Here is a 144179-nt window from a genome sequence, read left to right as displayed (position 1 = left end):
GAAAACAACGTCCCTTTTCCCTGGCAATCAAAACTCACCTGCCTCGCTTCTGGATGGCAGACTGCAGGAGCTAATTTGTGCTATCAAACCAGCCCGACTTGGCACTGCTACCACCTTGAGTCTGGGAACCATCCTGCGTATCGTGGATTTGAATGACCCAGCCGGCCACTCCAAGCCTTATCGCCCAAACAGAAACCAGGCAATTTTCCCTGGCAAACAAAACTCAGCTGTCCCGCTACTGGATTGCAGATGGCCAGAGCCACTTGGAACTGCAATATCAGCCTGACTTGGCACTGGTGCCAGCTTGGGTCTGGGAGCCATCCTGCATATCAAAGATTTCAAGGTGCCAGGCGGCCACTGCCAGCCACGGGCCCCCAAACACAAACCACGGCCCTTTTCTCTTGCAAACAAAACTCACCTGCCCCGCTTCTGGATGGCAGATTGCAGGAGCCACATGGTACTATCAAACCAGCCCGACTTGGCACTGTTACCACTTTGAGTCTGGGAACCATCCTGCCTATCGTGGATTTGCAGGAGCCAGCCGGCAACTCCCAGCCACAGGCCCCCAAAAACAAACCAGGGCCCTTTTCCCTGGTAAACAAAATTCAGCTGCCCTGCTTCTGCATGGCACATTGCAGGACCCACTTGGCAACTTTAAACCAGCCTGACTTGGCAGTGGTGCCACCTTGGGTCTTGGAACGATCCTGCCTATCGTAGATTTTTAGGAGCCAGCCGGCCACTCCATGTTATAGGCCCCCGGAAAAAAACCTGGGCCCGTTTCCCTGAAAAGAAAACTCACCTGCCCCGCTTCCGTATGGCAGATTGCAGAAGCCACTTGGTACTATAAAACCAGCCCGACTAGGCACTGGTGCCACCTTGGATCTGGGAAGCATACTGCCAATCGTGGCTTTTCAGGGTCCAGCCGGCCACTCCGAACCACCCACCCTGAAACACAAACCTCGGCCCGTTTATCTGGCAAACAAAATTCAGCTACCCGGCTTCTGCATGGCATATTGCAGGAGGCATTTGGTAATATCAAACCAGCCGGATTTAGCACTGGTGCCACCTTGGGTCTGGCAAAAATCCTGCGAACCTTGGATTTTAAGGCACCTGCCAGCCACTCCCTTCCACAGGCCCCCAAACAAAAACCACGGCCCTTTTCCCTGGAAAACAAAACTCACCTGCCCCGCTTCTGGATGGCAGATTGGAGGAGCCACATGGTACTATCAAACCAGCCCGTCTTGGTACTATTTCCACCTTGGGTCTGGCAACCATCATGCGCATCGTGTATTTTCAAGCGCCAGCAGGCCACTCCCGGCAATAGGCCCCCAGACACAAACCTCGGCCCTTTTCCCAGACAAACAAAACTCACCTGCCTTGCTTCTCAATGGCAGATTGCAGGAGCCTCTTGGTACAACAAAACCTGCCCCATTTGGCACTGGTACCACCTTAGGTCTGGGAAAACTCCCGCGTATCGTGGATTTTCAGGAGCCAGCTGGCCACTCCCAGCCACAGGCCCTCAAACACAAACCACGGCCCTTTTGCCTTGCAAACAAAACTCAGCTGACACACTTCAGGATGGCAGATTGCAGGAGCCACTTAGTACTAAAAAACCAGCCCGTCTTGTCTGTGTTGGTACATTGGGTCTGAGAACCATCCTGCGTATCGTAGATTTTCAGGAGCCAGCTGGCCACTCCCAGCCATAGCCTCCCAAACCCAAACCACAGCTCGTTTCCCTGGCAAAAAAAACTCAGCTGCCCCGCTTCTGGATGGCAGAATGCAGGACCCAATTGGTAGTATAAAACCAGCCCGACTTGGCACTGGTGCCACCTTGGGTCTGGGAACCATCCTGCTTATCGTGGATTTTCAGGAGCCAGCCTGCAACTCCCAGCCACAGGCCCTCAAAAAAAAAAAACATCCCTTTTGCTTGGAAAAAAAAAACTCACCACCCAGCTTTTGGATGGCAGATTGCAGGAGACACTAGGTACTATAAACCAGCCCGACTTGGCTTTGGTGCCACCTGGTGTCTGAGAACCATCCTGCGTATCGTGGATTTTCAGGAGCCAGCCGGACACTCCAGGCCATAGGCCCCCAAAAAGAAACCTCGGCCCGCTTCCCTGGAAAAGAAAACTCGCCTGCTCAGCTTCTGGATGGCAGATTGCAGGACCCACTTGGTACTATCAAAAAAGCCTGACTTTGCACTGGTGCCACCTTGGGTCTGTGAACCATCCTGCGTATCGTGGATTTTCAGGGGCCAACCGACAGCCCCAAGAAATAGGCCATCCAACACAAAATACGGGCGTTTCCCCTGACAAATAAAACAAACCTGCTCCGCTTCTGGATGGCAGATTGAAGGAGCCACTTGGTACTATCAAACCAGCCCGACTTTGCACTGTTGCCACCTTGTGTCTGGGAACCATCCTGCGTATCGTAGATTATCAGGAACCAGCCGGCAGCTCCAGGCCACAGGCCCCCAATAAAACCGAGGCCCTTTTCCCTTGCAATCAAAACTCACCTGCCCAGCTTCTGGATTGCAGATTGCAGGAGCCACTTGGAACTGCCAAACCAGCCTGACTTGGCACTGGTTCCACCTTGGGTCTAGGAACCATCCTGCGTATCGTGGATTTTCAGGGGCCAGCCGGCAACTCCCAGCTAAAGGCCCCCAAACAAAAACCATGGCCCTTTTCCCCGGCAAACAAAACTCACCTGCCCTGCTTCTGGATGGCAGATTGCAGGAGCTACTTAGTACTATCAAACCAGTCCGACTTGGCACTATTGCCACCTTGGGTCCGGGAACCATCCTGCGTATCGTTGAATTTCAGGGGCCACCCGGCCACTCCCAGCCACAGAACCCCAAAAAACACCTCGGTCATTTTCTCTGGCAAACAAAACTCAGCTGCCCCGCTTCTGGATGGCAGATTGCAGGAGCCACTTGGTATTATCAAACCAGCCCGACTTGGCACTGGCGCCACCTTGGGTCTGGGAACCATCCTGCGTATCGTGGATTTTCAGGGGCCAGCCGGCCACTCCCAGCCACTTGCCCCGATACACAAACCATGGCCAGTTTCTCTGGCAAAAAAAACTCCACTGCCCCGCTTCTGGATGGCAGATTGCAGGAGCCACTTGGTACTATAAAAGAGGCCCGACTTGGCACTGGTGCCACCTTGGGTCTTGGAACCATACTGAGTATCGTGGATTTTCATGAACCAGCCAGCCACTCTCAGCCACAGGCTTCCAACACTAACAACAGCCCTATTCCCGTGCGAACAAAACTCACCTTCCCAGTGTCTGGATGGCAGATTACAGGAGCCACTTGGTACTATCACAAAAGCCTGACTGCACACTGGCGCCACCTTTGGTCTCGGAACCATCCAGCGTAATGTGGATTTTCAGGAGCCAGCCGGCCACTCCCAGCCACAGGCCCCCAAACACAAACCACGGCCCTTTTCCCTGGCAAACAAAGCTCAGGTGCCCGGCTTCTGGATGGCAGATTTCAGGAGCCACTTGGAACTATCAAACCAGCCCTACTTGGCACTAATGCCACCTTGGGTCTCGCAACCATCCTGCCTATCGTGGATTTTCAGGAGCCAGCCAGCCCTCGCGGCCATATGCCCCCAAACACAAACCTCGTCCCGTTTCCCTGGAAAACAAAACTCAGCTGCCCCGCTTGTGGACGGCAGATTGCAGCAGCCACTTGGTACTATCACAAAAGCCTGACTTGGTACTGGTGCCACCTTGGGTTTGGGAACCATCGTGCGTATCGTGGATTTTTGGGAGCCAGCTGGCCACTCCCAGCCACATGACCTCCAACGAAAACAGCGTCCCTTTTCCCTGGCAAGCAAAACTCACCTTCCCCGCATCAGGATGGCAGATTGCTGGAGCCACTTGGTACAATCACACCAGCCCTACTTGGCACTGGTGTAACCTTGCTTCTGGAAACCATCCTGCGTATTGTGGATTTTCAGGAGCTAGCCGGCAAATCCCAGCCACATGCCCCCAAACAAAAAACTCGGCCAGGTTCCCTGGCAAAGAAAAACCAGCAGCCCCGCCTCTGGATGGCAAATAGCTGGAGCCACTTCCTACTGTCAAACCAGCCCGACTTGGCAATGGTGCCACCTTGCATCTGGGAGCTCTCTCGCGTATGGTGGATTTTAATGAGCCAGCCGGCCAGTCTCAGCCACAGCCCCCCAAACACAAACCACGGTCCGTTTGCCTTGCAAAAAAAACTCACCCGTCTAGCTTCTGGGTGGCAGATTGCAGGAGCCACTTGGTACTATAAAACCAGCCCGACTTGTCAGTTTTGCCACCTTGTGTCTGGGAACCATCCTGCGTAACGTAGATTATCAGGAACCAGCCGTCCACTCCCGTCCACAGGCCCCCAGTTCCAGCCACGGCCCTTTTCCCTTGCAATCAAAACTCACCTGCCCAGCTTCTGGATGGCAGATTTCAGGAGCCACTTGGAACTGCCAAACCAGCCCGACTTGGCAGTGTTGCCACCTTGGGTCTGGGAACCATCCTATGTATCGTGGATTGTGAGGAGCCAGGCGGCCACTAGCAGCCCCGGGCCCTCCAACACAATCCACCGCCTTTTTCCCCGGCAAACAAAACTCACCGGCACCACTTGTGGATGGCAGATTGCACGAGACACTTTGTACTATCAAACCAGCCTGACTTTGCAGTCTTGTCACCATTGGTCTGGGAATCATAGTGCGTATCATGGATGTTCATGAGCTCGCCTGTCACTGCCTGCCACAGCCATTTTTTCAATGGCATTTCATTTGATCCTCTCTCCTTTCCAGAGTGTTTGTAAGGCTTAATTTTCAGGCTCCCAGAGGCATATGGCCATCCTTCATTTTGATGGTTTTGACTTTGGGAAAAATTTATGTTTTTTTCTTTTTTTTTTAAGTCTCCATGCCATGTCCCTCATATCTTTCTCCCTATGGTGTGTACTCCTCGTTGACTTTTCCCCCTGCTTTTGCAACATAGGTGAGCTTAGTTTTGGCATGTGTTGGTCCTTTGCAATGCAGCTCATTTCCTCACAGGCCATTTTTTGAAGGCAAATATTTCCCGATTTTCTGGTTTTTTCAATTGCATTTCATTTTATCCTATATCCTTTCCAGAGTGTTTGTAAGGCTTTCTGTTCAGGCTTGGAAGTTTCCTTTTCCCTTCCTGAAATTTTCTTTTCGGGAAGGGAAAGGGAATCATGCGATTTCAATGGGGACCAATAGAGGAATCTTAGGTGCTTGTCCCTGCCCTTGATGGCATGCCATGCCTTTTGATGGCTTTGACTTTGGGAAGGATTTTTTTCTTTTTTTTTTTTTTCATGTATCTGTGCCATGTCCCTCATATCTTCCCCTCCAAGTTGTGTCCTCCTCCTTGATGTTTTCCCAAGCTTTTGAAAAATCTGTGAGCTTAGTTTTGGCATGTTTTTGTCTTTTGCACTGCACCTGATATAATCCCGGTCCATTTCCTTGTAATCGGGGAATTTCCCAAATTTTTTTTTTTCTCCTCCAATTGCAATTCCTTTGATTCTATCTCCATTCCAGCGTGTTTGTAAGAACTTCCTTTCCCTTTTGGCCTTCAGTGGGGATCAATTTTGGCAAGCTTTGCTGCATGTGCCGGCACTTGATGGCATATGGCCATCCTGCATTTTGATTGTTTTGACTTTGGGAAAAATACTTTTTTTTCTTTTTTTTTTAAGTGTCCATGCCATGTCCCTCATATCTTGCCCTCTAAGTTTTGTGTCCCGCCTTGACTTTTGCCCCTTTTTTTTTCGAAAATCTGTGAGCTTAGTTTTGGCATGTTTTGGTCCTTTGCAATGCAGCTCATTTCCTCACAGGCCACTTTTGAAGGCTAAAAAATTCCTGATTTTCTGGTTTTTTTCAATTGCATTTCATTTGATCCTAACTCCTTTCCACAGGGTTTGTAAGGCTTTCTTTTCAGGGTCAAAGATTCCCTTTCCCTTCCTGAAAGGAAATTTCATTTCTTTCTGGGAGGGAAAGGGAATCTTGCGATTTCAATGGGGACCAATAGAGGAATCTTTGGTGCTTGTCCCTGCCCTTGATGGCATGCCATGCCTTTTGAGGGCTTTGAATTTTGAAGGATTTTTTTCTTTTTTTCTTTTTTTTCATGTATCCATACCATGTCCCTCATATGTTCCCTTCCAAGTTGTGTCGTCTTCCTTGATGTTTTCCCCTTCTTTTGAAACATCTGTGAGCTTAGTTTTGGCATGTTTTTTTCTTTTGCACTGCACCTGATATAATCCCAGTCCATTTTCTTGTAATCGGGGAATTTCCCAAATTTTCTTTTTTTCTCCTCCAATTCCAATTCCTTTGATGCTATCTCCATTCCAGCGTGTTTGTAAGTCCTCCTTTTCTGTTTTGGCCTTCAGTGGGGATCAATTTTGGCAAGCTTAGCTGCATGTGCCCGCACTTGCTGGCATATGGCCATCCTGCATTTTGATGGTTTTGACTTTGGGAAAAATTTTTTTTTTTTCATTTTCTTTTAAGTCTCCATGCCATGTCCCTCATATCTTTCTCCCTATGGTGTGTACTCCTCGCTGACTTTTCCCACTGCTTTTGCAACATCGGTGAGCTTAGTTCTGGCATGTGCTGGTCCTTTGCAATGCAGCTCATTTCCGCGCAGGCCATTTTTTGAAGGCACAAAAATTCCCGATTTTCTGGTTTTTTTCAATTGCATTTCATTTGATCCTATCTCCTTTCCAGGGTGTTTGTAAGGCTTTCTTTTCAGGGTCGCAAGATTCCCTTTCCCTTCCCGAACTTTCCTTTCGGGAAGGGAAAGGGAATCTTGCGATTTCAATGGGGGCCAATAGAGGAATCTTTGGTGCTTGTCCCTGCCCTTGATGGCATGCCATGCCTTTTGATGGCTTTGAATTTTGAAGGATTTTTTTCTTTTTTTCTTTTTTTCTTTTTTTCATGTATCCATGCCATGTCCCGCATATCTTCCCCTCCAAGTTGTGTCCTCCTCCTTGATGTTTTCCCCTGCTTTTGAAAAATCTGTGAGCTTAGTTTTGGCATGTTTTTGTGTGTTGCACTGCACCTGATATAATCCCGGTCCATTTCCTTGTAATCGGGGAATTTCCGAAATTTTTTTTTTTCTCCTCCAATTGCAATTCCTTTTATTCTATCTCCATTCCAGCGTGTTTGTAAGACCTTCCTTTCTCTTTTGGCCTTCAGTGGGGATCTATTTTGGCAAGCTTTGCTGCATGTGCCTGCACTTGATGGCATATGGCCATCCTGCATTTTGATGGTTTTGACTTTGGGAAAAATATTTTTTTTTTCTTTTTTTTTTTAAGTGTCCATGCCATGTCCCTCATTTCTTGCCCTCTAAGTTTTGTGTCCCTCCTTGACTTTGTCCCCTTTTTTTTTCGAAAATCTGTGAGCTTAGTTTTGGCATGTTTTGGTCCTTTGCAATGCAGCTCATTTCCTCACCGGCCATTTTTTGAAGGCAAAAAAATTCCTGATTTTCTGGTTTTTTTCAATTGCATTTCATTTGATCCTAACTCCTTTCCACAGGGTTTGTAAGGCTTTCTTTTCAGGGTCAAAGATTCCCTTTCCCTTCCCGAAAGGAAATTTCATTTCTTTCTGGGAGGGAAAGGGAATCTTGCGATTTCGATGGGGACCAATAGAGGAATCTTTGGTGCTTGTCCCTGCCCTTGATGGCATGCCATGCCTTTTGATGGCTTTGAATTTTGAAGGATTTTTTTCTTTTTTTCTTTTTTTTCATGTATCCATGCCATGTCCCGCATATCTTCCCCTCCAAGTTGTGTCCTCCTCCTTGATGTTTCCCCCTGCTTTTGAAACATCTGTGAGCTTAGTTTTGGTATGTTTTCGTGTTTTGCACTGCACCTGATATAATCCCGGGCCATTTTCTTAGTCACTAAATTTCCCAAATATTCTTGTTCCTCCTCCAATTCCAATTCCCTTGATGGTGTCTCCATTCCAGTGTGTTCGTAGGTCCTTCTTTTCTCTTTTGCCTTCAGTGGGGATCAATTTTGGCAAGCTTTGCTGCCTGTGCCTGCACTTGCTGGCGCAAGGTCTGCCTGCATTTTGATGGCTTTGACTTTGGCAAAGATTTTTTCCATTTTTGGTTGTTTTCTGAAGTGTCCATGCCATGTCCCGCATATTTTGCCCCCTAAGTTTTGTCTCCCTCTTTGACTCTAGCCCCTTTCTTTTTCCAAAATCTGTGAGCTTAGTTTTGGCATGTTTTGGTCCTTAGCAATGCAGCTCATTTCCTCACAGGCCATTTTTTGAAGGCACAAAAATTCCCGATTTTCTGGTTTTTTTCAATTGCATTTCATTTGATCCTATCTCCTTTTCAGAGGGTTTGTAAGGCTTTCTTTTCAGGGTTGCAGGATTCCCTTTTCCTTCCCGAAAGGAAATGATACTTCCTTTCGGGAAGGGAGAGGGAATCTTTCGATTTCAATGGGGACCAATAGAGGAATCTTTGGTGCTTGTCCCTGCCCTTGATGGCATGCCATGCCTTTTGATGGCTTTGACTTTGGAAAGGATTTTTTTCTTTTTTTTTTCATGTATCCATGCCATGTCCCTCATATCTTCCCCTCCAAGTTGTGTCCTCCTCTTTGATGTTTTCTCCTTCTTTTGAAACATCTGTGAGCTTAGTTTTGGCATGTTTTTGTGTTTTGCACTGCACCTCATATAATCCCGGTCCATTTTCTTGTAATCAGGGAATTTCCCAAATTTTCTTTTTTTCTCCTCCCGTTGCAATTCCTTTGATGCTATCTCCATTCCAGCATGTTTGTAAGACCTTCTTTTCTCTTTTGGCCTTCAGTGGGGATCAATTTTGGCAAGCTTTGCTGCATGTGCCTTCACTTGATGGCATAAGGCCATCTTGCATTTTGATGGTTTTGACTTTGGGAAAAATATTTCTTTTTTTTCTTTTTTTTTTTTATGTGTCCATGCCATGTCCCACATATCTTTCTCCCTATGGTGTGTACTCCTCGTTGACTTTTCCCCCTGCTTTTGCAACATCTGTGAGCTCAATTTGGGCATGTTTTTTTGTTTTGCACTGCACCTGATATAATCCCGGGCCATTTTCATAGAGTCACTAAATTTCCCAAATATTCTTTTTCCTCCTCCAATTGCAATTCTTTTGATGGTGTCTCTATTCCAGAGTATTCGTAGGTCCTTCCTTTCTCTTTTGGCCCTCAGTGGGGATCAATTTTGGCAAGCTTTGCTGCCTGTGCCTGCACTTGCTGGCGTAAGGCCTGAATGCATTTTGATGGCTTTGTCTTTGGCAAAGATTTTTTCCATTTTTGGTTGTTTTCTGAAGTGTCCATGCCATGTCCTGCATATCTTGCCCCCTAAGTTTTGTCTCCGTCCTTGACTTTTGCCCCTTTTTATTTCAAACTCTATGAGCATAGTTTTCGCATGTGTTGGTCCTTTGCAATGCAGCTCATTTCCTCACAGGCCATTTTTTGAAGGCACAAAAATTCCTGATTTTCTGGTTTTTTTCAATTGCATTTCATTTGATCCTATCTCCGTTCCAGAGTGTTTGTAAGGCTTACTTTTCAGGGTCGCAAGATTCCCTTTCACTTCTCGAAGGGAAATTTCATTTCCTTTCTGGTAGGGAAAGGGAATCTTGCGATTTCAATGGGGACCAATGGAGGAATCTCTGGTGCTTGTCCCTGCCCTTGATGGCATGCCATGCCTTTTGATGGCTTTGACTTTGGGAAGGATTTTTTTCTTTTTTTTTTTTTCATGTATCCATGCCATGTCCCTCATATCTTCCCCTCCAAGTTGTGTCCTCCTCCTTGATGTTTTCCCCTGCTTTTGAAACATCTGTGAGCTTAGTTTTGGCATGTTTTTGTGTTTTGCACTGCACCTGATATAATCCCGGTCCATTTTCTTGTAATCAGAAAATTTCCGATATTTTCACTTTTTCTCCTCCAATTGCAATTCCTTTGATGCTATCTCCATTCCAGAGTGTGTGTAAGTCCTTCTTTTCTCTTTTGGCCTTCAGTGGGGATCAATTTTGGCAAGCTTTGCTGCATGTGCCTGCACTTGATGGCATATGGCCATCCTGCATTTTGATGGTTTTGACGTTTGGAAAATTTCTCTTTTTTTTTCTTTTTTTTTTTAAGTGTCCATGCCATGTCTCTCATATCGTTCTCCCTATGGTGTGTACTCCTCGTTGACTTTTCCCCCTGCTTTTGCAACATCGGTGAGCTTAGTTTTGGCATGTGTTGGTGTTTTGCAATGAAGCTCATTTCCTCACAGGCCATTTTTTGAAAGCACAAATATTCCCGATTTTCTTTTTTTTTTCAATTGCATTTAATTTGATCCTATTTCCTTTATAGAGTGTTTGTAAGGCTTTCTTTTCAGGGTCACAAGATTCCCTTTCCCTTCCCGAAATGAAATGAAATATCCTTTCGGGAAGGGAAAGGGTATCTTGCGATTTCAATGGAGACCAATAGAGGAATCTTTGGTGCTTGTCCCTGCCCTTGATGGCATGCCATGCCTTTTGAGGGCTTTGACTTTGGGAAGGATTTTTTTCTTTTTTTTTTTTTTCATGTATCCATGCCATGTCCCTCATATCATCCCTTCTAAGTTGTGTCCTCTTACTTGATGTTTTCCCCTGCTTTTGCAACATCTGTGAGCTTAGTTTTGGCATATTTTTGTGTTTTGCACTGCACCTGATATAATCCCGGTCCATTTTCTTGTAATCGGGGAATTTCCCAAATTTTGTTTTTTTCTCCTCCAATTGCAATTCCTTTGATGCTATCTCCATTCCAGCGTGTTTGAAAGTCCTTCCTTTCTCTTTTGGCCTTCAGTGGGGATCAATTTTGGCAAGCTTTGCTGCATGTGCCGGCACTTGATGCCATATGGCCATCCTGCATTTTGATGGTTTTGACTTTGGGAAAAATATTTTTTTTTCTTTTTTTTTTAAGTGTCCATGCCATGCCTCTCCTATCTTTCTCCCTATGGTGTGTACTCCTCGTTGACTTTTCCCCCTGCTTTTGCAACATCTGTGAGCTTAGGTTTGGCATGTTTTGGTCCTTTGCACTGCACCTGATATAATCCCAGGCCATTTTCTTAGAGTCACTAAAGTTCCCAAGTATTCTTTTTCCTCCTCGAATTGCAAGTCCTTTGATGGTGTCTCCATTCCAGAGTTTCCATAGATCCTTCTTTTCTGTTTTGGCCTTCAGTGGGGATCAATTTTGGCAAGCTTTGCTGCCTGTGCCTGCACTTGCTGGCGTAAGGCCTGCCTTCATTTTGATGGCTTTTACTTTGGTAAAGACTTTTTCCATTTTTGATTGTTTTCTGAAGTGTCCATGCCATGTCCCTCATATCTTGCCCCCTAAGTTTTGTCTCCCTCCTTGACTTTTGCCCCTCTTTTTTTTCCAAAATCTGTGAGCTTAGTTTTGGCATGTGTTGGTCTTTTGCAATGCAGCTCATTTCCTCACAGGCCATTTTTTGAAGGCACAAAAATTCCCGATTTTCTGGTTTTTTTCAATTGCATTTCATTTGATCCTATCTCCTTTCCAGAGTGTTGGTAAGGCTTTCTTTTCAGGGTCGCAAGATTCCCTTTCCCGGTCGCAGGATTCCCTTTGCCTTCCCGAAAGGAAATGAAATTTCCTTTCGGGAAGGGAAAGGGAATCTTGCGATTTCAATGGGGACCAATAGAGGAATCTTTGATGCTTGTCCCTGCCCTTGATGGCATGCCATGCCTTTTGATGGCTTTGACTTAGGGAAGGATTTTTTTCTTTTTTTTTTTTTTTCATGTATCCATGCCATGTCCCTCATATCTTCCCCTCCAAGTTGTGTCCTCCTCCTTGATGTTTTCCCCTGCTTTTGAAACATCTGTAAGCTTAGTTTTGGCATGTTTTTGTGTTTTGCACTGCACCTGATATAATCCCGGTCCATTTTCTTGTAATCAGAAAATTTCCCAAATTTTTTTTTTTCTTCTCGAATTGCAATTCCTTTGATACTATCTCCATTCCAGCGTGTTTGTAAGTCCTTCTTTTCTCTTTTGGCCTTCAGTGGGGATCTATTTTGGCAAGCTTTGCTGCATGTGCCTGCACTTGATGGCATATGGCCATCCTGCATTTTGATGGTTTTGACTTTGGGAAAAATTTTTTTTTTTTCTTTTTTTTTAAGTGTCCATGCCATGTCCCTCATATCTTTCTCCCTATGGTGTGTACTCCGCTTTGACTTTTCCTGTTACCATGCCTGAGTGTGTCGCAGCTGGTGATAGAGAGACGGTGAATCTTGTATCTTGTTCAAAAGGCTTGATTTATTAAGATATTTTATATAATACATTATGACTATATTATTAGAATATAGAGAGGGGTTTGCAGAGCAGCTAGGCTTGCTAAGGATAGAAAGAAACAATCTATAACAAAGTTGTGGCCAAGGACTCAGTCCCCTTGCTTGCACTGGTGATTGGCCCTTAATTATAAACATAGGAAATAAGCCAATCAAGGTGTCCCCGTTGCATTCCAAAGGAGCTGATAGTAATTGTTTACCTTGTCTTCTGAAACCTCTGGCCTCCAGAAGACTCAGAAATCCGAAAGAAAGGATTTCTGTGGAGAAATGTCCGCTACATCTCACCTTTCCAAACTGTACAAGAAAAAAGAAAAATGCTGATGTGGAATGAACAGGAAATTTCTTCACCTATAAAATATAGAATACTAACAATTCACTAAAACAATCATACAATATAAGACTAATGCCAAAAAAAATGTAAAAAAAAATGAAGTCAATGCAGCTGAGTTTCAGGAACAGTCCAAGAGCCGAAGTTGTTTCCCTTGGAATATCTGAGACTCCTTTTGGTCCTGAAACAGACTTCTGCAAAAGAGTTCCATTAATAGCCATCAGAAACCACCGAAAGTCTTAATACTATTTTAAACAATTTAAAACACTTTGAAACCATTTGAACAATTTTGGAATGTCCTTTCTGGTCCTTCAATGCTTCAGCGCTTCAGAGCTGCTACCCGCTATTTTCAATCTTTTTTATTTAATTTTAATTTTTTTTTTTTTTTTTGATCGAAAACAAAAGATCAGCAGCCGAGCAGAGCAGTGCCAGAGAAGGAAAGGCTCTGGGGGCCCTGGCCCATGCTGGACCAGGAACCCCAAAACTGGCTCACGAAGGGGGACCAGGACCGGTAAGAGAAACCAGAACCCCCAGAAACATACAGAGGCCAAGTGATGGCCCTGGCCCAGGAACCTTCTGAGCCCAACGTCCCAGGCCAAACTCATAAGGAAGGCTCTGCATATCCACAGGCCTGAACCCTGCTGCCAGTACAATGGCAGCACGGGTAGTGAGACGCTTCCTTTCCCCTAAACCACTGAGGCATGCCAGCAGTGAGGAAATAGAAGCTGCCCCGAGAATCTTCATCTCGGGTCTGGGAATGTTTGTTTCCCACAGCAACACCGCACCACCCCCACCGGGCTGGGGACCAAAGGCAGGGCTCTCGGGAGCCCCCTCCCCCTCGCCCCTAGGGCACAAGAGGGGCGGCAGAGATGGCAGCCTCCATGGGACAGTAACCGAAACACCACCCCCCAAACCCCCGCTGATCTTAAAAACCGGCAGCTGGACTGCCGCAAGAGTCAGCTAGCGGGCAGCCCCCGCTCCACTGAAGGAGAGACCCCCGCCGGGGCGGCTGCTGGGGCAGCCGGCTCGGGACGGCCTGAGCTCGAACAAGCCACCGCTTCCAGGACAGTCTCTGACGCCGACCCGGAGGGCAGAGCCGCTGGGACGTCCGGTGGAAGCAGTGGGGGGGAAGCCGGAACTGGGGAGGGAACTGCGCTGAGCGTGGGATCCGCCGCAGGCTGCTCCGAGGGTCCCGCAGGTTCAGCGGCGTTTTCTGCCGCTGACTCAAGGGTCTGCTGCGGAGGCGCAGTCGCAGCCTCCGTCGCAGCGCAAACAGGCAGCAGCAGAGACTGGAGAAGCGGCGGAGCATCGCTGTTGCTTAGCAACAGGTCAATCGCCGAAAGTGCTGTCTCTTCTGCCTTCTCCGACACAGGCTCTGGCGGGGGCGGGGAGGCCGGTGAAACTGCGGGCGGGACCTCCTGGAGTGACGGCTCTGGCAGGGGCGTGGAGGAAACCCCAGAGACCGGTGCCGCCCCCATGTCTGAAGGAGGCGGAGTCTGAGAGGCCGGCGCTGGCTTGAGCGGCCACTCCCATCCTCCCGGAGAGAGAGAAGGGGGGCAAGGAGAAAACTCCATCTGAGCATGCTCCGGAGCAAGAGTAAAAAAAACTTCTTCGCGCCGCGAACTACCAGCTTCCCCCGCTGCGAAGCAGGAGCGGGGAAAAAGCTCAAAGTCATCACCCACTGGGTCTTCTGCCAAGGGGGGGGGGGAAACGGAGCCTGGCCATAACAATTAGAGATCCATTGAAAACAAGCTGCTCTGCGTTTCAGGACTGGGAAAAGCTTTATAAATGCTGGGTAGGTAGAAGGCAACACGCGTCCCTGACTGTAGACACACTGGATAATCGAGTCCATGCACTCCCAGACGAAAACATCTAAAGCGTACAGGACATCAGTAAAGAACCCAAAAAGCTTTGCCCATCGAAAGAATTCATAGATATCTGTTTCTGACAAAAGGAAACCGTCTTCCCTGCACCAATGTTCCCAGAGGGCAATAACTTTCTGCTCTGAAGGGGAGAATTGAATCTCTTCTGGCAAGGCATGTGTCTGCCATACGAACAGCCACAAGCTACGAAGGGCTGGTTCATCAGGGATAGAAAAGTGAACAATACCGTTTGAAAGAGTCCAGCTTGCTCTGGCCAGCTCCACAGGTCTGCTGCTCTTTTCCATCATCTTTCTTGATGGTTTTCCAGAAGAAGGTTCTGTTGTGGTCAGCCTTGGCTGTGAACTCTATCCAAATCTTCAGTTCTTCAGCTCCTGGCTTGAATCCACTTTTGCGGTCACTTCAAAGCAACCATCAAATGGTACACATACAGGATTTTTACCCAGTGCAGCAATTTGCTCCTCTGGTCTTATTACATTAATTTTTGCTCTTACACGAGGGGTCACCAGATATTACCGCACCTGAGTGGGTCGCAGCTGGTGATAGAGAGACGGTGAATCTTGTATCTTGATCAGAAGGCTTGATTTATTAAGATATTATATATAATACATTAAACCTATGTTAATAAAATATAGAGAGAGGTTTGCAGAGCAGCTAGGCTAGCTAAGAATAGAAAGAAAGAATCTATAAAAAGTTGTGGCCAAGGACTCACTCCCCTAGTTCGCACTGGTGATTGGCCCTTAATTATAAACATAGGAAATCAGCCAATCAAGGTGTCGCTGTTGAATTCCACAGCAGCTGATAATAATTGTTTACCTTGTCTTCTGAAGCCTCTGGCCCCCAGAAGACGCAGCAATCCCAAAGAAAGGATTTCTGTGGAGAAATGTCCTCAAAATTTCCCCCCTGCTTTTGCAACATCGGTGAGCTTAGTTTTGGCATGTGTTGGTCCTTTGCAATGCAGCTCATTTCCTCACAGGCCATTTTTTGAAGGCACAGAAATTCCCGATTTTCTGTTTTTTTTCAATTGCATTTCATTTGATCCTATCTCCTTTCCAGGGTGTTTGTAAGGCTTTCTTTTCAGGGTCGCAAGATTCCCTTTCCCTTCCCGAACTTTCCTTTTGGGAAGGGAAAGGGAATCTTGCGATTTCAATGGGGACCAATAGAGAAATCTTTGGTGCTTGTCCCTGTCCTTGATGGCATGCCATGCCTTTTGATGGCGTTGACTTTGGGAAGGATTTTTATCTTTTTTTTTTTTTTTCATGTATCCATGCCATGTCCCTCATATGTTCCCCTCCAAGTTGTGTCCTTCTCCTTGATGTTTTCCCCTGCTTTTGAAAAATCTGTGAGCTTAGTTTTGCCATGTTTTCGTGTTTTGCACTGCACCTGATATATACCTGACAGATAGAGACCAGTGTAAGTCAAGCTGGTTTGATAGTACCAAGTGCCTCCTTCAATCTGCCATCCAAAAGTGGGGCAGGTGTGTTCTGTTTTCCAGGGAAACGGTAGGAGGTTATTTGTTTCGGCCTGTGGAAGGGAGTGACCCTCTAGCTCCAGAAAATGCACGATACGCAGGATATTTCCCAGACCCAAGAAGGCACCAGTGCCAAGTCGGGTTGCTTTAATATTACCAAGTGCCTCCTGCAATCTGCCATCTAGAAGAGGGGCAGGTGAGTTTTGTTTGCCAGGGAAAAGGGCCGTGGTTTGTGTTTATGCGCCTATGGCTGGGAGTGGCTGGCTGGCTCCTGAAAATCTACGATATGCAGGACTGTTTCCAGACCCAAGGTGGCTCCAGCGCCTAGTCGAGCTGGTTTGATTTTACCAAGTGGCTCCTGCAATCTGCCATCCAGTAGCGGGGCAGCTGAGTTTTGTTTGCCAGGGAAAAGGGCCGTCGTTTGTGTTTGGGAGCCTGTGGCTCGGAGTGGCCAGCTGTCTCCTGAAAATCCACGTTACGCAGGATGGTTCCCTGACCCAAGGTGGCACCACAACCAAGATGGGCTGGTTTGATAGTACCAAGTGGCTCCTGCAATCTGCCATCCAGAAGAGGGGAAGCGGAGTTTTGTTTGCCTGAGTAAAGTGCCGTGATTTTTGTTTGGGGGCCTGTGGCTGGGCCTGGCCTGCTGGCTCTTGAAAATCTACGATACGCAGGATGGTTCCCAGACCCATGGTGCCACCAATGCCCTGTCGGCCTGGTTTGGCAGTTCCAAGTTTCTCCAGCAATCTGCCATCCAGAAGCGGGGCAGCTGACATTTGTTTCCCAGGGAAAAGGGCCGAGGTTTGTGTTTGGGGGCCTATGGCTTGGACTGTCTGGCTGACTCCTTAAAATCCACGATACGCAGGATGGTTCCCAGACCCAAGGTGGCACCAGTGCAAAGTCGGGCTGGTTTGATAGTACCAAGTGGCTCCTGCAATCTGCCATGATCACGTGAAGAAATACTTTCTGGTGTCCGTACTGGGCCATATGCTCTTTCTTCTCTCCCTCAACTTCTCCATCACCTCTCATCTGTTTCACATGCGCTATCTTCAAGGTCCACAGGCTACTTTTCTCAGAATCTTCAGGCCTGATGCAGTAAGAATGATGAATAGAACAGAGCTGGGATCTATTTTCCAGTTTGGATAAAATGCATTCTGCACACAAATCCAAGGAGAAAGTGCTGGCCCGATGCCCAGAAAAACTTTCACTCCTGCTAGTGTTCTACGTCAGCCGCAACTTAGTCTGAAAGAAAAGCTTTTTCTCTGAGAGCATCTGAGAGGTTTGCATGAAGCGCTGATATCTGACATATGCAATTTTGAATAGGAGAGGAAAAAGAAAATGGCAAGAAGTTTTTCATTTTAGTGGTTTCAATTTTAATTTCCGTGCACTTTTTCAAAACTTGTCAGCTCAAATGCCCATCAACATCTTTTAGTCATCTGTAAGTCAGTATTCATATAAAATGTGCTTCAAATCCAAAGAATTTCAAATTTGCACTCCAAGTTTCTATGCCTAGATTTATGATTTCCTACACATATTAGATGAAAGGAAGGCCTTTTTTACTGTGGGAGTGCTGGAACACTGGAACAGGTTGCCCAGAGAAGTTGTGGGTGTCCCATCCCTGAAAGTATTCAAGGTCAGCTTGGACGGGGCTTGGAGCAGCAACAAAGGAGAAGCTTGATGGTAGAGAAACAAAGTTGGACTATAGAAGAAACTCGGATTGAAGTATGAAATAAACAAGGGCCAGGAGACTTCTTCTCCTTTTTAATGCCTTTATTAAAAGTGTTCAGCTCAGGATTGGGCGGCTCGACGGGTCTGCAGCATCCATCGTCTCTCCCAGGGCGACTCAGAGGAGGAGGATATGCACAGCTCTGTCCACCAGGGGCAGAGCTGGGGATCAGGTCCTCTTGGGAGCCTTTAGGGTCTCTTGATCCCTGTCAGATGGTGTCCCTCCCACTCTGTCAGCTTGGTCTCACCACCGGGGTCAACTCCCATGGTCAGGGCGAGAGGGTCCGAATGTGTTCCGCGTCTCTGCAGGCTCAGCACTCGGTTCCTGACGTCCAGACATCACTCCAGTCTCTCAGCTCTTATTTGGCTCGTTGCTTTTGGGGTCTTCTCAGTACAGTGGAGGACCATGCTGCATTGGTCTTGGAGTCACTTTGCATAACCCCCCCCACCTTCTCAGGTGTCTTCCCTATTCTGAGAAAGGTAAAACTTAGCTTCGGGCAAGGTCCCCACCCAGGAGAAGGGCCATTACCTCGCCCCAGCCAGGGCTTTTACTAATACAAAAACAACCAGTAACGACAATGACCCGTGATTACAATAACAAAGGCAGCAGCCCAGCAGTAGTGGTAACTTTTTCTCACAGAAAAAAATATTAACCAAATTTTTGTTCATAACAGTCCCCCCTCTTTTTCTTTGATCGAGCTTAAATTCTAAGCTCGCATCAACTCCCAATTTTTTGTTTTGAATCTACTATAAATCCCTTGTGCACTTTGGTAATCATGGTTACTTAACTTTGTTACTTTCCTTGGTTTCTTCAGGTTGGTCTGCACGGCCAGTACTATTTTACTAAAACAGATAAGCATAGTAAAAAGAGCAATCCTCCAAGTATACACACACTGAGAAAAACTACCTTCTCCCATACATCCTTTTTGAAAATCTTTAGGTTCTCCCACCCACTGGGATCAAGTGTAGGAGTTTGATCTTCATTATTTACACATGCTAACCTTTTTATTTTGTTTGAAATGTTCCTAATAATTGAATTCTTTATTTTTAATACTGCCTGGAGCCGGATAACTTTGTTTAACATAGATATTGGGATCCGAATTTGGCTTTTACAATTTTGGATTTTCTCAAATTCTATTCCACTTTGCCTGTTCTGTTTAATTTCTCCCAAATCATTATATATAGGAACTCCCAAACTTGATCCAGTTTCTTTGGGTAATAAGAAAATTGGTTTTATCACTCCAGCGGTGCCGCTGCCAGACGAGATCAAATCTAGGGGTTTAAGGCTCCCCTGAAATGTGTTCCAAAAGGGGTTTATCTCTTTTCCAGTACACTCATATAAATACTTGTAACAAACAATTTTTCTTACCATTTTCACCATTTCTTTGCTTTTTACTAGATCTGCTGAGCTTGTTTCATCAGCATCCCATTCAAAGCACAACCAGGCTTCCCCTATAGGGCACTCTCCTAGGAGTGGCTGCCTAAAAGTGGCAGTATTGTATACTATCCAATACACTCTCTTATCTTTTTTTTGATAAAAGACCAATTGGGAGAGGTTAACACAATCAGGGTTAGAACTGATGTGGACTCTCGACAAGGAGCTCACTTCCTCCTCACAGAGGGGTTGGTAGCATTCATTGCACGGCTCAGCTGGGCTCCCCAGAGCACCACCAGCAATCAGAGCCATCAGTACTACCCTTCCCAAGAGTCCGGTATGGGTCATCTCACACAGCCTGCCCACCCGGCCTTGCCTCTTGGGGAATTTTACTGAGGAAAAGCTTCCAAGCTCTTTAGAGTCCCTTCTACCTGCTTCTCTGGTTAAACCTCTCTTGGTCTGTTCCCTACCAATTTTGGTTTCCCCTCCCAGGGGAGTGTTCTGTAGAGGATTAACCTGGAGTCTTTAGAAATAAATTGGGGAACTTAACCAGAATTACTTATTTACAGTCTTAAACTTTTTACCAACATAGTTTACACAGAACAGTCTTAAAACATTTTAAGCAATATTAGAACTCTTAACAAACAATTTTTTTCCCACACAGTTCAGTCTTTTTGACTCTTCCTTCTGAGAGTCAACTTTAAATCCTTTGGTCCTTTTACCACAGTGTACTCAGGTGATTTAGCTTGTGAAGCAGATGAATCTCGTCCAGCGCCAGGGGGTGAGAGTGGTGTAGACTCTGGTCCAATGCCAGAGGGGGAAGCTGATGTTGGATCCAGTCCCGTACCTGGGGGTGAGACTGGCCCTTTTATTCTTGTGATATGAGTCCAACCTTTTTCTTTGGTCCGCACAGCTGAATTTGTGATCAGGAGCACCTGGAAGGGGCCTTCAAATTTAGGCATTAATGTTCCCGTAGTCCATGATTTTATCAAAACCCAATCTCCTGGACTAATGTTGTGAACTTTTGTGTCTAGAGGGGAAGTTTGAGGAAGGTATCCTTTCTTTCTAAGTCCCTCCAGAGTTCTTCCAATTATTTCTAAATACTTTCTGGTAGCTTCTTCCCCTTCCAGATAGTCTCCTGTGCTATAAGGTGTTAACAAGAATGGCAGCCCAAACATCATTTCATAAGGTGAAATTCTTATGTCAGCCCGAGGTCTTGTTCTGATGCGCAATAGCGCTAGGGGCAAACACTTCAGCCAATTCATCTTTGTTTCCTCAATCAATTTAGTTAATACATTTTTGAGAGTTTTGTTCATTCGCTCCACCCTCCCAGAACTCTGGGGGTGCCACGGAGTATGCAACCTCCATTTCATTCCTAAAGCCTCAATTATATTTTGTAATGTTTGGGACAAAAAATGTGGACCTCGCTCTGAGTCTATGGTGTTCACAATACCATATCTGGGGATAATATTCTCTAGGATTGCTTTTGCCACGACTTGAGCTGTTTCCCTTCTGGTCGCGAAGGCTTCTACCCAGTGTGTGAGATGATCAACTATAACCAGTAAATATCTGTATCCTTGCACTGGGGGCATTTCAGTGAAATCTATCTGTATGCTTTGGAAGGGTCTCAAGGCTAATTCCCTTCCTCCAGGTGCTACTTTTCTCTTTTTGACAAATGATACACCCTCTGGTAACAGCTTTAGCCAGGCTATATACCCCAATGCATAGGTTATTTCTTAGGAAATGATCACATAGTCCTTGGACTCCCCAGTGAGTTAATTTATGTAGTTCTGTTAGCACTGTCCGAGCCAGTGCTTTATTCAAAAACACCCGTCCATCTGAGGTTAACCACTCTCCCTGTGGTCCTTGATGTAACTTTAAATCTTTTATTGCTTCTAATTCTTCTTCACTAAATATAGGTTCCTCCCCTTTTTCAGGTGTCATTTTTGTCTTCAAAATTTTTACTGGATCCCCTGGTTCTAGAGCTGCTTCTTTGGCTATCTGATCAGCCAGTCGGTTTCCTTTAACTTCTAAACTGTCTCCTCTTTGGTGCCCCTTTATATGGACCACTGCTATTTCTATAGGTTTTTGTAGGGCCTCTAGTACTGATCAGACTAGGTTCTCATGGGCTAAGCTCTTTCCCTTTGAACTTAAATACCCACGTTCCTCCCATATTTTCCCAAATGTATGAACTGTCCCATATGCATATTGGGAGTCCATATAAATGGTTCCCCGGTCCCCCTCCAGTAAGTCCAGTCCCCTTTTCAGGGCATATATTTCACAACTTTGGGCTGACCAGCTTGGGGATAGTTTCCCTTTTTCTGCAATTTTTAATGTTTCTCCATCTATAATGGCATAACCTGAAGCTCTTTTTCCATTTACTACCCTCGAAGAGCCATCTATGAATAAGCTTCTTCCAGTTGCTAGAGGCTGATCTTCCAAATCTTCTCTTACTTTTGTTTGGACATAAACCAATTCTAGACAATCATGTTCTAAATTCTCTATAGGCTCTCCCATTAGGAATTGTGCTGGATTGAGGGCATTTGATGTGATAAATTCTAAGTCCTCTGTATTCATTAGTATTATCTCATATTTTAATATTCTAGCATCGGTTAACCACTGCGGAGCTCTCTGTCTCAGTACTGCCTTAAGATCATGAGGACTATGTACTTTAATTAATTTTTCCCTGTAAGGTCAATTTTTGAGTCTCCTCTATCAGGATTGCGGTTGCTGCTACTGCCTGTATACAAATTGGCCAGCCTCTAGCCACTGGATCTAACAATTTGGAGATGTATGCCACGGGTTTCATGCACCCTCCCCACTCTTGAGTTAATACTCCATAGGCTATACCTCCTTCTGCACTCACAAACAGGTCAAAGCCCTTCCTGAGGTCTGGTAAGCTTAGGACCGGGGCAGAAGACAATTTGTTTTTTAAGTTTTCCAATTGTTGATCATCTTCAGCTGTCCAAATTAGGGGTTCTGGATCTACTACTTTATTATACAGAAATTTCACACTCTGTGTGTATTGATCCAACCATAACTTACAATACCCGAACAAGCCCAGGAGTTTTCTCACATCTCTTTTCGTTTTTGGGGCCGGGAGAGCTAAAATACCTGAAATTCTGTCAGGGCTTAGTTTCTTATACCCTCCCCCTATTATGTGCCCCAAGTATGTTACTTCTGATTGCACAAATTGTAGTTTCCCTTGGGAAACTTTTAGTCCTTTCTCCCCCAGAAAATTCAAAAGTTTAATACTAGTTTGTCTGACCTGATCTTTTTCCTTTCCTGATACCATCAGGTCATCAACATACTGCACGATCTGCACTTCTTGTTCAGGGACAAATTGTTCCAACAAACTCTCTAAAGCTTGTCCAAAGAGATTGGGGGATTCAGTGAACCCCTGTGGTAATCGGGTCCACCTTAACTGTTGTCTCCTTTTCGTACTCGGGTCCTCCCCTTCAAAGGCAAACCAATCCCTACATTCTGTTGCCAGAGGACACGCCCAGAAAGCATCCTTCAAATCTATGACAGTGAACCAAGCATGTTCTCTTGGAATTCTGCTTAGGAGACTATATGGGTTGGGCACAACTGGATGTCTGGCAATGGTTCTTTTGTTGACTTCCCTCAAATCTTGTACCAGCCTATTTCCCTTCAGCCTTTTTAACTGCCAGTATAGGGGTATTATGTGGTGACATGCAGGGTTCTAAAATTCCCTCCGGCAACAGTTGCTCGATGACTATAGCAAGCCCCTTCTTTCCTTCTAGGGAAGTCGGATACTGTTTAACCTGTATGGGTGAGGTATCATCCTGCATTTTTATTGTTATCGCTGGAATGTCTAATAAGCCTCTCTTTCCCCCCTCAGCCCATACCTCAGGATTTATTTCTGCAACATCTCCTTGAGACAGCTTCATCACTTGTACTACCATCCTCCCTTCCCTTGGAACAATCCCAACCCCCAAATGGACTTGCAGATCCCTTCCTAACAAACTTTTTTCTATGTTAGGCAGATAAAGAAAATTAGCTTTACATTGCCTTGAGTTTCCAATTATTTTCACTTCTTCAATCACCGATGCTCTAAATGGTCTCCCCTCTGCACCCAATACTTCACAAAATTGTCTCCCAATTTCCATACCTTGTGGTATTTTGTTGAGACAGGACTTATCTGCCCCTGTATCAACCAAAAATTCAAATTCCTCATTTAGGGGTCCCACTTCAAAATTTACCAAGGGCTCTTCTAGATGTTTCATCGGGTCCCCTATAGTAAAAAGCCCTTGACACCCCTAGTCCTTCCCCTTAAGAATCCTTCCTAAATTGTCCTGTTCCTTGGCTATTGCCTCATCGAGACTGAGCTTTTTACAAAACCTCCTGATGTGTCCTGCCTCCCCACAGTAATAACACTGTCGTCCTCTCAAAGGGACTTGAGGTCTCTCCATCCCTCTTGTACCTGACAGTACTGGCCTATCCTTGCCTCCTCCTGATGGTGGACCCACCCCCCCTGCACTTTCTCTAGCTACTGCAACCATGATCTTAGCCTTGGCCTTTGCTTTTTCTTCCTCCCTCCTTAAATACACCTTCAATGCCTCTTTTAATAACTCATTAATGTCCTTCTCTTGCCAATCTTCCATCTTTTCTAGTTTTCTCCGTATATCAGGCCAAGATTTGGTAACAAATTGGACTTTTAGCAGCATTTGACCTTCTGGGGTGTCTGGGTCTATTCTAGAGTACAACTGAAAGTTCCGCCTTAGGCGGTTAAGCCAGGCAGCAGGAGCTTCATCCTTCTCTTGTGCACCCTCAAATGCCAATTGGGTATTAGTTCCTTTGGGAACTGACTCTTTGATCCCCCGTATTATCAAAGACCTATATTCCCTCATGGCCTTCCTCCCCTCTTCCTGATTAGGGTTCCAGTTGGGCTCCGTTAGTGGCAATTTCTGTTCACCTGTTGGCACCTGGGGTCCTGGACTGTTATCTTTCTCCCAAATTTTTATGCCAGCCGCCCTTATCATCTGGACCTCTTCTGGGGAAAATAATATACTCAGGATGGAATTTATCTCCCCCCAAGTGTAGATATTTGGACCTAGAAATTGATCCACTTGATTGGCTATGCCCACTGGGTCCTCAACTAAATGCCCCAACTCTTTCTTGAATCCTCTCACCTCAGAAGCAGTTAGGGGAGCATTCACAAAGCAAACACCTCCCGCTACTCCTCCCATAGGAACCTCTCTGAGGGGAAAGAGTCTCTCTGCCTTGGAGGTCTTGGATCTGGTGCTACAGTAAGGCCCATCTTCAGATGCCAAACTACTTTGTGGGTTCTTTGGGTTACCCTGAATGTTCTGCCCATCAGCAGGTGTATTTGCTGATAGCTGTTTCCTGGGCGGGGAGGCATTTGTGTCCCAACTAGGAGGAGGTAAAGGGACAGCAATAGGAGGGGGAGAAGAGCCTGAGTAGATATTAAGCGGAGCTGGAGAAGGGGTGGAGAATGCAGCAGGTGGAGTAGGCACTTGTGGTGGTGCAGAAGGAACTGGAGGAGATACTGGGTTTATCATAGCGGAAGCTGAAGAGGTAGAAGGAGGAATTTGAGCAGGTGGTAGTGAGATGGCAGCCGGGGGAGGAACCGGACCTGCCATTTGAGGTGCTTGAAGAAGAGGATTATAAAGTGGAGGGGCAGAAGGAGGCAAATAATCCAGGGGGTCCCATCTTTTACTAGTCCTATCATCCCCTCTTCATTCCCCTCTTTCTTCCTCTGTACCTTAAAAATTCACACCCCTTCATCCTCAACAGCGCTCTTTACCCAGCAAGCTACATACAATAATTGCTCAGGATCAGTATCCCCTCGAGCTGTCAGATAATTATTTAATTGTTGGCACATCCACTTATCCTTTGTCCCACACCAAGGCCATCCTCCTTGCAACTCTAATTCTGGCCACGCTTCCATAAAATAATGGATCATTTTCACTTTATCTAATCCCTCCGTGGCCTCTATAGAATCCCATTTGACTAACAGTTCTCCTAAGGGACTATTGGGATGTATATACCTCAGTCTCTTGCCGGTCTTTTTACTATTACAACATCCCATTTTTAAGGTCTCAATAAAAAAGTCCCAAAGGTGCCTCTACTGACCGGGAATTTCAAAAAAAACCTTCTTTGAGGAGCTCCAGCCTCCTCCACTGAACTTCAAATTTCTGCCTGATGCTCAGGACTTTATACTGAAACAACTGCCCAATCTCTTGATTGCCCAACTTCCCAGCGTCAGGTCTTACATCCATCGGGACTTGAACACACGAAGCCTCGGCCAAAAATCCGGGTCGTGCCTGACACCCTCAGTCAGGAAAAACAACTGCCTGATTTTTTAGTTCGCCTAACCCGCCAATTTTTAGGCTTCACCGTATGAGGACTTAAAAGCAAACCTCAGCCTCCTTCGCTGGGGTTTGTGCCTGACTCCCTTTGTCAGGACTTACTTTGCCTGCAGGGCTTGTGAAACACCCGAATCCTTCTCGGGACTGACAAATCTTACTTGAATCCTTCTTGAGACTTACAAAAGTGCCTGACCTCCCTTTGTCAGGACTTTGGGGTGCGTGCCACTCATACACAGTAATTCAATCTGCACGCCCGGAGTGGGGGGTCCCTTTATTCCCCCTTGGGAGACGACTTCACTCACGCTAATTCCACTCACGTCCCCCTGTTCCTGGCCGGTTTTCTCGCGAAAAAGCCGGAACCGCAGTACTGAGGGGTCCACTCTCGCTTCAAAGGTCCGGCTGCCAGCCCTCGTCTCACTCACACACACTTGCGCACGTCTCCCACTCCCGTCACCGAGTTTCTCACCAGTCCGGTGCTCCTCTGCATCGCTGTCCTGAGCCGGTCCCTCTTCGTCCTGGTAGCCAGCTGTCCTCTGAAGATCCAAGATGGCCAGTCCTGAGTCTTCTTGCGGCGTGGCTATCCCGGACAAGAGCCCCAGCTGAAATAAACAAGGGCCAGGAGACTTCTTCTCCTTTTTAATGCCTTTATTAAAAGTGATCAGCTCAGGATTGGGCGGCTCGACGGGTCTGCAGCATCCGTCGTCTCTCCCAGGGCAACTCAGAGGAGGAGGATATGCACAGCTCTGTCCACCAGGGGCAGAGCTGGGGATCAGATCCTCTTGGGAGCCTTTAGGGCCTCCTGATCCCTGTCAGATGGTGTCCCTCCCACTCTGTCAGCTTGGTCTCACCACCGGGGTCAACTCCCAAGGTCAGGGCGAGAGGGTCCGAAGGTGTTCCGCGTCTCTGCAGGCTCAGCACTCGGTTCCTGACGTCCAGACATCACTCCAGTCTCTCAGCTCTTATTTGGCTCGTTGTTTTTGGGGTCTTCTCAGTACAGTGGAGGACCATGCTGCATTGGTCTTGGAGTCACTTTGCATAACCCCCCCCACCTTCTCAGGTGTCTTCCCTATTCTGAGAAAGGTAAAACTTAGCTTCGGGAAAGGTCCCCACCCAGGAGGAGGGCCATTACCTCGCCCCAGCCAGGGCTTTTACTAATACAAAAACCACCATTAACGACAACGACCCGTGATTACAATAACAAAGGCAGCAGCCCAGCAGTAGTAGCAACTTTTTCTCACAGAAAAAACTATTAACCAAACTTTTGTTCATAACAAATTATGGGAGCAAGTTTTCTCTCAGCTCTTGGGGTAAATTCAAAGTTGTACAAAGTGACATTTATCTGTGATATTCACTACTGTAACAGAAAGTTTCATGAAAACTGTACAGAAGATAGCAAATTTTAAAAGAGATAAGAATTACAGCATAAAATCCATGGGATGGGTTACAACATGAGACACTCTCTAAGAGAAAATCTCTGTGTTTCAGCACTTCATCATGGTAAGATTTCATGAAGTGCCAAAGAAGGCGGCAAAATATCATTCGGGACATTATTTCCTGGAATTCAGCCTGGCCATTAGTAGGAACTGGCTTTGAACACATCATGTAGATATACCACACACACTTTCCCTTCACTGAAAAATTACTGTTTACAACGAATAAGCAATTGACGATCAAATTTGATTGAAAGCATCTTAAACATGTCAAGTATTTCATTGTAGATGATCTGTGATCCAAATGCTTCTTCCACCTTAGAGAGGGACAGAACAATTCTTCCATATCATGATGGTTTAAAATTGTATCAAACAATGTTTTCTGCTGAAAAGATATCATCTATTTTTTTCTATTTTTGGAAGAAAATATTCCTAGACATACAACAGGTGAGAACTAAGTAATTTTAAAGAAAAAAATGAAATGAAAATATTCTGTAAATAGAATGAAATGAAAAGCTGTGTTTTAAATAGGAGCTAAATATCAAACAGAATTTTTGTACCAGGCATTTGAATTACTGCACCAGCTCTTTTGCCCATCAAGAGAGGCATTTAGCATTTCAGTCTTTTCCAAGGTGTTCATGATCTGCTATGCTGATCTCTGTGTGTGCCTAGGTGTGTGTGGAAGGGGGGGCATGTGAAGGGGAGTGTGTATGTTGGCTTTACAATTGTTGTGGCAGATTCATGCCTCAGCTCCACATTTTGTTTTAAAAAGGTCACACAGAGTGGATATGAAGTTTCCTATCAACAAGAGATCAATTCCCAAATCATCCATTTGACTCTCCCTTTTAAATCATGTGCTTTGTTGCATATTTTATCAAATATACTTTCAAGCCAGATGGAGGAAGGAGGATGTGGGAATCCCTCCACCATCTTGCAACTTTTATGCAAGTAGGTTTTCAAGAAAATCATCATTTCTCTTTTAAATATGTCTGGAACAGACATGATGGTAGTGTCAACCTGTTGGAGTTTTTGTTGCTGGAAGAAGTTGTACAAAAGGATTGGTTTTTACATTGACCAGTTACTGAATCAAGCGCAGGAATACATTGGAAATTCAGCTGGGGGTTCCTTTTCCCAGCAGACTACTTCTAGAACGAGCTTGTACACTGAAGCTGACTCTTTTGCTCTCTTTTTTTTTCTTTCCTATTTTCTTGGCTTCTTTGCCACTATCTAGACAATTTTGGAACTTTGTTCCCAACTAAAATGGTTTCAATAGTCTGATTGTGATCACACATTTTTACAAGGAATTTTTAAAATCTTTCCTCGAGTTCAGAAAGTCAAGGACTTAGGTCTTTTTCTTCCCTTATCAATATTGCAATGAAATTGATAAATAAAGACCAACTCTTTATTTTTGTTTTTAACCCAAGTACATAATTCCCATCCATTCATCCATTTTGTGGACCAATAGTTGCCATTCTGATGGAAGTTGTCACTTCTTAACAATAGGAATTCTGTGACTATGTTGACAGCACTTTGGGTGAAGATCCTAACTGGTCTTAGATACACGTAGGGAGAAATTTGCTCAGCCAGTGTCAGTCTTAAGCATGCGTATCAGAAGATCTTTCTAGAGCTGGGAATTTTCCCATGAAAGGGATTCAGTTAGGGAAGAGACACTTGTGCCAGAGTTTTACATTCTTCTTGAACACTGCTTAAGGAACTTAGATGCCATGTCCATTTGGATCTCTGTCTGCACAGAACTTTGTCATGCCAGTGCTTGAAATGCATCTTGAAGAGAATTCACTAGCACTGAATGAATGAGAGTGGAAGGGGTTGGTGGGGCTAACCAGGCCCAACCCCCCTGCCTAAACCAGGATACCTAGAGCCTCTTGCCCAGGATTCTATCTGGGTGTACTTTTAATGTCTTCAAAGATCCAGGCTCCACAATCTTTCTGGGCAGTCTGTGCCGTGGTTCAGTCACCCTCACAGTAAAGAATCATTTACTGATGTTCAAAGGCAATCTCCTGTATTTCAGTGTGTGCCCACTGCCTCTTGTCTTTTCACTCAGCATCACTGAAAAGACACTGATTCCCTCCCCTTTGCACTATTGCTTCCATATGTATGTGTGCTGCCATGTAGAGATATGTCAAAAACCTCCCTGAAGCCCAGGCAGATAATATTCCCTTCATCTACCAGTCAAGTTGATTCATCAGAGGGGTTTAAAGTGATGTTCAGCATGAAATTCCCCTGAAAAATAATGCGAACTACATTATTTTGTCATCTCTCATGTGCCTGGCAAGGTTTTCCAGGAAGAGCTTCTTTATCAACTTCCTGGGGATAAAAAAGATGCTGGCTGGTTTGTACTATTGCGAGTCCCCCTAATTGCCTTTTTTGAAGATTGGTGCTTTGCTTAAATGCAGTCCCTAGCCTCTCTTGTCGTCTACATCTTAGCAGAAAGCTTTTCCACTATGTCTGGCTAGGAAAAACTGTGCCAGCACAGAAAACAACTCCCATCGTGTTCTAGACGTTGCACGGAGGTCTGCCAAGTGTTTGGCAGGAAGAAAAAAAAAGTTGTCCAAAAAAGCTTCCAATCGAATGTTCATGTGATTGGAAAAGTCAGGAGAGTGCAAAGGTACTGTTTTCTATCAGTTGGCAAGCTGCGCACACAATCCCAGTGTTGTACAGCTTCCTTCTTCACCTGCTTGAAGCTGCTGCCCTCTCTGGCTCCCGGAGGCGAATAAGCGGCTACTTGGCGCAAAGACGATTGTGCCGGTCACAGTGCTCTCCTTAGCCTTGCTTCTGCCGAAAGACACCCGGCATCGGCTTTTAGCTTGGGAGAGAATCGTACTTTCGTGTTTAGCGTCTTTTGTAGTCTTCATCTTAGCAGAAAGCTTTTCCACTATGTCTGGCTAGGAAAAACTGTGCCAGCACAGAAAACAACTCCCATCGTGTTCTAGACGTTGCACGGAGGTCTGCCAAGTGTTTGGAAGGAAGAAAAGAAATATTGTCTAAAAAAGCTTCCGCAGGATGGTTCCCAGACCCAAGGTGGCACCAGTACCAAGACGGGCTTGTTTGATAGGACCAAGTGGCTCCTGCAATCTGCCATCCAGAAGCGGAGCAGGTGAGTTTTGTTTGCCTGGGAAACGGGCCGAGGTTTGTATTTGGGGGCCTGCGGCTGAGAGTGGCCAGCCGGCTCCTGAAAGTCCTCGATATGCAGGCTGGTTCCCAGACAAAAGTTGGCACCAGTGCCAAGTCGGGCTGGTTTGATAGTACCAAGTGCCTCCTGCAATCTGTCATCCAGATGTACCATGTGCCTCCTGCAAACTGTCATCCAGAAGAGGGGCAGGTGAGTTTGGTTTGCCAAGGAAACAGGACCAGGTTCTCTTCTGCGGGCCTATGGGCGGTGGTGGCCGGCTGGTTTTTTATAATCTACAATAGGCAGGATAGTTCCCAGACCCAAGTTGGCAACAGTGTCAAGCCGGGCTGGTTTAAAGGTGCCAAGTGTGTCCTGCAATCTACCATCCAGAAGCTAATTCTTGATGGCAGATTGCAGGAGGCACTGGGTGCTATCAAACCAGCCTGACCAGGCACTGGTTCCACCTTGTGTCTGGGAACCATCCTGCGTATCGTTGATTTTCAGGAGCCAGCAATCCACTCCCAATCACAGGCATCCAAACACAAACCACGGCCTTTTTCACTGGGAAACAAAACTCACCTGCCCCGCTTCTGGATGGCAGATTTCAAGAACCACTTGATAGTATAAAACCAGCCCGATATTGCACTGGTGCCACCTTGGGTCTGGAAACCATCCTGCGTATCGTGGATTTTCAGGAGCCAGCCAGCCACTCCTAGCCGCAGGCCCCCAAACACAAACCACGGCCCCTTTCTCTGTCAAACAAAACTAACCTGCTCCGCTTCTGGATGGCAGATCGCAGGAGCCACTTGGTACTGTAAAACCAGCCCTACTTGGCAGTGGAGCCACCTTGGGTCTGGGAACCTTCCTGCCTATCGTAGATTTTCAGGAACCAGCCGGACACTGCAGACCATAGGCATCCAAACAAAAAAACTCTGCCACTTTCTTTGGCAAAAAAAACTCACCTGCCCCGCTTCCGGATGGCAGATTGCAGGAGACTCTTGGTCGTATCAAACTAGCCCGACTTTGCACTGGTGCCACCTCGGGTCTAGGAACCATCCTGCGTATCGTGGATTTTCAGGAGCCAGATGGCCACTCCCAGCCACTGGCCCCCAAACACAAACCACGGCCCTTTTATTTCTCAAACAAAACTCATCTGCCCCGCTTCTGGATGGCAGATTGCAGGAGCCACTTGGTACTATAAATCCAGCCCGATTTTGCATTGGTGCCAACATAGGTCTGGGACCCGTCCTGCATATCGGAGATTTTCAGGAGCCAGCCGGCCACACCCAGCCACAGGCCCCTAAACACAAACCACAGCCCTTTTCCCTTGCAAACACAACTCACCTGCCTGCTTCTGGAGGGCAGATTGCAGGAGCTACTTGGTACAATCAAACCAGCCCGACTTGGCACTGGTGCCACCTTGGGTCTGGGAACCCTCCTGCGTATTGTGGATTTTCAGGAGCCAGTCGGCTACTCGCAGGCACAGGCCCCCAGGCACAAACCACGGCCCTTTCCCCTGGCAAACAAAACTCAGCTGTCCCGCGTCTGGATGGCAGATTGCAGGAGGCACTTGGTACTATCACACCAGCCCGACTTGGCACTGGTGCCACCTTGGGTCTAACAAACATCCTGCGAATCCTGGATTTTAAGGAGCCAGCCAGCCACTTGTTGCCACAGGCCCCCAAAAAAAACAAAGGCCCTTTTCCCTTACAAACCAAACTCAGCTGCAGGCTTCTGGATGGCAGATTGAAGGAGGGACTTGGTAATATATAACCAGCCTGATTTGGCACTGGTGCCAACAAGGGTCTGGTAACCATACTGCGTATTGTTGATTTTCAGGATCCAGCCGGCCACTCCGAGCCGCAGGCCCCCAAACTCAAACCACGGCACTTTTCTCTGGAAACCAAACTCACCAGCCCCTCTTCTGGATGGCAGATTGCAGGAGGCACTTGGTACTATCAAACCAACCAGACTTGGCACTGGTGCCACCTTGGGTCTGGGAACCATCCTGCGTATTGTAGATTTTCAGGAAGCAGGCGCACACTGCAGACCATAGGCACCCAGACCAAAACCTCGGTCAGTTTCCCTGGCAAACAAAACTCACCTTCCCCTTTTCTGGATGGCAGATTGCATGAGACACTTGGTAATAAGAAACCAGCCTGACTGTACGCTGGTGCCAACTTCGGTCTGGGAACTATCCTGCGTATCGTGGATTTTCAGGAGCCAGCCAGCCACTCCCAGCCATAGGCCCCCAAACACAAACTTCGGCTTGTTTCCCTGGCAATAAAAGTAACCTGCCCCGCTTCTGGATGGCATATTTCAGGTGGCACTTGGTACTATCAAACCAACCCGACTTGGCGCTGGTGCCACCTTGGGTCTGGAAACCATCCTGCCTAACGTAGGTTTTCAGGAACGATCCGGACACTGCAGGCAATAGGCCCCCAGAAAACACCCTGGGCCCGTTTCCCTGGCAAGAAAAACTCAACTGACCCACTTCTGGATGGCAGATTGCAGGAGCCACTTTGTACTATCAAACCAGCCTGACTTGGCACTGGTGCCACCGTGGGTCTGGGAACCATACTGCGTATTGTTGATTTTCAGGAGCCAGCCGGCCCCTCCCAGACACAGGCCCTCAAACAAAAACCACGGCCCCTTTCTCTGGCAAAAAAAGTAACCTGCCCCGCTTCTTGATGGCATATTTCAGGAGTCACTTGGTACTACAAAACCAGCCTAATTTGGCACTGGTGTCACCTTGGGTCTGGGAACCATCCTGCGAATCGTGGATTTTCAGGGTCCAGCCGGCCATTCCCAAACACAGGCCCCAAAAAAAAAACCACGGCCCTTTTCCCTTACAGACAAAGCTCACTTCCCCACTTCTTGATGGCAGATTGCAGGAGGCCCTTGGTGCTATCAAACCAGCCCGACTTGGCACTGGTGCCAGCTTGGGTCTGGAAACCATCCTGCCTAACGTAAATTTTCAGGAACGATCCGGACACACCACGCAATAGGCCCCCAGACACAAACCTGGGCCCGTTTCCCTGGCAAGCAAAACTCACCTGCCCCGCTTCTGGATGGAAGATCGCAGGAGCCACTTGGTACTATCAAACCAGCCTGACTTGGCACTGGTGCCAACATAGGTCTGGGACCCGTCCTGCATATCATAGATTTTCAGGAGCCAGCCGGCCACTCCCAGCAACAGGCCACCAAGCACAAACCACGGCCCTTTCCCCTGGCAAACAAAACTCAGCTTCCCCGCTTCTGGATGGCAGATTGCAGTAGGCACTTGGTACTATAAAACCAGCCCGACTTGGCACTGGTGCCAACAAGGGTCTAACAAACATCCTGCGAATACTGGATTTTAAGGCGCCAGCAAGCCACTTCTTGCCATAGGCCCCCCCAAAAAAAAGGCCCTTTCCCTGACAAACCAAACTCAGCTGCGCGCTTCTGCATGGCAGATTGCAGGAGGCACTTGGTAATATCAAACCAGCCCGATTTGGCACAGGTGCCACCTTGGGTCTGGGGAACATCATGCGTATTGTGTATTTTCAGGGTCCAGCCGGCCACTCCCAGCCACAGGCCCTCAAACACAAACCACGGCCCCTTTCTCTGGCAAAAAAAACTCACCTGCCCCGTTTCTGGATGGCAGATTGCAGGAGCCACTTTGTACTATCAAACCAGCCCAACTTGGCACAGGTGCCACCTTGGGTCTGGGAACCATCCTGCCTATCGTAGATTTTCAGGAGCCAGCCGGCCACTCACTGCCACAGGCGCCCAGAAAAAACAAGGCCCCTTTCCCTGGCAAACAAAACTCACCTGCCCGGATTCTGCATAGCAGATTTCAGGAGGCACTTGTTAGCAAAAACCAGCTCGATATGGCTGTGGTGCCATCTTGGGTCTGGGAACCATCCTGTCTATCGTAGATTTCCAGGAACCATTCGGACACTGCAGGAAACAGGCCCCTAGTCACAAATCTGGGCCTGTTTCCCTAGCAAGCAAAACTCAACTGCCCCGCTTCTGGATGGAAGATTTCAGGAGACACTTGGTCCTATCAAACCAGCCTGACTTAGCACTGTTTCCACCTTGGGTCTGTAAACCATCCTGCGTATTGTGGATTTTCAGGATCCAGCCGGCCACTCTGAGCCACAGGCCCCCAAACTCAAACTACAACCCTTTTCTCTGGAAACCAAACTCACCACCCCTCTTCCGGATGGCAGATTACATGAGGCACTTGGTACTATCAAACCAACCCGACTTGGCCACCTTTGCTCTGGGAACCATCCTGCGTATTGTGGATTTTCAGGAGCCAGCCGCCCAAATCCAGCCACAGGCCCTCCAACAACAATCACGTCACATTTCCCTGGAAAAAAAAACTCAACTGCCCCGCTTCTGGATGGCAGATTGCAGGAGCCACATCGTACTATAAAACCATCCCGACTTGGCACTGGTGCAACCTTGGCTCTGGGAACCATTCTGCGTATCGCGGATTTTCAGGAACCAGCGGGCCACTCTCAGCCACAGGGTTCAAACAAAAACAACGGCCATTTCCCCAGGAAAATAAAACTCACCTTCCAAGCGTCTGGATGGCAGATTGCAGGAGCCACTTGGGACTAGCAAAATAGCCTTACTGGACGCTGGTGCCAACTTGGGTCTCGGAACCATCCTGCATATCATGGATTTTTAGGGGCGAGCCGGCCACCCCCAGCAATAGGCCCTCCAACACAAATTAGGGGCATTTTCCCTGGCAAACAGAACTCAACTGCCCCGCTTCTGGATGGCAGATGGCAGGAGCCACTTGGTACTATCAAACATGCCTGAGTAGGCACTGGTGCCACCTTGGGTCTTTGAACCATCCTGCGTATCGTGGATTTTCAGGAATCAGCCGGCCACTCTCAGCCACAGGCTTCCAACACAAACAACGGCCCTATTTTCGGGCAAACAAAACTCACCTGCCCAGCGTCTGGATGGAAGATTTCAGGAGCCACTGGGTACTATCACAAAAGCCTGACTGCACACTGGTGCCCCATTTGGCCTCGGAACCATCCTGCATATCGTGGATTTTCAGGAGCCAGCAGGCCCTCGCGGCCATATGCCTTCCAAAACAAACCTCGGCCTGTTTCCCTGGAAAACAAAACTCACCTGCCCAGCTTCTGGATGGCAGACTGCAGGAGACACTTGGTACTATCACAAAAGCCTGACTTGGCACTGGTGCCACCATGGGTTTGGGAACCATCCTGCGAATCGTCGATTTTCAGGGGCCAGCTTGCAACTCCCTGCCACAGGACCTGCCACGAAAACCACGTCCCTTTTCCCTGGCAAACAAAACTCACCTGCCCCGCTTCTGGATGGCAGATATGAGGAGCCACTTGGTACTGTCAAATCAGCCTGACTTGGCAATGGTGCCACCTTGCGTCTAGGAACACTCTCGCGTATCGTGGATTTTTAGGAGCCAGCCGGCCACTCTCAGCCACAGACCCCCAAACACAAACCACGGTCACTTTGCCTTAAAAACAAAACTCACCTGCCCCGCTTCTGGATGGCAGATTGCAGGAGGCACTTGGTGCTATAAAACCAGCCCGACTTGTCAGTGTTGATACCTTGTGTCTGGGAACCATCCTGCGTATCGTAGATAATCAGGAACCAGCTGGCAACTCCCTGCCACAGGACCTCCAACGAAAACCAACAACATCGGTGAGCTTAGCTTTGGCATGTGTTGGTCTTTTGCGGTGCAGCTCATTTCCTCACAGGCCATTTTTTGAAGGCGCAAAAATTCCCGATTTTCTGGTTTTTTTCAATTGCATTTCATTTGATCCTATCTCCTTTCCAGGGTGTTTGTAAGGCTTTCTTTTCAGGGTCGCAAGATTCCCTTTCCCTTCCTGATCTTTCCTTTCAGGAGGGGAAGGAAAATCTTGCGATTTCAATGGGGACCAATAGAAGAATCTTTGGTGCTTGTCCCTGCCCTTGATTGCATGCCATGCCTTTTGATGGCTTTGACTTAGGGAAGCATTTTTTTCTTGTTTTCTTTTTTTCCATGTATCCATGCCATGTCCCACATATCTTGCCCGCTAAGTTTTTTCTCCCTCCTTGACATTTGCCCCTGCTTTTGCAAAATATGTGAGCTTATTTTTGGCATGTGTTGATCCTTTCCAATGCAGCTCATTTCCTCACACACCATTTTTTGAGGGCACAAAAATTCCCGATTTTCTGGTTTTTTCAATTGCATTTCATTTCATCCTATCTCCTTTCCAGCGTGTTTGTATGGCTTTCTTTTCAGCATCGCAAGATTCCCTTTCCCTTCCTGAAGGGAAATGAAATTTCCTTTAGGGAAGGGAAAGGCAGTCTTGCGATTTCAATGGGGACCAATAGAGACCAGTGCCAAGTTGGGCTGGTTTGATAGTATCAAGGGGCTCCTGCAATCTGCCATCCAGAAGCAGGGCAGCTGAGTTTTGTTTGCCAGGGAAAAGGGCCGTGGTTTGTGTTTGAGGGCCTGTGGCTGGGAGTGGCCGGCTGCCTCCTGAAAAGCCACGATACGCAGGATGCTTCCCAGACCCAACATGGCACCACTGCCAAGTCCGGCTGCTTTGAACGTACAAACTGGCTCCTGCAGTCTGCTATCCAGAAGCAGGGCAGGTGAGTTTTGTTTGCAAGGGGAAAGGGCCATGGTTTTTCATTCGGGGCCTTTGGCTGAGAGTGGCCCACTGGCTCTTACAAATCTTTTATATGGAGGATGGCTCCGAGACCCAAAGGGGCAACACTGCCAAGTCTGGTTTATTTGGCAGTTCCAAGTGGCTCCAGCAATCTGCCATCCAGAAGGGGGCCAGGTAACTTTTGTTTTCCAGGGAAAAGGGCCGAGTTTTTTTTTGGCAGCCTGTGTCAGGGAGTGGCCGGTTGGCCCCTGAAAATCCACGATACGCAAGATGGTTTCGCAGACGCAAGGTGGCACCAGTGCCAAGTCAGGCTGCTTTGATAGTACCAAGTGGCTCCAGCAATCTCCTATCAGGAAGCGGGGCAGCTGAGTTTTGTTTGCCAGGGAAAAGGGCCGTGGTTTGTGTTTGGAGCCTGTGGCTGGGAGTGACCGGCTGGCTCCTTAAAATCCACAATAGGCAGGATGGTTTCCAGACCCAAGGTGGCACCGCTGCCAAGTCAAGCTGATTTGGTAGTACCAAGTGGGGCCTGCAATCTGCCATCCTGAAGCGGGGCAGCTGAGTTTGTATGCCAGAGATAAGGGCCGTCGTTTACGTTTGGGGGCCTGTGGCTAGTAGCGGCCTGCTGGCTCCTGAAAATCCACGATACGCAGGATTGTCCCCAGACCCAAGGTGGCACCAGTTCCAAGTCCGGCTGGTTTGATAGTTCTACGTCGCTCCTGCAATCTGCCATCAGGAAGCGGGGCAGCTGAATTGTGTTTGCCAGGGAAAAGGGCCGTGGTTTGTGCTTGGGGGCCTGTGGCTTGGAGTCGCCGGCTGGCTCATGAAAATCTACGATAGGCAGGATGGTTCCCAGACCCATGGTGGCACCAGTGCCAAGTCGGGCTGGTTTGATAGTACCAAGTTGCTCCTGCAATCTGCCATCCAGGAACAAGGCAGCTGAGTTTTGTTTGCCAGGGAAAATGGCCGTGGTTTGTGTTTGGGAGACTTTGGTTGAAGTGGCCGGCTGTCTCCTGAAAATCCACGTTATGAAGGATGGTTGCCAGACCCACTGTGTCACCAGTACCAAGACGGGCTGGTTTATAATACCAAGTGGCTCCTGCTATCTGCTATCCAGAAGTGGGGTAGGTGAGTTTTATTTTCCAAGGAAACGGGCCAAGGTCTGTCTCTGGGTACTTATGGCCTGCAGTGTCCGGATGGTTCCTGAAAATCTGCGATAGGCAGGATGGTTCCCAGACCCATGGTGGCACCAGTGTCAAGTCGGGCTTGTTTTATAGTACCAAGTGGCTCCTGAAATCTGCCCTCTAGAAGTGGGGCAGCTGAATTTTGTTTGCAAGGGAAAAGGGCAGTGGTTTGTTTTTGAGGGCCTGTGGCTTGGAGTGGCTGGCTAGACCCTTAAAATCCACGGTACACAGGATGGCTCCCAGACGCAAGGTGGAACCAGTGCTAAATCGAACTGGTTCTGTAGTAACAAGTGGCTCCTGCAATATGCCATCCAGAAGCGGGGCAGCAGAGTTTTGTTTGCCAGGGAAAAGGGCCTTTCTTTTTGTTTGGGGGCCTTTGGCAGGGTGTGGGTCCTGCAATATGCTTTCAAGAAACGGGGCAGGTGAGTTTTATTTGCCAGAGTAATGGGCTGTTGTTTGTGTTTTAGGTCCTGTGGCTGGGAGTGGCCGGCTGGTTCCTGAAAATCCACAATACGCAGGATGGTTCCCAGACCAAAGGTGGCACCAGTACCAAGACGGGCTGGTTTTATACTACCAAGTGGCTCCTGCAATCTGCCATCCAGAAGCAGGGCAGCTGCGTTTTGTTTGCAAGGGAGAGGGCCGTGGTTTGTGTTTGAGGGCTTGCGGCTGGGAGTTGCCGGCTGGACCCTGAAAATCCAACATACGCAGGATGGTTCCCAGACCTAAGTTGGCACCAGTGCTAAATGAGGCTGGTTTTGTAGTACCAAGTGGCTGCTGAAATCTGCCATTCAGAAGCGGGGCACGTGAGTTTTGTTTGCCACGGAAACGGGCCGAGGTTTGTGTTTGGGGGCCTGTGGCTGAGAGTGGCCGGCTGGCTCCTGAAAATCCTCGATATGCAGGCTGGTTCCCAGACCCAAGGTGGCACCAGTGCCAAGTGAGCTTGGTTTGATACTCCCAAGTGGCCCCTGCAATCTGCCATCCACAAACAGGGCAGGTGAGTTTTGTTTGAAAGAAAAAAGGGCCGTGGATTGTGTTTGGGGGACTGTGGCTCAGAGTGGCCTGCTGGCTCCTTAAAATGCAGTTTACGCAGGATGGTTCCCAGACCCGAGGCGGCATCAGTGCCAAGTCGGGCTGGTTTGATAGTACCTAGTGTCTCCTGCAATCTGCCATCCAGAAGCGGGGCAGCTGAGTTTTCTTTTCAAGGGAAAGGGGCCGTGGTTCCTGATTGTGGGCCTGTGGCTGGGAGTGGCCGGCAGGCTCCTGACAGTCCACGATAGTCAGGATTGTTCCCAGACCCAAGGTGGCACCAGTGCCAAGTCCGGCTGGTTCGATAGTACCAAGTGGCTCCTGCAATCTTCCAAACAGAAGCGGGGCAGATGATTTTTTTACTAGGGAAAAGGGCCGATGTTTGTCTCTGGGGGCCAATTGCCTTCAGTGTCCGAGGGTTCCTGAAAATCTACGATACGCAGAATGGTTCCCAGACCCATGGTGGCACCAGTGCCAAGTCCGGCTGGTTTGATATTACTAAGGTCCTCCGGCAATCTGCAACCAGAAGAGGGGTATGTAAGTTTTTTTTGCCAGGGAAAAGCGCCGTGGTTTGTGTTTGGGCGCCTATGGCTGGGAGTGGCCGGCTGGCCCCTGAAAAACCACGATACGGAAGATGGTTTCGCAGACCCAAGGTGGCACCAGCGCCAAGTAATCTTTTTAAATAGTACCAACTGGCTCCTGCAATCTTCCATGCAGAAGCTGGGCAGCTGAGTTTTTTTTGGAAGGGAAAAGGACTGTGGTTTTGTTTCAAGAACTGTGGCTGAGGATGGCCGGCTTGCTCCTAAAAATCTTTGATATGCAGGATGGCTCCCAGACCCAAGATGGCAACACTGCCAAGTCAGGCTCATTTGGCAGTACCAAGTGGCTCCAGCAATCTGCCATACAGAAGCGGGGCAGATGAGTTTTTTTAGCCAGAGAAAAGGGCCGTGGTTTGTGTTTGATTGCATATGGCTTGGAGTGGCCGGCAGGCTCCTGACAATGCACGTTAGGCAGGATGGTTCCCAGACCTAAGGTGGCACCAGGGCCAAGTTGGGCTGGTTTGATAGTACCAAGTGCCTCCTGCAATCTGCCATCCAGAAGCGGGGCAGCTGAGTTTTGTTTGCCAGGGAAAAGGGCTGTGGTTTGTGTTGGGGAGCCTGTGGCTGGGAGCGGCCGGCTGTCTCCTGAAAATCCACGTTACGCAGGATGGTTGCCAGACCCATTGTGGCACCAGTACCAAGATGGGCTGGTTTGATAGTACCAAGTGTCTCCTGATATCGGCAATCCAGAAGAGGGGCAGTTGAGTTTTGTTTGCCAGAGTAACGCGCCGTGGTTTGTGTTTGGGCTCTGTGGCTGGGAGTGGCCGGCTGGCTCCTGAAAATCCACGATATGCAGGATGGTTCATAACCCAATGTGGCACCAGTGCCTAGTCAGGCTGGTTTGATTGTACCAAGTGGCTCTATCAATCTGCCATCCAGAAGTTGGTTAGGCGAGTTTTGTTTGCCAGGGAAACGCGCCAAGGTTTGTCTCTGGGGGAAAATTGCCTGCAGTGTCCTGCTGGTTCGTGAAAACCTACGATAGAAGATGGTTTCCAGACCCAAGGTGGCACCAGTGCCAAGTCGCGCTTGTTTGACATTACAAAGTGCCTCCTGCAGCCTGCCATCCTGAAGAGGGGCAGGTGATTTTTTTTTGCCAGGGAAAAGGCCTGGGGTTTTTTTTTGGGCGCCGATGGCTGGGAGTGGACGGCTGGCTCCTGAAAATCTACGATAGGCAGGATGTTTCCCAAACCGAAAGTGGCACCAGTGCCAAGTCAGGCTGGTTTGATAGTACCAAGTGGCTCGTGCAATCTGCCATTCCCAAGCGGGGCAGCTGAGTTTTTTTTGCCAAAGAAAAGGGCCATGGTTTTTTTTGGGGGGCCTGTGGCTGGGAGTGGCCGGCTGGCTCCTGACAATCCACGATAGGCAGGATGGTTCCCAGACCCAAGGTGGCACCAGTGCCAAGTTGGGCTGGTTTGATAGTACCAAGTGCCTCCTGCAATCTGCCATCCAGAAGTGGGGCAGCTGAGTTTTGTTTGCAAGGGGAAAGGGCCGTGGTTTGTGTTTCAAGAACTGTGGCTGAGGGTGACCGGCTGGCTCCTTAAAATCTTTGATATGCAGAATAGCTCCCAGACCCAAGGTAGCAACACTGCCATGTCAGGCTGATTTGGCAGTTCCAAGTGGCTCCAGCAATCTGCCTTGCAGTACCAGGAGGGTGACTGTTTCTTGCCTGGGAAAAGGGCCGAGGTTTTTTTCTGTCAGCCTGATGCAGGGAGTAGCCGGCTGGCTCATGTAAATCCATGATACGCAGGATGGTTCCCAGACCCAAGGTGGCAACACTGCCAGGTCGGGCTGGTTTTATAGTCCCAAGTGGCAGGTGCAATCTCCCATCCACAAGTGGGGCAGCTGAGTTTTGTTTACCAGGGAAAAGGGCCGTGGTTTGTGTTTGGGTTACTCTAGCTGAGAGTGGTTGGCTGGCTCCTTAAAATCCATGATACGGGGGAGTTTTCATAGACCCAAGTTGGTTCCAGTGCCAAGCCGGACTGGTTGGAAAGTGCCAAGTTGCTCCTGCAATCTCCCATCCAGGAGCGGGGCAGCTAAATTTTTTTTGCCCGGGAAACGGGCCTTAGATTGTGTTTGGGGGCCTATGGCTGAGAGTGGCCAGCTGGATCCTGAAAATCTACTATAGGCATGATGGTTCCCAGGCCCAAGGTGGCACCAGTGCCAAGTCGGGCTGGTTTGATAGTACCAAGTGGCTCCTACACTGTGCCATGCAAAAGGGGGGCAGCCGAGTTTTGTTTGCCAGAGAAAAGGGCTGCGGTTTGTGTTTGGAGGCCTGTTGATGGGAGTGGCCGGCAGGCTCCTGCCAATCAACAATAGCCAGGATGGTTCCCAGACCCAAGGTGAAAACAGTACCAAGATGGGCTGGTCTGATATTACCAAGTGGCTCCTGCAATCTGCCATCCAGATGCAGGGCAGGTGAGTTTTGCTTGCCAGGGAAACGGGCTCAAGTTTGTGTGTGGGGGCCTATTGCCTGCAGTGTCCGGGTGGTTCCTGAAAACCTACTATAGGATGGATGGTTCCCAGACCCAAGGTGCCACCAGCGCCAAGTTATCTTTTTTAATAGTACCAAGTGGCTCCTGCAATCTGCCATACAGAAGCGGGGCAGGTGTGTTTTGTTTCTTTGGGAAAAGGGCCGTGGTTTGTGTTTGAGGGCCTGTAGCTGGGACTGTCCGTCTGGCTCCTGAAAATCCACGATACGCAGTATGGTTCCCAGACCCAAGGTGGCACCAGTGCCAAGTCGGGCTGCTTTGATAGTACCAAGTGGCTCCTGCAATCTTCCATCCAGAAGTGGGGCAGCTGAGTATTGATTGCCAGAGAAAAGGGCCGTGGTTTGTTTTTTAGGGCATGTGGCTGGGAGTGGCCGGCTGGCTCCTGAAAATCCACAATATGCAGGATGGTTCCCAGTCCCAAAGTGGAACAAATGCCAAGTCGGGCTGCTTTTATAGTATGAAGTGGCTCCTGCAATCTGCCATCCAGAAGCGGGGCGGGTGAGTTTTGTTTGCAAGGGAAAAGGGCCGTGGTTTCTGATTGTGGGCCTGTGGTTGGAGTGGCCGGCATGCTCTTGATAATCCACGATACGCAGGATGGTTCCCAGACCCAAGGTGACACCAGTGCCAAGTCAGGCTGGTTGATAGTACCAAGTGGCTCCTGCAATCTGCCATCCAGAAGCGGGGCCGCTGATTTTTTTTTGCCAGGGAAACAGGCCGAGGTTTGTGTCTGGGGGCGTACGGCCTGGAGTGACCGGCTGGCTGCTGAAAATCTGGGATAGGCAGGATGCTTGCCAGACCCAAGGTGACACCAGTGCCAAGTCAGGCTGGTTGGTAGTACCAAGTGGCTCCTGCAATCTCCCATGATCACGTGAAGAAATACTTTCTGCTGTCCGTACTGGGACATATGCTCTTTCTTCTCTCCCTCAACTTCTCCATCACCTCTCATCTTTTTCACATGCGCTATCTTCAAGGTCCACAGGCTACTTTTCACACAATCTTCAGGCCTGATGTAGTAAGAATGATGAATAGAACAGAGCTGGGATCTATTTTCCAGTTTGGATAAAATGCATTCTGCACACAAATCCAAGGAGAAGGTGCTGCCCCGATGCCCAGAAAAACTTTCACTACTGCTAGTGTTCTACGCCAACCGCAACTTAGTCTGAAAGAAAAGCTTTTTCTCTGAGAGCATCTGAGAGGTTTGCATGAAGCGCTGATATCTGACATATGCAATTTTGAATAGGAGAGGAAAAAGAAAATGGCAAGGAGTTTTTAATTTTAGTGGTTTCAATTTTAATTTCCGTGCACTTTTTCAAAACTTGTCAGCTCAAATGCCCATCAACATCTTTTAGTCATCTGTAAGTCAGTATTCATATAAAATGTGCTTCAAATCCAAAGGATTTCAAATTTGCACTCCAAGTTTCTATGCCTAGATTTATGATTTCCTACACATATTAGATGAAAGGAAGGCCTTTTTTACTGTGGGAGTGCTGGAACACTGGAACAGGTTGCCCAGAGGAGTTGTGGGTGTCCCATCCCTGAAAGTATTCAAGGTCACCTTGGACGGGGCTTGGAGCAGCAACAAAGGAGAAGGTTGACGGTAGAGAAACAAAGTTGGACTATAGAAGAAACTCGGATTGAAGTATAGGAGCAAGTTTTCTCTCAGCTCTTGGGGTAAATTCAAAGTTGTACAAAATGACATTTATCTTTGATATTCACTACTGTAACAGAAAGGTTCATGAAAACTGTACAGAAGATAGCAAATTTTAAAAGAGATAAGAATTACAGCATAAAATCCATGGGATGGGTTACAACATGAGACACTCCCTAAGAGAAAATCTCTGTGTTTCAGCACTTCATCATGGTAAGATTTCATGAAGTTCCAAAGAAGGCGGCAAAATATCATTCGGGACATTATTTACTGGAATTCAGCCTGGCCATTAGTAGGAACTGGGTTTGAACACATCATGCAGATATACCACACACACCTTCCCTTCACTGAAAAATTACTGTTTACAACAAATAAGCAATTGACGATCAAAATTGATTGAAAGCATCTTAAACATATCAAGTATTTCATTGTAGATGATCTGTGATCCAAATGCTTCTTCCACCTTAGAGAGGGACAGAAGAATTCTTCCATATCATGATGGTTTGAAATTGTATCAACCAATGTTTTCTGCTGAAAAGATATCATCTACTTTTTTCTATTTTTCGAAGAAAATATTCCTAGACATACAACAGGTGAGAACTAAGTAATTTTAAAGAAACAAATGAAATGAAAATATTCTGTAAATAGAATGAAATGAAAAGCTGTGTTTTAAATAGAAGCTAAATATTAAACAGAATTTTTGTACCAGGCATTTGAATTACTGCACCAGCTCTTTTGCCCATCAAGAGAGGCATTTAGCATTTCAGTCTTTTCCAAGGTGTTCATGATCGGCTATGCTGATCTCTGTGTGTGCCTAGGTGTGTGTGGAAGGGGGGGCATGAGAAGGGGAGTGTGTATGTTTGCTTTACAATTGTTGTGGCAGATTCATGCCTCAGCTCCACATTTTGTTTTACAAAGGTCACGCCGAGTGGATATGAAGTTTACTATCAACAAGAGATCAATTCCCAAATAATCCATTTGACTCTACCTTATAAATCATGTGCTTTGTTGCATATTTTATCAAATATACTTTCAAGCCAGATGGAGGAAGGAGGATGTGGGAATCCCTCCACCATCTTGCAACTTTTATGCAAGTAGGTTTTCAAAAAAATCATCATTTCTCTTTTAAATATGTCTGGGGAACAGACATGATGGTAGTGTCAACCTGTTGGAGTTTTTGTTGCTGGAAGAAGTTGTACAAAAAGATTGGTTTTTACATTGACCAGTTACTGAATCAAGCGCAGGAATACATTGGAAATTCAACTGGGGGTTCCTTTTCCCAGCAGACTACTTCTAGAACGAGCTTGTACACTGAAGCTGACCCTTTTGCTCTCTTTTTGTTTCTTTCCTGTTTTCTTGGCTTCTTTGCCACTATCTAGACAATTTTGGAACTTTTTCCCAACTGAAATGGTTTCAATAGTCTGATGGCGATCATAAATTTTTACAAGGAATTTTTAAAATCTTTCCTCGAGTTAAGAAAGTCAAGGACTTAGGTCTTTTTCTTCCCTTATCAATATTGCAATGAAATTGATAAATAAAGACCAACTCTTTATTTTTGTTTTTAACCCACGTAGATAATTCCTATCCATTCATCCATTTTGTGGACCAATAGTTGCCATTCTGATGGAAGTTGTCACTTCTTAACAATAGGCATTCTGTGACTATGTTGACAGCACTTTGGGTGAAGATCCTAACTGCTCTTAGATACACGTAGGGAGAAATTTGCTCAGCCAGCGTCAGTCTTAAGCATGCGTATCAGAAGATCTTTCTAGAGCTGGGAATTTTCCCATGAAAGGGATTCAGTTAGGGAAGAGACACTTGTGCCAGAGTTTTACATTCTTCTTGAACACTGCTTAAGGAACTTAGATGCCATGTCCATTTGGATCTCTGTCTGCACAGAACTTTGTCATGCCAGTGCTTGAAATGCATCTTGAAGAGAATTCACTAGCACAGAATGAATGAGAGTGGAAGGGGTTGGTGGGGCTAACCAGGCCCAACCCCCCTGCCTAAACCAGGATACCTAGAGCCTCTTGCCCAGGATTCTATCTGGGTGTACTTTTAATGTCTTCAAAGATCCTGGCTCCACAATCTTTCTGGGCAGTCTGTGCCGTGGTTCAGTCACCCTCACAGTAAAGAATCATTTACTGATGTTCAAAGACAATCTCCTGTATTTCAGTGTGTGCCCACTGCCTCTTGTCTTTTCACTCAGCATCACTGAAAAGACACTGATTCCCTCCCCTTTGCACTATTGCTTCCATATGTATGTGTGCTGCCATGTAGAGATATGTCAAAAACCTCCCTGAAGCCCAGGCAGATAATATTCCCTTCATCAACCAGTCAAGTTGATTCATCAGAGGAGTTTAAAGTGATGTTCAGCATGAAATTCCCCTAAATAATCATGCAAACTACATTATTTTGTCATCTTTAAAGTGCCTGGCAAGGTTTTCCAGGAAGAGCTGCTTCATCAACATCCTGGGGATAAAAAAGAGGCTGGCTGGTTTGTACTATTGTGCGTCCCCCTAATTGCCTTTTTTGAAGATGGGTGTCATTTGCTTACATCCAGTCCCGAGCCTCTCTTGCCGTCTACATCTTAGCAAAAAGCTTTTCCACTATGTCTGGCTAGGAAAAACTGTGCCAGCACAGAAAACAACTCCCATCGTGTTCTAGACGTTGCACGGAGGTCTGCCAAGTGTTTGGCAGGAAGAAAAGAAAAGTTGTCCAAAACAGCTTCCAATCGAATGTTCATGTGATTGGAAAAGTCAGGAGAGAGCAAAGGTACTGTTTTCTATCAGTCGGCAAGCTGCGCATACAATCCCAGTGTTGTACAGCTTCCTTCTTCCCCTTTCCGAAGCTGCCGCTCTCTCCGACTCCCAGAGGCGAAGAAGCGGCTACTTCGCGCAAAGACGATTGTGCCGGTCACAGTGCTCTCCTTAGCGCGGCTTCTGCCGAAAGACGCCCGGCAGTGGCTTTTAGCTCCGGAGAGCATCGTACTTTCGTGTTTAGCGTCTTTTGTAGTCTACATATTAGCAGAAAGCTTTTCCACTCTGTCTGGCTAGGAAAAACTGTTCCAGCACAGAAAACAACTCCCATCGTGTTCTAGACGTTGCACGGAGGTCTGCCAAGTGTTTGGCAGGAAGAAAAGAAAAGTCGTCCAAAAGAGCTTTCGCAGGATTGTTCCCAGACCAAAGGTGGCACCAGTACAAAGACAGGCAGGTTTGGTATGGCCAAGTGGCTCCTGCAATCTGCCATCCAGAAGCGGGCTAGCTGAGATTTTTTTGCCAGAGAAAAGGGCCGCGGTTTGTGTTTGGGGCCAGTGGCTTGGAGTGGCCTGCTGGCTCATGAAAATCTACGATAGGCAGGATGTTTCCCAGACCCGAGATTGCAACAGTACCAAGACACGCTGGTTTGATAGTACCATGTGGCTCCTGCAATCTGCCATGCTGAGGCGGGATAGCTGAGTTTTGTTTGCAAGGGAAAAGGGCCGTGGATTTTGTTTGAGGGCCTGTGGCTGGGAGTAGCCGGCTGGCTCCTGAAAATCAACAATACGCAGGATGGTTTCCAGACCCATGTTGGCGCCAGGGCCAAGTCGAGCTGGTTTGAGAGTACCAAGTGGCTCCTGCAATCTGCCATCCAGAAGCAGTGCATTTGAGTTTTGTTTGCCAGGGAAAAGGGCTGTGGTTTGTGTTTGGGGGCCTGTGGTTGGGAGTGGCCGCCTGGCCCTTGAAAATCCGCGATACACAGGATGGTTCCCAGACCCAAGGTGACAACAGTGCCAAATTGGGCTGGTTTGATAGCACCTAGTGGCTCCTGCAATCTGCCATCCAGAAGCAGGGCAGGTGAGTTTTGTTTGCCAGAGAAACGGTCTGAGCTTTCTGTCTGGGGTTCTATGGCTGGAGTGGCCGGCTGGCTCCTTAACATCTACGATAGGCAGGATGTTTGCCAGACCCAAGGTTGCACCAGTGCCAAGTTGGGCTGGTTTTAAGGTTCCAAGTGGGCCCTGCAATCTGCCATCCACAAGCAGATTCTGGATGGCAGATTGCAGGAGCCACTTGATAGTCTCAAACAAGCCCGACTTGGCACTGGTGCCACCTTCGGTCTAGGAACCATCCTGCCTATCGTGGATTTTCAGGAGCCAGCACGCCACTCCGAGCCACAGGCCCTCAAACACAAACCACGGCCCTTTCCCCTTTCAATCAAAACTCAGCTTCCCCGCTTCTGAATTGCAGATTGCACGAGCCACTTGGTACTATCAAACCAGCATGACTTGGAACTCATGCCACCTTGGGTCTGGGAACAATCCTGCGTATCGTGGATGTTCAGGAGCCAGCCGGCCTTTCACAGTCACAGGCGCCTGAACACAAACTATAGCCGGTTTCTCTGGAAAACAAAACTCACCCCTCCCCGCTTCTGGATGGCAGATTGTAGGAGCCACTTTGTACAGAAAAACGAGCCTGACGTGGCACTGGTGCCAGCTTAGGACTGGGAACCATCCTGCGTATCGTGGATAGTCAGGAGCCTGCCGTCCACTCCCAGCCATAGGCCCCAAAACACAAACCACGGCCCTTTCCTCTGGCAAAAAAAACTCAGCTGCCCCGCTTCTGGATGGCAGATTGCAGGAGCCACTTGATAGTATCAAACCAGCCCGACTTCGCACTGGTGTAACCTTGGGGCGGGGAACCATCCTGCCTATCATAAATTTTCAGGAGCCAGCAGGACACTGCCGGCCATAGGCCCCAAACACAAATCTCGGCCCGTTTCCCTGGCAAAAAAAACTCACATGCCGCTCTTCTGGATGGCAGATTGCAGGAGCCACTTGGTACTATCAAGCCATCCCATCTTGGTACTGGTGCCAACATGGGTCTGAGAACCATCCTGCGTATGGTAGATTTTCAGGAGGCAGCTGGCCACTCCGGGCCATAGGCCCCCAGACGCAAACCTCGGCCCGTTTCCCTGACAAACAAAACTCAGCTCCCCCACTTGTTGATGGCAGATTGCAGGAGCCACTTGGAACTGTCAAACCAGCCCGACTTGGCACTGGTGCCACCTTGGGTTGTGCAAACATCCTGCGTATGGTGGATGTTATGGAGCTAACCGGTCACTCCCAGACACAGGCTACCAAAAAAAATCTCGGCCCTTTTCCCTGGGAAACAGAAGTCACCCCCCCGCTTCTGGAAGGCAGATTGCAGGAGCCACTCTGTACTATGAAACCAGCCTGACTTGGCACTTGTGCCACCTTGGGTCTGGGAAACATCCTGCATAAGCTGTTTTGGACAACTTTTCTTTTCTTCCTGCCAAACACTTGACAGACCTCCGTGCAATGTCTAGAACACGATTGGAGATGTTTTCTGTTCTGGCACAGATTGTCCTAGCCAGACATATTGGAAATGCTTTCTGCTGAGATGTAGACGAGAAGAGACGCTAAATACGAAGGTACGCTGCTCTCCGGAACTAAAAGATGCTACCTGGCGTCTTTCGGCAGAAGTAGCGCTTCGGAGAGCACTGTGACCGGCACAATCGTCTTTGCGCGAAGCAGCAGCTTCTTCGCCTCCAGGAACCGGAGAGAGCGGCAGCTTCAGAAAGGTGAAGAAGGAAGCTGTACAACACTGGGATTGTGTGCGCAGCTTGCCAAATGATAGAAAACAGTACCTTTGCACTCTCCTGACTTTTCCAATCACATGAACATTCGATTGGAAGCTGTTTTGGACAACTTTTCTTTTCTTCCTGCCAAACACTTGGCAGACCTCCGTGCAACGTCTAGAACACGATGGGAGTTGTTTTCTGTGCTGGCACAGTTTTTCCTAGCCAGACATAGTGGAAAAGCTTTTTGCTAAGATGTAGACGGCAAGAGAGGCTCGGGACTGGATGTAAGCAAATGACACCCATCTTCAAAAAAGGCAATTAGGGGGACGCAAAATAGTACAAACCTGCCAGACTCTTTTTTATCCCCAGGATGTTGATGTAGCAGCTCTTCCTGGAAAACCTTGCCAGGCACTTGAAAGATGACAAAATGATGTAGTTTGCATGATTATTTAGGGGAATTTCATGCTGAACATCACTTTAATCTCCTCTGATGAATCAACTTGGTTGGTAGATGAAGGGAATATTATCTGCCTGGGCTTCAGGGAGGTTTTTGACATATCTCTACATGGCAGCACACATACATATGGAAGCAATAGTGCAAAGGGGAGGGAATCAGTGTCTTTTCAGTGATGCTGAGTGAAAAGACAAGAGGCAGTGGGCACACACTGAAATACAGGAGATTGCCTTTGAACATCAGTAAATGTTTCTTTACTGTGAGGGTGACTGAACCACGGCACAGACTGCCCAGAAAGATTGTGGAGCCTGGATCTTTGAAGACATTAAAAGTACACCCAGATAGAATCCTGGGCAAGAGGCTCTAGGTATCCTGGTTTAGGCAGGGGGGTTGGGCCTGGTTAGCCCCACCAACCCCTTCCACTCTCATTCATTCTGTGCTAGTGAATTCTCTTCAAGATGCATTTCAAGCACTGGCATGACAAAGTTCTGTGCAGACAGAGATCCAAATGGACATGGCATCTAAGTTCCTTAAGCAGTGTTCAAGAAGAATGTAAAACTCTGGCACAAGTGTCTCTTCCCTAACTGAATCCCTTTCATTGGAAAATTCCCAGCTCTAGAAAGATCTTCTGAGACGCATGCTTAAGACTGACACTGGCTGAGCAAATTTCTCCCTATGTGTATCTAAGACCAGTTAGGATCTTCACCCAAAATGCTGTCAACATAGTCACAGAATGCCTATTGTTAAGAAGTGAAAACTTCCATCAGAATGGCAACTATTGGTCCACAAAATGGATGAATGGATGGGAATTATCTACTTGGGTTAAAAACAAAAATAAAGAGTTGGTCTTTATTTATCAATTTCATTGCAATATTGATAAGGGAAGAAAAAGACCTAAGTCCTTGACTTTCTGAACTCGAGGAAAGATTTTAAAAATTCCTTGTAAAAATGTATGATCACAATCAGACTATTGAAACCATTTCAGTTGGGAAAAAGTTCCAAAATTGTCTAGATAGTGGCAAAGAAGCCAAGAAAACAGGAAAGAAACAAAAAGAGAGCAAAAGAGTCAGCTTCAGTGTACAAGCTCCTTCTAGAAGTAGTCTGCTGGGGAAAGGAACCCCCAGCTGAATTTCCAATGTATTCCTGCGCTTGATTCAGTAACTGGTCAATGTAAAAACCAATCCTTTTGTACAACTTCTTCCAGCAACAAAAACTCCAACAGGTTGACACTACCATCATGCCTGTTCCAGACATATTTATAAGAGAAATGATGATTTTCTTGAAAACCTACTTGCATAAAAGTTGCAAGATGGTGGAGGGATTCCCACATCCTCCTTCCTCCATCTGGCTTGAAAGTATATTTGATAAAATATGCAACAAAGCACATGATTTATAAGGTAGAGTCAAATGGATGATTTGGGAATTGATCTCTTGTTGATAGGAAACTTCATATCCACTCGGCGTGACCTTTGTAAAACAAAATGTGGAGCTGAGGCATGAATCTGCCACAACAATTGTAAAGCAAACATACACACTCCCCTTCACATGCCCCCCGTTCCACACACACCTAGGCACACACAGAGATCAGCATAGCAGATCATGGACACCTTGGAAAAGACTGAAATGCTAAATGCCTCTCTTGATGGGCAAAAGAGCTGGTGCAGTAATTCAAATGCCTGGTACAAAAATTCTGTTAAATATTTAGCTCCTATTTAAAACACAGCTTTTCATTTCATTCTGTTTACAGAATATTTTCATTTCATTTGTTTCTTTAAAATTACTTAATTCTCACCTGTTGTATGTCTAGGAATATTTTCTTCGAAAAATAGAAAAAAATAGATGATATCTTTTCAGCAGAAAACATTGATTGATACAATTTTAAACCATCATGATATGGAAGAATTGTTTTGTCCCTCTCTAAGGTGGAAGAAGCATTTGGATCACAGATCATCTACAATGAAATACTTGACATGTTTAAGATGCTTTCAATCAGTTTTGATCGTCAATTCCTTATTCGTTGTAAACAGTAATTTTTCACTGAAGGGAAAGTGTGTGTGGTATATCTACATGATGTGTTCAAAGCCAGTTCCTACTAATGGCCAGGCTGAATTCCAGTAAATAATGTCCCGAATGATATTTTGCCGCCTTCTTTGGCACTTCATGAAATCTTACCATGATGAAGTGCTGAAACACAGAGATTTTCTCTTAGAGAGTGTCTCGTGTTGTAACCCATCCCATGGATTTTATGCTGTAATTCTTATCTCTTTTAAAATTTGCTATCTTCTGTACAGTTTTCATGAAACTTTCTGTTACAGTAGTGAATATCACAGATAAATGTCATTTTGTACAACTTTGAATTTACCCCAAGAGCTGAGAGAAAACTTGCTCCTATACTTCAATCCGAGTTTCTTCTATAGTTCAACTTTGTTTCTCTACCGTCAAGCTTCTCCTTTGTTGCTTCTCCAAGCCCCGTCCAAGCTGACCTTGAATACTTTCAGGGATGGGACACCCACAACTTCTCTGGGCAACCTGTTCCAGTGTTCCAGCACTCCCACAGTAAAAAAAGGCCTTCCTTTCATCTAATATGTGTAGGAAATCATAAATCTAGGCATAGAAACTTGGAGTGCAAATTTGAAATTCTTTGGATTTGAAGCACATTTTATATGAATACTGACTTACAGATGACTAAAAGATGTTGATGGACATTTGAGCTGACAAGTTTTGAGAAAGTGCACGGAAATTAAAATTGAAACCACTAAAATTAAAAACTCCTTGCCATTTTCTTTTTCCTCTCCTATTCAAAATTGCATATGTCAGATATCAGCGCTTCATGCAAACCTCTCAGATGCTCTCAGAGAAAAAGCTTTTCTTTCAGACTAAGTTGCGATTGACATAGAACACTAGCAGGAGTGAAAGTATTTCTGGGCATCGGGGCAGCACCTTCTCCTTGGATTTGTGTGCAGAATGCATTTTATCCAAACTGGAAAATAGATCCCAGCTCAGTTCTATTCATCATTCTTACTACATCAGGCCTGAAGATTGTGTGAAAAGTAGCCTGTGGACCTTGAAGATAGCGCATGTGAAACAGATGAAAGGTGATGGAGAAGTTGAGGGAGAGAAGAAAGAGCATATGGCCCAGTACGGACACCAGAAAGTATTCCTTCATGTGATCATGCAGACTACAGGAGCCATTTGGTAATATCAAAACAGCCAGACTTGGCACTAGTGCCTCCTTGGGTCTGGGAAACATCCCGCGTATCGTGGATATTCGGGAGCCAGCCGGCCACTCCCAGCCATAGGCCCCCAAACACAAACCTCGGCCCTTTTCCCTGGGAAACAAACGTCACCTGCCCCGCTTCTGGATGGCAGATTGCAGGAGCCACTTGGAACTGCCAAATCAGCCCGACATGGCACTGGTGCTACCATGGGTCTGGGAACCATCCCGCGTATCATGGATTTTCAGGAGCCTGCCGGCCACTCCCAGCCACAGGCCCCAAAACACAATCTAAGGCCCGTATCCCTGGCAAACAAAATTTAGCTGCTCTGCTTCTGGATGGGAGATTGCAGGAGGCACTTGGTACTATCAAACCAGCCTGACTTGGCAAAAGTGCCACCTTGGGTCTGGCAACCATCCTGCCTTTCCTAGATTTTCAGGAGCCAGCCGGTCACTCCATGTCATTAAGCCCCCAGACACAAATCTCGGCCCGTTTCCCTGGCAAAGAAAACTCAGGTGCCTTGCTTCTGGATGGCAGATTGCAGGAGCCACTTGGTACTATCAAACCAGCCTGACTAGGCACTGGTGCTACCTTGGGTCTGGGAACCACCCTGCGTAAAGTGCATTTTCAGGATCCAGCAGGCCACTCCCAGCCACAGGCCCCAAACACAATCCACGGCCCTTTTCTCTGGCAAACAAAACTCACCTTCCCTGTTTCTGGATGGCAGATTGCAGGAGGCACTTGATTCTATCAAAGCAGCCTGACTTGGCTCTGGTGCCAACATGGGTCTGGGAACCATCTTGCCTATCGTAGATTTTCAGGAGCCAGCCGGCCACTCCCAGCCACAGGTCTTCAAACACCGTCCACGGCCCTTTTCCCTTGCAAACAAAACTCAGCTGCCCCGCTTCTGCATGGCAGATTGCAGGAGCCACTTGGTACTATCAAACCAGTGCGACTTGGCACTGGTGCCACCTTGGGTCTGGGAACCATCCTGCATATCAATGATTTTCAAGAGCCACACGGCTACCCTAAGCCACAGTTGTTGAAACAAAAACCACTGCCCTTTTCCCTTGGAAACAAAACTCAGCTGCCCCGCTTCTGCATGGCAGATTGCAGGAAGCACTTGGTACTATCAAAAAAGCCTGACTTGGCGCTGGTGCCACCTTGGGTCTGCGAAACCATCTTGCGTATCGTGGATTTTCAGGAGCCAGCCGGCCACTCCCAGCCATAGGCGCCAAAACACAAACCACGGCCTGTTTTCCTGGCAAAAAAACTCACCTCCCCCACTTCTGGATGGCAGATTACAGGAGCCACTTGGTACTATCCAACCAGCCCGACTTTGCAGTTTTGCCACCATGGGTCTGGGAAACATCCTGCGTATCGTGGATTTTCAGGAGCTAGCCGGTCACTCCCTGATACAGGCCGCAAAAAATAAACCTCGGCCCGTTTCCCTGGCAAACAGAACTCACCTGCCCCACTTGTGGATGGCAGATTGCACGAGCCACTTGGGACTATCAAACCAGCCCGACTTGGCAGTGGTGCCACCCTGGGTCTGGGAAAACTCCCGCGTATCGTGGATTTTCAGGAGCCAGACGGCCACTCCAGGCCATAGGCCCCCAAACACAAACATCCTCCCGTTCCCTGGCAAACAAAACTCACCTGCTCCGCTTCTGGATGGCAGACATCAGGAGGCACTTGGTACTAACAAACCAGCCTGACTTGGCACTGGTGCCACCTTGGGTCTGGGAACCATCCTGCGTATCGTGGATTGTCAGGAGCCAGCCGGCCTCTCACAGCCACAGTCGCCTGAACACAAACCACAGCCCTTTTCTCTGGCAAACAAAACTCAGCTGCCCCGCTTCTGGATGGCAGATTGATGGAGACACTTCTTACTATCAAACCATCCCGACTTGGCATTGGTGCCACCTTGGGAATGGGTACCATCCTGCATATCGAGGATTTTCAGGAGCCAGCCGGCCACTTCGGGCCTTAGGACCCCAGACACAAACTTTGGTTTGTTTCCCTGGAAAACAAAACTCACCTGCCCCGCTTCTGGATGGCGGATTGCAGGAGCCACTTGGTACTATCAAACCAGCCCGACTTGACACTGGTGCCAGCTTGGGTCTGGGAAGCATTGTTTTGTGGAGAAAAGAAGAAACCTCACAACTTTATAAAAGTTGTAAAGCCCGGTATGTTTATTTACGGCGCGCGCCGGACGGAAGTCCCCCAACAAGGCATGCGTGCCTCTGAAAACCTCGAGTCTTCTTTTATCCCCCTTCCAAATGCATATGCATACAGTTTCTGAATAAGTTCATACATATTCATTCCTTGTGACATTTAGCACCAGTTCTTCTTTATCAAAGGAATTTCTAAGTCGGGGGCAAATCGACCTTGTGGTCTTTTCTCTTTTTCTTTCTCTGTCTCCTTGCTGTCTCGACATGCGAGTTCTTCCTTCAGCTTTGGCCTCACAGACTTTTCACCTCTCTTAGACACTTCACCTAATTCAGAATGGATCTTTACTCTGTCTCATTCCCCCCTTGCCTAGGAAATAATTAAATTCTTTTACTTAATGAAAACCTTCACAACAGTAAGTGTCTTTTAGTGCTTCACCATGTGCTTTTGACAAAGATGTTAGTACAGCTATACGTTGTAGCATTCTCCAGTTCCAAATTAACAATATAATAGATAATCCTAAGCTTACCCCAACTAATAGTAGTGAAACTACAATGGGGTGGCACAACTTATTAAAGATTCCATTCACAGTTGGTGACCACCCAAAGATCACATCCAAGAATTTAAGAAAATTACATATACAGAGATTAGAATGGTTTCTACTAGACAGAATAACATCATTGCTATCAATTTGTACAGCAGCACAAGCAGTTCTCAAGCATACCCCCTTTTCCAGTATATACGAGCACAGTTTTCTGGTCAGTGACTGGATGGACTTCGAAGTGACAAATACTCTGTTCAGTGTCCAAACACACATCCTGAGCATTAATAGTATTGCTTTCGCAAATGAATCCCATCTGTTCTCTAGTAATGCAGGATTCCAAGTTTACTGTCTGCCACTTTCCATTCATCTTTCGTGCCCACACTCTATGTTCTGAAGGATAGAGTATTGTTTTTTCATGGTTTAATCCTAGGGCAATGATGGGATGGATAACATAAACAGTGGCATTATGTATGGAAGCACAAAGGCAGTTGCCACATTAGAAACAGGATCACAGGTGAAATTCACCATAGTCTGCCAGGATTGAAAGTTCCTTTAAAAATCAATTGCATTATCCAACACAATTTCTTGAATTTCAGCTGGAAAATTACCTTCACCCCTTTCCTATATGATCAGAGCTGCTGTTGCTTGTATCCATAACTGTGCTTGTATACAACTGAAAGCTAAAGACACATTATCTTGAACTATACTAAGTGCTTCTACTATCAACTTGTGGTCTTGGTCCCCGGCCTTTTCATACTTCCTTACTTTGGCAGTACTTTTGAAATCTGTCACTGGCTAGTTCCTAATGCCAATAGAGATTACTATAAAGGCTGCTTCAATTTTGTTAGACTACCTGCTGCAGTGGCCAGTTTATTCACCAGTATTTCTGAATCAATTCCATTTAAAACTCCTAATCTTGTCCCTAATATGCCAGTTAGATGTTTGTTATGGGGAACAGGAACTGCTTTCTGTTTATGACCATCCCTCCCTGCCAGAGGGATGTGCTGGGCTCACACTGCAAATTCAGACACACTTCACAAGTGTATCTGACAGAGCTTTAGGTCATATTTGAGGCAGATGTTTGTTCTGAAATGTAGAGACCTCAGGAATCTCCTTCCCCCTCCAGAGCACCTGATTTCCCAGATGTGTGGCAATCAGGAATGTCTCTCCTGGTCTACGAAACCTCACCCACCTTGCCCCTAGCTTCAGGTCCAAGCCTCAAGTAAATAATGAAGGGGAAGTCTGAGAGAAGAGCCTAAATTCATTGCAGTGCCTCAGAAGAAACTGGGATCAGGTTTCTGCTACTTGAAACACTCAGCACAAAAGTGATGCTTAAAATCCTACAGCCTGCTGCTGAGCTCTGAGGGGGAGTCTCTACCTCTTTTAAGCAGAATCCAACTGCCTCAGACTGGGACAATCACTGATCCAAACCTCAGTAGGAAAAGGGATAGCTATAAATAAAGAAAATCACCTTTCTTGCTTGGGTTAATTTACCACCTGCAGTTCAGCACCCTTTACCAGTCATTGCCTGAGTGTTCAGCCAACCGGCTTGGAAAATGACCCAAGGAGCTGTTGTTCAGTCACATTCTTTACTACGCTAGGTTCAAGTTTGGAGTTTGGGTAGAGTCTGAACTAGTATGGGGTGTATAAGGCCCTGCTGTGGTAAAAAGTGCAGTGTCCACTTTGAATTCAAATGAAAGTCTGATAGTAATTCGAGCTCAAAGGCAGGTCACTTCTACAGGCTGTATCAAGGTGAAATTACACCAACAGTCTGATTCACTTAGGTTACCACAGACTTCCTGGTGTTCATATACACCAGGGGAGGTTCAGACACTAATTACATCTGGTCTCTCATAAGCTACCCTATTGATGACCTGGCACCCTACATTGATTTCTTCTCCTGTGATTCCTTGAAGAGTCCACAGTTCCTGTTCTTGCCATTCTTGCTCCTCACATACCTGATTCTCGTGGATTACTACAGTAGATATGTTTAAATCTTTTATCTCAGAAGGTTTTCCTATGGATCCAGTATAGTGATTAAATGCCAGGGACTAAGGCCATTTAGCATTACTTTGAACAGAGGTACTCTCCAGTTCTGAAACTTCAGTTATGATTACACACAATACAATTCTACAAACTAAAATATGAGCTACTCCCGACCGCAATATACTCTTTTTGCCCGAGTAAGTTTTAATCTCAGTTCATTGTCTCCTGGCGTCACTCCTTAAGGGGTTTCTGGGCCTTCTTCACCTGAGAGTGATGGATCCAGGCATTCTGCTCCTTGATTTTGATTGCAGTGAAGGTGGTGAGAAGTACTCGCAGTGGTCTGTCCCACTGTGGTTCCGAAGTCTTCTCTGTAAGAGACTTAACATATACATCATCCCCAGGCTATCTAACTCCCTGCTCCGAATTCCAGCCACATGTTTCTCAATTACTCTGAGCTGTTTGCTTAATGCCACCATGTAGGTGGACCTTCTGGACATTCCCTTTGTATTCTATATGGTCTTCTATAAGGCATTCCAAAAGGACTCAGCATTCCTTTAGCTCAAGGTTTAGTTTGAATTTGCAATAGTGCTAGTGGAAGAGCTTGGGCTAGGGTAGATTAACTTCTTGCCCCAGTCTTAAGATTTGCTGCTTAATCAAATGATTCATTCTCTCCACCTGGCCGCTTGATTGGGGGTGGTATGGGGTGTGAAGTTCCTGATCTATGCCCAGATGGCTACTAATCTGTTGCACTATTTTGGAAATGAAATGTGATTCTTTATCTGAGGATATCGTGGCTGGAACTCTGAAGCGTGGTATTATTCCTTATAGCAATAATCTGGTCACCTCTTGAGCTTTGACAGTTCTGGTGGGGAATGTTTCTGGCCACCCTGAAAATGTATCTATCAATACCAGTAAATACTGATACCCCCCTTTCCTTGGGAGTTCTGAAAAGTTAATTTGCCACTGCTGTACAGGCCCATGGCCTCTCCCAGTCTGACCGAGTTTTGGCCGGGGGCGTATTTTGGGGTTAGTCTGGAGGCAAGGATCTCATTGTCGGCTTACCTGAGTGATAGTGGCATATAAATTCCTGACAACAATACAACGATTGTTTCAATTAGATGTGTGTTCTAGAAAGCCTGTGGAAATTACTGCTTCAAAGTCAACACTTCATTTCAATGCACTCTGTATCACTCGCAGCCTTGGTCATTTCGAAAAAGGAGCCACACTCTATAAAAGGCTTCTAAGTAGTTAGGCCCTAGTGTGTTTTCTAGTGCCCTTCCTTCACTAGTAACCACGAAAATGGGAAGGGATTACTAGCTCTCTTTCAATGGTAGCCCACCCCTTGCAGTTGTACGTCTCTTTTGGTTAGTATTATTGTATTATGGCTTACCTTCGAGGAAAATCTGTACCTCACCCTTTGCTGCTTTCTTTGCCTCTCCATCCACCAGCTCATTTCTTTCCTCCAATTTTAAGCTCACTCTCTAGTGTGCCTTAATATGCCTTTTCAGGTAGCTGAACTGCTTCCAGCAGCTGGATTGTCTCTTCTTTCCCTGTGAGGTCAGCAGTCCCCTCTCTTTCCAGATGGCTCCATGTGCATGTATGACTCCAAATGCATTCCTTGGGTCTATGTAGATGGGTATTCTCCTCCCTTTTGCCCTTTCCAGGGCACGGGTCAGGGCAATTATCTCAGCCTTCTGCGCAGAGGTACCTGTTGGTAAGGGTCCAGACTCGATTACCTCTCTGCAGGTAGTCACCGTGAACTTTGCAATGTTGCTTTCCTGTCAGTGAACCAGGTCTCTGCATCGTCCGGAGGAGTGTCCCTTAAGTCTGAGCGGCTGGAGTAGGTAGCTTCGGTGGTCTCTAGGCAACTATGGTGTCCACTGAGAAAAGAAGCTGAGTTGACAATATTAGTCACCACTATCTCTACATCGTCTTGCTCTACCATGATGGCCTGGCATTTCAGAAACCTCTGTGGTGAGAGCCAGTGGACACTGTGTGGGACACTAGCACAGTTATTTTTGTCCCAGGGTAAACTTGCATGCCTCTTGAATATTCAGCATGACTGCTGCTACAGCTCTGAGGCAACCTGGCCATCCTTTGGCTGTTGCATCTAGTTGCTTAGAGAAGTAAGCAACTGCCCTTCAGTAAGGGTCCAAGTCCTGAGCCAGTATTCCCTGGGCAATTCCTTGCGTGGGAAAAATAGAAAGAATGGTTTACTTACATCTGGAAGTTTCAAAGCTGGAGCTGAAATGAGGGCACTCTCTCTAGCTGGCGAAAGGCCCATGTGGTGTCTTGTGTCCACTGGAGATCTCTGTTTCCATTGGCAATAAGAGCATAGAGGGGTCTGGCGAGCAGTCCATAATTATAAACCCACAGCTGGCACTACCCTACCATGCCTAAGAAGGTTCGGAGTTCTTTCATTGTCTGGGGTTTCAGGGTTTGGCATACGGCTTCTTTGCTTTAAAGTCTGCTGCTCCGCACTCACTTCTTACTCCAGGTAGATTACCTTCTGTTTCACTACCTGTGCCTTTTTCTTTGAGACTCTGCATCCTTGGGGTGCTAGGAAATTCAAAAGGCTTACCGTCCAGGCTTCTCTCGCTTCCCTCATCCGAGTGGCTACTAGAAGATCGTCCACGTACTGCAACAGCCTCCTTTCCTCTTGTGGAGCTTCCTGGGACTCTGGGTCTTTGCAAGCTGTTCTCCAATCGGAGTGGGGAATCTTGAAGCCTTCAGGCACATGGACTATGTGAGCTTGAGTTTGAATGCAAAAATTTCCTGGCTGGCTTCGTGGATAGGGAGGCAAAAGAAGGCATCTCTTAGGCCTAAAACAGCGAACCAGGTTAGCTCAGGTGTTAAACAAGTCAGTAAGGCATATGGATTTGCTACCACAGGGTATAAATTCTGTGTTATCTTATTGACAGCCCTTAATCCAGTACTATCAGTTATTGGGATGATTCCTTCCTTATTTTCCTTTTGAGGGTACTACTCAGTTCTCACTAGTTGTGTTCTTTCCTGAAACTTGATGCTCATGGGGGAGCATCTTTCACTCTCCCTGGTACAGCAGAGGCCCATACCCTTGGAAACACTTGTTTACTTATTCTAATATCTCCTTACTAATGTCTTTCTTAATTTCAGTGTCTGTTAATGTTAAGTCTAACATCTTTATATCATTTGCCTCCAGAGTAACCTTTCTCATTTGAGAATGTTTAGCAAATTGAGCGAATTGTACAAAAGCTTTTAGGTACACATAGTACACATATTACTTTAAAGGTTTGCACAAGGATGCCTTCTCAGACTGGCCAGTTGTTCAGTTGTTCCCCACACTGCAACATAAACATTCTCCACAGGTAGTAAAGTTTTATCTAAAACTGAATATATGGCCCTTGTGTCAACAAAAATTCTTCCCTTTTGGGGAGGTCATCTTTACCCTTCCTCCCTTACCTTGGGAGGAGCCTTTAGCAAATCATATGTACTCATTTTGTGAACTGTGATTGCTTTGCATTTCAGCACGATAATCCTTGCCTGATTTCATACGTTGCTAACTTATGCTGCATGCTGAACAACATGTTTGATTTGCTTTCTCTTTGCCTTGTTTTCCCTTTTCAAGAAATCTGGGTGATTTCTTAAAACACAAAGACATTTCAGCATACAAAACTCTATCCCATTTATCCTCCTATTTAAAAACAGTACTAACAGCAATGAAGTATTATAAATCTTTTTATTTTCTGAGCTGCTCCTACTGGCAGCCTTCTCCCAGTGAGCCCCTCCCAAAAGGGGCTAATTTAGGAACCTTTTTGCTCTGGTCAGTTCTCATTATTTATTTCTCCTTGCCCTATCTCGCTTCCACTCAAACCTTTTTACAGACCTTCACAGTAGTTTCTCAACTTTCCTCCTATACACACAGCTCCAGGTGGCAGGTATCAGATGTGGTTCCCACACACAAGTTCTAAGACCTTAGGTTCTGAATCCGCTTGACCAGAAACCTCTAATTTACATGTGCCCTGACACTTATTAGAACAGCAAAACCAGTGTTTCTCATAAACACCGCACTGCAATAATAACTGCACATCCAGCTTTCGCTCACAGGCCATTCCCGTGTTCCCTGGGGAGACGGGGCAGCCAGAGCTGTCCCTGTGCCCAGGGGACAGCCACTGTCACCTCACACAGCATGCTAATCAAAAACGTGATATAGACACTATATTCTGATCAAACAAAATATCAGTCTTTTCTAGTTCTCTTCTTGCACAATCTAATTAAGCCCTGTGTCTACTTTCACTTGTTTTAGTGCTTTGCAAAAAGGCTGTGCTAGTCACAGCCGAAACTCTGATATGCCCTCAGACACAAACACTCGCACCCGCAACCCCCCTTTATCTCAAATTCGCTAGAGCCAAGGCTTGAATTGCTGTGAGGGGGGGGAATTCTTGGAATTCCTTTAACTCTATCGTAATTAAGCATAAATCACCGTACTATAGTTCTCCTATGTAAAATGCCACTCTTGTTGCAACAAAATCTTAAAATCTCCACAAACACTACTATACAATCTGAGAATCAAATTACCACAATGCAGCGGAAGACAATCACCACACAAAACCATTGGGAAAGGGCATATCTCTCAAAGTGCTCGCTTTTCTCAACACAACATAGCATACCATAATTCAGCATTTACTCACATCAATTTTCTTGGACACAATCAAAGTCAAACATCCAAGGCAAAGGAACTCTCTGAGCTCATACTCATACTCACGGTTAAAATGTACCAGATCTACACAAATCACTACATTTAAACACGATAAGTACCATCACTGACATTCTTCCACTCGCTTCTCTGCGGGGCACTTCTGTCCCTGCCCCCGCAGCCTGCTGCAGCCAGCGCCTCAGGCCTCACTCGGCTGCTTCAGACACGGGTAGTACTGACCCCCCCGCACTGTAGATTTATTCTCTTTCATACACCATAGACTTATACACTTGCACGATTAGAAACACAGTGCACCGACCACACAATGCACACATTAACCATACAGCAACACAGTGTCCGGACATCACACACACACAAACAAAGCACACACGTGCTCAACAGTTCTGCTCTATCAGAACTATGGACCCCCAACACACATACACGGGTTCACCCGGCTCACCCCCAGAGCCACTAGCGGTCTGCTCTATCAGAACGATGAACCCCATCTCTAATACAGCTGCTCTATCAGCTGAACCCAGATGTCTCTGGGTGGTTTACTCCCTTGCTCTCCTTTCTCTCCCCCGGGGGCCCCTCAGTACATACCGTAGGCCCCCAAACACAAACAATGGCCCTTTTCCCTGGCAAAAAAAACTCAGCTGCCCCGCTTCTGGATGGCAGATTGCAGGAGGCACGTGGTACTATCAAACCAGCCCGACTTGGCACTGGTGCCACCTTGGGTCTGGGAACCATCCTGCGTATCGTGGATTTTCAAGAGCCTGCCGGCAATTGCCAGCCACAGGCCCCAATGCAGAAACCATGGCCCTTTTCCCTTGCAAACTAAACTCAGCTACCGCGCTTCTGGATGGCAGATTGCAGGGGCCACTTAGTACTATTAAACCAGCAAAACTTGGCCCTGGTGCCACCTTCGGTCTGGCAACCATCCCGCCTATCACGGATTTTCAGGAGCCAGCCGGCCACTGCCACCCATAGGCCCCCAGACACAAAGCTCGGACCGTTTCCCTGGCAAAGAAAATTCAGCTGCCCCGCTTCTGGATGGCAGATTGCAGGAGCCACTTAGGGCTATCAAACAAGGCTGACTTGGCACTGGTGCCAACATGGGTCTGGGAATCATCCTGCCTATCGTAGATTTTCAGGAGCCAGCCGGCCACTCTCAGCCAGAAGTCCCCAAACACAAACCTCGGCCCGTTTCCCTGGCAAACAAAACTCACCTGCCCCCCTTCTGGATGGCAGATTGCAGGAGCTACTTGGTATTATCAAACCAGCCCGACTTGGCAGCGGTACCACCATGGGTCTGGGAACCATCCTGCGTATCTTGGATTTTCAGGAGCCACCTGGCAACTCCCAGCCTAAGGCCCCCAGACAGAAACCTCAGCCATTTTCCCTGGCAAAAAAAACTCAGCTGCCTCGCTTCTGGACGGCAGATTGCAGGAGCCACTTGGTACTACAAAACCAGCCTTATATGGCACTGGTGCCAACTTCGGTCTGGGAACCGTCCTGCGTAATATGGATTTTCAGGGTGCAGCGGGCCAATCCCAGCCACAGGCCCTCAAACACAAACCACGGCCCTTCTCCCTTGCAAACAAAACACAGCTGCCTTACTTCTGGATGGCAGATTGCAGGAGCAACTTGATACTATCAAACCAGCCCGACTAGGCACTGGTGCCACCTTGGGTCTGGGAACCATCCTGCCTATCATAAATTTTCAGGAGCCAGCCTGCCACTGCCACCCATAGGCCCCCAGACACAAAGCTCGACCCGTTTCCCTGGCAAAGAAAATTCAGCTGCCCCACTTCTGGATGGCAGATTTCAGGAGCCACTAGGTACTATCAAAACAGCCCGACTTGGCACTGGTGCCACCTTGGGTCTGGGAACCATCCTGCCTATCGTGGATTGTCAAGAGCCTGCCGGCCACTTCCACCCACAGGCCCACAATCACAAACCACGGCCCTTTTCCCTTGCAAAGGAAACTCAGCTGCACCGCTTCTGGATGGCAGATTGCAGGAGGCACTTGGTACTATCAAACCAGCCCGACTTGGCACTGGTGCCACCTTGGGTCTGGGAACCATCCTGAATATCAAAGATTTTCAGGAGCCAGCCGGCCACCCTTAGCCACAGTTGTTGAAACAAAAACCACGGCCCGTTTCGCTTGGAAACAAAACTCAGCTGCCCCGCTTCTGCATGGCAGATTGCAGAAGCCAATTGGTACTATCCAAAAAGCCTCACTTGGCGCTGGTGCCACATTGGGTCTTGCAACCATCTTGCGTATCGTGGATTTTCTGGGGCCAGCCGGCCACTCCCACACATAGGCGCCCAAACACAAACCACGGCCCTTTTCCCTGGCAAACAAAACTCACCTGCCCCTCTTCTGGATGGCAGATTTCAGGAGGAACTTGGTAATATCAAACCAGCCCGACGTTGCACTGGTGCCACCTTGGGTCTGGGAACCATCCTGCGTATCGTGGATTTTCAAGAGCCAGCCGGCCACTCCCAGCCACAGGACCTAATACACAAACCACGGCCGGTTTCTCTGGCAAATAAAACTCGCCTGCCCAGTTTCTGGATGGCAGATTGCAGGACCCACACCCTGCCACAGGCTCCCAAACAAAAACGAAGGCCCTTTTCCCAGGCAAACAATACTCTGCTGCCCCGCTTCTGGATGGCATATTGCTGGAGCCACTTGTTACTATAGACCCAGTTCGATTTGGCACTGGTGCCACCTTGGGTCTGGGAGCCATCCTGCGTATCGTAGATTTTCAGGGTCTAGCCGGCCACTCCAAGCCACAGACCCTCAAAAACAAACCACGGCCCTTTTTCCCTTGCAAACAAAACTCAGCTGCCCCACTTCTGGATGGCAGATTTCAGGAGCCACTTTGTACTATCAAACCAGCCCGACTTGGCACTGGTGCCACCTTGGGTCTGGGAACCATCCTGCCTATCGTAGATTTTCAGGAACCATCCGGACACTGCAGGCTATAAGCCCCCAGAGACAAACCACGGCCCGTTTCCCTGGCAAACAAAACTCACCTGCCCTGCTTCTGGATGGCTTATTGCAGGAGCCACTTGGTACTATCAAACCAGCCCGACTTGGTACTTGTGCCACAATGGGTCTGGCAACCATCCTGCGTAACGTGTATTTTCAGGAGACAGCCGGCCACTCCCAGCCACAGGCCCTCAAACACAGACCACAGCCCTTTTGCCTTGCAAAAAAACTCACCTGCCCCGCTTCTGGATGGCAGATTTTAGGAGCCACTTGGTACTATCAAACTAGCCCAACTTGGCACTGGTGCCACCTTGGGTCTGGCAACCATCCTGCCTATCGTAGATTTTCAGGAGCCAGCCGGCCACAGCCGGCTATAAGCCCCCAGACAAGAACCTGGTCCCGTTTCCCTGGCAAACCAAGCTCACCTGCCCCTCTTCTGGATGGCAGATTGCAGGAGGCACTTGGTACTATCAAACCAGCCCGACTTGGCACTGGTGCCACCTTGGGTCTGGGAACCAGCCTTCATCTCGAGGATTTTCAGGAGCCAGCCGGACACTTCAGACTATAGGCCCAGAGACAAAAACCTCGGCCTGTTTATCTGGCAATCAAAACTCACCTATTACCGTACCTGAATGTGCGCAGCTGGTGAGAGAGAGACGGTGAATCTTGTATCTTGATCAGAAGGCTTGATTTATTAAGATATTATATATAATACATTATGACTACACTAATAGAATATAGAGAGAGGTTTGTAGAGCTGTTGGTTTCTCGGCTTTTTAGGTGGCCTGGAAAGGCCCAGGGTGGCCTTGGACAGCCCGGCCCTTCAAAGGACGAGAAGAGACTTCTGATCTTTTCTCGGTCTCGGTGTTTATTAATTGTTTATCTAAAAGATTTTCTTTCAGCCTGAATGAGGTCTGCACAGCAAGCCAGCCATGAGCACACTGCGAGCCCCCGGGGCGGTCACTTATCTTTATACCCGAAGTTACGTATACAATATTTATAATTTTTCCCCAATACCTTCTACCCTTATTAACCGGTGCACTTCTAGTAATAACCAATCCCAAAGTGCCACCATCACCACAGAAGATGGAGGCCAAGAAGAAGAAGAAGAAGGACAGGACACGCCCCAATTCCTCCATCTTACTTCTTTAGACCCCCCTGTACAGAAATCCTAAACTCTGTGTTTTACACTCTAATTAGCTTATCCCTTCACCATTCACCCAGTGAATTCCTCCTATCCTCATACAGGTTTCGTCTCCTGTTTAGGATCAAAGTCCTGCCACCAGACACTTCTGGCAACATTCCAGGACTCCCGAGCCCCCCAAGGGTGGTCTCGGCCACTCTGCACCTCCGTCCGGAGGTGCTGAGATCAAACATCTCCCCCTTCTGTTTGCACCAGGAAGACCTCTTTTGCTATCCGATTCATAGCGTGTTTTAAACATGCAAATATGCATGGGATGACAGGTATGAGGACTAGGAGAACTATTAAAACATAGAATCCTACCCTTAAAATTCCTCTCCAAATGGGAGAGATGTCAAAGAAGTCTACCAACTGATCGATCCATGATCCTGTGATCTCGCCAAGCTTATTTATGCTGTCCTTTATATTTTTGATACTTTCATGAATTGACCTTGAATGATCTGAGAGATTCATGCAGCACATCCCTTCAAACTCTTCACACCCATGTCCATGAGCGAGCAATAGATAATCGACCGCCGCTCTGTTTTGAAGAGTTGCCTGCCTTATACCACTGATGTCTTTTAACATGTCATCCAATGTGACAGACACAGACCGCGCATGTTTGCTCAACCAGTAACCCATGCGGTCGACTTGAGTCAAGGCTACCCCTGATGCTGCTTGAGGGGAGAAGATTGCTGTAGCAATACTCTCTTTCTTGTCCCAAGAAAATATTTTATCATTGCAATCTGCCGCATATTGTTCTATCGATCTTTTTTCTCTGCGTTTTCTCTCCCTTAACATGTTCAAATCAGGCGATAGCATTGAAATTTCCCCAATGCTGCATGGACCTCCCGTGGCATCAGCAGGAATGCCCTGCCAAATTCTGTCCCCGCAAATTAAGAACAAACCCTGTGGCAATTGCACTGGGACTTGGACCAATCCTTTGGTAGTTTTTTCTGTATATTTACACCATGCTGACGCATTCTTATAAAATTCATGAATGGGAGTCAAATCGACAGTTTTCACCCTTGTGACATTCGGAGCCTCAAACTGCATGCAGAGTTCCATTGTCATGGACCCAAAAATCTCCAATTCCTGAGCTTCTGTAGAAGTCACAGGAAGTAGATGTGTCCAAGCACACCACTCTTTCACAGGATCTTTAATGACCTGCGAAATGTTAACTGCCGAGTGCCCTGGAACTGGCCATTCGTCCACTGGCAATCCAACCATGCATGCTGAAAATGGTCTTCCTGGCCTCGAATGTGTCAGGCAGATACTATCTAAATTTGCTGCCTGAGCTAAAGTCTCCCATACATTTTGTCTTGGCTGACTAATAGGTAAATTACCCCCATTGCTTACTGCAATGAATGAAAGAATGATGCACATAAGCATCATGAAACCCATAATTCCGCTTCTGCATGAAATCTTCATTCTGTTTTTCATTCAAAACCCTAGAGAAAATTCCCCCAAAGTCTTTAGCCTCTTTTTATTTTTCTTCTGAATCGTTCTGTGCAGTCTGAGTCTCGACTTCCGTCTGAGTACTCGTCTCTTTGTTTCTTGGATCAACGTTCTCGTGTTCTCGCGTTCAGAATGGCTTCACGTGCCGCACCGACACCCACTTCAGACCTCGATCTGTGGAGATACAAGCGAAACCCTTGCCCCAAGTGATTAGCTTGAAAGGACCTTCTATTTGTCCTGTCTCTGGGTTTCTGATCAAAACTAAAGGATTTTCCCTTAGCTTTGCCTGTGTGCTGTTTAAAAAATGTCTCACGATCGGTGGATTAGGTTCTGAGGATGAGCTATTTAGGAAATTCAACACATACAGTGCCTTATTTAATTTCATGTGAGGTGTTGCCTCTGGTTCACCCCTTCTTTGTCTGTCCAGAAGGGATTTCAGGGTGTGATGTGTTCTTTCAATGATCGCCTGACCTGTGGGCGAGTGTGGAATACCAAACGTATGTCTGACACCCCACTTTTTCAAGAATCTGTCAAGCACCCTGCCTGTATACGTTGGCCCATTATCTGTTTTTATCTCTTGAGGCACACCTAATGCTGCGAATGCTTGCAGAAAATGTCGGCAAGCATGGTCTGCTGTTTCCCCTGCATGTGCTGAAGCAAAGACTGCCCCTGAGAATGTATCTACAGAAACATGAACATTTTTGAGCCTCCCAAAAGATGGATATTTCGTGACATCGGCCTGCCACAACTGAAGCCTTTGCAGCCCCTGCGGATTGATGGCTCCGGTAGAAGAAGGTGGCTGCACAAGCTGACAGTCTGGACAAGCACTAATGATTTCCCTCGCCTGACTCTTTGTGAGATGAAAGGACTCCATTAGCCCTTGCGCATTCTGATGAAAGAACGCATGACTTAATCTTGCCTGCTCAAAAATGTCCGGCAGTGTTTGCGAAATGAGCATTGTCAACCTGTCCGCCCGAGCATTCCCTTCCGCTAAAAACCCCGGAAGTGTTGTGTGCGCTCTAATGTGTGTGATAAAATACTTTCTTTCCCTGCTCTCTAGCAGTATTTTCAAGCTTGTCAGATATGAGTATAAAACCTCATTACTGACTTCTTTCAAGAGCGAACCTTCCAATCTCCTGACCACACCCGCAACATATGCGGAGTCTGTCACCAGATTGAGAGGTTGTTCGAACAACTGAAATGCTCGGACAACGGCTGCCAACTCCACAATCTGTGGAGAGCCCTGAACCATCCTCACGTCAGATTCCCAATCCCCTGTCATTGAGTCTCTCCACGTGATCACTGACTTGTGTGTCTTCCCTGAGCCATCCGTGAACACTGTGATCCCGTCCAAAGGTTCTTCGCTTATTCTTGGTTTTGCCCTATAGCATATCTGCGATTGCAGTATTCTATGTCGCGGAAAGTGGACTGTGCAAGTTCCTGGGAACGCCAACAACGCGATTAACAGGTCTTTCGATTGTTGCATTGCCCAATCGAAATAGTCTCGCTTCAAAGGTAATCTGATGACTGAGAATTCTCTTCCTGCCATTTTCAGAAACCTTGTTCTCGCCTTTATGATGATTTGTGCTGCCATCTCTAAATCTGTGAGAATTGTTTTTGCGGGCCTGTGTGGTAGGAAAATCCACTCTATGATTATCAAAGAGTCCTCTTGCGATTCGTCCCATTGGAAGATCAAACCATGGAACTGTGTTTTCTTCCCCAGCACTGCCAACTGAAAAGGCAACGTTGGAACAAATCGATGTGCCTGCCTTTTCTGTATCGCGTCTGCGACTTTCTCCAACTCCTTTTTTGCTTCTGGAGTGAGCGTCCTGGGACACCGAATGTCTGTGTCTCCTCTCAAAAGATCGAGCAACGCTGGGATGTCGCTGTTCATGATTCCCAAGACTGGCCTCATCCAGTTGATTTCTCCTAAAAGCTGTTGCAGATCATGCAAATTGCTGACTTTGGTGCTGATCTCCATTTTTTGAGGTTTTATTGTTCGTTCTGAAATTTTCCACCCTAGATATTTCCAAGGTGCAACCTCTTGAATCTTCGAAATGCTGATTTCCAGACCTGCCTTTTGCACCTCTGCAATCACACAGTCACGAGCTTCTTGCAGCTCCTGTCGTGTTGATGCTGCAATGAGCAAATCATCCATGTAATGAATGATTTTCACCTTCGGAAATTTCTTCCGTGCTGGTGCCAAAGCTCGTGCCACGTACCATTGACAGATCGTTGGAGAATTTTTCAGTCCTTGTGGAAGAACGACCCAATGGTACCGCTGCAGAGGCGTTTCCCTGTTGATACTCGGAACTGAAAAGGCAAATCTCGGAGCATCATCTGGATGGAGTGGAATACTGAAAAAACAATCCTTGAGGTCAATGACCACAAGCTGCCAATCTCTGGGAATCATTGAGACAGATGGAAGTCCCAACTGAAGCGGTCCCATGTCTTCTATGACTTCGTTGATCTTCCTGAGATCATGTAACAACCTCCATTTGCCCGATAGCTTTTTCTTGATGACAAACACTGGAGAATTCCAAGGGCTGTCTGTTGGCTTGATGTGTCCCTTCTGCAATTGTTCTTGGACCAGGTCTTTCAAAGCACTCAATTTTCTCCGTTCAAGGGGCCACTGATCCACCCAAACTGGATCATCTGTTTTCCATGTCAGCTTCAGTGTGGCGAGTGCTGCAGTGACCCCTATTAAAAATCCACTTCGATCTTCGCACCCCATTGTGCCAAAAGGTCCCGACCCCAGACTGTGATCGGCTTTTGGACGACAAAAGGACGAATGATCGCCGTCTTGTCTCCTGGTCCCGTGACAACGACAGAATTCTCACTTTGCAGACACAGAGATGCTCCCCCTATGCCTGAGAGAGAACCCATTGGCGCGACCAAGCTCCAACTGCGTGGCCAAAAGATGTACGATATTACCGTTACATCCACCCCTGTGTCGAGCATACGTCTGATCGCTATTGTCCTGTCCCCACATGTCAATTGGCACGTGAGCGTGGGTCGGTCTCGACCTATGTGTTTCACCCATGTTATATGTACTTCAACATGTTCTTTCATAGGGAAACCTTCTTCGTCGAAGATTGATATGACCTCTCCAACTGCGTGTGGCGGCAACGCGAAAGCTCTCGCAACCACAGTATTTTCTGGTACAGTCAATGGTGGATGAAGCGCTCTTGCCAAAACTGTTAATTCTGTATTTTTGTCCGCTGAGACGACTGTTGGATAGACAATGAGTCCAAGAATACTGCACTTATCTTGTCCGATTATCAGGAAATCTTGCTTCTTATATGAGTCCCCGCGGATACCCGTTGGTTTCTCCGCATGACTATCATCTAAGAAGCATACTAATCTTGAAGCTACCAATGCACACTGTGCCCCTGGTGGGAGGAGGTCTGGGTCACTGTGGAACCGACTAAGGGTTTTGCTGAGGGCATCTGCTTGTCCCTCGCTGATGACTGCCCTGTCTGCTCTTGTGACACTGCCAGTACTTGTGTCTGAGGGCGCTGGCTTACGGGCGCGCTCCGCTTCCCGTTTCCCGGATACGGTAGCGGGTTTCCGTCCACGTCTGTCCGGGAATAACATTCTTTCACTGAGTGTCTCCCTCTTCCGCACCGCGCACAAACTGGCCTTTCCGCCTTCTGTGCTGGCGCTGGCGTATGTGCCCGTGGACAATTCCTTTTCATGTGGCCAAACTCCCCACATTTGTAGCACTGTCCTCTCGGGGGATTGTTGTTTTTCTGCATCATCGCAAGAACTTTGTTGATGTTCTCGTCCTGCTGTTGCAGTATTTTTTCGAGCATCTTCTCCAGTGTCTTGTTCTCTGTTTGCCTTTCTGAATGTCCCTTTAACTGTTCTTCCCATTCCTCTCTTAATTCACTCTTCACGATTGATGCAACATGCTGAGGTGTCCCCACCTTGCTGCATGCCTCCACCATCTCTGCCAAGGATGGCCGTCCTGGCATGGTGCTAATCACCCGTTGACAATCCGGGTTGGCATTGCCGAAAGCTAAGCTCTCCAAGAGAGGCCCCTTCGCTTCTTCTATCGCCAGCTGTCGATCCACGGCTTGCGTGAGTCGATCGATGAATGACATGAATGGCTTTGTGGGACCTTGCCTGATGCAAGAGAACGGGACTTCTGGAGCTCCTGTTGGTGTGATCTGCATGATCGCCCTTCGTGCTGCTTCCTTGATGTCACTTAACACTCTCCGTGGAAGCCGCACTGCTTGTTCCCCTGGGTTGTCATCTGGAGGATCTCCTGCTAACTGCCCTTCTGTGAGGTTCGCGTTTGGCCCACCTTGATATCTGTTCCGCAATTCAGCAAGATATTTTCTCCACCTTTTTTCCCAGAAAAGACTTTGCGTGTCAGTAAGAATCATTGCCACAATACTTCAAATATCATATGGTGTAAGGTTGTATGTAGTGAATGTCCCTCTTAATAGCTGTTTGAAGTATTGTGAATTCAGCCCGAAAGTTTGAGCCGCCTTCCCCAAGTCTTTGAGTATCTCGTGACCCATCCTTTCCCACCTTGGGTTCTGCCCCTGGGCATCATATGTCACTGGCATTGTCAAATCTCCTGATCCTGGAAATAAATGTTTTTCCTTTGCTAATGCTTTTCTAATTTACTTCCAATCCATCGTCTTCACTGGCTCTTGAAGTTCCTCTTCTTGAGGTTCCACTGGGATTTGCATGAATAATGGTGTCGTGGATGTCATTGGTGATTCATCGTGCCTCATTCCTCGCCTTGAGGTTTTTGGCCTCGCTCCTAGATCCGAAAAGGAAACTCGAGGATCCTGTTTCGAGGATTTCTTTTTCGCTGTATCAACTGAATGCAAGAAGCTTTTTGCTGCTTCTGCTGCTGACAACATCCATGTCGGAACACCTTCTGATGCTGTGATCCGTATGACATCTTCTCCTTGTAGTTGTTCTTCATCTGAGCTTTCATCATCTTCATGAAATCCCGAAGTCGATGGATAGTCCCTTTGTTGTGTTAATATTGTTTTCTTTAAAGTGCTTTTCTTTTTATATAATGTCGGAAAAAATTGCTGCATTGTTGCAGTCTCGCCACGAGATGGCGCTGTGGCTCCGCCCAACCGGTCCGGCATGTCGTGCACTTCTGTCCTCCTGCCACTAGGTGGCGCTGTCACTGGCCTCCCCAGCTCGGATGACAGAATGAGCTCGACTGCTCTTCCTTTTCCGGTCGGCTGCCGTGTCGGCGATCTCATTTGAGACCGTGTTTGCTCAGCTTTTAATTCAGCTGAAGATGGGGCTTGAACACCAGAACGTCTCCCTTGAAGGGAAGGGACTGGAACTCCGAGGGTTTCGACCGAAGGTACCAAGTCTGGAGAGGGTGTGGTGCCGGGGGACATAGAGTCCCGAGCACGGCCCCTCCTCGCCCGAGACGTCACAGGGGATTGGGCCCGCCCCCGCCCGCGCTCTACTCTCTGCGCATCTGTGCTCTCCGAGCCACTCCCTGTCTCTCCCGAGCTGACGTCACTCTCCCCCCCCTTATTCCACCTCCGAGGTTTCCTCCCCTTGGTCTGTCCCTGACTCTGTCTCCTCCGCCTCTGACGCTGTGTCCACTCCTCCCGCCGGTGTGTACAGCCCGCCCCCCGCCGGCCCCCGAGCGCGTTCCGCAATCCGAGCGGACCTTCGCACCGGGTCTGACGTCACAACAGCGCGCCTCCCGCGTCTCACTACGTTGGCCCTTTGGGGCTGCGGAATTTCCCCCTTTTCGCCGCCCGTGTTTACCGCCTCCGCGCTGGTATGTGACACCCCTCCCCGGTTCTTGCGAGTTTTGCCCGCCGCACACGTCTCCGCTATTCTGCTGGCCGGGGCGGCCGCCACCCCCGGCGCTGCGCTGACAAAAGCTGCACCGGAACACGTGTCTCCCGTTATCTCTTCACCCGCGCTCCCTGCCAGCTCGGCCGCTGCCGCGCCGTGCCCCCCGCGAGGAAGCGCCCCCCCCCGATCCCTTCTCTCCCCCCAGCACCCCTCCTTCCGATCCTGACTCCCCTGTACTCTCCGGGGTTTCAGGACGCTTTAGGAGCTTCCTGGGGTTTCTGGGTTTTGGGACCGGGGGCTTTAATATTATTTCCTGCTCTCTTTTCTCGAGAGGCCTTTCCCCCTGGCTTCTTGAGGCCAGAGCTAATTTTTTCCTGGAGCTTTGCTCCCCACCTCTTTCTGAGGGTGCCGCATCTTTTCGTTGCTCTTCCAGTCTTTTCGACTCTACCGATATGCCTTCTAGCATTACTCTAGCCGGCGAGAGCAGCTTTAACGCTGTCTCGTCTTTTTTTGTCGCTAAGAAATATAAGTGCCTATTGATTTCCTGCCAAAACCCCACTTCGAATAGCAGGCATGTTTCGGCAAGTGGGTAATTAAGCCTTGCCCACAACAATAGCTGTTTTAATTCTTTCTTTGGGATCCCTTCTGTGTGTGCTTGAGTCACGCCTTGTAAGGCGGACAAAATTTCCCGTTGTTCTTGGGAGAGTGTGGCCCCCATGTTCGTATTTTTTGACCTTCTCACCGAATCTGTCATCAGAGCTGTCCGAAGGCTCCCGGTCTCTGTCCAGCAGGTCACAGGAGAAGGATCCAGAGGCGCCTTCCGGTTCCGATCCAGGCTGCTCTGCAACGAACTGTCTTCGGCAGAAGCTGAGAGATGTAATTCTCAGTGACTGCTGTTTTTTGTAGACTCTTCTGGCCATTTTTTTTTCTTCTTTTTTCTTCAGGCTTCTCTCCTCAGGAGCTATCAGTGCTCTCCTGGGAACTCGTCCTAGATTGGAGCTGCCCTCTTGGCTCTTCAGCTCTTCAGGGCTGATCCCCCCCCGAAAGGTTAGTGGGGAGTAGCCCATGCAGCGAACGCCACTTGTCGGTTTCTCGGCTGTTTAGGTGGCCTGGAAAGGCCCAGGGTGGCCTTGGACAGCCCGGCCCTTCAAAGGACGAGAAGAGACTTCTGATCTTTTCTCGGTCCCGGTGTTTATTAATTGTTTATCTAAAAGATTTTCTTTCAGCCCGACAGAGGTCTGCACAGCAAGCCAGCCATGAGCACACTGCGAGCCCCCGGGGCGGTCACTTATCTTTATACCCGAAGTTACGTATACAATATTTATAATTTTTCCCCAATACCTTCTACCCTTATTAACCGGTGCACTTCTAGTAATAACCAATCCCAAAGTGCCACCATCACCACAGAAGATGGAGGCCAAGAAGAAGAAGAAGAAGGACAGGACACGCCCCAATTCCTCCATCTTACTTCTTTAGACCCCCCTGTACAGAAATCCTAAACTCTGTGTTTTACACTCTAATTAGCTTATCCCTTCACCATTCACCCAGTGAATTCCTCCTATCCTCATACAGGTGTCGTCTCCTGTTTAGGATCAAAGTCCTGCCACCAGACACTTCTGGCAACATTCCAGGACTCCCGAGCCCCCCAAGGGTGGTCTCGGCCACTCTGCACCTCCGTCCTGAGGTGCTGAGATCCCACATAGAGCAGCTAGGCTAGCTAAGAATAGAAAAGAAAGAATCCATAACAAAGTTGTGGCCAAGGACTTAGTCCCCTAGCTGGCACTGGTGATTGGCCCTTAATTATAAACACAGAAAATGAGCAAATCAAGGTGTCCCTGTTGCATTCCCCAGCATCTGATAATAATTGTTTACCTTGTCTTCTGAAGCCTCTGGCCTCCAGAAGACGCAGAAATCCGAAAGAAAGGATTTCTGTGGAGAAATGTCTGCGACATCTCACCTTTCTAAATTGTATAAAATAAAGAAATGCTGATGTGGAATGAACAGGAAATTCCTTCACCTATAAAATATAGAATACTAACAATTCACTAAAACAATCCTACAATATAAGAAAATTTCAAGAAAGAATGCAAAGAGAATTTGAGTCCATGCAGCTGAGTTTCAGGAACAGTCCATCAGCTGAAGTTGTTTCTTTTGGACATCTGAGAGTCCTTAGAGTCCTTTTTCTCCTGAAACAGCATAACACAATTTCAAACAATTTAAAACTGTTTGAACAATTTTTAGAATGTCCTTTTCTGGCCCTTCAGTGCTTTCAGTGTTTCAGCGCTTCAGAGCTGCTGCCCGCTATTTCAATCTTTTTTATTTCATTTTTAAATTTTTTTTTTTCTTTTTTTTTTTGAATCGAAAAGCAAAAGAGCAGCAGCCAGCCGAGCAGAGCAGTGCCAGAGAAGGAAAGGCCATGGAGGCCCTGGCCCATGGTGGACCAGGAACCCCAAAACTGGCTCACAAAGGGGGACCAGGACCGGTAGGACAAACCACAATCCCCAAAAACATCAGGAGGCCTCGCAGTGGGCCCGGCCCAGAAATTTCCTGAGCCAAACGGCCCAGGCCAAACCCATAAGGAAGGCTCTGCATATCCACAGGCCTGAACCCTGCTGCCAGCACAATGGCAGCACAGGTAGTGAGACGCTTCCTTTCCCCTAAACCACTGAGGCATGCCAGCAGCAGGGAAATAGAAGCCTTCCCCAGCAATCCCATCTGGGGTCTGGAGATGTTTGTTTCCCACAGCAAACCAGCTATGGTCTCCTCCAACTGTGCCCTCTCCCTCTGCAATGCATCGGGTTTGTCTCTCATCCGCCCCGTGGCATCATCCCCATCCCCTCTGGGCTGGGGATCAGAGGCAGAACTCTCTGGATGCACCTGCTCCCCCATGCCACTAGGGCACAAGAGAGGCGGCGGCCTCCATGGGACAATCCCCAAAAAACCACCCCCCAAACCGCCGAGAATGCTGATCTTAAAAACAGGCAGCTGGACTTCCGCAACAGTCAGCTGGCGGGCAGCCCCCGCTCCACGGAAGGAAAGACACCCCGCCAGGGCGGCTGCTGGGGCAGCCGGTCCGGGATGGTCCGAGTTCAAACAAGCCACCGGTGCCATGGCAGTCTCTGACAACGGCAAAGCTGCTGGGACGTCCGGTGGAAGCAGCGGGGGGAAAGCCGGAACTGGAGAGGGAACCACGCTGAGCGTGGGATCCACGGGCCACTCCGAGAGTCCCGCGGGCTAAACGCCATTTTCAGCCCCATCCTGAACAGGAACTGTCTCGGCTTGAGGCAGCAGGGATGCGCGGAAACACGCTGTTGCTGCGTCCCTTGGCTCTGAAAGCGGCGGCAGGCACAGCACGGGCAGCAGCGGAGCCTGGAGAAACGGCGGAGCATCGCTGTTGCTTAGCAACAGGTCAATCGCTGAAAGTGCTGTATCTTCTGCCTTATCCGACACAGGCTCTGGCGGGGGCTGGTGAAACCACGGGCGGGACCTCCTGGAGAGGTGGAGACGGGATCTCCTGGAGTGACGGCTCTGGAAGGGGCGTAGAGGAAGCCTCAGAGACCGGTGCCGCCCCCATGTCTGAAGGAGGCGGAGTCTGAGAGGCCGGCACTGGCTTGAGCGGCCACTCCCATCCCCCCGGAGAGAGAGAAGGGGGGAAGGAGAAGGCTCCATCTGAGCATGCTCTGGAGCAAGAGTAAAAAAAACTTTTTCACGCCACGAAGTTTCAGCCCCCCCCGCCGCGAAACGGGGGGGGGAAAAAACCCAAAGCCATCACCCACGGGGTCTTCTGCCAGGGGTGGTGGAAACGGAGCCTGGCCATAACAATTAGAGATCCATTGAAAACAAGCTGCTCTGCGTTTCAGGACTGGGAAAAGCTTTATAAATGCTGGGTAGGTAGAAGGCAGGACACGTCCCTGGCTCCAGACGAACTGGAGAATCGAGTCCATGCACTCCCAGACAAAAACATCTAAAGCGTACAGGACATCAGTAAAGAACCCAAAAAGTTTTGCCCATCGAAAGAATTCATAGATATCTGTTTCTGACAAAAGGAAACCGTCTTCCCTGCACCAATGTTTCCAGAGGGCTATTACTTTCTCCTCTGAAGGGGAGAATTGAATCTCTTCTGGCAAGGCATGTGTCTGCCATACGAACAGCCACAAGCTACGAAGGGCTGGTTCATCAGGGATAGAAAAGTGAACAGTACCTTTTGAAAGAGTCCAGCTTGCTCTGGCCAGCTCCACAGGTCTGCTGCTCTTTTCCATCATCTTTCCTGATGGTTTTCCAGAAGAAGGTTCTGTTGTGGTCAGCATTGGCTGTGAACTCTATCCAAATCTTCAGTTCTTCAGCTCCGGGCTTGAATCCACTTTTGTGGTCCCTTCAAAGCAACCATCAAATGCTACACATACAGGATTTTTACACAGTGCAGCAATTTGCTCCTCTGGTCTTATTACATTAATTTTTGCTCTTACACAAGGGGTCACCAAATATTACCGCACCTGAGTGGGCGCGGCTGGTGAGAGAGAGACGGTGAATCTTGTATCGTGATTAGAAGGCGTGATTTATTAAGATATAATATATAATACATTATGACTATGCTAATACAATATAGAGAGAGGTTTGCAGAGCAGCTAGGCTAGCTAAGAATAGAAAAGAAAGAGTCCATAACAAAGTTGTGGCCAAGGACTCAGTCCCCTAGCTTGCACTGGTGATTGGCCCTTAATAATAAACATAGAAAATGAGCCAATAAAGGTGTCCCTGTTGCATTCCCCAGCAGCTGATAATAATTGTTTACCTTGTCTTCTGAAGCCTCTGGCCTCCAGAAGACACAGAAATCCGAAAGAAAGGATTTCTGTGGAGAAATGTCTGCGACACTCACTGGCCCCGCTTCTGGATGGCAGATTGCAGGAGCCACTTGGCACTATCAAACCAGCCCGACTTGGCAGCGGTGCCACCTTTGGTCTGGGAACCATCCTGCGTATCCTGGATTTTCAGGAGCCAGCCCGCCACTCCCAGCCAGAGGGCCCAAAACACAAACCACGGCCCTTTTCCCTGGCAAACAAAACTCACCTGCCCCGTTCTGGATGGCAGATTGATGGAGCCACTTGGAACTGCAGAATCAGCCTGACTTGGCAGTGTTGCCATCATGGGTCTGGGAGCCATCCTGCATATCAAAGATTTTCAGGAGCCAGCCGGCCATCCTCAGCCACAGTCCTTGAATATAAACCACAGTCCATTTCCTTTGCAAACAAAACTCATCTGCCCCGCTTCTGCATGGAAGATTGCAGGAGCCAATTGGTAATATTAAAAAAGATTACTTGGCAGTGGTGCCACCTTGGGTCTGCGAAACCATCTTCCGTATTGTGGATTTTCAGGGGCCAGCCAGCCACTCCCAGCCATAGGCGTCCAAACACAAACCACGGCGCTTTTCCCTGGCAAACAAAATTTACCTGCCCATCTTCTGGGTGGCAGATTGCAGGAGGCACTTTGTAATATCAAACCAGCCCGACTTGGCACTGGTGCCAAATGGGTCGTGGCAACCATCCTGCGTATCGTAGATTTTCAAGAACCCGCGGACATTGCAGGCAATTGGCCCCCAGAGAGAAACAGCGGCCCATTACCCTGGCAAACAAAACTCAGTGGCCCAGCTTCTGGATGGCAGATTACAGGAGCCACTTGGTACTATCAATCCAGCTCGACTTGGCACTGGTGCCACCTTGGGTCTGGGAACCATCCTGCCTATCATAAATTTTCAGGAGGCAGCCGGCCACTGCCACCCATAGGCCCACAGGCAAAAAGCTCGGCCCGTTTCCCAGGCAAAGAAAACTCAGCTGCCCTTCTTCTGGATGGCAGATTGCAGGAGCCACTAGGTACAATCAAACCAACTCAACTAGGCACTGATACCACCTTGGCTCTGGGAAGCATCCTGCAAAAAGTGCATTTTCAGGAGCCAGCAGGCCACTCCGAGCCACAGTCCCCCAAACAAAATCCACTACCCTTTTCTCTGGCAAAAAAAACTCACCTGCCCTGTTTCTGGATGGCAGATTGCAGGAGCCACTTGGGAGTATCAAACCAGGCCGACTTGGAACTGGTACCAACATGAGTCTGGGAAACATCCTGCCTATCGTAGATTTTCAGGTGCCAGCTGGCCACTCCCAGCCACAAGCCCTCACACAAAGACCACGGCCCCTTTCTCTTGCCAATAAAACTCAACTGCCCCATTTCTTGATGGCAGATTGCAGGACCCACACCCTGCCACAGGCCCCCAAACAAAAAAAAAGGCTTTTTTCCCTGGCAAAAAAAACTGCTGCCCCGCTTCTGGATGGCATATTGCAGGAGCCACTTGGTACTCTCAAACCAGCCGGAATTGGCACTGGTGCCACCTTGGGTCTAGGAACCATCCTGCCTATCGTAGATTTTCCAGAACCAGACGGACACTGCAGGCCATAGGCCCCCAGACACAAACCTTGGCCCGTTACCCTGGCAAACAAAACTCACCAGCCCCGCTTCTGGATGGCAGATTGCAGGAGCCACTTGGTACTATCAAACCAGTTCGACTTTGCAGTGTTGCCACCATGGGTCTGGGAAACATCCTGCGTATCGTCGATTTTCAGGAGCTAGACGGTCACTCCCTGCCAAAGGCGTCAAAAAATAACCTCGGCCGGTTTCCCTGGCAAACAGAACTCACCTGCCCCACTTGTGGATGGCAGATTGCAGGAGCCACTTGGTACTAACAAACCAGCCCGACTTGGCAGTGTTGCCACCATGGGTCTGGGAAACATCCTGCGTATCATGGATTTTCAGGAGCTAGCCGGTCACTCCCTGACACAAGCTGCCAAAAAAAAATCGGCCCTTTTCCCTTGGGAACAAAAGTCACCCGGCCCGCTTCTGGATGGCAGATTGCTGGAGCCACTTGGAACTGCCAAATAAACCTGACTTGGAAGTGTTGCCCCTTTGGGTCTGGGAGCCATCCTGCATATAAAAGATTTTAAAGAGCCAGCGGGCCTCTCTCAGCCAAAGGCCCTGAAAGAAAAACCATGGCCCTTTCCCCTTGCAAACAAAACTCACCTGCCCTGCTTCTGGCTTGCAGACTGCAGGAGCCAGTTGGTACGTTCAAACCAGCCCGACTTGGCAGTTGTGCCATGTTGGGTCTGGGAAGCATCCTGCGTATCGTGGTTTTTCAGGAGGCAGCCGGCCACTCCTGCCACAGGCCCTAAAACAAAAACCACGGCCCTTTTCCCTGGCAAACAAAACTCAGCTGCCCTGCTTCTGGAAGGCAGATTGCAGGAGCCACTTGGTACTATCAAACCAGCCCGACTTGGCACTGGTCTCTATTGGTCCCCATTGAAATCGCAAGATTCCCTTTCCCTGCCCAAAAGGAAATTTCATGTCGTTTCGGGAAGGGAAAGGGAATCTTGCGACCCTGAAAGAAATACTTACAAACATTCTGGAAAGTAGATAGGATCATATGAAATGCAATTGAAAAAAACCTGAAAATCGGGAATTTTAGAGCCTTAACAAAATGGCCTGTGAGGAAATGAACTGCATTGCAAAGGACCAACACTTGCCAAAACTAGGCTCACGGATGTTGCAAATGCAGGGGGGAAATGTTGCGGACATTTCTCCACAGAAATCGTTTCTCTCAGATTGCTGCGTCTTCTGGGGGCCAGAGGCTTCAGAAGACAATGTAAACAATTTTTATCAGCTGCTGTGGAATGCAACTGGGACACCTTGATTGGCTGATTTCCTATGTTTATAATTAAGGGCCAATCACCAGTGCGAGTAAGGGGACTGAGTCCTTGGCCACAACTTTGTTATAGATTGTTTCTTTCTATTCTTAGCTACCCTAGCTGCTCTGCAAACCTCTCTCTATATTCTATTAATATAGTCAAAATGTATTATATATAATATCTTAAAAAATCAAGCCTTCTGAACAAGATACAAGATTCACCGTCTCTCTATCACCAGCTGCGACCCACTCAGGCGCGGCAATAGGAAAAGCCAACGAGGAGTGCACACCATAGAGAGAAAGATGTGAGGGACATGGCATGGACAATTAAAAAAAAAAGAAAAAAAAATATTTTTCCCAAAGTCAAAACCATCAAAATGCAGGGTGGCCATATGCCATCAAGTGCAGGCACATGCAGCAAAGCTTGCCAAAATTGATCCCCACTGTAGGCCAAAACAGAAAAGAAGGACTTACAAACACGCTGGAATGGAGATAGCATCAAAGTAATTGCAATTGGAGGAGAAAAAAAGAAAATTTGGGAAATTCCCTGATTACAAGAAAATGGACCGGGATTATATCAGGTGCAGTGCAAAAAAAAAACATGCCAAAACTAAGCTCACAGATGTTTCAAAAGCAAGGGAAAACATCAAGGAGGAGGACACAATTTGGAGGGGAAGATATGAGGGACATGGCATGGATACATGAAAAAAAAAAGTGAAAAAAAATCCTTCCCGAAGTCAAAGCCATCAAAAGGCATGGCATGCCATCAAGGGCAGGGACAAGCACCAAAGATTCCTCTATTGGTTCCCACTGAAATCGCAAGATTCCCTTTCCCTTCCCGAAAAGAAATGAAATTTCCCTTCGGGAAGGGAAAGGGAATCTTGCGACCCTGAAAAGAAAGCCTTACAAACACTCAGGAAAGGAGGTAGGATCAAATGAAATGCAATTGAAAAAAACCAGAAAATCGGGAATTTTTGTGCCTTCAAAAAATGGCCTGTGAGGATATGAGCTGCATTGCAAAGGACCAACACATGCCAAAACTAAGCTCACCGATGTTGCAAAAGCAGGGGGAAAAGTCAACGAGGAGTACACACCATAGGGAGAAAGATATGAGGGAAATGGCATGGACCCTTAAAAAAAAAAACAAAAAACAACAAACTTTTCCCAAAATCAAAACCATAAAAATGCAGGATAGCCATATGCCATATCGGGTAGGCACATGCAGCAAAGCTTGCCAAAATTGATCCCCACTGAAGGCCAAAAGGGAAAAGAAATTGTTACAAACATGCTGGAATGGAGACAGCCTGAAAGGAATTACAATTCGAGGAGAAAAAAAGAAAATTTGGGAAATTCCCCGATTACAAGAAAATGGACCGGGATTATATCAGGTGCAGTGCAAAGGACCAACACATGCCAAAACTAAGCTCACCGATGTTGCAAAAGCAGGGGGAAAAGTCAACGAGGAGTACACACCATAGGAAGAAAGATATGAGGGACATGGCATGGACACTCCCAATATTACCAGTTAGATTGTGCCTGGGCCAGTCTGACCCTCGCTGCTGGGCCAAAGGCAGCAACTGCGGTGTAACACCCCAGAGATACCTTGGCTTGCTGGTGGTTGCAGCTGGGCACTGAACAAGTCCAGGCTTGTAAGGGACCCCGTTACCTCAGGAGGAATAGCTTCAGGCGATGGTGAAGAGAAAAAGGAGAGATTCTGCTGGAGGGTTTAATGTCCAGAGGTTTATTCCATGGTTACAGAGGTCTGAACGTGAGCAACTGCTCCAACAGAACAATGACCGCATGGTCTGATCACCTTTTTAAGCTCAGGGACAGGGGGAGGGGAGGTACAGGTGAGCCACCAACCAGGTGAGAGGGGCAGGGTCTCAGGGGAAGATGACACCCAGACAGGCCAATGACCTCTGGGCATAGGGGCATCTTTTGAACTTGACCAACCACGCGACGCCTTGCTGGAACGTTTAGCCTGATTGACAGGACTCACTCAGCATGGGGGTAAGGGGGAAGGGATTAGACTTATAGGCACACCTGGGAAAGTGACCTGGAAGGCCAAAATGGGACATCACAGAACACCACAACAGACACTCAAAAAAAAAAGAAAAAAAAAAATTTTTTCCCAAAGTCAAAACCATCAAAATGCAGGATGGCCATATGCCATCAAGTGCAGCAACATGCAGCAAAAATTGCCAAAATTGCTCCCCACTGAAGGCCAAAACAGAAAAGAAGGACTTAGTATCACGCTGGAATGAAGATAACATCAAAGGAATTGGAATTGGAGGAGAAAAAAAAAAAACTTGGGAAATTCCCCGATTACAAGAAAATGGACCGGGATTATATCAGGTTCAGTGCAAAACACAAAAATGTTGAAGTGAGGGGAGAACGACCATCCTGTGATGCAACGAACTCAATTTATTGATCGATCAGTCAGCTTAAATAATAGTGTTAACGAACTTCATGCATATTCCGAAATACAGGTTTATGATAGGCTAACAGAGAAAACTCTAACCACACCTTTTGTTTTACTACACCGTTGATTGTTTACACAAAACAAAACCAGTGTTCTCACTGTGTTATGAACGGTTCCCAAAACTTCCACATCTGTTCTCAGGGTGCCATCTTTTCCCAGAGAGAGTGTTACACTTGTTATGAGAAGACTGCCTGAGAACTTTATTGTTTATAAAATGATGCCTGAAAGAGTCTAATTGTTTACAGAAGTCAGGCTGGGAACTGCTTCACAACTACCTTTTACTTTTCTCTCAATTGCATGGCTTCATGGCCTTTTTCTTTAAGCCATGCCTGAACTAAACTCCCGACACAAAAACATGCAAAAACTAAGCTCACAGATGTTTCAAAAGCAGGGGAAAACATCAAGGAGGAGGACACAACTTGGAGGGGAAGATATGAGCAACATGGCATGGATACGTGAAAAAAAAAAAAAAAGAAAAAAATCCTTCCCAAAGTCGAAGCCATCAAAAGGCATGGCATGCCATCAAGGGCAGGGACAAGCACCAAAGATTCCTCTATTGGTCCCAATTGAAATCGCAAGATTCCCTTTCCCTTCCCGAAAGGAAATGAAATTTCCCTTCGGGAAGGGAAAGGGAATCTTGCGACCCTGAAAAGAAAGCCTTACAAACCCTCTGGAAAGGAGATAAGATCAAATGAAATGCAATTGAAAAAACTAGAAAATCGGGAATTTTTGTGCCTTCAAGAAATGGCCTGTGAGGATATGAGCTGCATTGCAAAGGACCAACACATGCCAAAACTAAGCTCACCAATGTTGCAAAAGCAGGGGGAAAAGTCAACGAGGAGTACACACCATAGGGAGAAAGATATGAGGGACATGGCATGGACCGTTAAAAAAAAAAAAAAATCAACAAACTTTTCCCAAAATCAAAACCATAAAAATGCAGGATGGCCATATGCCATCAAGTGCAGCCACATGCAGCAAAGCTTGCCAAAATTGATCCCCACTGAAGGCCAAAACAGAAAAGAAGGACTTACAATCACGCTGGAATGAAGATAGCATCAAAGGAATTGCAATTGGAGGAGAAAAAAAGAAAATTTGGGAAATTCCTCGATTACAAGAAAATGGACCGGGATTATATCAGGTGCAGTGCAAAACACAAAAACATGCAAAAACTTAGCTCATAGATGTTTCAAAAGCAGGGGAAAACATCAAGGAGGAGGACACAACTTGGAGGGAAAGATATGAGGGACATGGCATGGATACATGAAAAAAAAAAAAAAAAAAAATCCTTCCAAAATTCAGAGCCATCAAAAGGCATGGCATGCCTTTAAGGGCAGCGACAAGCACGAAAGATTGCTCTATTGGTCCCCATTGAAATCTCAAGATTCCCTTTCCCTTCTCGAAAGGAATTTTCGGGAAGGGAAAGGGAATCTTGCGACCCTGAAAAGAAAGCCTTACAAGCACTCAGGAAAGGAGGTAGGATCAAATGAAATGCAATTGAAAAAAAACAGAAAATCGGGAATTTTTAGCCTTCAAAAAATGGCCTGTGAGGAAATGAGCTGCATTGCAAAGGACGAACAGATGCCAAAACTAAGCTCACCAATGTTGCAAAAGCAGGGGGAAAAGTCAACGAGGAGTACACACCATAGGGAGAAAGATATGAGAGACATGGCATGGACACTTAAAAAAAAAAGAAAAAAAAAGAGAAATTTTCCAAACGTCAAAAGCATCAAAATGCAGGATGGCCATATGCCATCAAGTGCAGGCACATGCAGCAAAGCTTGCCAAAATTGATCCCCACTGAAGGCCAAAAGAGAAAAGAAGGACTTACAAACACGCTGGAATGGAGATAGCATCAAAGGAACAGCAATTGGAGGAGAAAGAAAGAAAATTTGGGAAATTCCCCGATTGCAAGAAAATGGACCGGGATTATATCAGGTGCAGTGCAAAACACAAAAACATGCCAAAACTAAGCTCACAGATGTTTCAAAAGCAGGGGAAAACATCAAGGAGGAGGACACAACTTGGAGGGGAAGATATGAGGGACATGGCATGGATACATGGGAAAAAAAAATAAAATGAAAAAAATCCTTCCCTAAGTCAAAGCCATCAAAAGGCATGGCATGCCATCAAGGGCAGGGACAAGCACCAGAGATTCCTCTATTGGTTCCCATTGAAATCGCAAGATTCCCTTTCCCTTCCCAAAGGGAAATTTCATTTCCTTTCGGGAAGGGAAAGGGAATCTTGCGACCCTGAAAAGAAAGCCTTACAAACCCACTGAAAAGGAGATAAGATCAAATGAAATGCAATTGAAAAAACTAGAAAATCGGGAATTTTTGTGCCTTCAAGAAATGGCCTGTGAGGAAATGAGCTGCATTGCAAAGGACCAACACATGCCAAAACAAAGCTCATAGAGTTTGGAAAAAAAAAAGAGGCAAAAGTCAAGGAGGGAGACAAAACTTAGGGGGAAGATATGAGGGACATGGCATGGAGACTTAAAAAAAAAAAGAAAAAAAAAATATTTTTCCCAAAGTTAAAACAATCAAAATTCAGGATGGCCATATGCCTCTGCGCCCCTGAAAATTAAGCCTTAGAAACACTCTGGAAAGGAGAGAGGATCAAATAAAACGCCATTGAAAAAATTCCTGTGGCAGGGAGTGACAGTGAGCTCATGAAAATCCACGATACGCACGATGATTCCAAGAAACAAGGTGCCAGCACTGCCAAGTCAGGCTGGTTTAATAGTACAAAGTGTCTCGTGCAATCTGCCATCCACAATTGGGGCAGGTGAGTTTTGTTTGCCAGGGAAAAAGGCGGTGGATTGTGTTGCAGGGCCTGGGGCTGCTAGTGGCCGGCTGGCTCCTGACAATCCACGATACACAGGATGGTTCCCAGACCCAAGGTGGCAACACTGCCAAGTCGGGCTGGTTTGATAGTACCAAGTGGCTCCTGCAATCTGCCTTCCAGAAGCGGGGCAGGTGAGTTTTATTTGGAAGGCAAACGGACCTTGGTTTGTGTTTGGGAGTCTGTAGCTGAGAGTGGCCGGCTGGCTCCTTAAAATCCACGATACGCGAGAGAGTTCCTAGATGCAAGGTGGTACCATTGCTAAGTCAGGCTGGTTTGATAGTAAAAAGTGGCTCCTGCAATCTGCCATCCAGAAGCGGGTCAGGTGAGTTTTGTTTGCCAGGGAAAACGCCCGTATTTTCTGTTGTAGGGCCTATTGCTGGGGGTGGCCGGTTTTCCCCTGAAAATCCATGATACGAAGGATGGTTCCGTGCCCCAGCGTGGCTGCAGTGTCCATAAAGGCTTTTGTGATAGTACTGAGTGGCTCCTGCAATCTGCCATCCAGAAGCAGGGAAGATTAATTTTGTTTGCAGGGAAACGGGCCGAGGTTTTTGTCTTGGGGCCTATGGCCGGGAGTGGCTGGCTGGCTCCTGAAAATCCACGATACACAGGATGGATCCCAGACCCAATGTACTAACACTGACAAGTTGGGCTGGTTTTATAGTACCAAGTGGCTCCTGCAATCTGCCATCCTGATGCGGGGAAGGTGAGTTTTTTTTGCCAGGGAAAAGGGCCGTGGTTTTTGTTTGGTTGCTGTGGCCAGGAGTGGACGGCTGGCTCCTGAAAATCCACGATACGCAGGATGGGTGCAAGACCCAAGGTGGCACCAGTGCCATGTCGGGCTGGTTTGATATTACCAAGTACCTCCTGCAATCTGCACTGCAGAAGCGGGGAAGCTGAGTTTTGTTTGCCAGGGAAAAGTGTCTTGTTTGGGGGCATGTGGCCGGGAGTGGCTGGCTGGTGCCTTAAAATCCACGATTCGCAGGATGTCTGCCAGACCCAAGGTGGCACCACTGAAAAATCCGGCTGGTTTGATATTACCGAGTGCCTCCTGCAATCTGCCATGCGGTAGCAGGGTAGCTGAATTTTGTTTGCCAGATAAACGGGCCGAGGTTTGGGTTTCCGGGTGGGTGGTTCGGAGTGACCGGCTGGACCCTGAAAATCCAAGATTCGCTGTATCGTTCCCAGATCCAAGGTGGCATCAGTGCCTAGTCAGGCTGGTTTGATAGTACCAAGTGGCTCCTGCCATCTGCCATCCAGAAGCGGGGCAGCTGAGTTTTCCCTTCAGGGAAACGGGCCGAGTTTTGTGTTTGGGGGCCTATGGCTTGTAGTGGCCGGCTGGCTCCTGAAAATCTACGATAGGCAGGATCGTTCCCAGACCCATGGTGGCACCAGTTCCAAGTCAGGCTGGTTTAAAGGTGCCAAGTGGGTCCTGCAATGTTCTATGCAGAAGCAGGGCAGCTGAGTTTTGTTTACAGGGGAAAAGGGTCCTGGTTTGTGTTTGTGGGCCTGTGGCCAGGAGTGGCCGGCTGGCCCCTGAAAATCCAACATAGGCAGGATGGTTCACAGACTCAAGGTTGTAACAGTGACAAGTAAAGCTGGTTTGATAGTACCAAGTGGCTCCTGCAATCTGCCTTCCAGTAGCGGGGCAGGTGAGTTTTGTTTGCCAGGGAAAAGTGCCGCGGTTTCTGTTTGGGGGCCTGTGGCTGGGAGTGGCCGCCTGGCATCTTGAAATCTTTGATATGCAGGATGGCTCCCAGACCCAAGGTGGCAAAACTACCAAGTCCGGCTGATATTGCAGTTCTAAGTGGCTCTAGCAATCTGCCATGCAGAAGAAGGGACACTGAGTTTTGTTTGCAAGAGTAAAGGGATGTAATTTGTGTTTGGGGGCCTATGTCAGGGAGTGGCCGGCTGGCTCCTGAAAATCCACGATACGCAGGATGGTTCCTAGACCCAATGTACCATCTATGACAAGTCAGGCTGGTTTGATAGTAGCAAGTGGCTCCTGCAATCTGCCATCCAGAAGCGGGGCCGGTGACTTTTGCTTGCCAGGGAAAAGGGCCATGGTCTGTGTTTGGGTGCCTGTGGCTGGGAGTTTCCGGCTGGCCCCTTAAAATCCACAATACGCAGGATGGTTCCCAGACCCAAGGTGGCACCAGAGCCAAGTCAGGCTTTTGTGCTAGTACCAAATGGCTCCTGCAATCTGCAATCCAGAAGCGGGGCAGCTGTGTTTTGTTTGCCAGAGAAAAGGGCCGAGGTTTGTGTGTGGGGGCCTATGGCTGGGAGTGGCCGGCTGGCTCCTGAAAATCCTCGATACGCAGGATGCTTCCCAGACCCAAGGTGGCACCAGTGCCAAGACGGGCTGGTTTGATAGTACGAAGTGGCTCCTGCAATCTGCCATCCTGAAGCGGGTCAGCTGAGTTTTGTTTGCAAGGCAAAATGGCCGTGGTTTTTGTTTTAGGGCCTGTGGCTGGGAGTGGCCGGCTGGCTCCTGAAAATCCACGATAGGCAGGATGGTTCCCAGACCCAAGGTGGCACCAGTGCCAAGTTAGGCTGGTTTGATATTACCAAGTGGCTCCTGCAATCTGCACTGCAGAAGAGGGGAAGCTGAGTTTTCTTTGCAAGGGAAAAGGGCCGTGGTTTTTGTTTGGGGGCCTACGGCTGGGAGTGGCCTGCTTGCTCATGAAAATCCACGATACGCAGGATGGTTCCCAGACCCATGGTGGCACCGATGCCAAGTCATACTGGTGTGATAGTACCAAATGGCTCCTGCAATCTGCCATCCAGAATCGGGGCCGGTGACTTTTCTCTGAAAGGGAAACGGGGCAAGGTTTGTGTTTGGGTGGCTATGGATGGGAGTGGCCGGCTGGCTCCTGAAAATCCACCATATGCAGGAAGGTTCCCAGACCCAAGGTGGCACCAGTACCAAGTCGGGCTGGTTTGATAGTACCAAGTGGCTCCTGCAATCTGCCGTCCAGAAGCAGGGCAGCTGTGTTTTGTTTGCAAGAGAAAAGGGACGGGGTTTGTGTGTGGGGGCCTATGGCTGGGAGTGGCCGGCTGGCTCCTGAAAATCCGCGATATGCAGGATGCTTCCCAGACCCAAGGTGGCACCAGTGCCAAGACGGGCTGGTTTGATAGTACCAAGTGGCTCCTGCAATCTGCCATCCAGAAGCGGGGCCGCTAAAGTATTTTTGCCAGGGAAACGGGCCGTGGTTTGTGTTTGGGGGCCTGTGGCAGGGAGTGGACAGCTGGCCCCTGGAAATCCATGTTATGCAGGATGCTTCCCAGACCCATGTTGGCATTAGTGCCAAGTTGGTCTGGTTTGATAGTACCAAGTGACTCCTGCAATCTGCCATCCAGAAGCGGAGCAGATGAGTTCTGTTTGCCAGAGAAAATGGCCGGTGTTTTTGTTTGGGGGCCTGTGACTGGGAGTGGCCGGCTGGCCCCTGAAAATCCGCGATACGCAGGATGGTTCCCAGACCCCTGGTAAAACCAGTGCCAAGTCGGGCTGGTTTGATAGTACCAAGTGGCTCATGCAATCTGCCATCCAGAAGCGGGGCAGCTGAGTTTTGTTTGCCAGAGCAAAGGGCCCTGGTTTTTGTTTGGGCGCCTGTGGCTTGGAGTGGCCAGCTGGCTCCTGCATATCCACGGTACGCAGGATGGACTCCAGACTCAAGGTGGCACCAGTGCCAAGTTTGGCTGGTTTGATAGTACCAAGTGGCTCCGGCAATCTGCCATCCAGAAGCGGGGCAGGTGAGTTTTGTTTGACAGGGAAAAGAGACGTTGTTTTTCTTGGAGGGCCTGTGGTTGGGAGTGGCCAGCTGGCCCCTGAAAATCCTAAATAGGTAGGATGGTTCCCAGACGCAAGATGGCACCAGTTCCAAGTCGGGCTGGTTTGATGGTACCAAGTGTGTCCTGCTATCTACCATCCAGAAGCTGGGCAGCTGAGTTTTGTTTGCCAGAGAATAGGGCCGTGGTTTGTGCATGGTGGCCTACGGCCAGGAGTGGCCAGCTGGCCCCTCAAAATCCACGATATGCAGGATTGTCCCCAGACCCAAGGTAGAAACACTGAAAGGTTGGGCCGGTTTTATACTACCAAGTGGCTCCTGCAAACTGCCATCCAGAAACAGGGCAGATGTGTTTTGTTTCCCAGAGACAAGGGCCGTGGTTTGTGTTTGGGGGCCTGTGGCTGGGAGTGGCCGCCTGGCACCTTGAAATCTTTGATATGCAGGATGGCTCCCAGACCCAAGGTGGCAACACTACCAAGTCAGGCTGATATTGCAGTTCCAAGAGGCTCCAGCAATCTGCCATGCAGAAGCAGGGCAACTGAGTTTTGTTTGCAAGAGTAAAGGGACGTAATTTGTGTTTGGGGGCCTATGTCAGGGAGTGGCCGGCTGGCTCCTGAAAATCCACGATACGCAGGACGGTTCCCAGACTCAAGGTGGTACCATTGCCAAGTCGGGCTGGTTTTATAGCACAAAGTAGCTCCTGAAATCTGCCATCCAGAAGCGAGGCAGCTGAGTTTTGTTTGCTAGGGTAAAAGGACGTTGTCCTTCTTGAAGGACTTGTGGCTGGGAGTGGCCAGCTGGCCCCTGAAAATCCACGATAGGCAGGATGGTTCCCAGACCCAAGGTGGCACCAGTGCCAAGTAAGCTTTTTTGATAGTACCAAGTGGCTCCTGCAATCTGCCATCCAGAAGCTGAGCAGGCGAGTTTTGTTTGCCAGGGAAAAGGGCCGTGGTTTTTTTTGGGGGGCCTGTGGCTGGGAGTGGCCGCCTGGCTCCTGAAAATCCACGATAAGCAGGATGGTTGCCAGACCCAAGGTGGCATTAGTGCCAAGTCGGGCTGGTTTGATGGTACCAAGTGTGTCCTGCTATCTACCATCCAGAAGCAGGGCAGCTGAGTTTTGTTTGCCAGAGAACAGGGCCGTGGTTTTTTTTTGGGGCCTGTGGCTGGGAGTGGCCAGCTGGCCCCTTAAAATCCACGATATGCAGGGTGGTTCCCAGACCCAAGGTGGCATTAGTACCAAGTTGGTCTGGGTTAGATAGTACCAAGTTGCTCCTGCAATCTGCCATCCAGAAGCAGAGCAGATGAGTTTTGTTTGCCAGAGGAAATGGCCGAGGTTTGTGTTTGGGGGCCTGTGGCTGGGAGTGGCCAGCTGGCCCCTGAAAAACTGCGATACGCAGGATGGTTCCCACACCCCTGGCGGCACCAGTGCCAAGTCGGGCTGGTTTGATCGTACCAAGTGGCTCCTGTTATGTGCCATCCAGAAGCAGGGCAGCTGAGTTATTTTTTTGAGAGAGAATGACCGAGGTTTTTTTCAGGGTTCTGTGGCTGGGACTGGACGGCTTGCCCCTGAAAATCCACGATAGGCAGGATGGTTCCCAGACCCAAGGTGGCACCAGTGCCAAGTCGGGTTTTTTGATAGTACCAAGTTGGTCCTCCAATCTGCCATCCAGAAGCTGAGCAGGCGAGTTTTGTTTGCCAGGGAAAAGGTCTGGATGGCAGATTGCAGGAGCCACTTGGTACTATCAAACCAGCCCGACTTGGCACTGGTGCCACCTTGGGTCTGGGAACCATCCTGCGTATTGTGGATTTTCAGGAGCCAGCCGGCCACTCCCAGGCACAGGCCCCCAAAAACAAACCATGGCCCTTTTGCTTGGCAAACAAAATTCACCTGCCCCGCTTCTGCATGGGAGATTGCAGGAGGCACTTGACACTGTCAAACCAGCCCGACTTGGCACTGGTGCCACCTTGGGTCTGGGGACCATCCTGCCTATCAATGAATTCCAGGAGCCAGCCGGCCACTCTCGGCCACAGGCCCCCAAATCCAAACCTCGACCCTTTTCCCTTGCAAAAAAACAATCACCTGGCACGCTTCTGGATGGCACATTGCAGGAGGAACATGGTTCTTTCAAACAAGCTCGACTTGGCAGTGGTGCCACCTTAGGCATAGCAACCATCCTGCGTATCGTGGATTTTCAGGAGCCAGACGGCTACTCCCAGCCACAGGCCCCCATCAAAAACTACGTCCCTTTTTTCTGGCAAACAAAACTTAGCTGCCCCGCTTCTGGATGGCAGACTGCAGGAGGCACGTGGTACTATCAAACCAGCCCGACTTGGCACTGGTGCCACCTTGGGTCTGGGAACCATCCTGCGTATCGTGGATTCTAAGGAGCCAGCCGGCCACTCCCAGCCACAGGCCCCCAAACACAAAAAAACGGCGCTTTTCCCTGGAAAACAAAACTCGCCTGCCCCGCTTCTGGATGGCAGATTGCAGGAGCCACTTGGTACCATCAAACCAGCCCGACTTGGTACTGTGTTGAAAACGAAGGGAAGCCAATCCACCTTGTCGTTGATCAGCATTGATTCCAATTTATGGATTAAATCAGCCACTTTATATAACAGTGGTAATTATCTTCATGCATATTGCAAAAGCCAAGCTCACTAGAGGTTAACAGCGAAAAATCTAACCCCTCCTTTTGTTTTACCATACCCATGATTGTTTATTGAAAACAGGGCCAGCGCTCCCACTGTGATATGAAAGCCAAGTATTGGAGAGTGCTTTTGTTACTTCTTTAGAAGTTTAGAATATGCCAAAAAGATGCTAGCTGGGGACTTGCAATTAATGAATTATTTGCTCTAAGTAGGTCAAATGACATTAGCTTTCAAAAAGGAAAAGTAGTCTTATTCCACGTGCCAATTCTAAAGTAGATTAATAAGCCTTAAGCAGAAGATGGATGTGAAGAGGGATATGACATGAAAGGTTAAGCAACACTGCTGACCGCAAAAGGCTTACCTGCTGCAGATACAGGAGACAAAATACTATTTTGACACAAACATTGCTATTCAGACGACAGTAAAATTCTGAGTGACAGCAAAATTTACTCAGTCATGACAGTAAAATTTGCTCACATCAAAATGTGCTAATCAATTCTTAGTGTAAGCTAAGCACCTTAAGCAAAGTGTAGTTCAAGCGTAACTGGTATTTGATGGCAAAAAAGGCAACTTGGCCTGCGTTCCTCACTTCTACTCCATTCAAAAGCTTACTCTGTCTCAGATTCCTTCGGAGGGATACCAACGCAAGCCGCGAAACTGCACGAAAATGATGATTGAAAGAAAGATAGATTAGAAAAATGGAATAATGGTTCATGTTCTTTTCCTTCCAACTGCTTTGTTTGCCCTTTTAAATTTTTGAAGTCCTTTCTGGTGTTGTTTTGTGGAGAAAAAAGAAACCTCACAACTTTTTAAAAGTTGTAAAGCCCGGTATGCTTTTATTACGACGCGCGCCGGACGCAAGTCCCCCAACAAGGCATGCGTACCTCTGAAGACCTCAGGTCGTCTTTTATCCCCCTCCCAAATGCATATGCATACAGTTTCACAAAAAGTTCATACATATTCATTGCGCGTGACATTTAGCACTAGTTCTTCTTTATCGGAGGAATTCCTAGGTCTGGGGCAGATCGACCTTGCGGTAATTTCTGTTTTTCTTTCTCTGTCTCCTTGCTGTCTCTGGAATGCGGCCTTTCCTTCAGCTTTGGCCCTACAGACCTCTCACCTCTCCCAGGCACTTCACCTAATTCAGAATGGATCCCCACTCCTTCTCAGTGTCACCATGGTTGCACTGCAGCAAGTGTTCGGCTGTAAGCTGTCCATATTGCCAGCTTCTGGACTGCCTTCAGAAATTTCCCACTGGTTTTTTATAGAAATCACAAGCAGTAGAGACGAAAAAGACTGCAGAAACCTTCTCATCTCCTTCTAGAGCAAGACCATGTCTTTCAGCCACTCTTAACTAGACAACTTTCATCAGTCATGAGGGAGTCTCATGTTCAAGAGCTAAGCAGTGACAGCTGTAAATGACAAAAAGCAGACTGAAATTCTCTTGGGACTCCAGCAGAGAGCAATGAAGGAGGTTGAATTCACCTTCTTGGGAAGTTCTAAAATGCACGTTAACTTGAGCACAGGAGCTAAGCCATCGTAACCTTTGTTGAGTATGTCTGCGTAGACAGAGTTTCCATCACTGCAGAAGCAATGTTATTTAACCCACGTTATCATCTCTAGCTGCTAAGCTGCACTTATTGCAAAGTATCTGCAACGTATTTTACAGGGTGGGCTTTTATGTGTAATCCCTGAGTAACAGTGCAAAGAGAAGTACTTGGGGTGTGGGGTGGGGGGGGAACCGCAACTCTTAGGTTTTTCAAATAATGGTTCCATTTGAAAGTCAAAAAAGATGTCAAACCTTTCTTTCCTTCAAACCTTTCTTTCCTAGAAAGGTATTACCAGCACAAACTGTACCAGAATTTATGACCCGTAACTGTACCGTGGACGCTCTTTCTCTGGACTATTCCTTAAGAAACAAAGTCCTCACTAGAAATAAAACAAAATTAGCCAAAGTATTGGCCTGGGTTAGTTCCAAGGCTCTGTACTAAAGGCCAAACACGTGTAATAATAGTAACGAGTGGACTAAAAGTTAAATCAATAGAGCATTACTCAGTTCAAAGACATCTTGTGTCCTAATGTTCTCACAGAAGACTGTAAAAACCTGTCTATTTTTGTGGGTTTCTTTTATCCATTTAGCTGTACCTTCTACTTCTCTCCACTGTCTGAGAACATTGATGATAAGGTTGGATGACCTCATGTCAACTTGTAGAAGTAAAGAAAGAGAAGCCAGTAAAGAAAGGCAAATTTGTTAATTGCAGGTGGAAAGAGGGAGGCCAACAAAAGAAAACAAAGGAACAGTAATAATGAAATGCTCCCCTGTCTTCTGTGAAAAGTAAAGGCACAGACAAGAAAGAACAAGTGCAAACTTCTCACTAGAGAAACGCACTTGATCTGACTCAAGTATTTTGCGGTACATTTCTTGCTGTTTCTCATGCCAAACATATTAACCATTGAAGGTGTCACTTTCCTCTTTCTGGAATGCAGCTAGGAAGATTGCTGTGTCATTGCTGACAAGCTGCTATTCCCAGAGGTGTCCAGCTGAAAGTCCTAGATCAATTGATTTGCTCTGTCACTTTGATATGGCATGACTTACAGTTTCAGCACCTGAACTGGCCAGCCCTACAATTCTTTGCCCCTTGAATGGTTAGATAGGCTCCTTGGCAACTGGCATTTGTAAGGACATGAAACTATGCAGAATTTGCACCGTGAGATGATGCCAAATGAGTCACGCCAGCCGATTAACTAGGGCATGCAAGGCAGAGAGAGGGAAATGAGAGCACAAGAAGAGAGTACACAAGAAGAGAGTACACAAGAAGAGAGTACAATCTCCTTTTTTCTGAAACACTGTAGAGATCAAACTGAACACAAATCCTCCTAGGGGTAGTTCTTGCAAAAGACTAAGAGTTCTTTTTGTGTTCACAGGCCTGGAATATTTAGCTTTGGATCACGGCAAAATGCAGATGACAAAACGAGGTCTTGAAGTCACATCCAGTATGAAGCGGTATGAAAGAGGAAAGCAGCTGAGAGCGTCAACCCTGCTAAGTAGTCTCAGTATTCTTCTTGACATTAGCAGAAATTTGAAATGAGTCTCTGAAAATGACAAAGGAGGCAGAAGAAAAGGGAGCGATGACTCCTCTGGCATAGTGTTTCCTAACAGGGATCTTCAAAATGGAAAGGTTGTATCATCCTTTCAACTGAAGGAAGGTATGAAAACAACAGGAAGGAAATGGCATCAAATACTCTGGGCAGTGTACTTCTAGACAGAAAGGCCACTGATGGAAAACCAACTCAACTGGCACCAATGCAGCAGCATTGTACTAAAGCCAGAAATGTCCAGCACTTCACTCTCTGCCATTCCATTCAGATGCACAGAGCAGCTCTGCAACATTTCTACTGATCATCTCCTTGGCAAAGTGGGAGTGAGGGTTCGTGGTGATGCAGAGTCCCCAGGCAGATGCAAAGGAGAGCTGCTTTCTTGCATAAACCAGGCTTTTGAAACACTCAGACTGCGGGGGACGGGACAGGTATAAGTCCAATGGTGTCAGGAACCCACGCCTTAAAAAAGGAACCCACTAGGTCGCGGCAAAATATCCAAATATGGATAACATGGTAACCAGACCAGTGAAGAGATTTTTGCTTTTATTTCCAGCACATCAGTCTCAAAATACAAAATGGAGACATGACAGCTCACTGATCCACACCAAAAAATGTCTCCTTCAACAGGGCTCATACAGCAATACATAAAATCATCTCAGACTAGAATTCAGCCAATCAGACACAGAAAACACATATTGACAAGCATTCTATCCAATCTTATAAAACCTACGTAATTGTAGCTAAAAGACTAGTTGATAAGAGACAAAGAACAGAGTTCTATTCATGCTAACCTTCTAAAGATATACATTAAATAACCTTGTTGCCATTTGTCACGTCTACTGCTTGGGAAACTTTTCTGCTTGCATGGAAAACTTTTCTGCTTGCATGGGAAACTTTTCTGCAATGCTCACAAAACTCCAGTCTAAGGCCTACATACTTCTTTATAACCATTTCTTAAAAATCCCCTAACCTTATGGATTCCAACATCAGGCGTTTATCAGTTCCATAGCTTTAAGCCATAACAAACACAATTCAACCAACCACCATGCACCACGCTGTGATCACACGACGGTTCTAGAACTTGTTGATTTACCTCTAATTCAGCTGCCTCACCTCCCACAGTCCTTTTCTACTTAGCCAAAGTAATGGGCCTCAGCCCAAGGCCTTCCTTTTGTAAGCTTCTAGCTATATGCAGCAGCAAACCACTACTTTCTTCTGTGCCAAGACTTTAGGTAGACGATTTGCATCTGCCCTTCCAGTGAAACCTAATGGGGAGAGAAAAGCCTCTCAGAGATGTTCAGTCATTCCATTTTCTAGACAGGCCAAATCCAAAGAAAAGCAAGCTATGGGATTGTGTACTTCCTCTTACAAAACACCTGCTGCCCTCTGACAATCAACTAGCAGAAAACCAGCCAAACTGAGACTTGAGGCAAACAACCCTTGGAAGGGAATAATGATGTGATCAATCAAGACAACACTTTTCCAGGCTACCGAGATATTGGAAATGACAGCAAAGGCTTGAGAACAAAGGCTGAACAAATGGGGAAAGGGTAAAAGAATCCCAAGAAAAACATGACCAAAGGTTAAAACAATTCCAAGAAAAACATAGGCAAGTAACCTCTTGAAGCCTTCAGGAAATCAGTGGCCGCTGATTTACATAGGCCATTCAAGTTAATTGACCCCTGCACCTTCCACTCCTTTTTCATCGGGTGAATTGAGACCATGGAATCACAATTCCTTGGATTCTGTTCTTAACTTTAGGAGACAAGTACAGCAGCTGAACAACCTGTTACTGATGTGATACCCAGAAACACACAGTTGACATATTTCATTCTTGGCCAATCACAGCAAGCAGGACTAAGAGGATAAGGCTGGCTTATTTTCATAACATTTTTCTTGTTTGACAGCCTGCTCTGATTGCAGTGAAACTTTTTAATTAGCTTCTCTCTAAAAGGAGAAAGTCCAGTTCACTGTCCTGCCCTACTGCTGCAAGTATACCATTTGGTTTGTCAGGCCAAAAAATTGAATTAGAAGGTACGGAGCTAAGAGCCTCTCCGGGGTGTCTTTCGGCAGAAGCCGCGCTAAGGAGAGCACTGTGAGCGGCACAATCGTCTTTGCGCGAAGAAGCCGCTTCTTCGGCTCCGGGAGCCGGAGAGAGCGGCAGCTTCGGGAAGGTGAAGAAGCAAGCTGTACAACACTGGGATTGTGTGCGCAGCTTGCCAACTGATAGGAAACAGAACCTTTGCACTCTCCTGACTTTTCCAATGACATGAACATTCTATTGGAAGCTGTTTTGGACAACTTTTCTTTTCTTCCTGCCAAACACTTGGCAGACCTCTGTGCAACGTCTACAACACAATGGGAGATGTTTTCTGTGCTGGCACAGTTTTTCCTAGCCAGACATAGTGGAAAAGCGTTTTGCTGAGATGTAGATGAGAAGAGACGCTAAAGACGAAGGTACGATGCTCTCCGGAGCTAAGAGCCGCTCCCGGGCGTCTTTCGGCAGAAGCCGCGCTAAGGAGAGCACTGTGAGCGGCACAATCGTCTTTGCGCGAAGAAGCCGCTTCTTCGGCTCCGGGAGCCGGAGAGAGCGGCAGCTTCGGGAAGGTGAAGAAGCAAGCTGTACAACACTGGGATTGTGTGCGCAGCTTGCCAACTGATAGAAAACAGTCCCGTTGCACTCTCCTGACTTTTCCAATCACATGAACATTCGATTGGAAGCTGTTTTGGACAACTTTTCTTTTCTTCCTGCCAAACACTTGGCAGACCTCCGTGCAACGTCTAGAACATGATGGGAGATGTTTTCTGTGCTGGCACAGTTTTTCCTAGCCAGACATAGTGGAAAAGCGTTTTGCTGAGATGTAAATGAGAAGAGACGCTAAAGACGAAGGTACGATGCTCTCCGGAGCTAAGAGCCGCTCCCGGGCTTCTTTCAGCAGAAGCCGCGCTAAGGAGAGCACTGTGAGCCGCACAATCGTCTCTGCGCGAAGAAACCGCTTCTTCGGCTCTGGGAGCCGAAGAGAGCGGCAGCTTCGGGAAGGTGAAGAAGCAAGCTGTACAACACTGGGATTGTGTGCGCAGCTTGCCAACTGATAGAAAACAGTACCGTTGCACTCTCCTGACTTTTCCTATCACATGAACATTCGATTGGAAGCTGTTTTGGACAACTTTTCTTTTCTTCCTGCCAAACACTTGGCAGACCTCCGTGCAACGTCTAGAACACGATGGGAGATATTTTCTGTGCTGGCAGAGTTTTTCCTAGCCAGACATAGTGGAAAAGCGTTTTGCTGAGATGTAAATGAGAAGAGACGCTAAAGACGAAGGTACGATGCTCTCCGGAGCTAAGAGCCGCTCCCGGGCTTCTTTCGGCAGAAGCCGCGCTAAGGAGAGCACTGTGAGCCGCACAATCGTCTCTGCGCGAAGAAACCGCTTCTTCGGCTCTGGGAGCCGAAGAGAGCGGCAGCTTCGGGAAGGTGAAGAAGCGAGCTGTACAACACTGGGATTGTGTGCGCAGCTTGCCAACTGATAGAAAACAGTACCTTTGCACTCTCCTGACTTTTCCAATCACATGAACATTCGATTGGAAGCTGTTTTGGACAACTTTTCTTTTCTTCCTGCCAAACATTTGGCAGACCTCCGTGCAACGTCTAGAACACGATGGGAGATGTTTTCTGTGCTGGCACAGTTTTTCCTAGCCAGACATAGTGGAAAAGCGTTTTGCTGAGATGTAGATTAGAAGAGACGCTAAAGACGAAGGTACGATGCTCTCCGGAGCTAAGAGCCGCTCCCGGGCGTCTTTCAGCAGAAGCCGCGCTAAGGAGAGCACTGTGAGCGGCACAATCGTCTTTGCGCGAAGAAGCCGCTTCTTCGGCTCCGGGAGCCGGAGAGAGCGGCAGCTTCGGGAAGGTGGAGAAGCAAGCTGTACAGCACTGGGATTGTGTGCGCAGCTTGCCAACTGATAGAAAACAGTACCGTTGCACTCTCCTGAATTTTCCAATCACATGAACATTCGATTGGAAGCTGTTTTGGACAACTTTTCTTTTCTTCCTGCCAAACACTTGGCAGACCTCCGTGCAACGTCTAGAACATGATGGGAGATGTTTTCTGTGCTGGCACAGTTTTTCCTAGCCAGACATAGTGGAAAAGCGTTTTGCTAAGATGTAGATGAGAAGAGACGCTAATGACGATGGTACGATGCTCTCCAGAGCTAAGAGCCGCTCCCGGGCGTCTTTCGGCAGAAGCCGCGCTAAGGAGAGCACTGTGAGCGGCACAATCGTCTTTGCGTGAAGAAGCCGCTTCTTCGCCTCCGAGAGCCGGAGAGAGCGGCAGCTTCGGGAAGGTGAAGAAGCAAGCTCTACAACACTGGGATTTTGTGTGCAGCCTGCCAACTGATAGAAAACAGTACCTTTGCACTCTCCTGACTTTTCCAATCACATGAACATTCGATTGGAAGCTGTTTTGGACAACTTTTCTTTTCTTCCTGCCAAACACTTGGCAGACTTCCGTGCAACGTCTAGAACACGATGGGAGATATTTTCTGTGCTGGCACAGTTTTTCCTAGCCAGACATAGTGGAAAAGCGTTTTGGTAATATGTAGATGAGAAGAGACGCCAAAGACGAAGGTACGATGCTCTCCAGAGCTAAGAGCAGCTCCCGGGCGTTTTTCGGCAGAAGCCGCGCTAAGGAGAGCACTGTGAGCCGCACAATCGTCTTTGCGCGAAGAAACCGCTTCCTCAGCTCTGGGAGCCGGAGAGAGCGGCAGCTTCGGGAAGGTGAAGAAGCAAGCTGTACAACACTGGGATTGTGTGCGCAGCTTGCCAACTGATAGAAAACAGTACCGTTGCACTCTCCTGACTTTTCCAATCACATGAACATTCGATTGGAAGCTGTTTTGGACAACTTTTCTTCCTGCCAAACACTTGGCAGACCTCCGTGCAACGTCTAGAACACGATGGGAGATGTTTTCTGTGCTGGCACAGTTTTTCCTAGCCAGACATAGTGGAAAAGCGTTTTGCTAAGATGTAGATGAGACGAGACGCTAAAGACGAAGGTACAATGCTCTCCGGAGCTAAGAGCCGCTCCCGGGCGTCTTTCGGCAGAAGCCGCGCTAAGGAGAGCACTGTGAGCGGCACAATCGTCTTCGCGCGAAGAAGCCGCTTCTTCGGCTCTGGGAGCCGGAGAGCGCGGCAGCTTCGGGAAGGTGAAGAAGCAAGCTGTACAACACTGGGATTGTGTGCGCAGCTTGCCAGCTGATAGGAAACAGAATCTTTGCACTCTCCTGACTTTTCCAATGACATGAACATTCTATTTGAAGCTGTTTTGGACAACTTTTCTTTTCTTCCTGCCAAACACTTGGCAGACCTCTGTGCAACGTCTACAACACAATGGGAGATGTTTTCTGTGCTGGCACAGTTTTTCCTAGCCAGACATAGTGGAAAAGCGTTTTGCTGAGATGTAGATGAGAAGAGACGCTAAAGACGAAGGTACGATGCTCTCCGGAGCTAAGAGCCGCTCCCGGGCGTCTTTTGGCAGAAGCCGCGCTAAGGAGAGCACTGTGAGCCGCACAATCGTCTCTGCGCGAAGAAACCGCTTCTTCGGCTCTGGGAGCCGAAGAGAGCGGCAGCTTCGGGAAGGTGAAGAAGCAAGCTGTACAACATTGGGATTGTGTGCGCAGCTTGCCAACTGATAGAAAACAGTACCGTTGCACTCTCCTGACTTTTCCAATCACATGAACATTTGATTGGAAGCTGTTTTGGACAACTTTTCTTTTCTTCCTGCCAAACACTAGGCAGACCTCCGTGCAACGTCTAGAACACGATGGGAGATGCTTTCTGTGCTGGCACAGTTTTTCCTAGCCAGACATAGTGGAAAAGCGTTTTACTAAGATGTAGATGAGAAGACACGCTAAAGACGAAGGTACGATGCTCTCCGGAGCTAAGAGCCGCTCCCGGGCGTCTTTCGGCAGAAGCCGCGCTAAGGAGAGCACTGTGAGCGGCACAATCATCTTAGCGCGAAGAAGCCGCTTCTTCGGCTCTGGGAGCCGTAGGGATCGGCGGCTTCGGGAAGGTGAAGAAGCGAGCTGTACAACACTGGGATTGTGCGCGCAGCTTGCCAACTGATAGAAAACAGTACCGTTGCACTCTCCTGACTTTTCCAATCACATGAACATTCGATTGGAAGCTGTTTTGGACAACTTTTCTTTTCTTCCTGCCATACACTTGGAAGACCTCCGTGCAACGTCTAGAACACGATGGGAGATGTTTTCTGTGCTGGCACAGTTTTTCCTAGCCAGACATAGTGGAAAAGCGTTTTGCTAAGATGTAGATGAGATGAGACGCTAAAGACGAAGGTACGATGCTCTCCGGAGCTAAGAGCCGCTCCCGGGTGTCTTTCGGCAGAAGCCGCGCTAAGGAGGGCACTGTGAGCGGCACAATCGTCTCTGCGCGAAGAAGCCGCTTCTTCGGCTCCGGGAGCCGTAGGGAGCGGCAGCTTCGGGAAGGTGAAGAAGCAAGCTGTACAACACTGGGATTGTGTGCGCAGCTTGCCAACTGATAGAAAACAGTACCTTTGCACTCTCCTGACTTTTCCAATCACATGAACATTCGATTGGAAGCTGTTTTGGACAACTTTTCTTTTCTTCCTGCCAAACACTTGGCAGACCTCCGTGCAACGTCTAGAACACGATGGGAGATGTTTTCTGTGCTGGCAGAGTTTTTCCTAGCCAGACATAGTGGAAAAGCATTTTGCTGAAATCTAGATGAGAAGAGACGCTAAAGACGAACGTATGATGCTCTCCAGAGCTAAGAGCCGCTCCCGGGCGTCTTTCGTCAGAAGCCGCGCTAAGGAGAGCACTGTGAGCGGCACAATCGTCTTTGCGCGAAGAAGCCGCTTCTTCGGCTCGGGGACCTGGAGAGAGCAGCAGCTTCGGGAAGGTGAAGAAGCAAGCTGTATAACACTGGGATTGTGTGCGCAGCTTGCCAACTGATAGAAAACAGCACCGTTGCACTCTCCTGACTTTTCCAATCACATGAACATTCGATTGGAAGCTGTTTTGGACAACTTTTCTTTTCTTCCTGCCAAACATAGGAAAACCTCCGTGCAACGTCTCGAAGACGATGGGAGATGCTTTCTGTGCTGGCACAGTTTTTCCTAGCCAGACATAGTGGAAAAGCGTTTTGCTAAGATATAGATGAGACGAGACGCTAAAGACGAAGGTACGATTCTCTCCTGAGCTAAGAGCCGCTCCCGGGCGTCTTTCGGCAGAAGCCGCGCTAAGGAGAGCACTGTGAGCGGCACAATCGTCTTTGCGCGAAGAAGCCGCTTCTTCGGCTCCGGGAGCCGTAGGGAGCGGCAGCTTCGGGAAGGTGAAGAAGGAAGCTGTACAACACTGGGATTGTGTGCGCAGCTTGCCAACTGATAGAAAACAGTACCGTTGCACTCTCCTGACTTTTCCAATCACATGAACATTCGATTGGAAGCTGTTTTGGACAACTTTTCTTTTCTTCCTGCCAAACACTTGGCAGACCTCCGTGCAACGTCTAGAACACGATGGGAGATGTTTTCTGTGCTGGCACAGTTTTTCCTAGCCAGACATAGTGGAAAAGCGTTTTGCTAAGATGTAGATGAGAAGAGACGCTAAAGACGAATGTACGATGCTCTCCGGAGCTAAGAGCCGCTCCCGGGCGTCTTTCGGCAGAAGCCACGCTAAGGAGAGCACTGAGAGCTGCACAATCATCTTTGCGCGAAGAAACCGCTTCCTCAGCTCTGGGAGCCGGAGAGAGCGGCAGCTTCGGGAAGGTGAAGAAGCAAGCTGTACAACACTGGGATTGTGTGCGCAGCTTGCCAACTGATAGAAAACAGTACCGTTGCACTCTCCTGACTTTTCCAATCACATGAACATTTGATTGGAAGCTGTTTTGGACAACTTTTCTTTTCTTCCTGCCAAACACTAGGCAGACCTCCGTGCAACGTCTAGAACACGATGGGAGATGCTTTCTGTGCTGGCACAGTTTTTCCTAGCCAGACATAGTGGAAAAGCGTTTTACTAAGATGTAGATGAGAAGACACGCTAAAGACGAAGGTACGATGCTCTCCGGAGCTAAGAGCCGCTCCCGGGCGTCTTTCGGCAGAAGCCGCGCTAAGGAGAGCACTGTGAGCGGCACAATCATCTTAGCGCGAAGAAGCCGCTTCTTCGGCTCTGGGAGCCGTAGGGATCGGCAGCTTCGGGAAGGTGAAGAAGCAAGCTGTACAACACTGGGATTGTGCGCGCAGCTTGCCAACTGATAGAAAACAGTACCGTTGCACTCTCCTGACTTTTCCAATCACATGAACATTCGATTGGAAGCTGTTTTGGACAACTTTTCTTTTCTTCCTGCCATACACTTGGAAGACCTCCGTGCAACGTCTAGAACACGATGGGAGATGTTTTCTGTATTGGCGCTGTTTTTCCTAGCCAGACATGGTGGAAAAGCGTTTTGCTAAGATGTAGATGAGACGAGACGCTAAAGACGAAGGTACGATGCTCTCTGGAGTTAAGAGCCGCTCCCGGGCGTCTTTCGGCAGAAGCCGCGCTAAGGAGAGCACTGTGAGTGGCACAATAGTCTTTGCGTGAAGAAGCCGCTTCTTCGGCTCCGGGAGCCGTTGGGAGCGGCAGCTTCGGGAAGGTGAAGAAGCAAGCTTTACAACACTGGGATTGTGTGCGCAGCTTGCCAACTGATAGAAAACAGTACCTTTGCACTCTCCTGACTTTTCCAATCACATGAACATTCGATTGGAAGCTGTTTTGGACAACTTTTCTTTTCTTCCTGCCAAACACTTGGCAGACCTCCGTGCAACGTCTAGAACACGATGGGAGATGTTTTCTGTGCTGGCACAGTTTTTCCTAGCCAGACATAGTGGAAAAGCATTTTGGTAAGATGTAGATGAGAAGAGACGCCAAAGACGAAGGTACGATGCTCTCCGGAGCTAAGAGCCGCTCCCGGGCGTCTTTCGGCAGAGGCTACGCTAAGGAGAGCACTGTGAGCGGCACAATCGTCTTTGCGCGAAGAAGCCGCTTCTTCGGCTCCGGGAGCCGGAGAGAGCGGCAGCTTCGGGAAGGAGAAGAAGGAAGCTGTACAACACTGGGATTGTGTGCGCAGCTTGCCAACTGATAGAAAACAGTACCTTTGCACTCTCCTGACTTTTCCAATCACATGAACATTCGATTGGAAGCTGTTTTGGACAACTTTTCTTTTCTTCCTGCCAAACACTTGGCAGACCTCCGTGCAACGTCTAGAACACTATGGGAGATGTTTTCTGTGCTGGCACATTTTTTCCTAGCCAGACATAGTGGAAAAGCGTTTTGCTGAGATGTAGATGAGAAGAGACGCTAAAGACGAAGGTACGATGCTCTCCAGAGCTAAGAGCCGCTCCCGGGTGTCTTTCGGCAGAAGCCGCGCTAAGGAGAGCACTGTGAGCGGCACAATCGTCTCTGCGCGAAGAAGCCGCTTCTTCGGCTCCGGGAGCCGTAGGGAGCGCCAGCTTCGGGAAGGTGAAGAAGCAAGCTGTACAACACTGGGATTGTCTGCGCAGCTTGCCATCTGATAGAAAACATTTCCTTTGCACACTCCTTACTTTTCCAATCACATGAACATTCGATTGGAAGCTGTTTTGGACAACTTTTCTTTTCTTCCTGCCAAACACTTGGCAGACCTCCGTGCAACGTCTAGAACACGATGGGAGATGTTTTCTGTGCTGGCACAGTTTTTCCTAGCCAGACATAGTGGAAAAGCGTTTTGCTAAGATGTAGATGAGAAGAGACGCCAAATACGAAGGTACGATGCTCTCCGGAGCTAAGAGCCGCTCCCGGGCGTCTTTCGGCAGAAGCCGCGCTAAGGAGAGCACTGTGAGCGGCTCAATCGTCTTTGCGCGAAGAAGCCGCTTCTTCGGCTCCGGGAGCCGGAGAGAGCGCCAGCTTCGGGAAGGTGAAGAAGGAAGCTGTACAACACTGGGATTGTGTGCGCAGCTTGCCAACTGATAGAAAACAGTACCTTTGCACTCTCCTGACTTTTCCAATCACATGAACATTCGATTGGAAGCTGTTTTGGACAACTTTTCTTTTCTTCCTGCCAAACACTTGGCAGACCTCCGTGCAACGTCTAGAACACGATGGGAGATGTTTTCTGTGCTGGCACAGTTTTTCCTAGCCAGACATAGTGGAAAAGCGTTTTGCTGAGATGTAGATTAGAAGAGACGCTAAAGACGAAGGTACGATGCTCTCCGGAGCTAAGAGCCGCTCCCGGGCGTCTTTCGGCAGAAGCCGCGCTAAGGAGAGCACTGTGAGCGGCACAATCGTCTTTGGCGAAGAAACCGCTTCTTCGGCTCCGGGAGCCGTACGGAGCGGCAGCTTCGGGAAGGTGAAGAAGGAAGCTGTACAACACTGGGATTGTGTGCACAGCTTGCCAACTGATAGAAAACAGTGTCTTTGCACTCTCCTGACTTTTCCAATCACATGAACATTCGATTGGAAGCTGTTTTGGACATCTTTCCTTTTCTTCCTGCCAAACACTTGGCAGACCTCGGTGCAACGTCTAGAACACGATGGGAGATGTTTTCTGTGCTGGCACAGTTTTTCCTAGCCAGACATAGTGGAAAAGCGTTTTGCTGAGATGTAGATGAGAAGAGACGGTAAAGACGAAGGTACGATGCTCTCCGGAGCTAAGAGCCGCTCCCGGGCGTCTTTCGGCAGAAGCCGCGCTAAGGAGAGCACTGTGAGCGGCACAATCGTCTTTGCGCGAAGAAGCCGCTTCCTCGGCTCCGGGAGCCGTAGGGAGCGGCAGCTTCGGGAAGGTGAAGAAGGAAGCTGTACAACACTGGGATTGTGTGCACAGCTTGCCAACTGATAGAAAACAGTATCTTTGCACTCTCCTGACTTTTCCAATCACATGAACATTCGATTGGAAGCTGTTTTGGACAACTTTTCTTTTCTTCCTGCCAAACACTTGGCAGACCTCCGTGCAACGTCTAGAACACGATGGGAGATGTTTTCTGTGCTGGCACAGTTTTTCCTAGCCAGACATAGTGGAAAAGCGTTTTGCTGAGATGTAGATGAGAAGAGACGGTAAAGACGAAGGTACGATGCTCTCCGGAGCTAAGAGCCGCTCCCGGGCGTCTTTCGGCAGAAGCCGCGCTAAGGAGAGCACTGTGAGCGGCACAATCGTCTTTGCGCGAAGAAGCCGCTTCCTCGGCTCCGGGAGCCGTAGGGAGCGGCAGCTTCGGGAAGGTGAAGAAGGAAGCTGTACAACACTGGGATTGTGTGCGCAGCTTGCCAACTGATAGAAAACAGTACCTTTGCACTCTCCTGACTTTTCCAACCACATGAACATTCAATTGGAAGCTGTTTTGGACAACTTTTCTTTTCTTCCTGCCAAACACTTGGCAGACCTCCGTGCAATGTCTAGAACACGATGGGAGATGTTTTCTGTGCTGGCACAGGTTTTCCTAGCCAGACATAGTGGAAAAGCTTTTTTGCTGAGATGTAAATAAGAAGACACGCTAAAGACGAAGGTACGATGCTCTCTGGAGCTAAGAGCCGCTCCCGGGCGTCTTTCGGCAGAAGCCGCGCTAAGGAGAGCACTGTGAGCGGCACAATCGTCTTCGCGCGAAGAAGCCGCTTCTTCGGCTCCTAGAGCCGGAGAGAGCGGCAGCTTCGGGAAGGTGAAAAAGCAAGCTCTACAACACTGGGATTGTGTGCGCAGCTTGCCAACTGATAGAAAACAGTACCTTTGCACTCTCCTGACTTTTCCAATCACATGAACATTCGATTGGAAGCTGTTTTGGACAACTTTTCTTTTCTTCCTGCCAAACACTTGGCAGACCTCCGTGCAACGTCTAGAACACGATGGGAGATATTTTCTGTGCTGGCACAGTTTTTCCTAGCCAGACATAGTGGAAAAGCGTTTTGGTAATATGTAGATGAGAAGAGACGCCAAAGACGAAGGTACGATGCTCTCCAGAGCTAAGAGCCGCTCCCGGGCGTTTTTCGGCAGAAGCCGCGCTAAGGAGAGCACTGTGAGCCGCACAATCGTCTTTGCGCGAAGAAACCGCTTCCTCAGCTCTGGGAGCCGGAGAGAGCGGCAGCTTCGGGAAGGTGAAGAAGCAAGCTGTACAACACTGGGATTGTGTGCGCAGCTTGCCAACTGATAGAAAACAGTACCGTTGCACTCTCCTGACTTTTCCAATCACATGAACATTCGATTGGAAGCTGTTTTGGACAACATTTCTTTTCTTCCTGCCAAACACTAGGCAGACCTCTGTGCAACGACTAGAACACGATGGGAGATGTTTTCTGTGCTGGCACAGTTTTTCCTAGCCAGACATAGTGGAAAAGCATTTTGGTAAGATGTAGATGAGAAGAGACGCCAAAGACGAAGGTACGATGCTCTCCGGAGCTAAGAGCCGCTCCCGGGCGTCTTTCGGCAGAGGCTACGCTAAGGAGAGCACTGTGAGCGGCACAATCGTCTTTGCGCGAAGAAGCCGCTTCTTCGGCTCCGGGAGCCGGAGAGAGCGGCAGCTTCGGGAAGGAGAAGAAGGAAGCTGTACAACACTGGGATTGTGTGCGCAGCTTGCCAACTGATAGAAAACAGTACCTTTGCACTCTCCTGACTTTTCCAATCACATGAACATTCGATTGGAAGCTGTTTTGGACAACTTTTCTTTTCTTCCTGCCAAACACTTGGCAGACCTCCGTGCAACGTCTAGAACACTATGGGAGATGTTTTCTGTGCTGGCACAGTTTTTCCTAGCCAGACATAGTGGAAAAGCGTTTTGCTGAGATGTAGATGAGAAGAGACGCTAAAGACGAAGGTACGATGCTCTCCGGAGCTAAGAGCCGCTCCCGGGTGTCTTTCGGCAGAAGCCGCGCTAAGGAGAGCACTGTGAGCGGCACAATCGTCTCTGCGCGAAGAAGCCGCTTCTTCGGCTCCGGGAGCCGTAGGGAGCGGCAGCTTCGGGAAGGTGAAGAAGCAAGCTGTACAACACTGGGATTGTCTGCGCAGCTTGCCATCTGATAGAAAACATTTCCTTTGCACACTCCTTACTTTTCCAATCACATGAACATTCGATTGGAAGCTGTTTTGGACAACTTTTCTTTTCTTCCTGCCAAACACTTGGCAGACCTCCGTGCAACGTCTAGAACACGATGGGAGATGTTTTCTGTGCTGGCACAGTTTTTCCTAGCCAGACATAGTGGAAAAGCGTTTTGCTAAGATGTAGATGAGAAGAGACGCCAAATACGAAGGTACGATGCTCTCCGGAGCTAAGAGCCGCTCCCGGGCGTCTTTCGGCAGAAGCCGCGCTAAGGAGAGCACTGTGAGCGGCTCAATCGTCTTTGCGCGAAGAAGCCGCTTCTTCGGCTCCGGGAGACGGAGAGAGCGCCAGCTTCGGGAAGGTGAAGAAGGAAGCTGTACAACACTGGGATTGTGTGCGCAGCTTGCCAACTGATAGAAAACAGTACCTTTGCACTCTCCTGACTTTTCCAATCACATGAACATTCGATTGGAAGCTGTTTTGGACAACTTTTCTTTTCTTCCTGCCAAACACTTGGCAGACCTCCGTGCAACGTCTAGAACACGATGGGAGATGTTTTCTGTGCTGGCACAGTTTTTCCTAGCCAGACATAGTGGAAAAGCGTTTTGCTGAGATGTAGATTAGAAGAGACGCTAAAGACGAAGGTACGATGCTCTCCGGAGCTAAGAGCCGCTCCCGGGCGTCTTTCGGCAGAACCGCGCTAAGGAGAGCACTGTGAGCGGCACAATCGTCTTTGGCGAAGAAACCGCTTCTTCGGCTCCGGGAGCCGTACGGAGCGGCAGCTTCGGGAAGGTGAAGAAGGAAGCTGTACAACACTGGGATTGTGTGCACAGCTTGCCAACTGATAGAAAACAGTGTCTTTGCACTCTCCTGACTTTTCCAATCACATGAACATTCGATTGGAAGCTGTTTTGGACATCTTTTCTTTTCTTCCTGCCAAACACTTGGCAGACCTCCGTGCAACGTCTAGAACACGATGGGAGATGTTTTCTGTGCTGGCACAGTTTTTCCTAGCCAGACATAGTGGAAAAGCGTTTTGCTGAGATGTAGATGAGAAGAGACGGTAAAGACGAAGGTACGATGCTCTCCGGAGCTAAGAGCCGCTCCCGGGCGTCTTTCGGCAGAAGCCGCGCTAAGGAGAGCACTGTGAGCGGCACAATCGTCTTTGCGCGAAGAAGCCGCTTCCTCGGCTCCGGGAGCCGTAGGGAGCGGCAGCTTCGGGAAGGTGAAGAAGGAAGCTGTACAACACTGGGATTGTGTGCACAGCTTGCCAACTGATAGAAAACAGTATCTTTGCACTCTCCTGACTTTTCCAATCACATGAACATTCGATTGGAAGCTGTTTTGGACAACTTTTCTTTTCTTCCTGCCAAACACTTGGCAGACCTCCGTGCAACGTCTAGAACACGATGGGAGATTTTTTCTGTGCTGGCACAGTTTTTCCTAGCCAGACATAGTGGAAAAGCGTTTTGCTGAGATGTAGATGAGAAGAGACGGTAAAGACGAAGGTACGATGCTCTCCGGAGCTAAGAGCCGCTCCCGGGCGTCTTTCGGCAGAAGCCGCGCTAAGGAGAGCACTGTGAGCGGCACAATCGTCTTTGCGCGAAGAAGCCGCTTCCTCGGCTCCGGGAGCCGTAGGGAGCGGCAGCTTCGGGAAGGTGAAGAAGGAAGCTGTACAACACTGGGATTGTGTGCGCAGCTTGCCAACTGATAGAAAACAGTACCTTTGCACTCTCCTGACTTTTCCAACCACATGAACATTCAATTGGAAGCTGTTTTGGACAACTTTTCTTTTCTTCCTGCCAAACACTTGGCAGACCTCCGTGCAATGTCTAGAACACGATGGGAGATGTTTTCTGTGCTGGCACAGGTTTTCCTAGCCAGACATAGTGGAAAAGCTTTTTTGCTGAGATGTAAATAAGAAGACACGCTAAAGACGAAGGTACGATGCTCTCCGGAGCTAAGAGCCGCTCCCGGGCGTCTTTCGGCAGAAGCCGCGCTAAGGAGAGCACTGTGAGCGGCACAATCGTCTTCGCGCGAAGAAGCCGCTTCTTCGGCTCCTAGAGCCGGAGAGAGCGGCAGCTTCGGGAAGGTGAAAAAGCAAGCTCTACAACACTGGGATTGTGTGCGCAGCTTGCCAACTGATAGAAAACAGTACCTTTGCACTCTCCTGACTTTTCCAATCACATGAACATTCGATTGGAAGCTGTTTTGGACAACTTTTCTTTTCTTCCAGCCAAACACTTGGCAGACCTCCGTGCAACGTCTAGAACACGATGGGAGATATTTTCTGTGCTGGCACAGTTTTTCCTAGCCAGACATAGTGGAAAAGCGTTTTGGTAATATGTAGATGAGAAGAGACGCCAAAGACGAAGGTACGATGCTCTCCAGAGCTAAGAGCCGCTCCCGGGCGTTTTTCGGCAGAAGCCGCGCTAAGGAGAGCACTGTGAGCCGCACAATCGTCTTTGCGCGAAGAAACCGCTTCCTCAGCTCTGGGAGCCGGAGAGAGCGGCAGCTTCGGGAAGGTGAAGAAGCAAGCTGTACAACACTGGGATTGTGTGCGCAGCTTGCCAACTGATAGAAAACAGTACCGTTGCACTCTCCTGACTTTTCCAATCACATGAACATTCGATTGGAAGCTGTTTTGGACAACATTTCTTTTCTTCCTGCCAAACACTAGGCAGACCTCTGTGCAACGACTAGAACACGATGGGAGATGTTTTCTGTGCTGGCACAGTTTTTCCTAGCCAGACATAGTGGAAAAGATTTTTTGCTGCGATGTAGATAAGAAGACACGCTAAAGACGAAGGTACGATGCTCTCCGGAACTAAGAGCCGCTCCCGGGCGTCTTTCGGCAGAAGCCGTGCTAAGGAGAGCACTGTGAGCGGCACAATCGTCTTCGCGCGAAGAAGCCGCTTCTTCGGCTCTGGGAGCCGGAGAGAGCGGCAGCTTCGGGAAGGTGAAGAAGCAAGCTATACAACACTGGGATTGTTTGCGCAGCTTGCCAACTGATAGAAAACAGTACCGTTGCACTCTCCTGACTTTTCCAATCACATGAACATTCGATTGGAAGCTGTTTTGGACAACTTTTCTTTTCTTCCTGCCAAACACTTGGCAGACCTCCGTGCAACGTCTAGAACACGATGGGAGATGTTTTCTGTGCTGGCACAGTTTTTCCTAGCCAGACATAGTGGAAAAGCTTTTTGCTAAGATGTAGATGAGACGAGACGCTAAAGACGAAGGTACGATGCTCTCCGGAGCTAAGAGCCGCTCCCGGTCGTCTTTCGGCAGAAGCCGCGCTAAGAAGAGCACTGTGAGCGGCACAATCGTCTTCGCGCGAAGAAGCAGCTTCTTCGGCTCCGGGAGCCGGAGAGAGCGGCATCTTCGGGAAGGTGAAGAAGGAAGCTGTACAACACTGGGATTGTGTTCGCAGCTTGCCAACTGATAGAAAACAGTACTGTTGCACTCTCCTGACTTTTCCAATCACATGAACATTCGATTGGAAGCTGTTTTGGACAACTTTTCTTTTCTTCTTGCCAAACACTTGGAAGACCTCCGTGCAACGTCTAGAACACGATGGGAGATGTTTTCTGTGCTGGCACAGTTTTTCCTAGCCAGACATAGTGGAAAAGCTTTTTTGCTGAGATGTAGATAAGAAGACACGCTAAAGACGAAGGTACGATGCTCTCCGGAGCTAAGAGCCGCTCCCGGGCGTCTTTCGGCAGAAGCCGCGCTAAGGAGAGCACTGTGAGCGGCACAATCGTCTTCGCGCGAAGAAGCCGCTTCTTCGGCTCCGGGAGCCGTAGGGAGCGGCTGCTTCGGGAAGGTGAAGAAGGAAGCTGTACAACACTGGGATTGTGTGCGCAGCTTGCCAACTGATAGAAAACAGTACCGTTGCACTCTCCTGACTTTTCCAATCACATGAACATTCGATTGGAAGCTGTTTTGGACAACTTTTCTTTTCTTCCTGCCAAACACTTGGCAGACCTCCGTGCAACGTCTAGAATACGATGGGAGATGTTTTCTGTGCTGGCACAGTTTTTCCTAGCCAGACATAGTGGAAAAGCGTTTTGCTGAGATGTAGATGAGAAGAGACGGTAAAGACGAAGGTACGATGCTCTCCGGAGCTAAGAGCCGCTCCCGGGCGTCTTTCGGCAGAAGCCGCGCTAAGGAGAGCACTGTGAGCGGCACAATCGTCTTTGCGCGAAGAAGCCGCTTCTTCGGCTCCGGGAGCCGTAGGGAGCGGCAGCTTCGGGAAGGTGAAGAAGGAAGCTGTACAACACTGGGATTGTGTGCACAGCTTGCCCACTGATAGAAAACAGTATCTTTGCACTCTCCTGACTTTTCCAATCACATGAACATTCGATTGGAAGCTGTTTTGGACAACTTTTCTTTTCTTCCTGCCAAACACTTGGCAGACCTCCGTGCAACGTCTAGAACACGATGGGAGATGTTTTCTGTGCTGGCACAGTTTTTCCTAGCCAGACATAGTGGAAAAGCGTTTTGCTGAGATGTAGATGAGAAGAGACGGTAAAGACGAAGGTACGATGCTCTCCGGAGCTAAGAGCCGCTCCCGGGCGTCTTTCGGCAGAAGCCGCGCTAAGGAGAGCACTGTGAGCGGCACAATCGTCTTTGCGCGAAGAAGCCGCTTCCTCGGCTCCGGGAGCCGTAGGGAGCGGCAGCTTCGGGAAGGTGAAGAAGGAAGCTGTACAACACTGGGATTGTGTGCGCAGCTTGCCAACTGATAGAAAACAGTACCTTTGCACTCTCCTGACTTTTCCAATCACATGAACATTCGATTGGAAGCTGTTTTGGACAACTTTTCTTTTCTTCCTGCCAAACACTTGGCAGACCTCCGTGCAATGTCTAGAACACGATGGGAGATGTTTTCTGTGCTGGCACAGGTTTTCCTAGCCAGACATAGTGGAAAAGCTTTTTTGCTGAGATGTAAATAAGAAGACACGCTAAAGACGAAGGTACGATGCTCTCCGGAGCTAAGAGCCGCTCCCGGGCGTCTTTCGGCAGAAGCCGCGCTAAGGAGAGCACTGTGAGCGGCACAATCGTCTTCGCGCGAAGAAGCCGCTTCTTCGGCTCCTAGAGCCGGAGAGAGCGGCAGCTTCGGGAAGGTGAAAAAGCAAGCTCTACAACACTGGGATTGTGTGCGCAGCTTGCCAACTGATAGAAAACAGTACCTTTGCACTCTCCTGACTTTTCCAATCACATGAACATTCGATTGGAAGCTGTTTTGGACAACTTTTCTTTTCTTCCTGCCAAACACTTGGCAGACCTCCGTGCAACGTCTAGAACACGATGGGAGATATTTTCTGTGCTGGCACAGTTTTTCCTAGCCAGACATAGTGGAAAAGCGTTTTGGTAATATGTAGATGAGAAGAGACGCCAAAGACGAAGGTACGATGCTCTCCAGAGCTAAGAGCCGCTCCCGGGCGTTTTTCGGCAGAAGCCGCGCTAAGGAGAGCACTGTGAGCCGCACAATCGTCTTTGCGCGAAGAAACCGCTTCCTCAGCTCTGGGAGCCGGAGAGAGCGGCAGCTTCGGGAAGGTGAAGAAGCAAGCTGTACAACACTGGGATTGTGTGCGCAGCTTGCCAACTGATAGAAAACAGTACCGTTGCACTCTCCTGACTTTTCCAATCACATGAACATTCGATTGGAAGCTGTTTTGGACAACATTTCTTTTCTTCCTGCCAAACACTAGGCAGACCTCTGTGCAACGACTAGAACACGATGGGAGATGTTTTCTGTGCTGGCACAGTTTTTCCTAGCCAGACATAGTGGAAAAGATTTTTTGCTGAGATGTAGATAAGAAGACACGCTAAAGACGAAGGTACGATGCTCTCCGGAACTAAGAGCCGCTCCCGGGCGTCTTTCGGCAGAAGCCGCGCTAAGGAGGGCACTGTGAGCGGCACAATCGTCTTCGCGCGAAGAAGCCGCTTCTTCGGCTCTGGGAGCCGGAGAGAGCGGCAGCTTCGGGAAGGTGAAGAAGCAAGCTATACAACACTGGGATTGTTTGCGCAGCTTGCCAACTGATAGAAAACAGTACCGTTGCACTCTCCTGACTTTTCCAATCACATGAACATTCGATTGGAAGCTGTTTTGGACAACTTTTCTTTTCTTCCTGCCAAACACTTGGCAGACCTCCGTGCAACGTCTAGAACACGATGGGAGATGTTTTCTGTGCTGGCACAGTTTTTCCTAGCCAGACATAGTGGAAAAGCTTTTTGCTAAGATGTAGATGAGACGAGACGCTAAAGACGAAGGTACGATGCTCTCCGGAGCTAAGAGCCGCTCCCGGTCGTCTTTCGGCAGAAGCCGCGCTAAGAAGAGCACTGTGAGCGGCACAATCGTCTTCGCGCGAAGAAGCAGCTTCTTCGGCTCCGGGAGCCGGAGAGAGCGGCATCTTCGGGAAGGTGAAGAAGGAAGCTGTACAACACTGGGATTGTGTTCGCAGCTTGCCAACTGATAGAAAACAGTACCGTTGCACTCTCCTGACTTTTCCAACCACATGAACATTCAATTGGAAGCTGTTTTGGACAACTTTTCTTTTCTTCCTGCCAAACACTTGGCAGACCTCCGTGCAATGTCTAGAACACGATGGGAGATGTTTTCTGTGCTGGCACAGGTTTTCCTAGCCAGACATAGTGGAAAAGCTTTTTTGCTGAGATGTAAATAAGAAGACACGCTAAAGACGAAGGTACGATGCTCTCCGGAGCTAAGAGCCGCTCCCGGGCGTCTTTCGGCAGAAGCCGCGCTAAGGAGAGCACTGTGAGCGGCACAATCGTCTTCGCGCGAAGAAGCCGCTTCTTCGGCTCCTAGAGCCGGAGAGAGCGGCAGCTTCGGGAAGGTGAAAAAGCAAGCTCTACAACACTGGGATTGTGTGCGCAGCTTGCCAACTGATAGAAAACAGTACCTTTGCACTCTCCTGACTTTTCCAATCACATGAACATTCGATTGGAAGCTGTTTTGGACAACTTTTCTTTTCTTCCAGCCAAACACTTGGCAGACCTCCGTGCAACGTCTAGAACACGATGGGAGATATTTTCTGTGCTGGCACAGTTTTTCCTAGCCAGACATAGTGGAAAAGCGTTTTGGTAATATGTAGATGAGAAGAGACGCCAAAGACGAAGGTACGATGCTCTCCAGAGCTAAGAGCCGCTCCCGGGCGTTTTTCGGCAGAAGCCGCGCTAAGGAGAGCACTGTGAGCCGCACAATCGTCTTTGCGCGAAGAAACCGCTTCCTCAGCTCTGGGAGCCGGAGAGAGCGGCAGCTTCGGGAAGGTGAAGAAGCAAGCTGTACAACACTGGGATTGTGTGCGCAGCTTGCCAACTGATAGAAAACAGTACCGTTGCACTCTCCTGACTTTTCCAATCACATGAACATTCGATTGGAAGCTGTTTTGGACAACATTTCTTTTCTTCCTGCCAAACACTAGGCAGACCTCTGTGCAACGACTAGAACACGATGGGAGATGTTTTCTGTGCTGGCACAGTTTTTCCTAGCCAGACATAGTGGAAAAGATTTTTTGCTGCGATGTAGATAAGAAGACACGCTAAAGACGAAGGTACGATGCTCTCCGGAACTAAGAGCCGCTCCCGGGCGTCTTTCGGCAGAAGCCGTGCTAAGGAGAGCACTGTGAGCGGCACAATCGTCTTCGCGCGAAGAAGCCGCTTCTTCGGCTCTGGGAGCCGGAGAGAGCGGCAGCTTCGGGAAGGTGAAGAAGCAAGCTATACAACACTGGGATTGTTTGCGCAGCTTGCCAACTGATAGAAAACAGTACCGTTGCACTCTCCTGACTTTTCCAATCACATGAACATTCGATTGGAAGCTGTTTTGGACAACTTTTCTTTTCTTCCTGCCAAACACTTGGCAGACCTCCGTGCAACGTCTAGAACACGATGGGAGATGTTTTCTGTGCTGGCACAGTTTTTCCTAGCCAGACATAGTGGAAAAGCTTTTTGCTAAGATGTAGATGAGACGAGACGCTAAAGACGAAGGTACGATGCTCTCCGGAGCTAAGAGCCGCTCCCGGTCGTCTTTCGGCAGAAGCCGCGCTAAGAAGAGCACTGTGAGCGGCACAATCGTCTTCGCGCGAAGAAGCAGCTTCTTCGGCTCCGGGAGCCGGAGAGAGCGGCATCTTCGGGAAGGTGAAGAAGGAAGCTGTACAACACTGGGATTGTGTTCGCAGCTTGCCAACTGATAGAAAACAGTACTGTTGCACTCTCCTGACTTTTCCAATCACATGAACATTCGATTGGAAGCTGTTTTGGACAACTTTTCTTTTCTTCTTGCCAAACACTTGGAAGACCTCCGTGCAACGTCTAGAACACGATGGGAGATGTTTTCTGTGCTGGCACAGTTTTTCCTAGCCAGACATAGTGGAAAAGCTTTTTTGCTGAGATGTAGATAAGAAGACACGCTAAAGACGAAGGTACGATGCTCTCCGGAGCTAAGAGCCGCTCCCGGGCGTCTTTCGGCAGAAGCCGCGCTAAGGAGAGCACTGTGAGCGGCACAATCGTCTTCGCGCGAAGAAGCCGCTTCTTCGGCTCCGGGAGCCGTAGGGAGCGGCTGCTTCGGGAAGGTGAAGAAGGAAGCTGTACAACACTGGGATTGTGTGCGCAGCTTGCCAACTGATAGAAAACAGTACCGTTGCACTCTCCTGACTTTTCCAATCACATGAACATTCGATTGGAAGCTGTTTTGGACAACTTTTCTTTTCTTCCTGCCAAACACTTGGCAGACCTCCGTGCAACGTCTAGAATACGATGGGAGATGTTTTCTGTGCTGGCACAGTTTTTCCTAGCCAGACATAGTGGAAAAGCGTTTTGCTGAGATGTAGATGAGAAGAGACGGTAAAGACGAAGGTACGATGCTCTCCGGAGCTAAGAGCCGCTCCCGGGCGTCTTTCGGCAGAAGCCGCGCTAAGGAGAGCACTGTGAGCGGCACAATCGTCTTTGCGCGAAGAAGCCGCTTCTTCGGCTCCGGGAGCCGTAGGGAGCGGCAGCTTCGGGAAGGTGAAGAAGGAAGCTGTACAACACTGGGATTGTGTGCACAGCTTGCCCACTGATAGAAAACAGTATCTTTGCACTCTCCTGACTTTTCCAATCACATGAACATTCGATTGGAAGCTGTTTTGGACAACTTTTCTTTTCTTCCTGCCAAACACTTGGCAGACCTCCGTGCAACGTCTAGAACACGATGGGAGATGTTTTCTGTGCTGGCACAGTTTTTCCTAGCCAGACATAGTGGAAAAGCGTTTTGCTGAGATGTAGATGAGAAGAGACGGTAAAGACGAAGGTACGATGCTCTCCGGAGCTAAGAGCCGCTCCCGGGCGTCTTTCGGCAGAAGCCGCGCTAAGGAGAGCACTGTGAGCGGCACAATCGTCTTTGCGCGAAGAAGCCGCTTCCTCGGCTCCGGGAGCCGTAGGGAGCGGCAGCTTCGGGAAGGTGAAGAAGGAAGCTGTACAACACTGGGATTGTGTGCGCAGCTTGCCAACTGATAGAAAACAGTACCTTTGCACTCTCCTGACTTTTCCAATCACATGAACATTCGATTGGAAGCTGTTTTGGACAACTTTTCTTTTCTTCCTGCCAAACACTTGGCAGACCTCCGTGCAATGTCTAGAACACGATGGGAGATGTTTTCTGTGCTGGCACAGGTTTTCCTAGCCAGACATAGTGGAAAAGCTTTTTTGCTGAGATGTAAATAAGAAGACACGCTAAAGACGAAGGTACGATGCTCTCCGGAGCTAAGAGCCGCTCCCGGGCGTCTTTCGGCAGAAGCCGCGCTAAGGAGAGCACTGTGAGCGGCACAATCGTCTTCGCGCGAAGAAGCCGCTTCTTCGGCTCCTAGAGCCGGAGAGAGCGGCAGCTTCGGGAAGGTGAAAAAGCAAGCTCTACAACACTGGGATTGTGTGCGCAGCTTGCCAACTGATAGAAAACAGTACCTTTGCACTCTCCTGACTTTTCCAATCACATGAACATTCGATTGGAAGCTGTTTTGGACAACTTTTCTTTTCTTCCTGCCAAACACTTGGCAGACCTCCGTGCAACGTCTAGAACACGATGGGAGATATTTTCTGTGCTGGCACAGTTTTTCCTAGCCAGACATAGTGGAAAAGCGTTTTGGTAATATGTAGATGAGAAGAGACGCCAAAGACGAAGGTACGATGCTCTCCAGAGCTAAGAGCCGCTCCCGGGCGTTTTTCGGCAGAAGCCGCGCTAAGGAGAGCACTGTGAGCCGCACAATCGTCTTTGCGCGAAGAAACCGCTTCCTCAGCTCTGGGAGCCGGAGAGAGCGGCAGCTTCGGGAAGGTGAAGAAGCAAGCTGTACAACACTGGGATTGTGTGCGCAGCTTGCCAACTGATAGAAAACAGTACCGTTGCACTCTCCTGACTTTTCCAATCACATGAACATTCGATTGGAAGCTGTTTTGGACAACATTTCTTTTCTTCCTGCCAAACACTAGGCAGACCTCTGTGCAACGACTAGAACACGATGGGAGATGTTTTCTGTGCTGGCACAGTTTTTCCTAGCCAGACATAGTGGAAAAGATTTTTTGCTGAGATGTAGATAAGAAGACACGCTAAAGACGAAGGTACGATGCTCTCCGGAACTAAGAGCCGCTCCCGGGCGTCTTTCGGCAGAAGCCGCGCTAAGGAGGGCACTGTGAGCGGCACAATCGTCTTCGCGCGAAGAAGCCGCTTCTTCGGCTCTGGGAGCCGGAGAGAGCGGCAGCTTCGGGAAGGTGAAGAAGCAAGCTATACAACACTGGGATTGTTTGCGCAGCTTGCCAACTGATAGAAAACAGTACCGTTGCACTCTCCTGACTTTTCCAATCACATGAACATTCGATTGGAAGCTGTTTTGGACAACTTTTCTTTTCTTCCTGCCAAACACTTGGCAGACCTCCGTGCAACGTCTAGAACACGATGGGAGATGTTTTCTGTGCTGGCACAGTTTTTCCTAGCCAGACATAGTGGAAAAGCTTTTTGCTAAGATGTAGATGAGACGAGACGCTAAAGACGAAGGTACGATGCTCTCCGGAGCTAAGAGCCGCTCCCGGTCGTCTTTCGGCAGAAGCCGCGCTAAGAAGAGCACTGTGAGCGGCACAATCGTCTTCGCGCGAAGAAGCAGCTTCTTCGGCTCCGGGAGCCGGAGAGAGCGGCATCTTCGGGAAGGTGAAGAAGGAAGCTGTACAACACTGGGATTGTGTTCGCAGCTTGCCAACTGATAGAAAACAGTACTGTTGCACTCTCCTGACTTTTCCAATCACATGAACATTCGATTGGAAGCTGTTTTGGACAACTTTTCTTTTCTTCTTGCCAAACACTTGGAAGACCTCCGTGCAACGTCTAGAACACGATGGGAGATGTTTTCTGTGCTGGCACAGTTTTTCCTAGCCAGACATAGTGGAAAAGCTTTTTTGCTGAGATGTAGATAAGAAGACACGCTAAAGACGAAGGTACGATGCTCTCCGGAGCTAAGAGCCGCTCCCGGGCGTCTTTCGGCAGAAGCCGCGCTAAGGAGAGCACTGTGAGCGGCACAATCGTCTTCGCGCGAAGAAGCCGCTTCTTCGGCTCCGGGAGCCGTACGGAGCGGCAGCTTCGGGAAGGTGAAGAAGGAAGCTGTACAACACTGGGATTGTGTGCGCAGCTTGCCAACTGATAGAAAACAGTACCGTTGCACTCTCCTGACTTTTCCAATCACATGAACATTCGATTGGAAGCTGTTTTGGACAACTTTTCTTTTCTTCCTGCCAAACACTTGGCAGACCTCCGTGCAACGTCTAGAACACGATGGGAGATGTTTTCTGTGCTGGCACAGTTTTTCCTAGCCAGACATAGTGGAAAAGCGTTTTGCTAAGATGTAGATGAGAAGAGACGCTAAAGACGAAGGTACGATGCTCTCCGGAGCTAAGAGCCGCTCGCGGGTGTCTTTCGGCAGAAGCCGCGCTAAGGAGAGCACTGTGAGCGGCACAATCGTCTCTGCGCGAAGAAGCCGCTTCTTCGGCTCTGGGAGCCGGAGAGAGCGGCAGCTTCGGGAAGGTGAAGAAGCAAGCTGTACAACACTGGGATTGTGTGCGCAGCTTGCCAACTGATAGAAAACAGTACCTTTGCACTCTCCTGACTTTTCCAATCACACGAACATTCGATTGGAAGCTGTTTTGGACAACTTTTCTTTTCTTCCTGCCAAACACTTGGCAGACCTCCGTGCAACGTCTAGAACACGATGGGAGATGTTTTCTGTGCTGGCACAGTTTTTCCTAGCCAGACATAGTGGAAAAGCGTTTTGCTGAAATCTAGATGAGAAGAGACGCTAAAGACGAACGTATGATGCTCTCCAGAGCTAAGAGCCGCTACCGGGCGTCTTTCGTCAGAAGCCGCGCTAAGGAGAGCACTGTGAGCGGCACAATCGTCTTTGCGCGAAGAAGCCGCTTCTTCGGCTCGGGGACCTGGAGAGAGCAGCAGCTTTGGGAAGGTGAAGAAGCAAGCTGTATAACACTGGGATTGTGTGCGCAGCTTGCCAACTGATAGAAAACAGCACCGTTGCACTCTCCTGACTTTTCCAATACATGAACACTCGATTGGAAGCTGTTTTGGACAACTTTTCTTTTCTTCCTGCCAAACATAGGCTAACCTCCGTGCAACGTCTAGAACACGATGGGAGATGCTTTCTGTGCTGGCACAGTTTTTCCTAGCCAGACATAGTGGAAAAGCGTTTTGCTAAGATGTAGATGAGACGAGACGCTAAAGACGAAGGTACGATGCTCTCCAGAGCTAAGAGCCGCTCCCGGGCGTCATTCGGCAGAAGCCGTGCTAAGGAGAGCACTGTGAGCGGCACAATCGTCTTTGCGCGAAGAAGCCGCTTCTTCGGCTCGGGGACCTGGAGAGAGCAGCAGCTTCGGGAAGGTGAAGAAGAAAGCTGTACAACACTGGGATTGTGTGCGCAGCTTGCCAACTGATAGAAAACAGTACCTTTGCACTCTCCTGACTTTTCCAATCACATGAACATTCGATTGGAAGCTGTTTTGGACAACTTTTCTTTTCTTCCTGCCAAACACTTGGCAGACCTCCGTGCAACGTCTAGAACACGATGGGAGATGTTTTCTGTGCTGGCACAGTTTTTCCTAGCCAGACATAGTGGAAAAGCGTTTTGCTAAGATGTAGATGAGAAGAGACGCCAAATACGAAGGTACGATGCTCTCCGGAGCTAAGAGCCGCTCCCGGGCGTCTTTCGGCAGAAGCCGCGCTAAGGAGAGCACTGTGAGCTGCACAATCATCTTTGCGCGAAGAAGCCGCTTCTTCGGCTCCGGGAGCCGTAGGGAGCGGCTGCTTCGGGAAGGTGAAGAAGGAAGCTGTACAACACTGGGATTGTGTGCGCAGCTTGCCAACTGATAGAAAACAGTACCGTTGCACTCTCCTGACTTTTCCAATCACATGAACATTCGATTGGAAGCTGTTTTGGACAACTTTTCTTTTCTTCCTGCCAAACACTTGGCAGACCTCCGTGCAACGTCTAGAACACGATGGGAGATGTTTTCTGTGCTGGCACAGTTTTTCCTAGCCAGACATAGTGGAAAAGCGTTTTGCTGAGATGTAGATGAGAAGAGACGGTAAAGACGAAGGTACGATGCTCTCCGGAGCTAAGAGCCGCTCCCGGGCGTCTTTCGGCAGAAGCCGCGCTAAGGAGAGCACTGTGAGCGGCACAATCGTCTTTGCGCGAAGAAGCCGCTTCCTCGGCTCCGGGAGCCGTAGGGAGCGGCAGCTTCGGGAAGGTGAAGAAGGAAGCTGTACAACACTGGGATTGTGTGCACAGCTTGCCCACTGATAGAAAACAGTATCTTTGCACTCTCCTGACTTTTCCAATCACATGAACATTCGATTGGAAGCTGTTTTGGACAACTTTTCTTTTCTTCCTGCCAAACACTTGGCAGACCTCCGTGCAACGTCTAGAACACGATGGGAGATGTTTTCTGTGCTGGCACAGTTTTTCCTAGCCAGACATAGTGGAAAAGCGTTTTGCTGAGATGTAGATGAGAAGAGACGGTAAAGACGAAGGTACGATGCTCTCCGGAGCTAAGAGCCGCTCCCGGGCGTCTTTCGGCAGAAGCCGCGCTAAGGAGAGCACTGTGAGCGGCACAATCGTCTTTGCGCGAAGAAGCCGCTTCCTCGGCTCCGGGAGCCGTAGGGAGCGGCAGCTTCGGGAAGGTGAAGAAGGAAGCTGTACAACACTGGGATTGTGTGCGCAGCTTGCCAACTGATAGAAAACAGTACCTTTGCACTCTCCTGACTTTTCCAATCACATGAACATTCGATTGGAAGCTGTTTTGGACAACTTTTCTTTTCTTCCTGCCAAACACTTGGCAGACCTCCGTGCAATGTCTAGAACACGATGGGAGATGTTTTCTGTGCTGGCACAGGTTTTCCTAGCCAGACATAGTGGAAAAGCTTTTTTGCTGAGATGTAAATAAGAAGACACGCTAAAGACGAAGGTACGATGCTCTCCGGAGCTAAGAGCCGCTCCCGGGCGTCTTTCGGCAGAAGCCGCGCTAAGGAGAGCACTGTGAGCGGCACAATCGTCTTCGCGCGAAGAAGCCGCTTCTTCGGCTCCTAGAGCCGGAGAGAGCGGCAGCTTCGGGAAGGTGAAAAAGCAAGCTCTACAACACTGGGATTGTGTGCGCAGCTTGCCAACTGATAGAAAACAGTACCTTTGCACTCTCCTGACTTTTCCAATCACATGAACATTCGATTGGAAGCTGTTTTGGACAACTTTTCTTTTCTTCCTGCCAAACACTTGGCAGACCTCCGTGCAACGTCTAGAACACGATGGGAGATATTTTCTGTGCTGGCACAGTTTTTCCTAGCCAGACATAGTGGAAAAGCGTTTTGGTAATATGTAGATGAGAAGAGACGCCAAAGACGAAGGTACGATGCTCTCCAGAGCTAAGAGCCGCTCCCGGGCTTTTTTCGGCAGAAGCCGCGCTAAGGAGAGCACTGTGAGCCGCACAATCGTCTTTGCGCGAAGAAACCGCTTCCTCAGCTCTGGGAGCCGGAGAGAGCGGCAGCTTCGGGAAGGTGAAGAAGCAAGCTGTACAACACTGGGATTGTGTGCGCAGCTTGCCAACTGATAGAAAACAGTACCGTTGCACTCTCCTGACTTTTCCAATCACATGAACATTCGATTGGAAGCTGTTTTGGACAACATTTCTTTTCTTCCTGCCAAACACTAGGCAGACTTCTGTGCAACGACTAGAACACGATGGGAGATGTTTTCTGTGCTGGCACAGTTTTTCCTAGCCAGACATAGTGGAAAAGATTTTTTGCTGAGATGTAGATAAGAAGACACGCTAAAGACGAAGGCACGATGCTCTCCGGAACTAAGAGCCGCTCCCGGGCGTCTTTCGGCAGAAGCCGCGCTAAGGAGGGCACTGTGAGCGGCACAATCGTCTTCGCGCGAAGAAGCCGCTTCTTCGGCTCTGGGAGCCGGAGAGAGCGGCAGCTTCGGGAAGGTGAAGAAGCAAGCTATACAACACTGGGATTGTTTGCGCAGCTTGCCAACTGATAGAAAACAGTACCGTTGCACTCTCCTGACTTTTCCAATCACATGAACATTCGATTGGAAGCTGTTTTGGACAACTTTTCTTTTCTTCCTGCCAAACACTTGGCAGACCTCCGTGCAACGTCTAGAACACGATGGGAGATGTTTTCTGTGCTGGCACAGTTTTTCCTAGCCAGACATAGTGGAAAAGCTTTTTGCTAAGATGTAGATGAGACGAGACGCTAAAGACGAAGGTACGATGCTCTCCGGAGCTAAGAGCCGCTCCCGGTCGTCTTTCGGCAGAAGCCGCGCTAAGAAGAGCACTGTGAGCGGCACAATCGTCTTCGCGCGAAGAAGCAGCTTCTTCGGCTCCGGGAGCCAGAGAGAGCGGCATCTTCGGGAAGGTGAAGAAGGAAGCTGTACAACACTGGGATTGTGTTCGCAGCTTGCCAACTGATAGAAAACAGTACTGTTGCACTCTCCTGACTTTTCCAATCACATGAACATTCGATTGGAAGCTGTTTTGGACAACTTTTCTTTTCTTCTTGCCAAACACTTGGAAGACCTCCGTGCAACGTCTAGAACACGATGGGAGATGTTTTCTGTGCTGGCACAGTTTTTCCTAGCCAGACATAGTGGAAAAGCTTTTTTGCTGAGATGTAGATAAGAAGACACGCTAAAGACGAACGTATGATGCTCTCCAGAGCTAAGAGCCGCTACCGGGCGTCTTTCGTCAGAAGCCGCGCTAAGGAGAGCACTGTGAGCGGCACAATCGTCTTTGCGCGAAGAAGCCGCTTCTTCGGCTCGGGGACCTGGAGAGAGCAGCAGCTTTGGGAAGGTGAAGAAGCAAGCTGTATAACACTGGGATTGTGTGCGCAGCTTGCCAACTGATAGAAAACAGCACCGTTGCACTCTCCTGACTTTTCCAATACATGAACACTCGATTGGAAGCTGTTTTGGACAACTTTTCTTTTCTTCCTGCCAAACATAGGCTAACCTCCGTGCAACGTCTAGAACACGATGGGAGATGCTTTCTGTGCTGGCACAGTTTTTCCTAGCCAGACATAGTGGAAAAGCGTTTTGCTAAGATGTAGATGAGACGAGACGCTAAAGACGAAGGTACGATGCTCTCCAGAGCTAAGAGCCGCTCCCGGGCGTCTTTCGGCAGAAGCCGTGCTAAGGAGAGCACTGTGAGCGGCACAATCGTCTTTGCGCGAAGAAGCCGCTTCTTCGGCTCGGGGACCTGGAGAGAGCAGCAGCTTCGGGAAGGTGAAGAAGAAAGCTGTACAACACTGGGATTGTGTGCGCAGCTTGCCAACTGATAGAAAACAGTACCTTTGCACTCTCCTGACTTTTCCAATCACATGAACATTCGATTGGAAGCTGTTTTGGACAACTTTTCTTTTCTTCCTGCCAAACACTTGGCAGACCTCCGTGCAACGTCTAGAACACGATGGGAGATGTTTTCTGTGCTGGCACAGTTTTTCCTAGCCAGACATAGTGGAAAAGCGTTTTGCTAAGATGTAGATGAGAAGAGACGCCAAATACGAAGGTACGATGCTCTCCGGAGCTAAGAGCCGCTCCCGGGCGTCTTTCGGCAGAAGCCGCGCTAAGGAGAGCACTGTGAGCTGCACAATCATCTTTGCGCGAAGAAGCCGCTTCTTCGGCTCCGGGAGCCGTAGGGAGCGGCTGCTTCGGGAAGGTGAAGAAGGAAGCTGTACAACACTGGGATTGTGTGCGCAGCTTGCCAACTGATAGAAAACAGTACCGTTGCACTCTCCTGACTTTTCCAATCACATGAACATTCGATTGGAAGCTGTTTTGGACAACTTTTCTTTTCTTCCTGCCAAACACTTGGCAGACCTCCGTGCAACGTCTAGAACACGATGGGAGATGTTTTCTGTGCTGGCACAGTTTTTCCTAGCCAGACATAGTGGAAAAGCGTTTTGCTGAGATGTAGATGAGAAGAGACGGTAAAGACGAAGGTACGATGCTCTCCGGAGCTAAGAGCCGCTCCCGGGCGTCTTTCGGCAGAAGCCGCGCTAAGGAGAGCACTGTGAGCGGCACAATCGTCTTTGCGCGAAGAAGCCGCTTCCTCGGCTCCGGGAGCCGTAGGGAGCGGCAGCTTCGGGAAGGTGAAGAAGGAAGCTGTACAACACTGGGATTGTGTGCACAGCTTGCCCACTGATAGAAAACAGTATCTTTGCACTCTCCTGACTTTTCCAATCACATGAACATTCGATTGGAAGCTGTTTTGGACAACTTTTCTTTTCTTCCTGCCAAACACTTGGCAGACCTCCGTGCAACGTCTAGAACACGATGGGAGATGTTTTCTGTGCTGGCACAGTTTTTCCTAGCCAGACATAGTGGAAAAGCGTTTTGCTGAGATGTAGATGAGAAGAGACGGTAAAGACGAAGGTACGATGCTCTCCGGAGCTAAGAGCCGCTCCCGGGCGTCTTTCGGCAGAAGCCGCGCTAAGGAGAGCACTGTGAGCGGCACAATCGTCTTTGCGCGAAGAAGCCGCTTCCTCGGCTCCGGGAGCCGTAGGGAGCGGCAGCTTCGGGAAGGTGAAGAAGGAAGCTGTACAACACTGGGATTGTGTGCGCAGCTTGCCAACTGATAGAAAACAGTACCTTTGCACTCTCCTGACTTTTCCAATCACATGAACATTCGATTGGAAGCTGTTTTGGACAACTTTTCTTTTCTTCCTGCCAAACACTTGGCAGACCTCCGTGCAATGTCTAGAACACGATGGGAGATGTTTTCTGTGCTGGCACAGGTTTTCCTAGCCAGACATAGTGGAAAAGCTTTTTTGCTGAGATGTAAATAAGAAGACACGCTAAAGACGAAGGTACGATGCTCTCCGGAGCTAAGAGCCGCTCCCGGGCGTCTTTCGGCAGAAGCCGCGCTAAGGAGAGCACTGTGAGCGGCACAATCGTCTTCGCGCGAAGAAGCCGCTTCTTCGGCTCCTAGAGCCGGAGAGAGCGGCAGCTTCGGGAAGGTGAAAAAGCAAGCTCTACAACACTGGGATTGTGTGCGCAGCTTGCCAACTGATAGAAAACAGTACCTTTGCACTCTCCTGACTTTTCCAATCACATGAACATTCGATTGGAAGCTGTTTTGGACAACTTTTCTTTTCTTCCTGCCAAACACTTGGCAGACCTCCGTGCAACGTCTAGAACACGATGGGAGATATTTTCTGTGCTGGCACAGTTTTTCCTAGCCAGACATAGTGGAAAAGCGTTTTGGTAATATGTAGATGAGAAGAGACGCCAAAGACGAAGGTACGATGCTCTCCAGAGCTAAGAGCCGCTCCCGGGCTTTTTTCGGCAGAAGCCGCGCTAAGGAGAGCACTGTGAGCCGCACAATCGTCTTTGCGCGAAGAAACCGCTTCCTCAGCTCTGGGAGCCGGAGAGAGCGGCAGCTTCGGGAAGGTGAAGAAGCAAGCTGTACAACACTGGGATTGTGTGCGCAGCTTGCCAACTGATAGAAAACAGTACCGTTGCACTCTCCTGACTTTTCCAATCACATGAACATTCGATTGGAAGCTGTTTTGGACAACATTTCTTTTCTTCCTGCCAAACACTAGGCAGACCTCTGTGCAACGACTAGAACACGATGGGAGATGTTTTCTGTGCTGGCACAGTTTTTCCTAGCCAGACATAGTGGAAAAGATTTTTTGCTGAGATGTAGATAAGAAGACACGCTAAAGACGAAGGCACGATGCTCTCCGGAACTAAGAGCCGCTCCCGGGCGTCTTTCGGCAGAAGCCGCGCTAAGGAGGGCACTGTGAGCGGCACAATCGTCTTCGCGCGAAGAAGCCGCTTCTTCGGCTCTGGGAGCCGGAGAGAGCGGCAGCTTCGGGAAGGTGAAGAAGCAAGCTATACAACACTGGGATTGTTTGCGCAGCTTGCCAACTGATAGAAAACAGTACCGTTGCACTCTCCTGACTTTTCCAATCACATGAACATTCGATTGGAAGCTGTTTTGGACAACTTTTCTTTTCTTCCTGCCAAACACTTGGCAGACCTCCGTGCAACGTCTAGAACACGATGGGAGATGTTTTCTGTGCTGGCACAGTTTTTCCTAGCCAGACATAGTGGAAAAGCTTTTTGCTAAGATGTAGATGAGACGAGACGCTAAAGACGAAGGTACGATGCTCTCCGGAGCTAAGAGCCGCTCCCGGTCGTCTTTCGGCAGAAGCCGCGCTAAGAAGAGCACTGTGAGCGGCACAATCGTCTTCGCGCGAAGAAGCAGCTTCTTCGGCTCCGGGAGCCAGAGAGAGCGGCATCTTCGGGAAGGTGAAGAAGGAAGCTGTACAACACTGGGATTGTGTTCGCAGCTTGCCAACTGATAGAAAACAGTACTGTTGCACTCTCCTGACTTTTCCAATCACATGAACATTCGATTGGAAGCTGTTTTGGACAACTTTTCTTTTCTTCTTGCCAAACACTTGGAAGACCTCCGTGCAACGTCTAGAACACGATGGGAGATGTTTTCTGTGCTGGCACAGTTTTTCCTAGCCAGACATAGTGGAAAAGCTTTTTTGCTGAGATGTAGATAAGAAGACACGCTAAAGACGAAGGTACGATGCTCTCCGGAGCTAAGAGCCGCTCCCGGGCGTCTTTCGGCAGAAGCCGCGCTAAGGAGAGCATTGTGAGCGGCACAATCGTCTTCGCGCGAAGAAGCCGCTTCTTCGGCTCCGGGAGCCGTACGGAGCGGCAGCTTCGGGAAGGTGAAGAAGGAAGCTGTACAACACTGGGATTGCGTGCGCAGCTTGACAACTGATAGAAAACAGTACCGTTGCACTCTCCTGACTTTTCCAATCACATGAACATTCGATTGGAAGCTGTTTTGGACAACTTTTCTTTTCTTCCTGCCAAACACTTGGCAGACCTCCGTGCAACGTCTAGAACACGATGGGAGATGTTTTCTGTGCTGGCACAGTTTTTCCTAGCCAGACATAGTGGAAAAGCGTTTTGCTAAGATGTAGATGAGAAGAGACGCTAAAGACGAAGGTACGATGCTCTCCGGAGCTAAGAGCCGCTCGCGGGTGTCTTTCGGCAGAAGCCGCGCTAAGGAGAGCACTGTGAGCGGCACAATCGTCTCTGCGCGAAGAAGCCGCTTCTTCGGCTCTGGGAGCCGGAGAGAGCGGCAGCTTCGGGAAGGTGAAGAAGCAAGCTGTACAACACTGGGATTGTGTGCGCAGCTTGCCAACTGATAGAAAACAGTACCTTTGCACTCTCCTGACTTTTCCAATCACACGAACATTCGATTGGAAGCTGTTTTGGACAACTTTTCTTTTCTTCCTGCCAAACACTTGGCAGACCTCCGTGCAACGTCTAGAACACGATGGGAGATGTTTTCTGTGCTGGCACAGTTTTTCCTAGCCAGACATAGTGGAAAAGCGTTTTGCTGAAATCTAGATGAGAAGAGACGCTAAAGACGAACGTATGATGCTCTCCAGAGCTAAGAGCCGCTCCCGGGCGTCTTTCGTCAGAAGCCGCGCTAAGGAGAGCACTGTGAGCGGCACAATCGTCTTTGCGCGAAGAAGCCGCTTCTTCAGCTCGGGGACCTGGAGAGAGCAGCAGCTTTGGGAAGGTGAAGAAGCAAGCTGTATAACACTGGGATTGTGTGCGCAGCTTGCCAACTGATAGAAAACAGCACCGTTGCACTCTCCTGACTTTTCCAATCACATGAACACTCGATTGGAAGCTGTTTTGGACAACTTTTCTTTTCTTCCTGCCAAACATAGGCTAACCTCCGTGCAACGTCTAGAACACGATGGGAGATGCTTTCTGTGCTGGCACAGTTTTTCCTAGCCAGACATAGTGGAAAAGCGTTTTGCTAAGATGTAGATGAGACGAGACGCTAAAGACGAAGGTACGATGCTCTCCAGAGCTAAGAGCCGCTCCCGGGCGTCTTTCGGCAGAAGCCGCGCTAAGGAGAGCACTGTGAGCGGCACAATCGTCTTTGCGCGAAGAAGCCGCTTCTTCGGCTCGGGGACCTGGAGAGAGCAGCAGCTTCGGGAAGGTGAAGAAGCAAGCTGTACAACACTGGGATTGTGTGCGCAGCTTGCCAACTGATAGAAAACAGTACCTTTGCACTCTCCTGACTTTTCCAATCACATGAACATTCGATTGGAAGCTGTTTTGGACAACTTTTCTTTTCTTCCTGCCAAACACTTGGCAGACCTCCGTGCAACGTCTAGAACACGATGGGAGATGTTTTCTGTGCTGGCACAGTTTTTCCTAGCCAGACATAGTGGAAAAGCGTTTTGCTAAGATGTAGATGAGAAGAGACGCCAAATACGAAGGTACGATGCTCTCCGGAGCTAAGAGCCGCTCCCGGGCGTCTTTCGGCAGAAGCCGCGCTAAGGAGAGCACTGTGAGCGGCACAATCGTCTTTGGCGAAGAAGCCGCTGCTTCGGCTCCGGGAGCCGTAGGGAGCGGCAGCTTCGAGAAGGTGAAGAAGGAAGCTGTACAACACTGGGATTGTGTGCACAGCTTGCCAACTGATAGAAAACAGTATCTTTGCACTCTCTTACTTTTCCAATCACATGAACATTCGATTGGAAGCTGTTTTGGACAACTTTTCTTTTCTTCCTGCCAAACACTTGGCAGACCTCCGTGCAATGTCTAGAACACGATGGGAGATGTTTTCTGTGCTGGCACAGTTTTTCCTAGCCAGACATAGTGGAAAAGCGTTTTGCTCAGATGTAGATGAGAAGAGCCGCTAAAGACGAAGGTTCGATGCTCTCCGGAGCTAAGAGCCGCTCCCGGGCGTCTTTCGGCAGAAGCCGCGCTAAGGAGAGCACTGTGAGCGGCACAATCGTCTTTGCGCGAAGAAGCCGCTTCTTCGGCTCCGGGAGCCGGAGAGAGCGGCAGCTTCGGGAGGGTGAAGAAGCAAGCTGTACAACACTGGGATTGTGTGCGCAGCTTGCCAACTGATAGAAAACAGTACCGTTGCACTCTCCTGACTTTTCCAATCACATGAACATTTGATTGGAAGCTGTTTTGGACAACTTTTTTTTCTTCCTGCAAAACACTTGGCAGACTTCCGTGCAACGTCTAGAACACGATGGGAGATGTTTTCTGTGCTGGCACAGTTTTTCCTAGCCAGACATAGTGGAAAAGCGTTTTGCTAAGATGTAGATGAGAAGAGACGCCAAAGACGAAGGTACGATGCTCTCCGGAGCTAAGAGCCGCTCCCGGGCGTCTTTCGGCAGAAGCCACGCTAAGGAGAGCACTGTGAGCGGCACAATCGTCTTTGCGCGAAGAAGCCGCTTCTTCGGCTCTGGGAGCCGGAGAGAGCGCCAGATTCGGGAAGGTGAAGAAGCAAGCTGTACAACACTGTGATTGTGTGCGCAGCTTGCCAACTGATAGAAAAGAGTTCCTTTGCACTCTCCTGACTTTTCCAATCACATGAACATTCGATTGGAAGCTGTTTTGGACAACTTTTCTTTTCTTCCTGCCAAACACTTGGCAGACCTCTGTGCAACGTCTAGAACACGATGGGAGATGTTTTCTGTGCTGGCACAGTTTTTCCTAGCCAGACATAGTGGAAAAGCGTTTTCCTGAGATGTAGATGAGAAGAGACGCCAAAGACGAAGGTACGATGCTCTCCGGAGCTAAGAGCCGCTCCCGGGCGTCTTTCGGCAGAAGCCGCGCTAAGGAGAGCACTGTGAGCGTCACAATCGTCTTTGCGGGAAGAAGCCGCTTCTTCGGCTCTGGGAGCCGGAGAGAGCGCCAGCTTCGGGAAGGTGAAGAAGCAACCTGTACAACACTGGGATTGTGTGCGCAGCTTGCCAACTGATAGAAAACAGTACCTTTGCACTCTCCTGACTTTTCCAATCACATGAACATTCTATTGGAAGCTGTTTTGGACAACTTTTCTTTTCTTCCTGCCAAACACTTGGCAGACGTCCGTGCAACGTCTAGAACACGATGGGAGATGTTTTCTGTGCTGGCACAGCTTTTCCTAGCCTGACATAGTGGAAAAGCGTTTTGGTACATGTAGATTAGAAGAGACGCTAAAGACGAAGGTACGATGCTCTCCGGAGCTAAGAGCCGCTCCCGGGCGTCTTTCGGCAGAAGCCGCGCTAAGGAGATCACTGTCAGCGGCAAAATCGTCTTTGCGCGAAGAAGCCGCTTCTTCGGCTCTGGGAGTCGGAGAGAGCGGCAGCTTCGGGAAGGTGAAGAACGAAGCTGTACAACACTGGACTTGTGTGCGCAGCTTGCCAACTGATAGAAAACAGTACCTTTGCACTCTCCAGACTTTTCCAATCACATGAACATTTGATTGGAAGCTGTTTTGGACAACTTTTCTTTTCTTCCTGCCAAACACTTGGCAGACCTCCGTGCAACGTCTAGAACACCATGGGAGATGTTTTCTGTGCTGGCACAGTTTTTCCTAGCCAGACATAGTGGAAAAGCTTTTTGCTGAGATGTAGATGAGAAGAGACGCTAAAGACGAAGCTACGATGCTCTCTGGAGCTAAGAGCCATTCGCGGGCGTCTTTCGGCAGAAGCCGCGCTAAGGAGAGCACTGTGAGCGGCACAATCGTCTTTGCGCGAAGAAGCCGCTTCTTCGGCTCTGGGAGCCGGAGAGAGCGGCAGCTTCGCGAAGGTGAAGAAGGAAGCTGTACAACACTGGGATTGTGTGCGCAGCTTGCCAACTGATAGAAAAGAGTTCCTTTGCACTCTCCTGACTTTTCCAATCACATGAACATTCGATTGGAAGCTGTTTTGGACAACTTTTCTTTTCTTCCTGCCAAACACTTGGCAGACCTCTGTGCAACGTCTAGAACACGATGGGAGATGTTTTCTGTGCTGGCACAGTTTTTCCTAGCCAGACATAGTGGAAAAGCGTTTTCCTGAGATGTAGATGAGAAGAGACGCCAAAGACGAAGGTACGATGCTCTCCGGAGCTAAGAGCCGCTCCCGGGCGTCTTTCGGCAGAAGCCGCGCTAAGGAGAGCACTGTGAGCGTCACAATCGTCTTTGCGGGAAGAAGCCGCTTCTTCGGCTCTGGGAGCCGGAGAGAGCGCCAGCTTCGGGAAGGTGAAGAAGCAACCTGTACAACACTGGGATTGTGTGCGCAGCTTGCCAACTGATAGAAAACAGTACCTTTGCACTCTCCTGACTTTTCCAATCACATGAACATTCGATTGGAAGCTGTTTTGGACAACTTTTCTTTTCTTCCTGCCAAACACTTGGCAGACGTCCGTGCAACGTCTAGAACACGATGGGAGATGTTTTCTGTGCTGGCACAGCTTTTCCTAGCCTGACATAGTGGAAAAGCGTTTTGGTACATGTAGATTAGAAGAGACGCTAAAGACGAAGGTACGATGCTCTCCGGAGCTAAGAGCCGCTCCCGGGCGTCTTTCGGCAGAAGCCGCGCTAAAGAGATCACTGTCAGCGGCAAAATCGTCTTTGCGCGAAGAAGCCGCTTCTTCGGCTCTGGGAGTCGGAGAGAGCGGCAGCTTCGGGAAGGTGAAGAACGAAGCTGTACAACACTGGGATTGTCTGCGCAGCTTGCCATCTGATAGAAAACATTTCCTTTGCACACTCCTTACTTTTCCAATCACATGAACATTCGATTGGAAGCTGTTTTGGACAACTTTTCTTTTCTTCCTGCCAAACACTTGGCAGACCTCCGTGCAACGTCTAGAACATGATGGGAGATGTTTTCTGTGCTGGCACAGTTTTTCCTAGCCAGACATAGTGGAAAAGCGTTTTGCTAAGATGTAGATGAGAAGAGACGCCAAAGACGAAGGTACGATGCTCTCCGGAGCTAAGAGCCGCTCCCGGGCGTCTTTCGGCAGAAGCCGCGCTAAGGAGAGCACTGTGAGCGGCACAATCGTCTTTGCGCGAAGAAGCCGCTTCTTCGGCTCTGGGAGCCGGAGAGAGCGGCAGCTTCGCGAAGGTGAAGAAGGAAGCTGTACAACACTGGGATTGTCTGCGCAGCTTGCCATCTGATAGAAAACATTTCCTTTGCACTCTCCTGACTTTTGCAATCACATGAACATTTGATTGGAAGCTGTTTTGGACAACTTTTCTTTTCTTCCTGCCAAACACTTGGCAGACCTCCGTGCAACGTCTAGAACACGATGGGAGATGTTTTCTGTGCTGGCACAATTTTTCCTAGCCAGACATAGTGGAAAAGCGTTTTGCTGAGATGTAGATTAGAAGAGATGCTAAAGACGAAGGTACGATGCTCTCCGGAGCTAAGAGCCGCTCCCGGGCGTCTTTCGGCAGAAGCCGCGCTAAGGAGAGCACTGTGAGCGGCACAATCGTCTTTGGCGAAGAAGCCGCTTCTTCGGCTCCGGGAGCCGGAGAGAGCGCCAGCTTCGGGAAGGTGAAGAAGCAACCTGTACAACACTGGGATTGTGTGCGCAGCTTGCCAACTGATAGAAAACAGTACCTTTGCACTCTCCTGACTTTTCCAATCACATGAACATTCGATTGGAAGCTGTTTTGGACAACTTTTCTTTTCTTCCTGCCAAACACTTGGCAGACCTCCGTGCAACGTCTAGAACACGATGGGAGATGTTTTCTGTGCTGGCACAGTTTCTCCTAGCCAGACATAGTGGAAAAGCTTTTTGCTGAGATGTAGATGAGAAGAGACGCTAAAGACGAAGGTACGATGCTCTCCGGAGCTCAGAGCCGCTCCCGGGCGTCTTTCGGCAGAAGCCGCGCTAAGGAGAGCACAGTGAGCGGCACAATCGTCTTTGCGCGAAGAAGCCGCTTCTTCGGCTCCGGGAGCCGGAGAGAGCGCCAGCTTCGGGAAGGTGAAGAAGCAACCTGTACAACACTGGGATTGTGTGCGCAGCTTGCCAACTGATAGAAAACAGTACCTTTGCACTCTCCTGACTTTTCCAATCACATGAACATTCGATTGGAAGCTGTTTTGGACAACTTTTCTTTTCTTCCTGCCAAACACTTGGCAGACCTCCGTGCAACGTCTAGAACACGATGGGAGATGTTTTCTGTGCTGGCACAGTTTTTCCTAGCCAGACATAGTGGAAAAGCGTTTTGCTAAGATGTAGATGAGAAGAGACGCTAAAGACGAAGGTACGATGCTCTCCGGAGCTAAGAGCCGCTCCCGGGCGTCTTTCGGCAGAAGCCGCGCTAAGGAGAGCACTGTGAGCGGCACAATCGTCTTTGGCGAAGAAGCCGCTTCTTCGGCTCCGGGAGCCGTAGGGAGCGGCAGCTTCGGGAAGGTGAAGAAGGAAGCTGTACAACACTGGGATTGTGTGCACAGCTTGCCAACTGATAGAAAACAGTATCTTTGCACTCTCTTACTTTTCCAATCACATGAACATTCGATTGGAAGCTGTTTTGGACAACTTTTCTTTTCTTCCTGCCAAACACTTGGCAGACCTCCGTGCAACGTCTAGAACACGATGGGAGATGTTTTCTGTGCTGGCACAGTTTTTCCTAGCCAGACATAGTGGAAAAGCGTTTTGCTGAGATGTAGATGAGAAGAGACGGTAAAGACGACGATACGATGCTCTCCGGAGCTAAGAGCCGCTCCCGGGCGTCTTTCGGCAGAAGCCGCGCTAAGGAGAGCACTGTGAGCGGCACAATCGTCTTTGCGCGAAGAAGCCGCTTCCTCGGCTCCGGGAGCCGTAGGGAGCGGCAGCTTTGGGAAGGTGAAGAAGGAAGCTGTACAACACTGGGATTGTGTGCGCAGCTTGCCAACTGATAGAAAACAGTACCTTTGCACTCTCCTGACTTTTCCAATCACATGAACATTCGATTGGAAGCTGTTTTGGACAACTTTTTTTTCTTCCTGCAAAACACTTGGCAGACTTCCGTGCAACGTCTAGAACACGATGGGAGATGTTTTCTGTGCTGGCACAGTTTTTCCTAGCCAGACATAGTGGAAAAGCGTTTTGCTAAGATGTAGATGAGAAGAGACGCCAAAGACGAAGGTACGATGCTCTCCGGAGCTAAGAGCCGCTCCCGGGCGTCTTTCGGCAGAAGCCACGCTAAGGAGAGCACTGTGAGCGGCACAATCGTCTTTGCGCGAAGAAGCCGCTTCTTCGGCTCTGGGAGCCGGAGAGAGCGCCAGATTCGGGAAGGTGAAGAAGCAAGCTGTACAACACTGTGATTGTGTGCGCAGCTTGCCAACTGATAGAAAAGAGTTCCTTTGCACTCTCCTGACTTTTCCAATCACATGAACATTCGATTGGAAGCTGTTTTGGACAACTTTTCTTTTCTTCCTGCCAAACACTTGGCAGACCTCTGTGCAACGTCTAGAACACGATGGGAGATGTTTTCTGTGCTGGCACAGTTTTTCCTAGCCAGACATAGTGGAAAAGCGTTTTGCTGAGATGTAGATGAGAAGAGACGCCAAAGACGAAGGTACGATGCTCTCCGGAGCTAAGAGCCGCTCCCGGGCGTCTTTCGGCAGAAGCCACGCTAAGGAGAGCACTGTGAGCGTCACAATCGTCTTTGCGGGAAGAAGCCGCTTCTTCGGCTCTGGGAGCCGGAGAGAGCGGCAACTTCGCGAAGGTGAAGAAGGAAGCTGTACAACACTGGGATTGTCTGCGCAGCTTGCCAACTGATAGAAAACAGTACCTTTGCACTCTCCTGACTTTTCCAATCACATGAACATTCGATTGGAAGCTGTTTTGGACAACTTTTCTTTTCTTCCTGCCAAACACTTGGCAGACCTCCGTGCAACGTCTAGAACACGATGGGAGATGTTTTCTGTGCTGGCACAGTTTTTCCTAGCCAGACATAGTGGAAAAGCGTTTTGCTAAGATGTAGATTAGAAGAGACGCTAAAGACGAAGGTACGATGCTCTCCGGAGCTAAGAGCCGCTCCCGGGCGTCTTTCGGCAGAAGCCGCGCTAAGGAGAGCACTGTGAGCGGCACAATCGTCTTTGGCGAAGAAGCCGCTTCTTCGGCTCCGGGAGCCGTAGGGAGCGGCAGCTTCGGGAAGGTGAAGAAGGAAGCTGTACAACACTGGGATTGTGTGCACAGCTTGCCAACTGATAGAAAACAGTATCTTTGCACTCTCTTACTTTTCCAATCACATGAACATTCGATTGGAAGCTGTTTTGGACAACTTTTCTTTTCTTCCTGCCAAACACTTGGCAGACCTCCGTGCAACGTCTAGAACACGATGGGAGATGTTTTCTGTGCTGGCACAGTTTTTCCTAGCCAGACATAGTGGAAAAGCGTTTTGCTGAGATGTAGATGAGAAGAGACGGTAAAGACGAAGATACGATGCTCTCCGGAGCTAAGAGCCGCTCCCGGGCGTCTTTCGGCAGAAGCCGCGCTAAGGAGAGCACTGTGAGCGGCACAATCGTCTTTGCGCGAAGAAGCCGCTTCCTCGGCTCCGGGAGCCGTAGGGAGCGGCAGCTTTGGGAAGGTGAAGAAGGAAGCTGTACAACACTGGGATTGTGTGCGCAGCTTGCCAACTGATAGAAAACAGTACCTTTGCACTCTCCTGACTTTTCCAATCACATGAACATTCGATTGGAAGCTGTTTTGGACAACTTTTTTTTCTTCCTGCAAAACACTTGGCAGACTTCCGTGCAACGTCTAGAACACGATGGGAGATGTTTTCTGTGCTGGCACAGTTTTTCCTAGCCAGACATAGTGGAAAAGCGTTTTGCTAAGATGTAGATGAGAAGAGACGCCAAAGACGAAGGTACGATGCTCTCCGGAGCTAAGAGCCGCTCCCGGGCGTCTTTCGGCAGAAGCCACGCTAAGGAGAGCACTGTGAGCGGCACAATCGTCTTTGCGCGAAGAAGCCGCTTCTTCGGCTCTGGGAGCCGGAGAGAGCGCCAGATTCGGGAAGGTGAAGAAGCAAGCTGTACAACACTGTGATTGTGTGCGCAGCTTGCCAACTGATAGAAAAGAGTTCCTTTGCACTCTCCTGACTTTTCCAATCACATGAACATTCGATTGGAAGCTGTTTTGGACAACTTTTCTTTTCTTCCTGCCAAACACTTGGCAGACCTCTGTGCAACGTCTAGAACACGATGGGAGATGTTTTCTGTGCTGGCACAGTTTTTCCTAGCCAGACATAGTGGAAAAGCGTTTTGCTGAGATGTAGATGAGAAGAGACGCCAAAGACGAAGGTACGATGCTCTCCGGAGCTAAGAGCCGCTCCCGGGCGTCTTTCGGCAGAAGCCACGCTAAGGAGAGCACTGTGAGCGTCACAATCGTCTTTGCGGGAAGAAGCCGCTTCTTCGGCTCTGGGAGCCGGAGAGAGCGCCAGCTTCGGGAAGGTGAAGAAGCAACCTGTACAACACTGGGATTGTGTGCGCAGCTTGCCAACTGATAGAAAACAGTACCTTTGCACTCTCCTGACTTTTCCAATCACATGAACATTCTATTGGAAGCTGTTTTGGACAACTTTTCTTTTCTTCCTGCCAAACACTTGGCAGACGTCCGTGCAACGTCTAGAACACGATGGGAGATGTTTTCTGTGCTGGCACAGCTTTTCCTAGCCTGACATAGTGGAAAAGCGTTTTGGTACATGTAGATTAGAAGAGACGCTAAAGACGAAGGTACGATGCTCTCCGGAGCTAAGAGCCGCTCCCGGGCGTCTTTCGGCAGAAGCCGCGCTAAGGAGATCACTGTCAGCGGCACAATCGTCTTTGCGCGAAGAAGCCGCTTCTTCGGCTCTGGGAGTCGGAGAGAGCGGCAGCTTCGGGAAGGTGAAGAACGAAGCTGTACAACACTGGACTTGTGTGCGCAGCTTGACAACTGATAGAAAACAGTACCTTTGCACTCTCCAGACTTTTCCAATCACATGAACATTTGATTGGAAGCTGTTTTGGACAACTTTTCTTTTCTTCCTGCCAAACACTTGGCAGACCTCCGTGCAACGTCTAGAACACGATGGGAGATGTTTTCTGTGCTGTCACAGTTTTTCCTAGCCAGACATAGTGGAAAAGCATTTTGCTGAGATGTAGATGAGAAGACACGCTAAAGACGAAGCTACGATGCTCTCTGGAGCTAAGAGCCATTCGCGGGCGTCTTTCGGCAGAAGCCGCGCTAAGGAGAGCACTGTGAGCGGCACAATCGTCTTTGCGCGAAGAAGCCGCTTCTTCGGCTCTGGGAGCCGGAGAGAGCGGCAGCTTCGCGAAGGTGAAGAAGGAAGCTGTACAACACTGGGATTGTCTGCGCAGCTTTCCATCTGATAGAAAACATTTCCTTTGCACACTCCTTACTTTTCCAATCACATGAACATTCGATTGGAAGCTGTTTTGGACAACTTTTCTTTTCTTCCTGCCAAACACTTGGCAGACCTCCGTTCAACGTCTAGAACACAATGGGATATGTTTTCTGTGCTGGCACAGTTTCTCCTAGCCAGACATAGTGGACAAGCTTTTTGCTGAGATGTAGATGAGAAGAGACGCTAAAGACGAAGGTACAATGCTCTCCAGAGCTAAGAGCCGCTCCCGGGCGTCTTTCGGCAGAAGCCGCGCTAAGGAGAGCTCTGTGAGCGGCACAATCGTCTTTGCGCGAAGAAGCCGCTTCTTCGGCTCCGGGAGCCGGAGAGAGCGGCAGCTTCGGGAAGGTGAAGAAGGAAGCTGTACAACACTGGGATTGTGTGCGCAGCTTGCCAACTGATAGAAAACAGTATCTTTGCACTCTCCTGACTTGTCCAATCACATGAACATTTGATTGGAAGCTGTTTTGGACAACTTTTCTTTTCTTCCTGCCAAACACTTGGCAGACCTCCGTGCAACGTCTAGAACACGATGGGAGATGTTTTCTGTGCTGGCACAGTTTTTCCTGGCCAGACATAGTGGACAAGCGTTTTGCTGCGATGTAGATGAGAAGAGACGCCAAATACGAAGGTACGATGCTCTCCGGAGCTAAGAGCCGCTCCCGGGCGTCTTTCGGCAGAAGCCGCGCTAAGGAGAGCACTGTGAGCGGCTCAATCGTCTTTGCGCGAAGAAGCCGCTTCTTCGGCTCCGGGAGCCGGAGAGAGCGCCAGCTTCGGGAAGGTGAAGAAGCAAGCTGTACAACACTGGGATTGTGTGCGCAGCTTGCCAACTGATAGAAAACAGTACCTTTGCACTCTCCTGACTTTTCCAATCACATGAACATTCGATTGGAAGCTGTTTTGGACAACTTTTCTTTTCTTCCTGCCAAACACATGGCAGACCTCCGTGCAACGTCTAGAACACGATGGGAGATGTTTTCTGTGCTGGCACAGTTTTTCCTAGCCAGACATAGTGGAAAAGCGTTTTGGTAAGATGTAGATTAGAAGAGACGCTAAAGACGATGGTACGATGCTCTCCGGAGCTAAGAGCCGCTCCCGGGCGTCTTTCGGCAGAAGCCGCGCTAAGGAGAGCACTGTGAGCGGCACAATCGTCTTTGGCGAAGAAGCCGCTTCTTCGGCTCCGGGAGCCGGAGAGAGCGGCAGCTTCGGGAAGGTGAAGAAGGAAGCTGTACAACACTGGGATTGTGTGCGCAGCTTGCCAACTGATAGAAAACAGTACCGTTGCACTCTCCTGACTTTTCCAATCACATGAACATTTGATTGGAAGCTGTTTTGGACAACTTTTCTTTTCTTCCTGCCAAACACTTGGCAGACCTCCGTGCAACGTCTAGAACACGATGGGAGATGTTTTCTGTGCTGGCACAGTTTTTCCTGGCCAGACATAGTGGAAAAGCGTTTTGCTGCCATGTAGATGAGAAGAGACGCCAAATACGAAGGTACGATGCTCTCCGGAGCTAAGAGCCGCTCCCGGGCGTCTTTCGGCAGAAGCCGCGCTAAGGAGAGCACTGTGAGCGGCTCAATCGTCTTTGCGCGAAGAAGCCGCTTCTTCGGCTCCGGGAGCCGGAGAGAGCGGCAGCTTCGGGAAGGTGAAGAAGCAAGCTGTACAACACTGGGATTGTGTGCGCAGCTTGCCAACTGATAGAAAACAGTACCTTTGCACTCTCCTGACTTTTCCAATCACATGAACATTTGATTGGAAGCTGTTTTGGCCAACTTTTCTTTTCTTCCTGCCAAACACATGGCAGACCTCCGTGCAACGTCTAGAACACGATGGGAGATGTTTTCTGTGCTGGCACAGTTTTTCCTAGCCAGACATAGTGGAAAAGCGTTTTGGTAAGATGTAGATTAGAAGAGACGCTAAAGACGATGGTACGATGCTCTCCGGAGCTAAGAGCCGCTCCCGGGCGTCTTTCGGCAGAAGCCGCGCTAAGGAGAGCACTGTGAGCGGCACAATCGTCTTTGGCGAAGAAGCCGCTTCTTCGGCTCCGGGAGCCGTAGGGAGCGGCAGCTTCGGGAAGGTGAAGAAGGAAGCTGTACAACACTGGGATTGTGTGCACAGCTTGCCAACTGATAGAAAACAGTATCTTTGCACTCTCCTGACTTTTCCAATCACATGAACATTCGATTGGAAGCTGTTTTGGACAACTTTTCTTTTCTTCCTGCCAAACACTTGGCAGACCTCCGTGCAACGTCTAGAACACGATGGGAGATGTTTTCTGTGCTGGCACAGTTTTTCCTAGCCAGACATAGTGGAAAAGCGTTTTGCTGAGATGTAGATGAGAAGAGACGCTAAAGACGAAGGTACGATGCTCTCCGGAGCTAAGAGCCGCTCCCGGGCGTCTTTCGGCAGAAGCCGCGCTAAGGAGATCACTGTGAGCGGCACAATCGTCTTTGCACGAAGAAGCCGCTTCCTCGGCTCCCGGAGCCGTAGGGAGCGGCAGCTTCGGGAAGGTGAAGAAGGAAGCTGTACAACACTGGGATTGTGTGCACAGCTTGCCAACTGATAGAAAACAGTACCTTTGCACTCTCCTGACTTTTCCAATCACATGAACATTCGATTGGAAGCTGTTTTGGACAACTTTTCTTTTCTTCCTGCCAAACACTTGGCAGACCTCCGTGCAACGTCTAGAACACAATGGGAGATGTTTTCTGTGCTGGCACAGTTTTTCCTAGCCAGACATAGTGGAAAAGCGTTTTGGTAAGATGTAGATTCGAAGAGACGCTAAAGACGAAGGTACGATGCTCTCCGGAGCTAAGAGCCGCTCCCGGGCGTCTTTCGGCAGAAGCCGCGCTAAGGAGAGCACTGTGAGCGGCACAATCGTCTTTGGCGAAGAAGCCGCTTCTTCGGCTCCGGGAGCCGTAGGGAGCGGTAGCTTCAGGAAGGTGAAGAAGCAAGCTGTACAACACTGGGATTGTGTGCACAGCTTGCGAACTGATAGAAAACAGTATCTTTGCACTCTCCTGACTTTTCCAATGACATGAACATTCGATTGGAAGCTGTTTTGGACAACTTTTCTTTTCTTCCTGCCGAACACTTGGCAGACCTCCGTGCAACGTCTAGAACACGATGGGAGATGTTTTCTGTGCTGGCACAGTTTTTCCTAGCCAGACATAGTGGAAAAGCATTTTGCTGAGATGTAGATGAGAAGAGACGCCAAAGACGAAGGTACGATGCTCTCCGGAGCTAAGAGCCGCTCCCGGGCGTCTTTCGGCAGAAGCCGCGCTAAGGAGATCACTGTGAGCGGCACAATCGTCTTTGCGCGAAGAAGCCGCTTCTTCGGCTCTGGGAGCCGGAGAGAGCGGCAGCTTCGGGAGGGTGAAGAAGCAAGCTGTACAACACTGGGATTGTGTGCGCAGCTTGCCAACTGATAGAAAACAGTACCGTTGCACTCTCCTGACTTTTCCAATCACATGAACATTCGATTGGAAGCTGTTTCGGACAACTTTCCTTTTCTTCCTGCCAAACACTTGGCAGACTTCCGTGCAACATCTAGAACACGATGGGAGATGTTTTCTGTGCTGGCACAGTTTTTCCTAACCAGACATAGTGGAAAAGCGTTTTGCTGAGATGTAGATGAGAAGAGACGCCAAAGACGAAGGTACGATGCTCTCCGGAGCTAAGAGCCGCTCCCGGGCGTCTTTCGGCAGAAGCCGCGCTAAGGAGAGCACTGTCAGCGGCACAATCGTCTCTGCGCGAAGAAGCCGCTTCTTCGGCTCTGGGAGCCGGAGAGAGCGGCAGCTTCGGGAAGGTGAAGAAGCAAGCTGTACAACACTGGGATTGTGTGCGCAGCTTGCCAACTGATAGAAAACAGTTCCTTTGCACTCTCCTTACTTTTCCAATCACATGAACATTCGATTGGAAGCTGTTTTGGACAACTTTTCTTTTCTTCCTGCCAAACACTTGGCAGACTTCCGTGCAACGTCTAGAACACGATGGGAGATGTTTTCTGTGCTGGCACAGTTTTTCCTAGCCAGACATAGTGGAAAAGCGTTTTGCTGAGATGTAAATGAGAAGAGACGCTAAAGTCGAAGGTACAATGCTCTCCGGAGCTAAGAGCCGCTCCCGGG

This window comes from Melospiza melodia, chromosome W, assembly GCF_035770615.1.
Source record: "Melospiza melodia melodia isolate bMelMel2 chromosome W, bMelMel2.pri, whole genome shotgun sequence".
In the NCBI taxonomy this organism is placed as follows: Eukaryota; Metazoa; Chordata; class Aves; order Passeriformes; family Passerellidae; genus Melospiza; species Melospiza melodia.
This window is presented reverse-complemented; position numbering follows the sequence as displayed.